The sequence below is a fragment of the Marmota monax genome, unplaced genomic scaffold (assembly GCF_021218885.2).
Source record: "Marmota monax isolate L192 unplaced genomic scaffold, Marmota_monax_Labrador192_F-V1.1 WCK01_AAM20220418_F8-fsc00004, whole genome shotgun sequence".
Taxonomy (NCBI): domain Eukaryota; kingdom Metazoa; phylum Chordata; class Mammalia; order Rodentia; family Sciuridae; genus Marmota; species Marmota monax.
The window spans coordinates 11,424,401-11,568,579 of record NW_026692881.1 but is presented as its reverse complement, the minus strand read 5'-3'; the positions used below and the strand labels follow the sequence as shown (position 1 = coordinate 11,568,579).

At 37.0% G+C, this 144,179-nt stretch overlaps 1 pseudogene; it reads right to left on the bottom strand.

The window, feature by feature from the left end:
- Positions 1–38,017: 38,017 nt before the first annotated feature.
- LOC124096348 (cytochrome P450 2C9-like) lies at positions 38,018–71,339 on the bottom strand (annotated as a pseudogene).
- Positions 71,340–144,179: the final 72,840 nt, after the last annotated feature.

Sequence of the window (144,179 nt, the reverse complement as noted above, 5' to 3'; positions counted from 1 at the left end):
AAATCAAGCAAGTTCAATGTTTACCAAGTGTGTATTATTTTGCATTATTCCATGGTGACACTCATAAGTGACTTTGGAACTAGAAATTGATTTAATAATTGCAGAATTCATTGGTTAAAATGGTGGTCAGAAAAGTTTGATTTTTTAACCTTTAGAATTTTCATTAACTCAGGTCTTGATGAAATCTTTATTCATATCAACACAGAGCAGTAACTTGCTGTGTGATTCACAGACATACAACCTCTAAACCAACCATCTCAGCCTCTAAACACCAAAAAAATACCACACATTTTTACTTTTAATAAAATAAATGTTATGTCTGTCTTCAGTACTTTAGATTTATTATCAATAAGATGAATTTTTCTACTCTCATACTTCATCCCATGAGGCTCCTGCCTGACCATTTTTCTTTTTATAATAAGAGAGAACCACACAACATACCAAAATTTGGGGGTCACAGGAAAAGTAGTATTAAAAAATAAGGTTCTAACAATGGATTCCTACATAAATCAATTTCAAATATATAACATAATAATGGATCTCAATAACCTAATAAAGTAAGAAGAAACAAAACCAAAAATTAATTGAAGGAAAGAAATAAAAAAGATCAGAGAAGAAATACAAAGATAATTAGAGAGTATTATGAAAATTATAAGCCTAATGGTATTACTTAAATTTATGGACACACATAACTTCCCCAAATTGATCAATAAGACATGAAAAACAAACAGAGCAATAAAGGGTATTGAAATTGGATCAGTAATAAAGCATTTCCCGACAAATAAAAAGTTCAGGGTACAAAGGTTTCACTGCTGAATTCTAAAAAATTCTCACAGAAGAATCAATAAAATTAGTCAAATTGTTCCAAACTATTGAAAAAGAGGCATTCTTCCAAACTCATTCCAAAAGGCCAGTACCCTCCTGCTAAAATGGGAATCAGGAAAGTTTAATTTTTTAATCTTTAGAACTTACATAAAGCAGCTCAAAATAAACTCTTTTCTTGGGTCAAACAGAAACAGTAAATTTCTTCTTGACTCACAAAACTCTGAAGTCCAAACCAACCAAGTCAGTCTTCAAACTCTGATGGGACCATACTGAATCATTATGTATAAAATGAATTAAACTTCTCTCTTTGTTCTACTTACTTAATTCACTATGAGTTGAATATCTATAATCTCCTCCTATAATCCTTGAGGCTCCTGCCTGAGCCTTTTCCTTACTGTAGAAAAAAAGAATCATACAACCTATCAAAAGATGGGATATAGAAATAGTAATACTAAAAATAAGGTTTATATTGATAAATGCCTGCATAAAAATTAAGGGAAATTTTGAAAAAATAATCTAAAGATGCTTATCAATGACCTGGTAAAATAATAGGAAACTAAACCTAAAAATAATAGTAGCAATGGATTAACAAATATCAGATCAAAAATAGATAAAATTTAAGAAAAATCAGTGAAACAAAGTTTTTTAAAAACCATAGACAAAATTAACAAATATTTATCTAGACTAAGAAAAAAGAAAGAAGACAGAAATCAGTAAAATAAGACATAACAAAGAACACATTATAATAATACCACAGAAATACTAATGAATACAAGAGATTTTTCCAGATCTATGTGCCAAAATAGGGGAAAATTTAGAAGAAATAGAGAAATTTCTGAACACTTATAATCTACGAAAATTTAATTATATTAAACCATAAAAAAACACCAAAAAGATCAGTGATGGGTATTGAAATTAAAACTAATAAAACATTTTCCAAATGAACAAAGGTTCAATATTCAAAGGTTTCATTTCTGAATTCTGCCAAACTCTCACAGAAGAATTTTGTTTTCCAAACAATTCTAAACAATTGAAACAGAGGGAAATCTTCCAGAATCATTCTTCGAGGCCAGCAGCAACCTGATACTAAAATCATAAAAGAACACAACAAAAAACAAAACTACAGACTAATATCCCTGATGAACATAGATGCAAATATTCACACACAAAAAAACTTAGCAAATAAAAGCTAACACATCAAGAAGATCATTCGGGATAATGATATTGGATTTATTCAAGGGATGCATGGATGGTTTTAAAGAGTGAAATCAATTAAATAAGACATCACATCAACAGAACAAAGAATAAAAAAAGCATTTCATAAAAGTTAACATTACTTCATGATAAAAGCCCTGAGCAAATTAGCTACAGAAGGATTATACCTCAACATAATTAAGACTTTGTAAGGTAAAAACACTGTCAACATAAAAAAATGGGTAAAACTTGAAAGCTTTTCCCCTAAATCTAGCACAAGACAAGTGTGTGTGTTCTTATTGATTTTATTAAACATAAAAGTTTTAGCCAGAGAAATAAGCTAGAAAAAGAAATATGGGGCATAAATTGGAAAGAAAGAAGTCCACGTTATCCCTGTTTTCCATTACATAATCCTAAAAATAGAAAATTTTAAAGACTCCTCCAAATGTCTATTAGAATTGATAAGATAATACAGTAAATTTGAAGAATACAATATCATTATGCAAAAATCAGTAGCAATTTAATAAACTATTAATATGATTTCTGAGAAAAAAAATCATGAAAGGAATCCAATTCATAAAGGCTACAACAAAACAATAATATAACTAGGAATAAATCTAAGAAAGTGAAATAAATACCTCTAAATTTTAAAACACATTGATGAAAGAAATTGAAGAGAGAGAGGGATACAAAGAAAATAGAAAGACCTCTCATCCTCATAAATTGGAAGAGTTAATCCTATTAAAAGTGCTATAAAACCTAAAGAAATTTCAGGAGTTAATACAATCCCCATGAGAATCCCAATGAAATTTTTTGTTATTGTTGTTAAACTTCTTTATTTTTCCTCTCCTCCTTTGCAGTTGTAAACCACATATTCACTGATTTAAATTCATTTCTCCTATATACAAGGATTTCAATTGGGAAAAAAAACAGCATGAAATTCAAATGGAAGCACAGAAGTCTCCAAAAGTTAATACTATTTTGAACAAAAGAATAAAGTTGGAGGCATATCAATTCCTAATTTAAAGAGACACTACAGAGTCATAGTAAGCAAAATAACATGGTTCTGGCATAAAAATAGAAAATGGAAAGAGAAAAGATTGTGAAATAAACTTGTGCATCTATAGCAAATGATTATGAGCAAAGGTGTCAATAACATATATTGGAGAAAAATCACCCTTTTCAATACAGCTGTGATAATTATAAATCCACATTCAAAGATTGAAAGTTGTCTTTATCTCTCAGACTGTACAAAATTTGAAAATATGTCAAAGACATGAAAGGGAGATCTGAAACCTTAAAACCACTGGAAGAATGTATAGGGGGGAATTCTATAAAACATTGACAGAGACAATGATATTTTTTTGCATATGACCTTCCTGTGCTTTTGACCTCAAAGCACAGGAAGCAGAAGCAAAAATGCACAAATGCATTACATTGAACTAAAAAGATACTACCCATCAAAATGAACATTCAACACAGTGAAGAGACAACATATAGGATAGGAGAAAATATTTGCCATCTATTCATTTGACAAAAGATTAATATCCCAAATATATGAAACACTAAAAGATTTTTTTCAAATAAAAACCAAGTAATCCAAATAAAGAATGAAAAAAAAATGGTCTCAATGGACACTGCTCAAAAGAAGAAATACAAATGCCCAACACATATAAAAAGTGCTCAGTATCATTAGCCATCAGGAAAATGCAAAGTAAAACAGCAATGTGATATCAACTCCCTCCAGATATATTGATTATAATAAACAAAACAGAAAAAAGAAGCCTCTACCAACAACAAAATAAAAGCTCAAAAATCATGAAATAAAATTTTGATAGGATGTGGAGAAAAGAGAAGTCTCATTCATTGTTGGGAGAAATGTCAATTAGTATCACCTTTATGGAGACAGTATGGAAGTCCCTAAAAAAAAGAAAAAAAAAAATATATATATATACACACACACACACACATATACATATCAAATGATCCTAAGTGTTTTGGTCAGCTTTTCTGTTGGTCTGAACAAAATAATTCACAAGTACAATCTAGAGGAAGAAAAGTTTATTTTGGATCACAGTGTCAAACATCTCAGGCCATAGACAGCTGTCTCCAATACTCTGGGCTCAAGGTCACAGTGAACATCCTGGAGGGATGATTGTAGCATGAGAAAACTTCTTCCATTATGGCAGCAAGTAATCAGAGACAGAGAAAGAGAGAGGAAGGTGTCATAGTGAAGATGGGCCCTCCAGGGCACACCCCCAGTGACTCACCTCCTCCAGTCACACCCCCCCCTGCCTACAGCTGCCACCAGGAACATTCAAACTAAGATGCACTGAGCAGCTTACTGCTCTCACCAACCAATGATTTCATATTCCTGCATTAATACAAGAACTTTTGCTCTCACTAAGGGTGCATAGACAAAGAAGAAAAGGAAATAATTGCTGGCTGGCATTGACAGTAATTATCCATCCTTGTCCATAGTTTTGACTAACTCCAATGGATGTAATTTTTTTTTTCATTCTTTGTTCAGATTTTTTGGTTACTTTTGTTTTATGTGCTACTTTGTTTGTCTATACACACACACACAAATTTTTCCCTTTTCTTCTTTATGACTTTTTTCTGTTTACCCATAATTTTCTTAGTTTGCTCTGTTTTGATGTTGGAGGGTTAGTAGGTTTTTGTTTTGTTTTTCTTGTTATTCTTTCTCCCCCATTTTTAGTCCTCTAAAAACCATATTCTCTCTTTCTCTTATTTTTTCTCCTTCTTTACAGTCTTAGTTGCTATCTGTTGCTTTCTTTCTTTTCAATTTTTGAATATTTAAAACTTTCTTTTACCTTCCTAACTCATTTTATTTTTTCGTAATGAACTGTGTTTTTAAAAATTTTCAGACAAAATAGTTTCTATAATTTCTTCCCCCACCATATATTTTGCAGTTATTAGGATTCTGGATACCTTAACTGACACCTGGTGTTTTCTTTAGTGCTCTATCATCACAGTTGTTTGATGTTGCTGTTGTTCCTGGTTGAACACTCTTCCTGTTGGTGTGGTTATTAGTGTCATAGATTTTATAGTAGGCATCTGCTTTTTGAAAGGCTAACTGTTTTTTTATGCTCTTGTTTATTTCCCCCTCTTCTCAGTGGTCCTGCAAATCTAATGTGAAGCAACAAGTTCAAAGAGTTGATTTCTTCTGAGATAAACACCCAACCAGTTAAGAGAGCATGCACTTTGTTCCACACCAAACCTAACCCCACTCAAACCAGCAAAATTTTAACAAAAGTAATGGGGAAGAGAAAAATCCAGACCATAAGTAGAAAAGACTAAAGTGAGCCGTAGGTACCACTAATGGACACATGCTAACCCACGGCAACAGTAGAGAGAAGTAACACAAGGACCAATGCAAGAACTAATCTCTCTCCAATGCATACAAGCCAGACAGAGACAGTCATGAGGTAATGTCAACCTCAGGTACTTTTCCTGATCTCATGAAGTTAGTCTTAAGCCTTGAGTTAAAATTACTTAAACCAGTGCATTTATAAGCTAACATAATATTTCAATCTGTTGAAGTGAAGTTGGAGATTGAATGGTTCCAGACATGTAGACTATCATCATTAAGCTAGGTTAAATCACACAATGTCAAAAGAAATTAAAGAAAACTTAAATGTGTGGAATTGCATTCCATACCAGAGATTGAAGTATTAATATCACTTGGTGGTATTACTAGAGTATAGTGTCATAAATATGGTAGATCCAGATGTTCAGTAGTTTGTCTCTCCACCAAGCCAATCAGTGTTTCCACAATTAATCTGAAGAAATTATTTTAGGACTCTAAAATCTAGACAAATTTTTCCATCCTCCTAGGCAGTACTTGATGAAGAAAGTGCCACAAATGTGAGTAAATTGGGCTTCTCACATTGAGGCTAACATTCCGCATATACCAGCTATACAGGAGGCAGTATGGAGGATAGTGTACTGTGTTTCTGAGACACTCACAGGCCTCTAACTAGGCATGGGGACTTTTTCCATCAAATATCAAGTTTGTAATTTTTTTTTTCTTTGTAGTATTAGAAACTGAACCCAGGGAACTCTACCCTGAGTTTCATCCCCAATCTTTTTCATTTTTTAAATTTTGAGACAGGTTCTCACTAATAGTCCCAAGCTGGCCTCAAACTTGTGACTATTCTGCCTCATTTCCCTGAGTTGTTGGGAATATAGGTTTGAGCCATCATGCCTGGCTAAGGTTGTGACTTTTGGTTGCTAATAGACTGGCACAGATATAACAATTGTTTCATACTTATGTGGACAGTAAATTTTCTCAATAACATTAAATGAAGGATTTAAAAAAAGGATATCTTTATTTTACCCTTTTCTTATTAGATTCAGATGTGTAAAGAAATCTCTATCAAAACATTGGTTGGCTACAGACATAACAGAATAGAGATTTAGTTAATCATAGATGACAAGAAATACCATAGTTCTTGCAAAAATTTCATTAAATAAATGGATTATTGCAGCCTTTTTAAAAAAAAACAATAGTAACCAATAGAAGGCAAAATGCCTAACGTTTCTTATGTTAATGTTTGTGATATTTTAAATATCTAGTTCTTAATAATAACTATAAAATTATACAGTATAAAGAACAATAATAATGTCCATAACTAGCTAAAAGATTTTTTTTAACAAAAACTACCTCTGAGGAGACCCAGATATCAAATTTGTTTTAAAAAATATATCTTTCAAAAGCCAAATTAAAAAAAAAGTCAGTAAAACAATGTGTGTGAAAATGTCATAAATATCAATTTAGGGCCAAGAAATTAAAAGGGAAACAAATAGATATTCCAGAATTTAAAATACAGTAGATATAAGAAAACTGCTCAACAGAGAGTTTCAATAGCAGACTTGAATGAACAGAAGAAATAAATAGTAAACATGAAGACAACAACAGAAATATTTGAATCTTAATAGCACAGAGAAGGAAACAAAGAAAAATGAACAGATTGAAGGAGACTATGAAATTCCAGTATGACAAGGTACACTTGATGGGAATCCCAGCAAGAGCAGAGAGAGAAGAGAGAGAGATCATATCTGAAGAAATAATGGTAAAAACATTTAAATTTAAGGAAAAAGTCACGAATCTACACATGCAGAAAACTCAATAAATTCCAAGCAGGGTAAAACCCAAGGGATTCATACCAAGGCATATTTTAAACAAATTGTTGAAAACCAAAGACAAAGAGAGACTATTGAAAGCAGCAATAAAGAAGTGACTCATCATATAAAGTTTTTTTCTTCCATGAAAGTAACTCATAGTGTTTCCTCAGAAAATACAGAAGGAAGTAATCTGTGGAATCATGCATTTATTTAAAGTGCTGACAGGAAACAAGTCAATGAAAATTCTCTACCTGCCAATGCTATTCTTCCACAGAATGTGACAAAGTACAATATTCCAAAATAAAACAAAAGGTATTGGAATTCCTCACAAGTGGATCTGTTTGCAAAAAAAAAAAAATGCAAAGGCGACTCATCTTTCTAGCTGAAAAACAAAAGATATTGGGAAATAGATCAACACAATATTAAGAAATAAAGATCTTCATTAAGTATAACTCTACTGATGAATATAATCTCAATATTATTCTGCTTTATATTTAACCCTCTTTAATTTCTATATTATTTTAAAGAAAATGAATAAAATAATTATAGATGTATGCTATGGGTACACAATGTAGGAAAGTTTAACTTGTGACCAAAAGAAGAAAAAGGAAATGTAGTTGGATGAGAGCAAAATTAATGGTATTTCCTTTAAAGCTAACTGAAAATCATTTCAAATCATATATTTATAAATTTTGGAAGTTACAATAATCCCCATGGTAGCTCCTAAGATATACATATACAGAGAAAAATCAAAAGGGAATCAAAAACTTCAATAGAAATAGAGATGATGAAACAGAATAAAAGGCAATAGAGGAAGAAATGAGGAACAGAAATATATGAGACATATAGAATAAGATAGCATTATAGTAGAAAGAAGATCTTCAATATGGTAAAGTTCTTGAACTTTAAAAGTATTATGTACACCATGAAGGATTTTTTTAAAAAAGGAATATAGAAGGAATTTTTTAGAAAAAGGCTATGTGCAGTCTACAAAAGACTCATTTACACCAAACACAAGCATTTTGAAAGTCAAAAAATGGACAATTTCCCAAGTAAGTAGTAAACAAATGGGGGAATAGTATATTAATATCACAGATGATAGATATTAATAAAAAAACTTGTCAAAAATCAAATAAAAGTTTTGAAGAAGATATATTATAAAAGTATATGCAATAATTGAGAGAGCCCAAAAATATAAAAAGGAAACATTGAAAATTGAAGCATTGAATGATTATAAAAGTGGGAGATTCCAACACTCAACTTTCAATAATGGATAGATCATCTAGCCATTATCTAAAAGGAAATAGAAGATTTAAACAACACTAGATATCACCTATAAGTAACAAACACATATTGAACAATTTTCTCAACAACTATAGAATACAAATTCTTCTTAGGAGCACAAAAAAACAATTTCTCTAGCATAAACCATTTATAGATAATGCATAATTTTCAATTAATTTTAAAATATTTAAATCATACTGAGTATATTCTCTGATCACAATGGAATGAAACTAGAAATCAAGACCAGAAAGAAATACAGATGTTAAAGAACATACTCTTGAAAAACAAATAGGTTAAAGAAGAAATCACTAGGAAAACTAAAAAATATTGAGAGACAAATGAAAATCAAAACACAACATAAGAAGATAATATTATTCTTGAAAACCCTGTTCATAGAAGAACATTTAGAGCAGTAAACATCTTTACCAGAAGACAAGAAGGAGCTAAAATCAACAATGTAATTTTGCAAACTATTGACTAGGAAAAGAGAAGCAAAAAATAGAACAATCACTGAAACCAAATATTGTTTTATTAGAACAGTCAACAAACTGCAAATCCCTAACTAAATAGACACCAAATAAAATGAAAAAGAGAGATAATGACAGCTAACTTCACATATAAAAGCAGGGAATAATAATTGATTTTATAGAAACAAAAAGAATGAAAAGAGAATACCATAAAACATTTGCTCACCAACAAATGAATCAATCTATAGAAATAGGAAACTTCGTAGGGACACATAATATTTCCAAAAGAACTATAGTCAAATAGAAAATGAGAACAATTACAACAAATAAGGTGTTGAATTTGTAATTAAGAACCCATAAAAAATGAAAGATAGAGGGCCAGATAACTTTACTGGTGAATTCTACCAAAATATTTTTTAAGAGAATTAAAATCAATCTACTATTCCAAAATTACTAAGGAGGTAATACTTCCTAATACTCTGTGGCTACTCTGAGAGCAAAGCAAGGCAGAGATTTCAAAAGATAAAACCAATACCTCTTAGGAATAAAATATCCTTTCCAGGCATTTTTTTTCACAAATTTTTGTGAAAATTTGATTGTATATGAATGAGATTATTTCTGGGCTTTCCATTGTGATCCATAGGTCTGTGTGTTGTTTCAGCTTGCATTAAAGTGTTTTGTTTATTACAGATTTGTATATAGTTTAAAGTCAGGTTGGTTGATGCACCCAGTATTCTAAGATTATATTGACTATAAGAATATATTGACTATTCAGGGTTTTTGAGGTTGTATCCAAATTTTAGGATTTGTGTGTGTGAAAGAGAACAAAGAGTGCCATTGGATTTTTTTATAGTGATCTCTTTGAATCTGTAGATCACATGGGGTAGCATGAACATTCTGACAATATTAATTTTTCAGATCCACGACTTTTGATTATTTTACTATTTATTTACATTTTCTATTTATTACAATTTTTTTCAATTGATATTTCATCTATTTCAGTATATCTATATTTCATGTACTTAAATTTATCCCTAAGTATTTCATGCTTTTAAATGCTATTGTAAATGGAATTGTTTTATTGATTTATTTTTTAAAGATTTAAGTAAATTTATTAGAAACTTTGACTATTTAATCTAGTAGATAAATAAATAAGGTTCTTTTAATTTTTTTATTCCTTCAGATTGATTATACAGAATGATGTATTCCATTGTGGCATATTCTTACATACATATCACATACATTGATCATTTCCACTCCTCCACTACTCTTTTTAACTTCTTCTCACCCCTCAGCCTGATCTCCTTCCTTATCTCTAGAGATTTATCATCTACTTTCATGTCCTCTGGTTTTCCTCTTGATTCCACACACAAGACAAAACAGTTGATGCTTTTCTTTCTGAGTCAGGCATATTTCACTTAACATGATGATCTCAAGTTCCATCCATTTTGCTTCCAATGGCATGATTTCCTTGTTCTTTACAGCTGAATAATACTACATTGTGCACACAGCCCATATTTTCTTTATACATTCATTTATCAGTAGGCACCTAGGGTGATTCTATAACTCAGCTATTGTGAATTGTGCTGTGATAAACATGAGCATGTAGCTATCTCTGTAGGAAGTTAACTTTAATTCCTATGGGGATACAACAAGGAATGCTGTCTCCAGATAAAATGGTATTTCTATTTTTAGTTTTGTTTTTGAGCAATCTTCCATAGTGGCTACAGTAATTTACATTTCTTACAACAGTATATAAGTGTTCCTTTTCTCCCCTTATCCTTACCAGTATTTGTTGCTTTTTGTATTCTTCATGATAGTCATCCTCACTGAGGTGATACAGAATCTCAACGTAGTTTTGATTTGCACTTCCCTGATGGCTAAATATTTTTTCATATAATTACTGTCCATTTGTATTTCTTTGAGAAGTGTCTGGTTAGTTCATTTGCTCATTTATTGAGTTATTTGGCTGGATTTTTGTTTGAGGCTTTGTTGTTTGGTGGTAAGTTTTTTCAGTACTCTCTGATAGTTGTTTATCTTTTGTTAAGAGAGCAACTCATAAATATTTTCTCACATTCTGTAGCTGTCTTTTCACTCTGTCGTCTATTTCCTTGCTTTCAGATTTTTAATTTAATGCAATCCCATCTGTTGATTCTTGTTATGATTCCCTGAGTTATTATTGTCCTATTCAGGAATTTGTTGTGTCTAGATCTTGAAATATTTCCCCTCTATTTTCTATTATCAGTTTCAAATTTATTGGTCTAATTCCTAGGTCATTGATCCAATTTGAATTACCATCTTTATGGGTTGATATGGGGGATCCAGTTTCAGTCTTCTATATATGAACATCCAGTTTTTCAATTACTATGTGTTGAAGAGGCCTTTTTCTTCAATATATGTTTTTGAAGTTTTTGTTGAGAATCAGAGGCAATAGCTGTATTGATTTATTTCTCTGTGCTCTATTATTTTCCATTGGTCTGTCTCTAATTTGAGTACTGTATCATTTCTGTGACTAGAACTTTTTAGTGTACTTTTAAATTGATTTTACTCTATGCATGTATATCTAAAAAGAACAAAGGAAAAAATAAAAAGAGACAGAACAAAATAAAATAAAATCTTCATTATAAATGTTTACATTTCCTAGATTTAAGTAGCTATATTTACTTCCCAGTTAATTCATATTAGTGGAGTGACCCACTGATTAGATCAGACTTCTTATAATCTTTTCACGTCTGAAAAGTCTTGCATTGTCTCACACAATGAGTTTTTAGAGGAAACCTCAAATTCAAACCATAACAGACACTATTGTAAGAATGGAATATTGGAGTTATTCACTATTATTGTACTTGAACCCTTCTGTTCCTTTATGTTCAGTACTATTTTTTCCTTGAAATTAGGTGCACAAATATTGACTGAATATATTTTTATGATGTTTTCTCTCCTTGGTAGATTATTCCCTTTACCAATATCTAATAACTTTCTTTGTTTTTTTCTACCTGATTTTGATATGACATCTGCCTTTACCAATATCTAATAACTTTCTTTGTTTTTTTCTACCTGGTTTTGATATGACATCTGCTTTGCCGGGTATTGTCATAGCTATTCCTGCTTACTGTCTCGATCCATTTTCCTGTTGTCGCAAAGAACTCAAATGCAGGTCAGCATGAGCAAGGAAGAAGAAGAAGAAGAAGAAGCTCTCTTTATTGAATACAGCAGTCTTTACCTAGCATTGTGAACAAAGAAGGCAGCTCCAACAGCAATGACTCAGGTCTATAAGCTTGCAAAACATTATGTGCAGAAGTAACTTACTATTCAGAAGTAACTTGCTGGTCATGTCTTAATCTTATCTTGGGCTGGAGCATTCTGAGCTCTGTTCCTTCTTAAGAACAGATAAACATTCTTGGTTGCAAGTAATGTTCTTTTTCCCAGAGTCCTTCCAGCCCACTTGGCAGAACATCCTGTTTGCAGGCAAGCTTCACCAAAGACTGCAAAGCGTCTTGTCCATAAGCATGCAAGCAGTCACGTCTGATTCTCTACATCTATATTTTGAGGTGTGTAAGCCATAGCCATTTGAAACCTTACTAAACCTTATAAAACCTTACTAACTTCAAATTTTTAAAATGTTTGGTCAGCTTCCGAGGTTCCTGCAGTCCAACAACATTTCTCGACATTTAAATCACAGCCATTATTTCAAAAGTTGGAAATACCTATATGGTCTAGGGATGAAAATAAAGAATGGATTTCTGGGTTGTTGTACCACATGGGAAGGGGGTTTGCTCTTATTTCTACAGATAAAACACGTTTTGGGGTACTTTCAAGACTTATCAAATTTCAGAAGGAGCGACCCATTTGTCAGACAATTTCAGGAGCTGTCAATGCAGAGAACCTTTATGATGGTGAGGAGAACAGCGGACCCCCCCCCCCCCAACATGGGGACAGATGAAAAGGTTGACTCAAGAAGCTGAAAAAACCGTTCAAAAGGCAAATCAGCCTTTAAATCCTGATAATCTTTTATTGGTTATGATTGCAGTTATTAACTGCCAGGTAAGTTCAGTTTCTGCTCATTCTTTTGCTTATTGGGCCTATGTACCTAATCCTCCTTTGGTGCTAAGTGTTTCCTGGGGACTAAGTGTTTCCTGTGCTAAGTGTTTCCTGTGTGTACTAATAATACTAATTTCTCACCCCCTCCTGAATGTGGGGGAATTGAAAATATACCATTCCATAATAATCTGTATAATATTTCTAATATAACTATAGCTGTTGAAGGAGCTGTTGTATATAGGGACTCGTTCTTTCTGTTTACCTGTTATAGCACATGACAATTCTCATTCTTATAATACTTGGGGAATTAATTATCAAAGTTATTCTACTGCTGTTTTTAATGTCATGGTATCATCCCGAGGGTTTAATACCTCTAATATGTATGTTAATCAATCATCCTTAACATCTAAAATATGTTTTGTTAGAACTCATCTTCCTTTGTGTTCAGCTAAATATTTCAAAGCCTTATTAACTCATTTGGAGTGGGGAAAATGTCATGATCATCACCCTAAAACAGTAGTCAAAAATCAAAATATCACAATAGTAGATTGGAGTCCTGATCATTCTGAATTTATAGAAAGTTGGTCCAATTGTACTTTAAGATGGCATTGACATAATGGGACAATAAATGCTTGGGGTAATGAGACAATTAAAATGCAACATTATGCTTTGGTCCCTCCAATGTTACAGCATATAAAGTTTTCCAATGTTTGAGGGTATATATGGAAATTATGGGCAGTATCTGGGAAACTCACTGTTTGGACTGGGAATTTCACATTAAATGTATCCCATTCCTCTCCTTTCGAAGTACATCTACATAATAATCTGAGTTATTTTGCATCTGCATGTGTAAAATTCCCTTATTCTCTAATGATTGGAAACTGGGTATGGAATGAAACTTGGGGAACAATATCATGTGAAGACTGTAATCTTACTCAATATGTAAATAGAACTATTTGGAATTTAGTAGAATCTAATAATTATTCTTTAGTTATTGTTAAGGCTCACACAGAGTTGTGGATGCCTGTTAATTTAACTCGTCCTTGGTCTGATTCTTTGTCTGTTACTCATTTGTACAATGCTATTCAAGTTTTATTACATCGCTCTCAATGATTGATAGGAATAGTTATAGCTTCAATCCTTGTGGTTACTTCTGTTAACTGCCACTGCTGCTATAGCTGGCATTACTTTACATCAAGGCATTCAAACTGCAGACTTCATGAGTACATGGCATCAAGATGCTTGTTTATTAGGGCAACAACAAAAAGATTTAGACTCTCAATTGGCTACAGATATGATAAATTTAGAACATTCTGTTTCCTGGCTCAGCGATCAAGTAACTATTTTGGCTACCAGAAATGTTCTGAAGTGTGACTGGAATTCTTCTCATATTTGTGTGACTCCTGTACCATATAACACCAGTGATTCATGGGAAACTGTTAAAAGACAGTTAATTGGACATCAAAGTTTAACTTTAGAAATATTGAATTTGGAAAAAAACTATTATGGACACCTTTAGTAAGACGTTACCTGATTTGACAGGATCTGACATTTTATGCGGATTGTCTTCAAGTATTGCTAATTTGAATCCTTTAGGTCATTTCTCTACCTTGTTGTCAACTTCTTTTGGTAACACTCTAATAATTTTTATTTTATGTTTTGTTTTGTATATAGTCTTCCAACGTTGGGAAAGGCGAAAACAACTGAAACATGAAACCTCTCTAATCGCTTCTGCTTTGGCTCATTTACAAAAACAGTAAGGTTTTATGAAGCAGATTTTGAGGTGCATAAGCCATAGCCATTTCCCCCCTTTTTATTTTATGTATATATTCTCGTAATGCACTATTTGCCCATTCTATAATAGCTTGACCCTAACTATTATATGGTATACCAAAAGTATGTGTAATGTCATATTTCTGTAAAAACGAATGTAATTTTTGTGACGTATATGCAGGTACATTGTCAGTTTTAAGTTCTTTAGGAATTCCCATGATAGCAAAAAAAGGTAATAAATGAGAAATGACTGCATTGGCTTTTTCTGAAGAAAACACTGTGGCCCATTGAAAATGAGTATGACTATCAATGGTATGATGTACATATCTTAGTCGTCCAAATGACTGAATTATAATAACATCCATTTGCCAAAGGGCATTAGGATGGAGTCCCCTTGGATTAACACCAGGAGGACAGTAAGGGATATTAAAAAAGAGTACATGATGATCAGTTAGCTACAATGTCACGTGCTTGCTTTTGGATTATTTTGTATTTTCTGTAAAGTCCTTTTGTGTTTGTATGAAGTAAAGCATGTTCTTGATGTGCCTTTTGTAAAGGGAACAATAGCTGATCAATATTTTGATTTCCTTTAGTTAATGGTCCTGGCAGTGTAGAATGTGCCCTAATATGAGTAAAACATACTGAAATAGTTCTCTGTAATAATAATCTTTGTGTAAATGCAAATATTTTCTCAATAACGGTTTTTGGATTGATAGGAAGACTAACTGAAGGTAGATGTGTGCACACCAAAACTGCATACTGAGAGTCGGAAACAATATTAAGAGAAACATTGGAAAAATCTAATAAAGCTAAAGTAATAGCCCATAATTCAGCAGGTTGAACAGAGGAAAACTCATGAGGATACACTTTAGAAGCTATGGGAGTCCAGTATCCTGCTGAAGTTTAGTTTGCGCCAGTAAAAACAGTAATACTGGAAAGAGGAATTCAAGAAATAGGGTTTACTAATATCATAGAATATTTTCCAAAAAATTCAAAATTTTAGATTTAGGATATTGAGTAGATAAAGCTCAAGAATAACTGGCTAAAGCAATTTGCCAATTTTCATTTAATTTTAGATTATAAGAAATTTGTTGATGAGTCATTTGAGTAATAATTTGATTTGGCTCTCTACCACTCAATTGTAACAGTTTAGATCTACCTTTAATTATTAAAAAGTCCAGTTTATCTATATATGTAGTTAATCGTTTAATTATACTTATTAGGTAAAAAAATCATTCTATTATATGATCATTTTGAATTAGCACTCCAGACGGGGATGAGGAGTATGAAAGAGAATTAGTTGTATGTATTTCTCTAAATCTATATAAGATAAATATCATTCATTTAAACATTGTTCAATTAAGGTTAATTTTTGTAATGTTTGTTTAAAGTTTGAAGAACTATGTAATTCAGTATCACCTTCTAGAGTAGCAAATAAATGTTGTAACTGATAAGTAGGGATCCCTATAGATCCTCTTATATGTAATTTTGTATAACAATGAGGGTCTCCTTCCATTTCCATGCAAATTCCCTTCTCTCTCCCTTTCCCTCCCACCTCTCATCCCTGTTTAATGGTAATCTTCTTCTCATGCTCTTCCTCCCTGCTCTGTTCTTAGTTGCCCTCCTTATATGAAACATGACATTTGGCATTTGTTTTTTAGGGATTGGCTAGCTTCACTTAGCATAATCTGCTCTAGTGCCATCCATTTTCCTGCAAATGCCATGATTTTGTCAGTTTTTAGTGCTGAGTAATACTCCATTGTGTATAAATGCCACATTTTTTATCCATTCATCTATTGAAGGGCATCTAAGTTGGTTCCACAGTCTAGCTATTGTGAATTGTGCTGCTATAAACATCGATGTAGCAGTATCCCTATAGTTTGCTCTTTTAAAGTCTTTAGGGAATAGTCCAAGAAGGGGAATAGCTGGGTCAAATGGTGGTTCCATTCCCAGCTTTCCAAGGAATCTCCATACTGCTTTCCAAATTGGCTGCACCAATTTGCAGTCCCACCAGCAATGTACAAGTGTACCCTTTTCCCCACATCCTCACCAGCACTTGTTGTTGTTTGACTTCATAATGGCTGCCATTCTTATTGGAGTGAGATGGTATCTTAGTTTGGTTTTAATTTGCATTTCTCTGACTGCTAGAGATGGTGAGCATTTTTTCATGTACTTGTTGATTGAATGTATGTCCTCCTCTGAGAAGTGTCTGTTCAGTTCCTTGGCCCATTTATTGATTGTGTTATTTGTTTTCTTATTGTTTAATTTTTTGAGTTCTTTGTATACTCTGGATATTAGGGCTCTATCTGAAGTGTGAGGAGTAAAAATTTGTTCCCAGGATGTAGGATCCCTATTTACCTCTCTTATGGTTTCTCTTGCTGAGAAAAAACTTTCTAGTTTGAGTGAGTACCATTTGTTGATTCCTGTTTTCAACTCTTGTGCTATGTGTGCCCTATTAAGGAATTTGGAGCCTGACCCCACAGTATGCAGATCAGAGCCAACTTTTTCTTCTATCAGACGCAGAGTCTCTCTTTGGATATCAAGCTCCTTGATCCATTTTGAGTTAACTTTTGTGCATGGCAAGAGAAAGGGATTCAGATTCATTTTGTTGCATATGGATTTCCAGTTTTCCCAGCACCATTTGTTGAAGATGCTATCTTTTCTTTATTGCATGCTTTTAGCACCTAAATGCTAATGTTTCCAATAATACCTTTGCTATCTGATCTTGACTTATCACCCTCATTACAGCAGTATGCAGTCTTGCAAGAAAATCTGCATAAGGTTCAGTAGCCCCTTGTATGGTTTTAGTAAAGGAAGGTTGTGCTTGACCAGTGGGTACTCCATGTCTCCAAGCTTTCAAGAAAACCTGTCAAACTTGTTGAATATCTTGATCTGTATATTGAGCCTGTTCTTTTAAGGCACGGTAATTATTTTCCCCATTATCTTATCCTCCATAGGTCCTGGTGGATATGCCAATTGAGTCTCATTCTCTAGAGCTTGTTTCCATGCCTCATCTTCTTATCAACTTCTCAATTGCAACCATTGAGATTCCTTCCAAAACTGTTTTTGTTAATGCCGCCCAGTCCAAGGGAATAAGTAATTTAGAAGTTCCTAAGTTTTCTAACATACCTAGCATAAAGGGAGATCGAGGGCCATATTGAGAGACCGCAGCTTTTAAATCCTTTATAAACTTGTATTCCACTGGAGTATACTGAACATCAATCATTTGGGGATTATGAGAATTTTGTTGTCTAGTAATAGGAAACAAATATGGTGGATTAATAAAACCACCAGAAGGAGCTGGAAGATCATCATCATCATCATCATCATCATCATCATATATCATAGTAAGAGAAAATGAAAAGTGCTGCTGTTCTCTATCCACATCAACTTTAGACTTTGTAATTGGAAAAAGGGAAGCATAAGAAGGAGCAGTAGGTTTAAGAGACGACCTTTGCTTTTTAAATTTCATTTGTTCCACAAAGGTTTCCATTATTTCTTTCATACTAGAGTCACTATCTGAACTTTCTAAATCCTTTTCATCGTGCAAATCTGGTTTAGGAGAATCACCTACAGTATTCACAGATATCTTCTTTGGACTCCGTTTCATTAATTTTAGTATCGGATTTTGACGTGTCAACTTTGCCTTCATGATGAGAACCCTTTTTGTTGTTACTCTCTAATAATTGTAATGCTTGAGTAATAGCATTACATAGTGTCCAAATCTTTAAGGAAATAACATTTCCTGCCTGATGCTGCTTAGGGAGCTCTTTTTGAATGAGTTTCCATTTCCTAAATTTAACTTGACCTTGGTTTGATACTGGAACCAGTAACAATGACATTCTATAATTTTAAATAACTCCTTAAGTCTCTTATGAGGTGTTTTTACATCTATGGAATGTAATAATCCTTGTAGTAACTTTACATATTGTTCCTTTAAGGATTGGGAGTTTCCAAAGTTCATCCCAAAAGTCCCCCTTTCATTTTCTTAACCCAGGGTGCTTACCTTTTTGGTGCTGTATCCTGCCGACTATGCCAAATGTTGCAAAGAACTCAAACACAAGTCAGCATGAGCAAGGAAGAAGAAGAAGCAGAAGCTCTCTTTATTGAACACAGCAGTCTTTATATAGCATTGTGAACAAAGAAGGCAGCCTTCCAACAGCAATGTCTCAGGTCTATAAGCTTGCAAAACATTATGTGCAGAATTAACCTACTAATCAGAAGTAACTTGCTGATCATGTCCTAATCTACTCTTGGGCTGGAGCATTCTGAGCTCTGTTCTTTCTTAAGAACAGATAAGCATTCTTGTCTTTTCTCAGACACCTTCCAGCCCACTTGGCAGAAAATCCTGTTGGCAGGCAAGCTCCACCAAGGATCACAAAGCCTCTTGTTTGCAAGCATGCAGGCAGTCATCCTATCTGATTCTCTACATCTTTGGTAAAACATCCTGTTTGCAGGCAAGTTCCACCAAAGACTGAAAAGCGTCTTGTTTGCAAGCATGCAAGCAGTCACGTCTGATTCTCTACACCTGTAATATAATTTTCTATCCTTTCATGTTCAGTTCATGTATGTTTTTGCCAGTAAGCTGTATTTCTTGAAGGCAAAATACAGTTAGGACATTTTTTTTTATTCCAATCCACCATTCTGTATGGTTTAGTCAGAGACTTAAGACCAGTTACATTCATAGTTATTATTAAGAATATGCAACAATACCTGCCATCTTCTTTCTTTTTCTAATGTTTGATTCATTCCTAATAATCATTTGCTTAAGTGTTCTAGTCATTCAAAGTTTTTTTTTCCTAATAAAATTTATTCTTTCTCATGCTTTACAACTTTATATATCTTCCTCATCCCTGTGTATGATCTCTTTAGGTGTTCTGCAAAATCTACTTAGTAATCATGAATTCCTTTACTTTATGTTTATCTTGGAAGATTTTCTTAGTCAATTCTAAAGGATATTTTGGATGGACAATGTAGACTAGCAGTTACTGTCATTCAGGGATTGAAATACATCATTTCACAATCTGTTTTAGAATTTCTACTGAGACACCTATTGTTCTGATATGTTAGCCTTTATATGGAATTTTGTGCTTCTATCTTCCTGATTTTTATATTTCATTTTGCTCTTAAATTTTGGCAAATTAACAATGTTCTGGAGAGGTACTTTTTACTCATGTCTTTTTGAGGTTTTAAATGACTCCAGTATCTGAATGTCCATCTTTTTAAAAAATTATTATTAGTTGTTCAAAACATTACAAAGCTCTTGACATATCATATTTCATACATTTGATCCAAGTGGGTTATGAACTCCCATTTTTACCCCGTATACAGATTGCAGAATCACATTGGTTACACATCCATGTTTTTACATACTGCCATACTAGTGTCTGTTGTATTCTGCTGCCTTTCCTATCCTCTACTATCCCCCCTCCCCTCCCATCCCATCTTCTCTCTCTATCCCATCTACTGTAATTCATATCTCTCTCTTGTTTTTTTTCTCTTTCCCCTCACTTCCTCTTATATGTACTTTTGTATAACAATAAGGGTCTCCTTCCATTTCCATGCAAATTCCCTTCTCTCTCCCTTTCCCTCCCACCTCTCATCCCTGTTTAATGGTAATCTTCTTCTCATGCTCTTCCTCCCTGCTCTGTTCTTAGTTGCCCTCCTTATATCAAAGAAGACATTTGGCATTTGTTTTTTAGGGATTGGCTAGCTTCACTTAGCATAATCTGCTCTAGTGCCATCCATTTCCCTGCAAATGCCATGATTTTGTCAGTTTTTAGTGCTGAGTAATACTCCATTGTGTACAAATGCCACATTTTTTAATCCATTTATCTATTGAAGGGAATCTAGGTTGGTTCCACAGTCTAGCTATTGTGAATTGTGCTTCTATGAACACTGATGTAGCAGTATCCCTATAGTATGCTCTTTTAAGGTCTTTGGGGAATAGTCTGAGAAGGGGAATAGCTGGGTCAAATGGTGGTTCCATTCCCAGCTTTCCAAGGAATCTCTATACTGCTTTACAAATTGGCTATACCAAATTGCATTCCCACCAGTAATGTACAAGTGTACCCATTTCCTCACATCCTCACAAGCACTTGTTGCTATTTGACTTCATAATGGCTGCCAATCTTATTGGAATGAGATGGTATCTTAGTTTGGTTTTAATTTGCATTTCTCTGACGGCTAGAGATGGTGAGCATTTTTTCGTGTACTTGTTGATTGATTGTATGTCCTCCTCTGAGAAGTGTCTGTTCAGGTCCTTGGCCCATTTGTTGATTGGGTTATTTGTTTTCTTATTGTTTAATTTTTTGAGTTCTTTGTATACTCTGGATATTAGGGCTCTATCTGAAGTGTGAGGAGTAAAAATTGGTTCCCAGGATGTAGGCTCCCTATTTACCTCAAAATGTTTCTCTTGCTAAGAAAAAACTTTTTAGTTTGAGTAAGTCCCATTTGTTGATTCCTGTTTTTAACTCTGTGCTATGGGTGTCCTATTAAGGAATTTGGAGCCCGACCCCACAGTATGTAGATTAGAGCCAACTTTTTCTTCTATCAGACACAGAATGTCTGTTTTGATACCAAGCTCCTTGATCCATTTTGAGTTAACTTTTGTGCATGGCAAGAGAAAGGGATTCAGATTCATTTTGTTGCATATGGATTTCCAGTTTTCCCAGCACCATTTGTTGAAGATGCTATCCTTCCTCCATTGCATGCTTTTAGCAACTTCGTCAAATATAAGACAGTTGTAATTTTGTTGATTGGTCTCTGTGTCCTCTATTCTGTACCATTGGTCCATCCGCCTGTTTTGGTACCAGTACCATGCTATTTTTGTTACTATTGCTCTGTACTATAGTTTGAAGTCTGGTATCGCTATACCGCCTGTTTCACTCTTCTTGCTTAGAATTGCTTTTGCAATTCTGGGTCTTTTATTTTTCCAGATGAATTTCATGATTGCTTTATCTATTTCTACAAGAAATGCCTTTGGGATTTTGATTGGCATTGCATTAAACCTATAGAGAACTTTTGGTAATATCGCCATTTTGATGACGTTAGTTCTGCCCATCCATGAACAGGGTATATTTTTCCATTTTCTAATATCTTCTTCTATTTCACTCTTTAGGGTTCTGTAGTTTTCATTGTATAAATCTTTCACCTCTTTTGTTAGGTTGATTACCAAGTATTTTATTTTTTGAGGATATTGTGAATGGGGTGGTTATCCTCATTTCCATTTCAGAAGATTAGTCGCTGATATACAGGAATGGCTTTGATTTATGAATGTTGATTTTATATCCTGCCACTTTGCTGAATTCATTTATTAGCTCTAGTAGTTTCTTTGTAGAACATTTTGGGTCTGATAGGTATAGGATCATGCCATCTGCAAATAGCGATACTTTAAGTTCTTCTTTTCCTTTCTTTATGCCTTTAATTTTTTTGGTCTGTCTAGTTGCTCTGCCAGTATTTAGAGAACTATAATGAATAGAAGTGGTGAGAGAGGGCATCCCTGTCTTGTTCCAGATTTTAGAGGGAATGCTTTCAATTTCTCTCCATTTAGAATGATGCTAGCCTGAGGCTTAGAAGAGATAGCTTTTACAATGTTGAGGTAAGTTCCTATTATCCCTAGTTTTTCTAGTGTTTTGAACATAAAGGGATGCTGTACTTTGTCGAATGCTTTTTCTGCATCTATCGAGATGATCATATGGTTCTTATTTTTAAGTCTATTGATGTGGTGAATAACATTTATTGATTTCCGTATATTGAACCAGCCATGCATCCCAGGGATGAATCCTACTTGATCGTGGTTCACAATTTTTTTGATATGTTTTTGTATCCAATTCACCAGAATTTTATTGAGAATTTTTGTATCTAGGTTCATTAGAGATATTGGTCTGTAGTTTTCTTTCTTTGAGGTGTTTTTGTCTGGTTTCGGAATCAGGGTGATGTTGGCCTCATAGAATGAATTTGGAAGAGCTCCCTCTTTTTCTATTTCCTGAAATAACTTGAAAAGTATTGGTATTAATTCTTCTTTAAAGGTTTTGTAAAACTCCGCTGTATACCCATCCAGTCCTGGGCTTTTCTTGGTTGGTAGTCTTTTGATTGCTTCTTCTATTTCATCCATTGATATTGGTCTGTTCAAATTGTGTGTATCCTCCTGCCTCAGTCTGGGCAAATCATATGATGTAAGAAATTTACCAATGTCTTCACTATCTTCTATTTTATTGGAATATAGGGTTTCAAAATAATTTCTAATTGTCTTATGTATTTCTGTAGCATCTGTTGTGATATTGCCTTTTTCATCCTGTATGCTAGTAATTTGAGTTCTCTCTCTTCTTCTCTTCGTTAGCATGGCTAAGGGTCTGTCAATCTTATTTATTTTTTTGAAGAACCAACTTTTAGTTTTGTCAATTTTTTCAATAGTTTCTTTTGTTTCAATTTTGTTGATTTTCACTCTGATTTTAATTATTTCTTGCCTTCTGCTACATTTGCTGTTGTGTTGCTCTTCCTTTTCTAGGGCTTTGAGATGAATTGTGACCTCATTTATTTGTTGCTTTTTTCTTTTTTTGAGGAATGACTTCCAGGCAATGAATTTCCCTCTTAAAACTACTTTCATTGTGTCCCATAGATTCTGATATGTTGTGTCTGTATTTTCATTTATCTCTAAGATTTTTTTGATTTCCTCCTTTATGTCTTTTGTAACCCATTGATCATTCAGTAACATATTGTTCATTTTCTAGGTGATGTAGGATTTTTCCTTCCTTCTTTTATCATTGATTTCCAGTTTCATTCCATTATGATCATATAAAATTCATGGTATTATCTCCACCCCTTTATATTTATTGAGGGTTGCCTTATGGCATAATATATGGTCTATTTTTGACAAGGATCCATGTGCTACTGAGAAAATAGTATATCCACTTGATGATGGTTGATATATTCTATATATGTCAGTTAAGTCTAGGTTATTGATTGTGATATTGAGTTCTTTAGTTTCTTTATTCAACTTTTGTTTGGAGGATCTGTCCAATGGTGAGAGAGGTGTGTTGAATTCACCCATAATTATTGTGTTGTGGTCGATTTGATTCTTGAACTTGAGGAGAGTTTGTTTTATGAATGTCGCAGCACACTTATTTGGTGCATAAATATGGATAATTGTTATGTCTTGTTGGTGAATGGTTCCTTTTAACAGTATATAATGTCCTTCCTTATCCCTTTTGATTAACTTAGTCTTAAAGTCAATTTTATTCGATATGAGGATGGCCACCTCTGCTTGCTTACAAAGATCGTGTGCGTGGTATATTTTTTCCCAACCTTTCACCTTCAGCCTGTGTATGTTTTTTCCAATCAGATGTGTCTCCTGGAGGCAGCATATTGTTGAATTTGTTTTTTTAATCCATGTTACCAGCCCATGTCGCTTTATTGGAGAGTTTAAGCCATTAACGTTTAGAGTTACTATTGATATATGGTTTGTACTTCCAGCCATGTTTGATTATTTATCTTTTTTAAAAAAATTTAGTTTGTTTCTCCATGATTAGCTTTCCCCCCGCTCTCTGTCTTTACTGAGCTACTTCCCACTGTTGGTTTTGGTTATTGTTTTCCATTTCTTCCTCGTGTAGTGTTTTGCTCAAGATGCTTTGCAATGCTGGTTTTCTGGCTGCAAATTCTTTTAACTTTTGTTTATCATGAAAGATTTTTATTTCGTTGTTGTACCTGAAGCTTAATTTTGCTGGATACAAAATTCTTGGTTGGCATCCATTATATATCAGTGTTTGAAATACATTGTTCCAGGATCTTCTCGCTTTCAGCATCTATGATGAAAAATCTGCCATTAACCTTATTGGTTTACCCCTGAATGTAATCTGCCTCCTTTCTCTTGTAGCTTTTAATATTTTCTCTTTGTTCTGTATATTGGATATCTTCACAACAATGTGTCTTGGCGTTTGTCTACTGTGATTTTCTATGCTCCGTGTCCTGTATGCATCTAGAATTTGTACATCCGTTTCCTTTATTATATCTGGAAAGTTTTCTAAAATTATTTCATTCAACAGATTGCTCATTCCCTTGGTTTGGACCTCTATACCTTCCTCTATCCTAATGACTCTTAAGTTTGTTTTTTTTTATGTTATCCCATATCTCTTGGATGTTTTTCTCGTGGTTTCTTACCAGCCTTTCTGAGTTGGCTAGACTCTTTTCAAGATGATATATTTTGTCTTCATTGTCTGACGTTCTGACTTCTACTTGCTCCATTCTGCTAGTGGTACTCTCGTTTGAGTTTTTAATTTAGTTTATAATTTCCTTCATTTCTAGGATTATTGCTTGATTTTTTTATAATCTCTATCTCCTGGTAAAGTTGCTTATTTGCTTCTTGAATCTGTTTATGTAATTCATTTTCAATGTGTTCGTTCATTGTTTGAATTTGCTGTCTCATGTCCTCTTTAAGATTCCATTCCATCTGTATAAGGTACTCCTTGAGTTCTTTATTGGACCATTTTTCTGATGCCTCTAGGTTCTCCTGTAGATTTAGGCTGTTCTACATTGTTTGTACTCCTTTTATTTTTTTGCTTTTTCATGCTGCTCATGTTACTTCCGGTTCTGTTTGAATGCTGAGTTACTGTTTACTCCTATAAATTTATTTTGGTTTTGTGTATCTCCGGGGTCTCTCCTTTTTGAAGGGAGACTATGACTAGAGATGATGAATTTTATTGCACTTTAAAGCAGATTCATTTGTTTCATAAAATGCGTACGGATTCTGATGGCGTAAAGTGATCTGTGGTTTGGTCTTGGGACTTATGTTTAGGTTGAGTGATGTGATGGTATAGAGGTTGGTATATCTTGGCAACCTTGGAAGATTGCTCTACTGATGAGGGATATTAACAGGAGAATGTTCTGGAGCATTTGGGGGTAGCTAGGGAATTGGTACCTGTATATAACACCTCAGAACATTTACCTATACACATTTAGCAAATTACACATAAACAGCGTCATAATGCTTGGGAGGAAAGGTATTAGAAGGGGAGGGAATAAATCGCTAAAGAGGATGAGAATAAATATTTAGAACTCAAGAAAAGTGGAATAGGGAAATTGAAAAGACTAAATAAATAAATAAATAAAATTTAAAAATAAAAAATAAATAAAAATTTGAAAAAATTTAAAAATGCACCCTTAGAGTTCGATTACCTTCTCTTCCAGTAGGTGGAGCTGTGCCCACCGGGCCAATCTTCTTCTCTCAATACGCAGAAACCAATCCCTGTGAGGCAGCTCCTCCTCCTTCACTGGGTGGCTCTCCAATCCTGGGCGCCCAGGGCCTTTCCTGGTCTCCAGTCACTTCCCCGCTTTTCCTCCAGCCAGGCCCCACTCACCAGTGACGTTCATCACAAAACTAGCTACACACCGGGTCTGCCGTTCCTGGGAGCCCTATTTTCTTGAACGACTGGGCACCCTCTCTCCATTTGCCATTCCTCCAGACCCTAAGGTTGTGGATTGTGGGGCTGAGAAACGTCAGCTTATTCTGCCTGCCTTCCGGTAGCCACGCCCCCGGGAACTGGCATAAGAGACATCGGTTGTCAACACTGGTGGGAGCAGTAGCCAGGGGTCAGGTGCCACTCCTGACTCCCTTGGTCTGACAATTGCCCTCACAGGAGAGCTGGTAGGGGGGCCTTGAGATTACCCCGCTGTGTGGAGATGATGGGCCCTGGGGGTCACACACTTGCAGTCGCCGGTTTCGATGAAGCTATACCCTCCTCCGAATTCTGGTGATGTCAGTTCTCTGCCATGATGGTGTCCAATGCGAAGGGTGGCCATTCGTTCTCTTTGCCAGGTGTCCAAATGTGAAGGGTGGGTTTGGTCCAACTCTCCCAAGTCCCATCTCAATTCTGGGCCCATTGCCTATGAAGGCTCCGTTGGTATCCCCTTAAAAGGTTCACAGAGGAACCGAAGAGTTGTTTCTCTATTCCATGGGAGCTTCTGTAGTGCTGAGTCACGGCGGTTTGGTGGCGAGACTCAGACAATCAGCCAGAAACTGCGTACGGGGAGCCTGAATTCACCCGCTCCTGGCTGGGTGTGGGTTCTGAGGGGCGCAAACTGCTCACCCCAGGTCCACTTCAGCCTAGCATTGCCTAGTGGTCCTGAGCAAACAGCATTCAGTCGGTTTAAGCTTCCCTTTGCCCACGCAGCTGAAGAGGTCACAGAATTGATCTCTCAGCGCCTGCCGCCATGTTGGATCTCCCTGAATGTCCACCTTATGCTCAAGATTTGGGAAACTAGGAAAGAAAGTGAAGGGAATTGGACATAATATTCTTATGTTCATTTATCAATAAATGATTGGTGTAACTCCAGACCATATTCAACCACAAGAATTAGATCCTAGTTAGAATAAATTATACTCTATGTATGTATAATAAGTAAAAATTCATTCTACTGTCATGTATATCTACAAAGAACAAATAATATTGTATATAATATATGTATACACACACACACATAAAGATTTGAGACATTTTCTGGTATTAGTCACTGAATAGATTTTCTTTTTTTTTATTGATTGTTCAAAACATTATAAAGCTCTTGACATATCATATTTCATACATTAGATTCAAGTTGGTTATGAACTCCCAATTTTACCCCAAATACAGATTGCAGAATCACATCGGTTACACATCCACATTTTTACATAATGCCCTATTAGTAACTGTTGTATTCTGCTACCTTTCCTATCCTCTACCATCCCCCTCCCTCCCCTCCCATCTTCTCTCTCTACTCCATTCACTGTAATTCATTTCTCTCCTTGTTTATTTTCCCATTCCCCTCACAACCTCTTATATGTAATTTTGTATAACAATGAGGGTCTCCCTCCATTACCATGCAATTTCCCTTTTCACTCCCTTTCCATCCCACCTCATGTATCTGTTTAATGTTAATCTTTTCTTCCTGCTCTTCCTCCCTGCTCTGTTCTTAGTTGCTCTCATTATATCAAAGAAGACATTTGGTATTTGTTTTTTAGGGATTGGCTAGCTTCACTAAGCATAATCTGCTCTAGTGCCATCCATTTCCCTGCAAATTCTATGATTTTGTCATTTTTTAGTGCTGTGTAATACTCCATGGTGTATAAATGCCACATTTTTTTTATCCATTCATCTATTGAAGGGCATCTAGGTTGTTTCCACAGTCTTGCTATTGTGAATTGTGCTGCTATGAACATCGATGTAGCAGTATCCCTGTAGTATGCTCTTTTAAGGTCTTCAGGGAATAGTCCAAGAAGGGCAATAGCTGGGTCAAATGGTGGTTCCATTCCCAGCTTTCCCAGGAATCTCCATACTGCTTTCCAGATTGGCAGCACCAGTTTGCAGTCCCACCAGCAATGTACAAGAGTACCCTTTTCCCCACATCATCTCCAGCACTTGTTGTTGTTTGACTTCATAATGGCTGCCAATCTTACTGGAGTGAGATGGTATCTTAGGGTGGTTTTGATTTGCATTTCTCTGACTGCTAGAGATGGTGAGCATTTTTTCATATACTTGTTGATTGATTGTATGTCCTCCTCTGAGAAGTGTCTGTTCAGGTCTTTGGCCCATTTGTTGATTGGGTTATTTGTTTTCTTATTGTTTAATTTTTTGAGTTCTTTGTATACTCTGGATATTAGGGCTCTACCTGAAGTGTGAGGAGTAAAAATTTGTTCCCATGATGTAGGCTCCCTATTTACCTCTTTTATTGTTTCTCTTGCTGAGAGAAAACTTTTCAGTTTAAGTAAGTCCCATTTGTTGATTTTTGTTATCAACTTTTGTGCTATGGGTGTCCTATTAAGGAATTTGGAGCCCAACCCTACAATATGTAGATCGGAGCCAACTTTTTCTTCTATCAGACGCAGAGTCTCTGATTTGATATCTAGCTCCTTGATCCACTTTGAGTTAACTTTTGTGCATGGCGAGAGGAGGGGATTCAGTTTCATTTTGTTGCATATGGATTTCCAGTTTTCCCAGCACCATTTGTTGAAGATGCTATCCTCCCTCCATTGCATGCTTTCAGCTCCTTTATCAAATATAAGATAGTTGTAGCTTTGTGGATTAGTCTCTGTGTCTATACTATTAACATCTATCTGTACTCCTTCATCAAGAATTGAGTCTTACATTTGGTACTTCAAGACTTCTACTACAAAGACCTATAGAGAACAAAGTTTCTTACTTTTTTATTATTCTCAGAATATTCTAGTTCATTCACCTTGCCTTCATTACCTGATGTCCTTTCTTTCAGTTGATCCAGTGTATTTGGTAATATTTTAACCTAGGTGATTATTTGACATATTGAACTTTCAAATTCCAAAGTTTCTATTGGTTCTTTCTTAGAGTCTCTATCTCTTTTTAAAATATTCTTTCTTATCTCTCATTGTATTTCATAATTTTTTCTGCTGACTTTTTATCTTCTTTCAATTTATTGATGATTTTATTAATCATTTTCTAGGTATCTTTGGCATCCACTTTGGTATCTGCAAATTTAGTCATTGGGGAGTTATGAATTTGAGGGTACATCTTGCTCCCTTATTAATTCATTTTTCTCGTACTTTTATGTTGAGATGCATAATTTGGAGTTAAGTATCTGTTCTATTATTATGTGAGGGTCTTTTTAGTCAGTTACTTTCTCTTTGTGATGTTCCCAGATCTGGGAATGTACCTCATTGTCAAAGCTCCCAGTTAATGTGTTCAAAGTGCTAGGTTCAATACCCAGCTGCATTTTGAGTGGACAGAATAACTGGAAGTAACAGCAACAACTTAGAAGCAAATTAGATATCAATATACAACAATATCTTATTAAAAATGATCTCCAAAACCCCACTAACAAAAAGGAAATACAAATTTACAAGATATTAATTTCTTAGCCTATTCTACACTAAGCATTAATGAAAGTAAAACTAATATAAAAAGAGGGGAAGAGAGAGAAGAAGTAATGAGAAGAGAAAAAATAGAAAAAATGAAGAGGATAAAATTCAGAAAGAAAAAATATAGAAAAATTCAATTAAATAATTAATATACAACAGCTCTCAGAAGATGGCAGAAAGGAGCTAGGCAGTGATTCCTGATCCCTTCACAACACAGAGAGAAAACAGAGAAGAAACAACATGTCTGAGAGGTGGGTGACAAAATAAGTCCTCTAACACCCAATGTTATAAAGTCTTAGACCTGGCAAAACTTGAAGATTGGTTCTCTTAGTAAAAACTAAGTACAAAGTTCCCCAACCCAGAACCCAGACCAGGATGGGGGAACAGTAGAAAGACAACAGAGAGAGGAAGAGAAACAAGGAGGGAGTTGAAAAGCACATAAGCTAATACCCTTAACAACATTTTCTTGAAGCAGATAAAGCAGTATTAAACTAAATAATGAATAGAAAGCCTTGTAAGATCAAGCAGCCATTTTGGGGAGCCCACAGTTGACCTGTTACCCCTTGAATTAACATACCTTCTCCTCACCTCCAGAGCCTCCAATTAAATTACAGCACCCTGCTATGGGTTCTCTTAAGAATCCAGCTAGAAAAAATTCATGGAGGGGTTGGTACTAGCTGAAAGTCACTGAGACCTCTTCCCCCACCATGAACAAGGGAAACAGGGTGGAGCAGCCCTTCTTGGGAAGTGCTCACTTAATACAGTGCTAATCTCGGCTGCCACCAGTCCCAGACAGAAACAGAGAAGATCCCCACAATTTGGGGTGGTGGAAATCAAGTTCATATCTGAGCTCCAAAGCATTTTAAGCACTGAGCAGAGGAAGTGGGAAAGGGGAGCCCTTAGAATTGCTATTGCTGCCTGCTTCCACTGGGGATTGAGGAAAAATAGTGGAAAATTGTGTTAGTTCTAAGAAAGTATGAGACTGTGCCCCTGATAATGGGCCTCCATTGGGCTGACTCAGAGTAAAGCTGCCTGAATATCCAGTGACACAGAGGTGTGAATCTCCATATCATGGCTGCATACAGCAGAAAACCACAACAAGAAGGTGCCTAAATACCCAAGAAGATTAAAGGAAAAGTGCCCAGACAATTACTACAGACATCAGCAGGTCAGTCAAGACATAAGTTTCCTTGGATCCAAGGCAATGAAAAGCAACAGCCACCAGACTCACTTATCTCCCAGGCTGACCTGACTCCCAGCCTGACCCTTGACCATAACTGCAGAGTGATAAGGCACTCTTTGAATACTGGATAGACCTTGCCTTAGCCATAATCAGCAGAAAGAATAGGTGTCTGCCATTTACAACCTGGGGAAGTGGAAACTAGACCTAGATGAACTTGTTGAGTCTGTTTACTCAGTAATAGCAATGATACATCAGAGAGTTGCATAAGCCAGGGGGAATATTTTTGCTCCACAGATTACTCATGGAAAATTCACAACCACAGGACCTGCACTGATAAACAGCCACCAGAATATACACCAAGAAAAGGGGAGTAGGTACATGGTGACCAACTACAATCACAATCACAGACCAGACCCTGTAGTCGGAACCTCTTCACACAATAGAAACAACCAATAGACACAACACCCCACTTCTAAGCAGTTAGCCACAGGCCACTGACATGACAAACCCAAATTGGCCAGAGGGAAGTCCATAGCAACTAGGGCAGTGGCTACTGTGCTCCAATACCTCTGGAGGGACCTAAAACCAAAGATAATGAACATCTTTGAAATGTCCCCAATCCTAATGAAATCCAAGCCAAGATTCAATAAGAATTGTCTTCATCTTGGTATTATTTATTATACATAATTCTAACATCAACTTTGATCAATACAATACTATTAATCTTGATTATTGGTTGTACCCTAATAGCCAACATTTTACCTTCAATCCATCTGAATGTATTTCTTCTGACTGTTAAAGTATTAATTGGAATAGTTATATACTTTTTTCCTAGTCCTAGCTTAGACTCCTAAAAACTCCTATTCTCTCTCACACTGTCTGCTACTACCGCAAATACCCTCCATCCATTTTTTTTTCTTCTTTTGAACGTGGTCCATATCATTTTATTCTATCTTTTCTTTCCTTTTCTCAATCATTTACTCAACTGTTTTTATTACACTTTCAGCCTAATAATGTTATAACAATTTTACTATATAGAATAATTAATTCTTCAACCTGCTCCAGAAACTTACTACAAGATTATACCTAGATTAGAAGAAATGTAGATAACAATATCAACAAGTTTTCACCTTTCATATGGTTGAATAGCATGTGGCTTGTCTCTGAAATGATTGTAGTAAATAGGGTTCAGCAGAATCTCCCAATGTGGACTGAAATCAACTGAGGCCACACACTAAATTAAAGTACCTGAATATTCACTCAATTCAGGGCTCATAAGAAAAAGGAGCTAATGAAGTAGTCCCTTGATCAAAAGAATAAGCAATAACCATCCCAAAATATGGGTAGATATACAAGCAATATTGAAAAACAAGGAAACAAACTACTTCAAATATCTCATAACACTTTAACAAGTGACTCCAATGACACCACAATTCAGAAAATGTCAGAGAAAGCATCTAGAAAATTAATAGTTAAAATTTCAATGACCTAAGAGAAGATGTAATGAGTTAAATTAGAGGGGCTGGGGTTGTGACTCAGCCGTGGAACACTCGCCTGACATGTGCAAAGCCCTGGGTTTGATCCTCAGCACCACATAAAAATAAATAAGATAAAAGTACTGTGTCCAACTATAACTAAAAAAATAAAAAAATATTTTAAAAAATCAGATTTTTTTAAAAAAGTTAAATTAGAGGGAAAATACAGGAAGTGAAATTTGACTTTAATAAAGAGATGGAGATACTGAAAAAGAATTAAACAAAAATCCTGGAAATGAAAGACTCTATAAACCAGATCATACCATGTAAAAAATATATATTTTCAGGCCTTGAAGACAAAATATATAATCTTGAAAATAAAGTTCACCATAAAGAAAAGATGTTAAGAGACCATGACCAGAATATTTAAGAAATATGGGACAACATCAAAAACCAAATTTAAGAATTATTGGGATAGATGTTCTAAAATTCATACAAAGGGGTGCACAATCTTTTCAATGAAATAATATTAGAAAATTTCTAAACCTTAGAAATGACATAAAAATTACAATATAAGAGGCATATAGGACTCAAATATACAAAAATTGAAAAAAAAAACTAATCAAGATACATTATAATGAAAATGCTTAACATACAGAATAAGGATAGAAGAATGAAAGCTGTTGGAGAAAAATGGCTGGTCACTTTTAGAGGTAAACCAATTTGGATTTCAACTGACTTCTCAACCCAGATCCTAAAATACAAGAGGCCTTGGCATAATTCATACCGAGCTCAAAATGAAGATGGGGGCCAACTAAGACTACTATCCCCAGCAAAATTAAGCTTCAGAATTAAAGATGGAATAAAAACCTTTCATAATAAATAGAAGCCAAAAGAATTCATAACACAAAACCTACAATACAAAATATATTGAATGAAATATTTTATGAAGAAATAAAAAATAAAATTGAAAACCAGCATAGAGATTTCTTATGCTAGAAGAGTAATCAGTTAAAGGAAAATCAAGTCTGAATTAGATATCAGAAATAAAATGGAAGAAAATAAATCCTCTCTATAATACCATTGAATGTAAACAGTCTAAACACTTTAATCAAAAGACATAGATTGGTGGTCCAGGGACTCAGAGGAGAGAGACACCCTGTGCCCAAGCAGGAGGCACCCCACACTTGGGGTTCCTTATTCACCAAAGTGTGGCTCCACAGGCCAATATCGGGGTACATATAGGCTTGATGCTGCTGCAGACATCAAACTGGGACATCACTACTTCTATCAAGGGACAAAAATAAGGACCTGGTAAAATGTCATCAATGTCCCTGTGGTCTTGGCTGCACCAGAGGTCTCTCTACTATGGGTACTAGCAGTCATCCTGTTGATGAGGTAACAGGAAGACTTGCATGGTGTTGCCTCTCTCTGGTTTCTCTTAACAGCCAACTTCTTATGATTACCCTTTCAGTAGATATATAATAAAATACCTCTATATTCTCAACTTCTACTTCATAAACATCACAGACAGCTCCCCCACACCCTCATACCATTAGAAACTGTAAACCATTATGCAAATCTATTGACTATATGGTAGAAGATAACTGAACTCATCATTTCTGATTATAGCCACAAATCTGTAAATGTCAAAATAGAAATTAATTGATTTATGACTGCATGTTGGGTACATTGTGTGCTGTAATACTGATATCCTCCTTAAAGGTGAGGTATTGGTAACCTTCAGGGACACTATGAGACAATATGGCAGAAAAAGAGGGAACACTTCCAAACACATTCTAGGGAGCCAATATCACCCTGATTCCAAAACCAGATGAAGACACATCAAAATACAAAACTTCAAATAAATATCTCTAATTAATATAGATGCAAAAATTCTCAATAAAATTCGGGCAAATCAAATACCAAGACATATCAAAAAGAGAGTTCACCACAATCAAGTGGGGTTCATCCCAGGGATGCAAGGTTAGTCCAACATATGGAAATCAATAAAGGTAATTCATCACATCAATAGACATAAAGATAAAAATCAGATGATTATCTCAATAGATTCAGGAAAAGCACTTGACATAACACACCATCCCTTCATGTTCAAAATCATAGAAAAAAATAGGGATAACAGGATCATATCTCAATATCATAAAAGCTATCAGTGCTAAGCCCCAGGCCAACACCATTCTAAATGGAGAAAAATTGAAAGCATTCCCTCTAAAAACTGGAACAAGACAGGGATGCCCTCTTTCACTACTTCTATTTAACAAAGTTTTTGAAACTCTAGCCACAGCAATTATACAGACAAAATAAATTAAAGGGATGTGGATAGGGAAAAAGTAACTTCAAGTTATGACTATTTGCCAACAGTATGATACTATACCTAGAAGACCCAAAAAATTACACCAGAAATCTTCTAGAATGAATAAATGAATTCAGCAAAGTAGCAGGGTATAAAATCAACACCCATAAATCAAAGGCATTTCTGTACATGAGTGAGAAATCTTCAAAAAGAGAAATTAGAAAAACTAATCCATTTACAATAGCCTCAAAAAAATTGAGAATCAACCTAACAAAAGAGGTGAAAGGCTTCTACAAAGAAAACTACAGAACACTAAAGAAAAAATTAAAAGGACCTTAGAAGATAGAAAGATCTCCTTTGTTCTTGGATAGGAAGAATTAATATTTTCAGAATGACCATACTACCAAAAGCACTACACAGGTTCAATGCAATTCCAATCAAAATCCCAATGATATTTCTCATTGAAATAGAAAAAAGCAATCATGAAATTCATCTGGAAAAATAATAGACCCAGAATAACCAAAGCAATTCTTAGCAAGAAGAGTAAAGCTGGTGGCATTACTTTACCAGACCTTAAACTATACTAAAATGAAAGAGTAAAAAAAAACATCATGGCATTGGAACCATTGGTAGACCAATGGTACAGAATAGAGGATGTAAAGACGAACCCACACAACTACTGTTATCTCATAATGGGAAAAGATGCCAAAAACATATTGGAGAAAAGGTAGCCTCTTCAACAAATTGTGCTGGGAAAACAGGAAATACATATGCAACGAAATGATATTAGACCCCTATCTCTCACCATGCATGAAACTCAACTCAAAGTGAGTCTAGAACCTAGGAATTAAACCAGAGACCTTGTGCCTAATAGAGAAAATGTAGGCCCAAATCTCCATCATTTCGGATTAGGCCCCAACTTTCTTAATAAGACTCCCATAGTGCAAGAATTAAATCCAAGAATCAATACATGGGATGGACTCAAACTAAAAAGGTTCTTCTCAGAAAAAGAAATAAACACAGCTTGGGAGCAAATCTTTACCCCTCTCACATCAGATAGAGCACTAATCTCTAGGGATATAAAGAACTCAAAAATTTAAACATCCAAAAAACAAATAACTCAATCAATAAATGGGCCAAGGAACTGAACAGACACTTCTCAGAAGATAATATATAATCAATTAACAAATATATTTAAAAAATGTTTAATATCTCTAGCAATTAGAAAAATGCAAATTAAAACTACTCTAAGATTTCATCTCACCCCAGTGAGAATGGCAGCTATCAAAAATACAAACAACAATAAGTGTTGGCAAGGATGCAGGGAAAAGGCACACTCATACATTGCTATTGGGACTACAAATTGGTGCAGCCAATATGGAAAGCAGTATGGAGATTCCTTGGAAAACTTGGGTCAAAAACTATTTGGCCCAGCTATCCCACTCCTCAGTTTATACCCAAAGTACTTAAAACAGCAGGGATGAAACCACATCAACGTTTATAGCAGCACAATTCACAATAGCTAAATTGTGGAACCAACCCAGATGCCCTTCAGTACATTAATGGATAGGGAAAAACTGTGGTATATATACACAATGGAATATTACTCATCATTAGAAGTGAACAAAATCATGGCATTTGCAGGTAAAAGGATGGAGTTGGAGAATATTATGCTAAGTGAAGTAAGCCAATTCTCAAAAACCAAAGTCAAGTGTTTTATTTGACATGAGGATGCTGACTCATAATGGGGATGGGAGGGGTGGGAAGCATGGGAGAAATGGAGGAACTTTAAATATAGCAAATGGGAGGGAAAGGAAGGGAGGGAGTATGGGGGTAAGAAAGATGGTGGAATGAGATGGACATCATTACCCTAAGTACATGTTTGAAGACATGAATGTTGTGAACCTAATTTGTGTACAACCAGAGACTTGAAAAATTGTGCTCAATATGTGTAATATGAATTGAATTGCATTCTGCCACCATATATTTTAAAAAACAAATAAATAATTTTTAAAAGACATAGATTGGAAAATTGGATTGAAAAACAAAACCCAACTATATGTTGTTTGCAAGAGACTCACCTTATAGGCAAGGATTTCAACAGACTGAGGGGTGAAAAAATGAGAAAATATATACCATGTAAATTGTACCCATAAACTATCAGAGGTAACCAATCTTATACCATGTTCAAGGATTGGAAGAATAAATATTGTCCAAATGGGCATACTAACAAATTCAATGCAATATCCATACAAACACCAATGAATTTTTTTAAGAACTAGAAAAAACAATTATATAATTCATATGGAAATTCAAGACTTCCAAATAAGCAATGCCATCTTAAACAAGAACAAATCGAGAGGCACAACAGTACCTGATTTCAAGATATACAATAGAGCTATAGTAATCAAATCAGAATGGCACCAGCTTAAAAACAAATCAATAAGTAATGGAACAGAATCAAGATCCCAGAAGAGTTATGCATATACAGTCAACTGTTTCTCATCAAAGGTGTTAAGAACATACATAGGAGAAAACAATCTCTTTAACATAGCTGTGAAAATTATTTACTCACATACAGAAAAATGAAACTTGATTCTTACCTCTTACTCTGCACAAAATAAACTCAAAATTGGTCAAAGATATAAATATAAGTCCTGGAGCCAAAATTGCTAGATTAAAAACATAGTGGAAAGTCTTCAAAACATATGACTTCCAAAGCAGAGAGGGGAAAAAAAGCAAAAATACACAAATGAATTACATCAAACTGAAATGCTTGTGCACATCAAAGCAAATCATAAATGCAATGAAAAGATAACTTACAGGATTGTAAAAATCCTTTCCAACTCTTTCTCTGATGAATTAATATCTGAAATGTACAAATAACTCAAAAAGTTAAAAGCAAAAGCAAAAACAAGGCAAATAATCACTTTTAAAATTGAAAGATGATAAAGAGATGTTGGATTTGATTAGTGCATGATTAGGGCAAATGATTTAAATAGATACTTTTAAAAGAGGAAATACAAGATTTGCACATATATTTAAAAAAACATTTAATGTCACTAGCCATTAGGAAAATGTGATATTATTCTCACCCCAGTTATAATTGCTTTCATAGGGAAAAAATTCCACCAAATAAAAGTACTCAAGTATTAAATGGAGCAAATTACATTTCATACATGTATAATTATATCAAAATATATCCCACTATTGTGTATTGCTCGAATGCACTAATAAAGAGATTTTTAAAATTGAAGAGGATGAAAAGAAAAGGAAACTTTCTCTTTGGTGATAAAAATTAGTATAGTCATCACGGAAAATAGCATGGAGTCTTCTCTAAAGACAAAAAATAGCTCAATCATATGATCCAGGTATCTAACTTTGGGTAGGTACACAGTAAAAAAAAAAAAAAAAAAAAAAAAAAAAAAAAAAAATTAAATCATATACCAAAGAAAAACCTGCAATTCCATGTTTATTATGGCAATATTCATAATAGCTAAATTAGGGAATTAATTTAACTGCCCATCAAAAGATGAGTGGGTAAATAAAAGGCTCACACACGTGCCACAGTCTGGCTGGGCACAAAATCTCGAGCCACCACACACCTTGTAGATTCAAACAACAACTCTTTATTCTCGAACTGTCACCAGCACTTTACACACACATTCTGGGGCAAATCCACGTTCTGGGCCAAAATCACGTTCTGGGCAAAATCCCAAATACTCTCTAAATCCCGTGAGAACTCAACGGGAACTCAAGGAGCGGGCGCGCCTGAGGCAGCAGGATAGGCCCTATTCCCAGCAGGGTACACCTTAAACCTGGAACCGCCCTAAACCCAAGGAGCGGGGTACTCCCTAATCCCAGCAGGATACACCCTAAACCTGGATCCGCCCTGGTCCTTGAGCAAGGTCACCTTACATGCAATGTCACTGCAAATGACCTGGGTCATCTAAGCAACATCGGGTCGGCTGACACAGAAATTGCCATGTGTCATTCCTACTTGGCAATGGCTCTCAGCACACACGTATACACACAGTGCTATACTATTCAGGTATAAAGAATGAAATTTTGTAACTTACAGCAAAATGGACATAAGTATCTAACCTTGGGTAGGTACACAGCCAAAAATAAATAAATAAATAAATCAGTATACCAAATAAAAACCTGCAATTCCATGTTTATGTTCATTATGTTAAGTGAAATAAGCCAGGTACTGCTAATCTCTGTTAGATTACTAGAGGTTGAGTAGGGTAGAAAGAAGGAAAAATGAAAAAGAAATATTGGATTTGATTAGTGCATGCTCTAAGCATGTGATGAAGTAGCACACTGAACCCCATTATTATTATGAACAAATAATATGTATAAAGAAAAATTTGGAAAAATGGGAGACTCTCATATCATTAGAAGTAGAAAGAATCTCAAAAATCCCCTATCTTAATACTTCATATTTAATAATGAGAAATTGGTGACTCAGTTTCGTTCACCTGTTCTTCCTTTTTCTTGTCATTTCTCCCTTCCCCTCAATCTCCTTCTTTTAATCCATTGATATCTCTTCTGTTCTTATGGGATCCACCATCCCCCACCCTTTTTCCCCTTATTTTGGTCTAGTTTCTACATATGAGAGATAACAGTCAACTCTTGACTTTCTGGATGTGGCTTATTTCACTTAGCATGATGTTCTCCAGTTCCATCCATTACCAGCAAATGCCATAATGTCAGTCTTCTTTATGACTGAGTAGAACTTCATGATAAATATAAACAACATTTTATCTAACCATTCAACTGTTAACAGGCACCTGGCTTATGATTTGGTTACCCTATCCTTTTCAGTCTCTTGTAATCAGAAACATTTCCCTTCATTTGAGTGGTATATTTCCTTCCAGGGTGAAACTTTACTGAAGAATCCAGTAAAGCATATATATTTATGACATTTCTTTTAGAATCCTAAAATATTTCAGTTCATAATTTTTTCTTCCTCAAAACATTCAAGATGCACTTTCACATTAATCAGCCTTCCATCACTGTGAGAGCAAATACCTCATATAAACAATTTTTAAAAGAAAGATTTGGTTTTGATCATGGTTTCAGAGTTAGTCTGTGGTCAGTTGACTCCATTCCTTTAGACCTGTAGTGAGGCAGAAAATCATTGCAGAGAGTGGAGTGTACAACAGATGTACTCAGCTCATATCAGCTGGGAAACACAGAGAGAAAGGCAGAAAGAGAGAGGAAGGGAGTGGGGAGACAAGATATACTCTTTAAAGGCATAAATTTACCTATTTCCTCCAATTAGCCAGTTGTTACTAAAATTTCCAGAAGTTCCCCCATAGTCCACCAGTAGGAGACCAAGCCTTCAGGACGTGAGACTTTGGGGAGATTTCAGATACAAACCATAACACTCAGGTTGATTTAGTTGACTGTTTTCTATAGACTAGATTCCAGTTATGATTTGAGGATGAAAAAATACATAGATGCTATGTATAAAAGTACATAATAGTGAATTACATTGGTGAGGTGTGGACATGGATATCATCTATGCCATTGTTGGTTATGGGCATATATTTCATAGTTCAACACAGCCCTCCAAAGGAAATCATCATCCAAATAAGATGTGTGAAAACTACAGTGATTAAATAGAGCAACAGGTAGTGACATAAACCAGTGACCAAGGTTGATGGTGATGAGAATAGATTAAAGTACCAAAGTTCACAAGTACTCACCCTTCACATGCTATGGGAGGGCACACAGCCAATGACCTCTCAAATCCCCTCACCCATCCTCTTGGTTCATGATCTGTCTGGCTGGACATGTGATTGATCTTCTTTGTACTTTGGTTTCTCTTCTATGGAAAAGATAGAACTAATTGACTTCCCCTGGATTTTGCAACCCTATGACTTCTTTGTACTTGGTTTATCTGTGTCTGTTGTTCCCAGGGCACAACCATATTAACATCACTGGCATCTGTGCTACATTGCAGCAAGTAATTCCCCAACACAGAGATGTTTGGTCCTGACCACATTCTGGGTGAGAGTGGCAACTTTAAGAGAAGTAACTACATGTTTTCCTTGTCAGGAAGTAGAAACTCATTTCCATGTGTTTCAGGGGATTAAGTACCTTTCTGGGATTGGTTGGAACTTATGTGGTGCCTCTCCTGGGCCCGGCCAATTTGCTCTTTGAACACTCCAATGCCCATGCACTTTCCTTTATCATGACACATTCTCAATGTGTCCAAACAGTGGGACATTAGGGGTTATTTTTTAATGCTTTTATTATGCATCATAGTTGTATATAATAGTTGGATCTTTTTGTTTGGGGAACAAACAAAAAGGAATTGAACTTAGGGATGCTTACCACTGAGACACATGCCCATCTTTTTAAAAATTTTTATTTTGAAGAGTCTTGCTCAGTTACTTAAGGCTTCGCTAAGTTGTCAAGGCTGGCTTTGAACTTACCATCCTCCTGCTTCAGCTTCCTAAGATGCTGGGATTAATGGTGTGTGCCACCATGCCTGGCTAGTTGGATCCATTTTGACGTAATCATATATACACAGAATTTAATTTTCTCCACTGTGATCCCCAGCGCTTCTTCTTTTTCTTCCCTCCTCCCTCTTCCTGTCCCCTTCATCTACCAAAAATGTTTTTTATTGTTTCTTCTTAATTATATATAATATTAGGATTCACTTTGACATGATTTGAAAATCATGAAATATAATTTTCTCTAATTCAGTCCCCAATATTTCCCCTTTTATTCCCCTCCTCCCTCTCCCTCTTCCGTTCCCTCTATTCCATTGATCTTTCTACTATTTTAGTTATTTGGGTGTTTTGTTGTTTGTTTTAGTTAGCATATTATGGATACATGATGGTAAGATTCAGTATTAGGTCAGATTAATTTCTCTTTTCTTCCATTATCCCATCTGTTCTCCCTCCCACTCAGTCCACTTTATCTAGCTCACAGGTCTTTCTTTTATTTTCATATAACCTCCTTCATGTCCTTTTCTTTCTCTTTCTCATTTTTTCCTCCCTTACTTTGGAATATCTTCTACATATCGGAGTAATTTTCTGGTTAAGGTTTCAGCACATTTCTTCCACATTAAGAAGGTGTGAAGTATCTGTATCCTTCATTTATATACATCACAGAGGTATCAAAGGTCTTCCCTAGAAGGTAAAACTCATTAAGACTCACTTCACCCATCAGGAGAAAGGATCTCACTTCACAACTTGATTCTTTGGAGTAGTGTTACCCATAACCCAGGCTCAGCTACGGATATAAAAGTCTCCAATAGCAGAGGTCATCACCAATAACCTCCTACCCAGTTGGGGAAGCAAATGAGTAATCAGTCCATTGTGATGCAATAGAACTAGTGCTGTGAGAGGGGGGAGCACAGATTGCTGGGGTAGAGGCAGTTATGTGTGAGAAGACTCCAGGTTTGTACCCTATCATAGGCCACTATGGAGCATAAAATGGATCAAGCAATACTGTAATAGTATAAATGACAGCTTAGCTGCCTCAAAAGGGACAGAATGGAAAAGAAGAAAACACAGAGCATTTTGAGGAGTAAATGTACTCCTTCTTGTGTACAATGTACACAAGAAGAGGATATTTGTTCTCAATCAGGAAGGTCAGGATGTACCAGGATACCCTGAAATGAACACAGAGCACACTTCTCTTCTTCCAGCGATGAGCATGTGTCTTGCATACTGGATCAGCACACCTGCATTGTGTGTGCTGAGTCTCTGGCCATGGAATCTCCTTCCTTGATTCTGCCACTTCAATGCCTACTCTACATCAGGCATTGTAGATACCACAACTACAAGGCCAGAGACCCCTCTTCAAATCCACATTTCAACACAACAGAAAGATAAACAAATAAATGGAAATCAATGTGTCCAGATGATCTATGCATCAATGAAATCATGAATATTATGTTGAGGAAAACTAATTACTTTATTGTTTGAGAGAATCACAAAGAGTGAAAAGAGAAAGTGAATTTGGCTGAGTCTTGATGTTGTATAGGAAAAGTGCAACTTAGAAAAAAAGAACAGCATGTATAATACTAGAAATTTCCTGATGTGTTGCAGACTGATTAAAAAGTAGGTATAACTAGGCCTATGAATAGAGGGTGTTAACAATGGAGAAAAGGCTCATGAAACATTAGATTGGTAACAGGAATCACAAGCAATGTGACTGTGTTTCTAGGAAAATATAGACGGAAACTTGAAAATGACATCAAAGAGCAGGTATAATGTAAGAGTATTTAATAAAGTATTGCCATAATTATGGAACTCAGTAATTTTCTGAATGACATTAGGACAAAATGTTAGATGGGTAGCAAATCTGTCATCCTTTGCCCTTATGCCTATCTGCTGTCCTTCCATACCTCCACTCATCCTTCCCTCTCTCCATCCATCCTTTCATCCATCCAATCATTCATTAAACAATTACTACGTATTCTCTTTGTGCCAGTTAGAAACACAGTGATCGTCACAGTCACAGTTACACACAGAGTAACTATTCTGTTTTTTTATCTTCTGGAAAAAAAAAGATAAGTGTGGAAGAGGGCCTGGCCCTCATGGAGCTATCTTCTTGTCTAGTTCTTAGAAGTTAGTTTTCAGAGAATAGGTAGAAATAGGGAAAGCAGGCTCTATACCACCTTTCTGTGAGCTCTGTCTCATTCCAGTCTGAAGAAAGGGCAGGCTACCAGATTATTTAATGAGACCCTGCAAACCTACATGAACAAGCAGGATTTTTCTGGTGGTGTGTTAATCACTCAGTTGAAACCTAAAGGTTACCACGAAGGTTTATAACCGACGATTAAGAATAGGCATGAAGTTGAAGAATCTGAAAAACAGAGTTGTGGGAAGCCAGCCATGAATTAATTGAGGGTCTTCTCTCACTATGGCAGCCAGGAATATTTTAGGTTTAACCTTGGAAAATATCCCTGGCTCTCCATGAAATAGATTGCTTAAAGCACATGACCTTTATCTTCGCTTTACTAGGAAGATCCTTCACAGTAGCTCCAGAGATGGGCATAACCCATTGGAACTGGACAGACCACCTTCAACCCATTTTTTGGTGAAGAACATTCCATGGAAGGCCTTTGATGTTCCCCAATATAAATAAAACAGGCACAGGCTCCATTTTGCTTTTTGGTCTAGAAGCTCAATCTGTCTGGTGGGCTTGCCCTGCCCACCCCCAATTTTTGAAAATATTTTCTGTGTCCTGTGGTTTTTTTGGTTGTTCTATTTTATTCCTAGCTTTTATTTCTCAGCCAGCCCATTCCACCGAGGGGAACCCCATTTCCACCACCTATGCGGGACATGGGCAGGACAGAGTTCTGGTTTAAATAATTGTGTTTATTGTTACATTGATCCACTCCAAAACATGCTTTATGAACACATATTTTTGGCAGGAGAAAGATAAAGTCATCTTGAGCCTCAAATCATCATGACATTAATTGATGTAAATGTGTAGCACATAATTGAAGAACCCCTGACAAATATGTATCATCAAATAAAGTGTCCAAAACACTCTTTTGATAATGATCAAAACCTATTTATGATAAACACTTTCACAAAAATAATAGGGACATCCATATTCTAAAAGAGGATATCTCTAAATCCTAAAAAAATATTTTAATGGTGAAATAGTGAACTCTTTCTCCACAAAATTGAGACAAAGTAAGGATATTCACTCTTATTAGTTTTACTGTTAAATTGTAGGATTTCAGCAAAAACTGGTAAAGATTCCTGAAATTTTCTCTAACATGAAACAATCAGAGTGCAGTGAAAATATTATGAACATTCTTTAATATTTCTGGAAATTAGCCAAAGCTCCCAGAAAAGTGTCAAGTGTTTATTCAACATATGTGTATAAATCTTAGTGAGAATATTGGTAATATCTTGTTCTAATTTGTCTCATTCCCTCCCTACATCTCCACAGCATAGAATTGGACCTGAAAATGTAATAGCCCATGATCATGGGTGAAAACAGAGGTCTATCAGACACTGAAGGAGGCAGCATGGAGTTGCGGCCCCCTCAAAGCTCTATTCCAGAACATCGTCATTATTTGACTCATCTTGGAACTCTGGAAGATCCTACATGCAGAGCTGTTTGTATTGACCTGACTATGAGCTTGATCAGTATAAGTGCCATACGTAGAGGACCCTTAGAGGCAATTTCTGAGCATTGTGGATGCCTGATGTGGGTAACAGTTGAAGAAATTAATGGGCTAATTAAAAAGCTCAAAAAAAAAAACTTGGTGAATGAGCTGTTCATAAGAGGCACTGAGCAGGTCTAATGTGTTCCTGGGGCATTAGAAAGCCATGCATTTTCAGAAAAGAACTAAGAAGGCCTTAAGTCTCACTTTGTCCCCATGTGAGAGTTGAGAAGATAGATATGAGGCAATATGCAAAATATCTGTCCCAGATCTTGCCATAACCCTGGAAGACTCTGACAGCAAAGCAGTACCATCTCCTAGGGAGACCTGCAGAAATTGGAGTTACTATCTTGGAACAGGGGAAGGTGTGCATAACCCAGCACACACACATTTCCTTTAACTCTCCAGTGTGGCCAGAGAAGAAGCCTGATGGCACTTGGAGAATGACTTTGGATTATTGAGAACTGAATAAAGTGGTTCCTTCCCTGCAAGCAGCAGTTCCCTCTGTGCATGATCTCATGGAACAATTGACTTTGCAACCGCGTACATATCAATATCACTATGTATTGTACTTGGCTAATGCTCTCTTCTCTATTGCTCTGGCTCCAGAGAGCCAGGAGTAGTTTGCTTTCCCATGGTAAGACCAACAGTGGACATCTCAAGTGTTGCCACAATGTTATTTCCATAGCCTGACCATATGCTGTGGTTTGGTGGCCAGTGACTTGATCCAGTGGACTCAGCCTCTCACTGTATACATGTTTCATCATTTCAATGATGTGTTCTGGACCTCAGGCTGTCTTATAGATTTAGTTATTGTAATTATGACCTTAGTGGCCCATTTGGAGACATGTGACTGAGAAGTAATCACTGCCAAGGTGCTGGGACCTGGCTTGTTGGGTTCTTAGGTAAGACAAAATTTGTGATAATATCTTGTTTGTTCAGGTAAGACAAAAATTTGTGCAGGAAGCTTTATTCTTAAAATCTAGGCATATCCACAATCAAAAGTGGTTGCACAATTGCACATCTTTGTGGGATTTTTGCAATATTGGTAAGACTTTATTCAGCATTTAACCCAATTGTGTCATCCTGTGTATACCCTGATGAAGAAAGGGGCTTGGTGAAACTGGACTGAAGCAGCTGAACAGGACTTATAGGCCACTAAGAGGGCCTGAAAGATCAGACCCTGCAGGTGGTAGACCCAGCTCACCCCTTCGAGTAAATGTTCATGTAACCAAGAAGGGAATTTCTTTGGTGGGGAGGGTGGTCTGTGGCAGTGGCATGAGTGACTGCAGAGAGAAGTAGGCTCTGGTCACAGTTGTGGAAAGGTGTAGAGTCTCATTTGCACCTTGATTGAGAAGCCACTTGCAGCTGTGTCTATAGTCCTGGTGACCTCAGAGGACATTATAAGTACTGCTGAAGTCTTGATGCACACCATGTATCTTGTGGCAGGATGGGTGCAGAATTGGGCAGTTACCCCCAAGGACAGGTATAGCCCAGACACCTACCCTAGTAAAGTGGGGGACAGATTTGGAACAAAGAAGTGCTTTGTCTACTAGTCCCTTGTCCCATAACTGCAACATATTTGAAGGATGGTACAACAAGCAACTGAAGAAGCATCAGACTGTGCTGATACATGTGAGTCAGTAGAGCCATCACCCTGCAAGGAAGGAGCATCACTGGTGGACAACAGTGCTTGGTGCATTGGTGGATCCAGTAGATGGCCTTTGGCTCATTGGACTACTGTTGCTATGCAGCCCTTTACTGATACCTTGTGGTATAATGGAGGAAAGGAACAGAGCAGTCAGAGGGATGAGTTACGTGACAAATGGATGGTAGCACTGCATGAACCAGGAACCCTGATTATCTATACAGACAGCTGGGCTGTTTTAAGGAGTTAACTTTGCAGATTACTATATGGAAAGTAGACAATTTAATGGCATGGCATCAGCCTTTTGTGGCATCAAACCATGTGTCAGGACCTTTTGGCCACAGGCCATGAAACAGAGATAACTGTAGTACATGTTACTGGCCATACCATCCCGACTAGCCCAGAGAATAATAAAGCAGATGCTTTGGTTAGGGTGCCGTGGTTAGAGCAGGCACCTCCCACCAAATTGGTGGTTTGGCTGCATCTCTGCCTAGGCAGGTAGGTGTAAAAACTATGTGGAATATAGTCAAACGGTGGGGTCTGCTTTGATATGGGATGCCCTGGTAGAGGCTTTCCAGACATATGCGGTTTGTGCCCAGGAATATCCACCACCCCCAATGCCTTTGAACCATGGATGGTCAGATAATGTGGGGATGCATTCCTTTGACATCATTGCAGGTTGACAGGTTTGTTGTTTGCTGGCCCAGTGGTCAAGCAAATATGCATACTATAATTCATGCCCTGACAGTGTTGACTGCTTTGTATGGTCAGCCCATCACAATAGAGACTGATCAAGGCATTCACTTTATGGGTCAGGATGTGCATGGTGACTTCTGTTCTCAGTTATAGATTCAATGGAAGCTGTACCTACCTCAGTCTATATACATGATTGAAAGGGATAATGCCTGCTCAAGCAAGGACTACAGTCAACCCACCTGCTAAGAAGGGGTGGGCAGGTTCCTGGAGACAGTTGTGGAGAGCTCCAAAGGAGTGTTCCCATTGAGGGGACCAGCTCCTGTGGAGGATTTGCCACGTTGCACAGCAGCACCAATACAAGTCCATGGGACAACAAAGAATGTTGTACTTAAGCCTAGGTTTGGGAAGCAAGGGGATGTTCTTTTGCCTGCTCCCACTGGATTGAACAGGGGAAAAACTATGAATTAACTATAAAGGGCCCCCACTACCTTCATTGGGTAGCCCTGTTAGCCCCACAGGGAAGAGGCTTGGAGTGTGATCTCCTTGTGACACTATGGGTAACTAAGGAATGCCCGCCCCCAGTACATGTGACTTGGCCAGGTCCTGTGGATAGGATACAGATTTTAAAGGGAATGTTATTTCCCTTTGGCTGACAGTAAGTCCCCCAGTGCTGGTGCACACCAAGCCTGCTGAAGTACAGGATGAAACTGCATGAGGGTGATATCATTTGAAATAGCAAATGAGTACTTAAGCACCAAACCTTCTGTTCTCATTATCACCAAGCTTGGATGCTGTGTCTGCCTCTACTTGATACTCTATTTTATCACTTCAGTTTTAACATACCTTCTATGAGATTCTAGTTTAAAGGGGATCTCTGTTGACTCTTTTGGGTGAAATACTTTTTTACCCAAGTAACACGTCTTTCACCTTCTTCCACGTATGCTACTGTGATTCTGACCCTGCATTTTCCTGGTTGAGAAATAAGGACTCCCCAAAACAAAAGACGCATAGTCTTAATGCAGTAATTACCATTGACCTTTCTACATCTCAGAGGAAGTCTCACAATTGTTTCATCAACCATTTCAAAATTGTGTGATTGTATTTATTGGATGGCCAGTTTTATTGTGTCATACCTTTCTGACTCAGTCATTAAATATGAATATCTGCCATAGAGGTGCAATTGTTCAGTCTCTGGGGGAACTCTCAGGATTTCAGCGTATTTCCATTATCATGTTGTCTAACATTTTAGAAAGGCATTATAGTATATGCGCTGTAGATTTTTATTACAAAGGCTAATAATAATTTTTATTATTTAAAGGGTAACATAAAGTAATTTCATAAAATCAAATGCATTTTAGCAAAATATATGAAGATTTCACAAAAGTGAAGTAAATAAGAATATAAATGGTTCACTCAGTTCAATTCAATTTGTCCACTCAATGATACAGCACCAAACATACATTATATTTTATTTTCCAGATTCTTAGTGGGGGAGGATTTTTTTAAAAACATCATAAAGGTATGATATTGGAAGAGATGTGTTCAATGTGTAATGATCAAATCAGGGTAACTAGCATTTTCATCTCTTTGTCATATCTTTTTTTTACCTTTTTTTAATATTTTTATTTGTTTTAATTAGTTATATATGATAGCAGAATACATTTATGCACTTTGATATATCATACATAGATGAGATATAATTTCTCATTTTTCTGAGTGTACATGTTGCAGAATCAGATATTTAAACTCCTGTTTTCTGATTCTGTATAAGATTTATAAAAAATTTTTGTAACCTGTAGTTATCCTAGTATGCTTTGAACACCAGGATATATTAATTCTCTAACTATATTTCCTATGCCTTACCCAACCATGATGGATGACTTCTAATTCTGTTTGGAAAAAAAGTGTAAGATCTATGTTTCCCAACACAATAAACTCTTGTCACATATTTAAATTTAAATTATTTAAAACTAAATTAAATATATATAATTACCTTTAAAATAAATTGATATAATTTAAAATAATCAAATTGAAATTCACTTCCTTACTTGCACTAATCATAATACAGGAACACAGCAGGCACCTATGTCTAATAGCTACTGGGTTGCCCAGCATAGATACACCGCATTTCCATCACTCAAAGTCCAAAGTTCTATGGACAGTGCTGTCTCAGACCACTCATCATCAACCACTGCCATCTATTCTTGTACACACATTCTACTAGTAATTTTTAAATCAGAAAAAAAGAATATCTGTTGTGACATGCAAAGATTATAAAAATCACTGTCCATAAATACTGGAGCACACTGCTTTCACTTAGTTATATTCAATCTATGACTGCTTCTGTATTATAATGGTAGAGTTCAGGAGCGGCAAGGAAGATTCTATTGCCTAAAACTCTAAACTACTTACTATCTAGCCCATTACATAAGTTTGCCAACTTGTCTTAAACCATTACGTCAACTTAGCTCAGTGGCTCAATCCTATCATAGCAGAAAACATGTTTTAACTCATAGGGGGATCATTAAAATCAGCTATGAAATATTGTAAGTTCTTTTATTGGATGGTCCCATGCAGAAAGGAAAAGCTTATTATCTTGGGTTCTGGGATCTCTTCACTCAAAAGGAACCCAGCATAACATAATCTCCTGCTTGTATTTTTGCTGAACACAGTGAATTGAAAATATAATCCCTGTATGAAATCTGTCATCATCAGGGCAAGGTCCATCACCTCTAGGGAAACTCCTCTATTCCCTTTTCTCCACAAGTTGAAAATTGCATTTCTAATCTTACTAAATTCATAATTTTCCCTACCACAAAAACAAAATTTTTAGTTATATCATTTGTAAACATCATTAGCAATATGTGTTAGCCTCAAGTAAAATGGAGTAACTTAGATAGAGCACAACAATAGAGACTAAATAACTTAGAACATAACTATAGAGTCTAAATAAATATAGAAGCCTTAGGTAAGAGTCACTAGAAAGGTGCTGGGATGAGGGAACCTCAGAGTTTAACTAGTGGCTGCAGTCAATTTTTAGCTGTGTTCATCAACAACTCTGAGTCAGGGCAAGACATGTTACAGCACTTTGATGACCTTTCTGAAAGAAGATGAACAACATGTGAAACTGCAGTTTTTCTTATATAACTGTATTTAGAAAAATATTATTAGGCATTCCAAATTACACAACTAAGAAGCTATAGAGAGAAGAAAAAGAGGATACAAAGGCAATAAAAGTAGTCCCAAAGTAGGTAATAAGATCTTCCTCATTTTGTGAGGTATTACTTTAGTATCAGAAATCTGACAAGGAAATTTCAAGAAGAAAAACTGGATAACTGTCTGTCACAAATACAAATGTCTATAACAAACTGTGGATGATCAAATCCTGCTTTGAGTGTACTAATGATGTTCATATTTAGTGAAAAAGGGGAGACCAAAATACATGACAAAATATAAGATCAAGAGAGGGAGAGATTTAATTTGATATAATTGTACATTGTTGACAAACAAAATGATACATTATAAAAAACATCAAACACAAATAAAAAAACCTTTCCCTATCTGTTCAAGAATATCTGCCAAAAATGTACATAAAACATCACATGAAATAGTGTGATGTTAAACTTTCACCCCCTGCTAGAGGCAAAATATAGTTTTAAAGCATGCTCAACACACAACTTCTGTTCAATACTGTGCTGGAAATCCCACCCAGGGCAATAATGTAATAAAGAGAAAATAAGGTCTCTAGAATTGGAAAATCATAAAAAGAAAAAAAAACACAAGTAATAACCCAGTAGCAAGGTAATGTACTTAAAAAATTCCAAATCAATCTAAACACGAATTATTGGCCATGGTGAATAAATTTAACAAGGGTTCTAAATATAACGTCATTAAAATAAAAATTATAACTACATGTCCACATGCCAAAAACAACAGAATGGAAAAGGCATTATTTAAATGTGTAATGCATATAAGTTTTCAAAATATTACCTACTAAAAAAGCTTTCAAAAAATGTGTGAGCTACTGAATTAAAAACAGAATATTATTGGGAAAACATAAAGCCCAAGTAAAGTAGTAAATCTACAATATTCACGAAATAAAATAGTGAACATGTCAAGATATCAATTCTTTGCAAATTGATCTGTAGACTTAATGACATGCTGAAAAATATCCCAGGAAAGTTTTAGGAAATTAACCACCTGATTCTAAATTTTGTCTGGAAATGTAAACTGCTGAGAGTAGACCAAAAAAAAAAAAAAACCCTGAAGGAGCAGAAGAAATTAGGAGAGTTCACCCTGCTGAATATCAGGAACAGTTAGGGAGCCTCATGGCTTAGTCTGGCCCAGCACAAAGTCCATCAAGGTGCTGCATGGGTGAGTTTTGTACTTCTCTCATCTTGTATTGACAGAGTATTGGGACTATACTGAGAATATGGGAACTTCAAGAGAACTGAAGTACAATGTGGGAGAAACAGTCTTACCTTGGGGATGAACTAGTTTCTGAATTTAATGTCACAAGTGTTGCACGTGGCAAATTGGTTGGAGGAGGTCAATGTATCTCTGGATCTCATGCACGACAGCCTCTGTGTAGGGCATATGGCTTTTGTCCTGCATTCAGGGGCTGCTATGTCTGCCAACCACATTTTCAATTTCCTTCTGGACTTTAGGTATACACATAAGAACTGATGGAAGGTATATGTGTGTGTGTGTGTGTGTGTGTTCATATGTAGACGTATGATGTCTTTATATACACATGTGTATATGTAAATACACATTCATATATCTACATATATGTGTATATGTGTGCACATATACATATATGTATGTGCATATATGTGTATATATGTGTACACCTATGTGAGTATATGTGTCTACACATATGTATATATGAGTGCATGTATATCTATGTCTATATCTGTGATATAGACATGTAAATACATAGATACATATACACTATAAATCATGCATATTTATTACTCTCCTATGGGGTACTAATTAAGATATATCCATACAAACCTATACAAGCCTCATATACTAGCATATGTGACACAAAATGCAAATAGAAGTTACTAAATGTTTCAGATATAATCCTATTATATAATTTTAAAATATTGTCATTGCAAAAAGAAAAACAGGAATAAATTTTAATTTTATACTGAAATAATATATGACACTTTGAAATTAAATTCTACTAGTGAATCATGTTTACATATCTCTGTGTGTGCATGTGTGTGTACAGTTTTCAGTGGGACAATTTTCAACCTCTCACTCCTTAGATGTAGCCTTTTGAATAATTCTAAATATTTATTCTAAAATGTTCATAAAAAGCATTCGAAAAAGTACAGCATCCCTTTATGTTCGAAACATTAGAAAAACTAGGGATAACAGAAACTTACCTCAACATTGTAAAAGCTATCTATGCTAAGCCTCAGGCTAGCATCATTCTGAATGGAGAAAAACTGAAGGCATTCCCTCTAAAATCTGGAACAAGACAGGGATGCCCTCTATCACCACTTCTATTCAATATAGTTCTCGAAACACTGGCCAGAGCAATTAGACAGACAAAAGAAATTAAAGGCATAAAAATAGGAAAACAAGAACTTAAATTATCACTATTTGTGGAAGACATGATTCTATACCTAGAAGACCCAAAAGGGTCTACAAAGAAACTACTAGAACTAATAAATGAATTCAGCAAAGTGGCAGGATATAAAATCAACACGCATAAATCAAAGGCATTTCTGTATATCAGTGACAAAACTTCTGAAATGGAAATGAGGAAAAACACCAATTCTAGAAAATTTCTAATGACTTCCTGGTCAGGAAGATTAATATCCATCTCCACTCTATGCAAAGCACATACAACAAATAAATACACACACACACACACACCCCTCCCATACTTCCCTCTCTACTGCTTCACTTATATATTTTGATCACAATTTTTTATTATATCAACATACGTTTTTTACATTGTTATGATCACATAACTATTGTTCCCTGGTAAGGGAGCTATGTACATGTTTGATTTTTTGCATATGTTTGATGCATATTTGAACAGTTTATACCAGCACCTAGTTTTCTAGCTGCTGTTTATATTATATTTTAATGTTTAGGTTGATATTTCAAATTTCTAGCAATTTTCTAAATAATTAAGCTTCAGATTCTCTCTTTTATTTATTTATTTTTTAATCTTCTCTTACATCTGCTTTATCTACTTATTGTGGAAGACAGGTTGTTTCCTAGGCCTGGTTACCAGGACTCTCCCTTAAACTCTCATCGTTATACATGAGGTCTCTTGATTCCTGGAACATGTGATTTTCTCTGCCTTGGTTTCAAACATTTGGATCAAACATATCCTCTAGTACCTTTCTGTGAAAGTGAAAAAAGGAATAAGATTTTTAGTCAACATATGAATTTGAAATACCTTTTCCTTCTCTTTCTTTCTCTTTTCTCCCTGGAGATCGAACCCAAAGGCCCTCTACCACTCTACCACTGAACCACACCCACAGGTCTTTGAATTTTATTTTGAGGCAAGGTTTCAGTAAGTTGCCCAGGCTGACCTCCAATTTGCAATCCTCCAGCCTCAACCTCCTGAGTAACTGGGATTACAGGCTTGTGCCGCCTACCTGGGCTCTTATCCTTTCTCTTAACAGCACAAAATGACGGTTGTTCTTAAGAACTCTGAGGCCATTCTGATTCATAATGCTTTAAATGTGACCTCATTTGCTTCTCAAAAGTTGATGTGATTTCAACCCTGAGGTTCTAAAATTCTAAGATCCTCTTTTCTGGAGTGGATAATTTTATTTCATTCACTCATCTGGATACTTGGAATGAATCTTCCACCTTGATCATAGACATGCAGATCTTTCCCTTTGGAGCTATGCATTTTCTGGCTTCTATATCTGGTGGCTAGTTTCTGGACACAGAAAAGAGCTAAAAGCATCAGATTTCAAGAAGTGGATATATACCTTCTTTTCAGTTCTGTGCTTTGATCTTTTTGTGTTTGTGCATGGTGTCCTTGATAAGAGAACCTCTTTGGTTCAGTTTTTCTAGACAGTAAACATCTCTCTTCCTGTAAGAGGAAAAGAGTCAACTGCTCAAAGCAGTTGTAGAGGGGACCTGAGCGCAGAGGGACTCCTATTTACTGCCTCAATTTCCCCTCTATCTTGTTTGACATGTGGTACTGCTAAATCCTGAATCTTATGGCATTTTTAGTGACCCAGATTGGTTTTTTCACAGTTCTAAAAATTACAGCTTCATTCTCTCTGCTGAGCTAATTATGATCCTTGCTTCTGTTCTCTGTGTTTCAGAAATTTATTGAAGGTTCATGAGGTATTCCCTCTATTCCTCTTCTCCCATGTTAAAAGGAGTAATTCTCATGTGTAATTACTTTGTAATAGTTTTCAAGAGGTCCTGAAACAGGAAAAGATAGTGCATATTTCTAATCTGCAATGCATAACTGGAACCCTTTAAAGGTGCATTCATAAAATAAATTTGTTGAGAAAATAGAAAATTAATGGAAACGTATGTGTGGAATAACAAAATTCCTTTAGGCACATCTCCTAAGTAGCAACACATTCATGATACTTCTGAGTACAGAAATCCCTCCCTGCCACCTCAATAAATTTCTAGTTTCTCTAAGTTCCAAATGGAGATGTTTGATATTCCCTATCCAGCATTAGAACACTGAATTTTCTGAATAAGTAACAATTTCCACAGAAATCTTCCAATAACCTACATAATGTTCCAAGGGGCTTCTCCTTAGGAAGACCAACATGCAGTCTTAGGCCAACTCATGCTGGCTGTTGCATGCTGCAATCACTTCCCGGTGGAATCCAGACATGACCAGAGCTCCACTGCCTTTCTACTGCCCATGCTGTCCTTCACTTCTCTTAGTCACGGTCCTCTACTGTGCAATGTTCTCTTATTTTTATCCCTTTATTAAATTGGAGACATTAAAGCTGGTGGCACAGAAATATCAATAAGGAAGCTTCTTGAAGAGAAATAAGATGGTCAGGCGCAGTGGTGCACACCTATTATCCCAGCCACTCTGGAGGCTGAGGAAAGAGGATCACAAATTCAAAGCCAGCCTCAGCAACAGCGAGGCACTAAGCAACTCGGTGAGGCCCTGTGTCTAAATAAAATACTTTTAAAAGGGCTAGGGATGTCGCTCAGTTGTTGAGTACCCTTGAGTTCAATCCCCAGTATTTAAAAAAGAGAGAGAGACAGAGAGAGAGACACACACACAGAGAGAGAGAGAGAAATAAGATAGAGGACACTAGCAGTGTCTTGCCAAATTTCCATTGTGAAATTCACCCTGCTCACCATCTGCTGTCATACCTGTTACCTCAGGGTGCTTCAACAAGAGAAGGAGTCCATATCTCAGACTGGTGCTTACTGTCTCTGTCCCAGCTCCAAACACATCATTCACAAGGGTTGTCAAGGCATCTGTTGTAAATTCAGTCTGTGGGTTGCCCTTTTCCTAGGAATGATTCAATGCAATTATTTTATGATTAATTTAGTATTTAATTATAATAAATACAAAAGAACTGAAATTATTAGAAATTTAAGATAATCTGGAAACTGTATAATACAATATTTTAAACACTGTGCAGTGTGGTAAACTATACATTATTTGACCAAATCTTCATTTCTTACCCTATTACCCATTGTTGCCTAAAGATTCTCTTCACCATACTTTTTGCTGTCAGAAGGCCAAACAATATATTTCTTATCAATAAAATACAAGTAAAAGTTTACTGGTGCCAGTTTTCTTTCCTGATTTTTACTCAAAACATAGATACAAGGTATAGATAAGACAGAAATCATTTTGAAAATAAAATTTTTAGTTTGAATCCATCCCATTTATTAATTCTTGATTTTACTTCTTGTACTTTAGGGGTTTGTTAAGGAAGCCAGATCCTACACCAACATGGTGAAGATTTGGGCCTACTTTCTCCTCTATTAGGCAAACGGTCTCTGTGTGTCACTAGACTTAGGTCTAGTGCCTAACATTGGATTAGACAGAGGGAATGAAGGGAAGGGGGTGTGGATAGGAGTAGGAAAGACAGTAAAATGAATTGGACATTACTTTCCTATGTTTATATATGAATACATGACCAGTGAATCTCCACAACGTGTATGACCACAAGAATGGGATCCTATGTAATATTCCATGTATTTATAATATAATATGTCAAAATACACTCCATTGTCAAGCATATTTAAAAATAACAAATAAAAATAAATGAATGAAAAAGTCAAAAAATAATATACAGATTTTTTTTCTGATAAAGAATTTATTTGGACTTAGAATTTTCCACACACCCATTAAGAACTGGAAATAGAGCACCATGCAAAAGTTAATATTAAAGCAGAGTATAAAGTAGAATACAGAAAAAGAAAATGAATTTTAAACACAGAATGTATTCCAGCAGTGAGGCAATAGGTAACTTAGTTTGGTATACAAATACAAGATTAATTCATCATTAATTTTACCCTACTTCTAATTCTAATACAAATTGAAAAGATATTACAAACATGAGGAGAGAGAGTTTAGGTATTAACTGTATAGTTAATAGGTGGCTGACTCAATACAGCTCTCATACATTGTAAATGGAGAAAGGAAAGAACTAGATAGCATCAAGGCTGATTTAGAACTGAGGGAACTTATTAGACAGAACAGACACCGACAAGGATAATTTTAAATTTTGACAAAAGATTATTTTTAAACATGACTATAAAATCTGTAATGCATGAGTTATGTAAATAACATAATTTTATAGTCAGTCCAGAGGCAAGAATTTATTTAATGGAGATTGTATAATCCCCCAAGTGAACTATAGCATGTCCAATAATATGTAATCAACACACTCTCTCAACAGGTCTATTCCTAGACAAGGTAACATTGATCTTACCAAGCTTTCTAAGATTTTCAAGTCAAAATTTCAAAGAAGACTTAAATAGGCAGGTCTTAGAATAAAGCACTTACTGTTGCTAAGATGGCAGTACTAAAAATAAGGAACACTCTAGTTCAGAGGAAACACAAGATTATTTCAGCTCCCTTGGTTATGAATTGAAAACATCAGTTCTACAGAGGCAAACTCAGGTAGAAAGTCTGTGAGAAAATTCCTAGAGCTAGCAAACAGGTCAAACTAAAACATCAGGTTCTATAGTAGAAAGAGAATTAATAAAAGCAACAAACAGAAGCAGTGTCCAGGGAGTAGAGGCTCAATGGGGAAACGGAAGTTCCCCTCCAACGAGACAAAAGAATCTCACCCATCAAGATTAAGAAGAGCAGATACCATTGTCAGGCACAGTCACATTCTGAGCAGGGAATAAGCTCAGATAGCATTATTTCATATTTAGAAGACTTAAAAAATTCTACCTGAGACTTCTAGATTTGATAAACAAATTCAGAAAAGTAACAGGATACAAGATCAACATACAAAATTCAAGTTTTTCTGTACTCCAATAATGAATTTTCTGAGAAAGAAATGAAAAATAAAATTGAAGCCATAAAATGCAGACTGAAAAGATTACTTGTACTTAGTGTATGGGAAAATGAGAAGGAAAGGCCTGACCAAGCTCGGCTTCCTGAATGTTCTGATGTTTGAGTAGATCTCAACATACATTTAGTTAGACGGGTAGGGGTGGGTTAAATAGTCTATGCAGAAGTTCAGAAGTGTATAATGGTGAAGAGATTTGGTAGAGGGAATAAAAGAAGCTTTAGTTGAGCCTAAATGAATTTGGACAAAAAAGGAGCCCCCAGTTTTGTATTCTCAAGTACCCTATAAGCTTGGATGTTGTCATGAAAAGTTCTGATTTGATCAGAAAGAAAAAATGAGCCAGAAGATGGTGTCTTGTTGGCCTGTTTGGTCATTATCTGGAGTCCTGTTTGTTTATGTGTTGAGGATTCCTCTTTCTACTTGGTGTGAGGGTGTTTTAATAAGTAGTTGTCTATTAATAATAAGCTCTGGGATGGAGATATATCTTAGTTTCAACAAATCAAGTCAGCATTTAAAATATTATTAATTCAACCACCAGTACCTCTTTAAGAGAGTGACCATGGTGATTTCAGAGCTAACCATAACAACCTCTGCTACACTAGTTACTATTACACATCACTACAACTCTGTTGACCAAAGAGTAATAATTTAGAATAGACTGAGAATATTAAATGTTAACATACATTTTTAATTCCATTTTTTAAAAAATTGATAAACAAAATGTTAGGAAAATAGAAGAAAAATATGGTGGCAAATGAAAGAGAAATAGAAGTTAAAATGAGATAAATATGAAGGATAAAGGATAAAGGGGAGGGCAGGGAAACAGATACGGAAAAGCAGAAAAGAGGTACCCAGAGAGAATCCAATTAATTGATGAAATACATAAAAAGAGATATAATTCTGACAAACTGGTTTTTGTCCTACATTTCTGAGAATATGACAAGATGGATGGCATTGATGTTATCAGATTCATCTGAATTTCCATGGTCCAGCTGCTCATCAAGCTCAACTACAGACAGGAAAATTTCCAAATACTCCTTCAACTGCCTTATCATCACATAAATCACTCTATAGGACTTGAAACTTTTTCCCTGACAATTATCTGAATTCCAATCTTCTTCTGGCTCATTTTTCTTTCCGATCATATTAGAACTTTCCATGACACAACATGCAAGCTTATAGGGTACTCAAAAATACCACACTAGGACTTCTTTTTTCTCTAAATTCATTTATGCTCAACCAAGACTTCCTTTATTCCATCTACCTAATCTCTTCACCATTATACACTTCTGAACTTCTGCATAGACCATTTAACCCACCTGAAAATCTCTACCCTATCCTTCACTGAATATATGTTGAGATCTACTCAAACTTCACAACAGGCAGAAAGAAAACCTAAGTCAGGCCTTTTCTTCTCATTTCCCCATACACTATGTACAAGTAATCTTTTCAATCTGCATTTTATGGCTCCACTTTTATATTTTGTATCTTGTTTATAATTATTTTTTTCACCTGAGGTGCAAATTCTGTTGGTCCTCAGGTATATTATTAGTACCTACAGAACAGAATCCATTTATTCTAGTTATTTAACAATTCGATTTTAATTTTTCTATGATGTTTTCTGCGGATACATAAAGACAAGATATGCTTGAAATGTCTGTCAAGAATTTCTTGACTTAGCACTTAAGCATCCCTAGTAACCAAAGAATTAATCTATGAACCACAAAATGTAGACACAATCAGATAACTGAGCTGTGTTCACATTCTACCTCTTCCATTTCAATCAGGAAACAGTCAATGAAGTCCCAAGGATTGTTCATATCCAAGAATTTTTGGTGTTCTTTTGTTTTCTCCCAAAAAATACTGTTTCATTTCAGTCAAATTCTTAATAATCTTTTATGACTCCCTGGGAGATAATCAATGAGAGCAGGAAAATTATTGCAGACCTAGAAGATAAAATACTCATTAAATAAGAACATGTAATGAAGACATTCTTAGGCCTAGTCCATCTTAGAAACTTAAACTGGCAGAAGAAAGATGGTGGCAAATAGAGTGCATCACCCCCATGTACCGAGTTACTGTGCAGGTGAACAAGGAGTTAGAATGACCAAAAGCTATCTTGTTAGGAATTTCCAACAAAATTGGGGTGCACCGAAACCTAGAGGAAGGATTTCCATCACTGAGGACTGGTTACTGGGTCTCAACTGTGAGTGAACTGTGCGGCCGGAAATTTAGGCTGATTGATCCGCGGCCAGCCCTGCGGTTAGAGATGGCTGGGTGCCAAGAAGTGGCCAGCAATGCAGAGAGACAGCACTGTGGATTCTGCGGAGTCCTGCAGGCTGTGCCCTCACTGAGCTCCGGGCTGAGTTTGGGGTTTGAGACGGAGAAGGAAGCGGTCCAGTTCTGTCCCCCACACCAGACAGCCAACCAAGGAAGCCAGCGGCCACCATTGGAGAGCTGACGTCACCATTGCCAGTTTCCTACAGATCGCAGCAATAGAACAGGTGTGTGTCATTCAGCCCATCTCCCATACAGTGGGGAATTCGCATAAAATCTCTCCCCGGCTTTCCGGGGTCGGGACTATCAGAGTGAGCGTGAATAGAGGCGTGGGGAAAGGTAAAGGCACCTGACCTCCAACTCCCCCTCCCATCAGCGGTGAAAATGAAACCTGTCTCTCCAGCTCTGGGGGAGTGGCAAGCAGAAGGAATCAAAACAGTAAGGTGCCGGTTCCCAATAGCTGCGCTACACATCCAGCAAACTACAGGCCCAGAGTATAGTTTGAACTGCCCAGAGGCATCACACTGGGGAAGGCCTGGCTAGCAGGAGAAGAGAGGAGATTAGAGGCCAGGAATAAACCTAGGCTAACAGGTTTTGAGAGACACCAGGTGGGGGAGAGGGAGCGGCCTCACACGGATTGTATCCTACAGCCAGAGGGCAAAATCTTGGCCTGGAAGGCACAGCACCACGTACTGGAAGCAAAGAAAATAGAAGCCTAACCATACCTTTTGTTTTTTGTTTTTCTTTTTCTTTTTTCATTTTTTTTAATTTTTTTTAATTTTTTAATTTTAAATTTTTTTTAAATTATTTTTTTCTTCAATTGTAATTTTTTTCAATTGTAATTTTTATTTTACTACATTTTATTATTTTTTTTATCATTTCTCTTCTTTTCTATTCTTTTCTCTTTCTTTCTTCTCTCCCTCTCTCTTTCTTGGTTTGTGTCCTTACCTTGTCCCCATTTTTCCTCTTAAGCATGACCACCCAGATTATGTATAACTTACTAAATGCAAATAGATGAATACTACGAATCAGTCTATAGTCTGCCTAAGCCCTTAACTACCCCCAAGTACTCCTGTCTAGTCTCCTGTTAATATCTGCCTGCATTTGAGCAACCCCCCAAAGAAGCTAACATATACTAACCTCCATACCATCAAATCACCCAACCTTAACATAAAATCCTACGTCCAAACCTCAATTCTCTATATGCCATCAAAATCTGAAGGCCTTTAATGAAAATAATGAATTTACCTTAAATCACAATTAAATCCAACATCTCTAAACATTGTCTCCTAACACAAAGGAGAGATAGTGGAACTACAAAAACCAAAACAAATTTAAAGAAGAAAACAGAAACATAGCAGTCAAACAGAGTTGGAAAGTAACGTGAGCACCATGAAAAAACAAGGGGAAAAAGATTACAAGCAATGCAGGACAACTTAAATACACAGGAGAACCTAGAGGCATCAGAAAAATGGACAGAGAAAGAACTCAAGGCATACCTAACTCAGATGGAATGGAATCTTAAAGAAGACATTAGACAGCAAGTACAAACAATGAAAGTATACTTTGCAAACGAATTAAATAGGCAAATTCAAATGGCAAAGAACGAGCTAAACCAGGAGATAGAGATTTAAAAAAAAAATCAAACAGTAATCCTAGAAATGCAGGAACCATAAACCAAATTAAAAACTCAAACGAGAATATTACAAATAAACTAGATCAAGTAGAAGTCAGAACATCAGATAATGAAGACAAAGTTTATCAACTTGAAAAGAATATAGTCAACACAGAAAGGATGCTTAAAATTCATGAGCAATCTATCCAAGAGATATGGGATGTCATAAAAAAAAAACCAAACTTGAGAATCATTGGGATAGAAGAAGGTATAGAGGTTCAAATCAAAGGAGTGAACAATCTATTGAATGAAATAATCCTAGAAAACGTCCCAGAAATGAAAGATGGAATGGATTGCCAAATCCTGGAAGCCTACAGGACCCCAAACATTCAAAACCATAATAGACCAACTCCAAGACACATAATTATGAAGATATCCAACATACAGAACAAGGAGAGAATATTAAAAGCTACGAGAGAAAGGAGGCAGATTACATTCAGGGGTAAACCAATTAGGCTAACGGCTGATTTTTCATCACAGACATTGAAAGTGAGAAGATCCTGGAACAACGTATTTCAAACACTGGAAAATAATGGATTCCAAAGAAGAATACTGTATCCAGCAAAATTAAGCTTCAGATTTGACAATGAAATTAAAATATTTCACGATAAACAAAAGTTAAAAGAATTTGCAGCCAGAAAACCAGCACTGCAAGGCATTTTGAGCAAAACACTATAAGAAGAGGAAATGAAAAACAGCACCCAAAACTAACAGTGGGAGGTAACTCAGTAAAGGGAAGGAAAAAAAATAACCAAAAAGGAAAAACTAGTCATATTAAAATAAATAAATAAACAAGCATGACGGGAAAAACAAACCATATATCAATAGTAACCTTAAACGATAATGGCTTAAATTCACCAATCAAGAGACATGGGCTAGTAACCTGGATTTAAAAAACAAATCCAACAATATGCTGCCTTCAGGAGACTCATCTGACAGGAAAAGACATACACAGGCTGAAGGTGAAAGTGGGGAAAAATCATACCACTCACATGGTCTTTGGAAGCAAGCAGGAGTGGCCATACTCATATCAAATAAAATCAACTTCAAACCTAAGTTAATCAAAAGGGATAAAGAAGGACACTATATACTATTAAAAGGAACCATCCACCAACAAGACATAACAATTATCAATATGTATGCACCAAACAATTGTGCTGTAACATTCATAAAACAAACTCTCCTCAAGTTCAAGAGTCAAATAGACCACAACACAATAATTATGGGTGACTTCAACACACCGCTCTCTCCATTGGACAGATCCTCCAGACAAAAGCTGAATAAAGAAACTATAGAACTCAATAACACAATCAATAACCTAAACTTAACCAACATATATAGAATATATCAACCATCATCAAGGGGATACACATTCTTCTCAGCAGCACATGGATCCTTCTCAAAGATAGAACATATATTATGCCATAGGGCAACTCTTAGTAAATATAAAGGAGTGGAGATAATACCATGCATCTTACCTGATCATAATGGAATGAAACTGGAAATCAATGATAAAAAAGGAAGGAAAAATCCTGCATCACCTAGAAAATGAACAATATGTTACTGAATGATAAATGGGTTACAGAAGACATAAAGGAGAGGCTAAAAGCATGCAATGGAGGAAGGATAGCATCTTCAACAAATGGTGCTGGGAAAACTGGAAATCCATATGCAACAAAATGAAACTGAATCCCTTTCTCTCACCATGCACAAAAGTTAACTCAAAATGGATCAAAGAGCTTGATATAAAATCAGAGACTCTGTGCCTGATAGAAGAAAAAGTTGGCTCCAATCTATATATTGTGGGGTCGGGATCCAAATTCCTTAATAGGACACCCATAGCACAAGAGTTAATAACTAGAATCAACAAATGGGACTTACTCAAACTAAAAAGTTTTTTCTCAGCAAGAGAAACAATAAGAGAGGTAAATAGGGAGCCTACATCCTGCGAACAAATTTTTACTCCTCACACTTCAGATACAGCCCTAATATCCAGAGTATACAAAGAACTCAAAAAATTAAACAATAAGATAACAAATAACCCAATCAACAAATGGGCCAAAGACCTGTACAGACACTTCTCAGAGGACGACATACAATCAATCAACTAGTACATGAAAAAATGCTCACCATCTCTAGCAGTCAGAGAAATGCAAATCAAAACCACCCTAAGATACCATCTCACTCCAGTAAGATTAGCAGCCATTATGAAGTCAAACAACAACAAGTGCTGGTAAGGATGTGGGGAAAAGGGTACTCTTGTACATTGCCTGTGGGACTGCAAATTGGTGCGGCCAATTTGGAAAGCAGTATGGAGATTTCTGGGAAAGCTGGGAATGGAACCACCATTTGACCCAGCTATTGCCCTTCTCGGACTATTCCCTGAAGACCTTAAAAGAGCGTACTACAGGGATACTGCCACATCGATGTTCATAGAAGCACAATTCACAATAGCTAGACTGTGGAACCAACCCAGATGCCCTTCAATAGATGAATGGATAAAAAAAATGTGGCATTTATACACCATGGAGTATTACACAGCACTAAAAAAATGACAAAATCATGGAATTTGCAGGGAAATGGATAGTATTAGGGCAGATTATGCTAAGTGAAGCTAGCCAATCCCTAAAAAACAAATGCCAAATGTCTTCTTTGATATAATGAAAGCAACTAAGAACAGAGCAGGGAGGAAGAGCAGGAGGAAAAGGTTAACATTAAACAGAGACATGAGGTGGGAGAGAAAGGGAGAGAAAAGGGAAATTGCATGGAAATGGAAGGAGACCCTCATTGTTATACAAAACTACATATAAGAGGTTGTGAGGGGAAAGGGAAAAAAACAAGGGAGAGAGTTAAATTACAGCAGAGGGGGTAGAGAGAGAAGATGGGAGGGGAGGGAAGGGGGGATAGTAGAGGATAGGAAAGGTAGCAGAATACAACAGTTACTAATATGGCATTATGTAAAAATGTGGTTGTGTAATCGATGTGATTCTGCAATCTGTATTTGAGGTAAAAATGGGAGCTCATAATCCACTTGAGTCGAATGTATGAAATATGATATGTCAAGAGCTTTTTAATGTTTTGAATAACTAATAAACAAAAGAAACTTAAACTGCCTTATCATCACATAAATAACTCTATAGGACTTGAAATATACTGATAGATTATATAAAGGGGAATAAAAGGAAGGTAGAGATAACAAGAATAGAAAAGACAGTAGAATAAATATAACATAATTTACACCTATTGTATATAATTTACCTATTAAGTATGCCCACCCACAAAAATGGGCTCCTAATTAGAATGAGATATATTCCGTGTTTGTATAAATTTATCAAAATGGATGCTACTGTTATGTATAACTAAGAAGAACCAATAAAATAGAAGGGAAAAAATGTGTTCACCCTGAATGGAAAATTTTCACTGTACATATATAATAATTCCCAAATTATAGAAATATTTGAGAGAAAGTACTTTGACTTGAGGATCAGAAATGATAATCATTTCCTATACTCATACATCATTTTCAGATATAAAAATACATTTAAACCAAATTATTTTAAACCAATTTTTCCACAGAGATCTGGAAATGTAGATTGACATAAATTACCACAATTCATATTTTGAAGATGAGGACAGAAGTTAAGATAGTTTAAAGGATTTTGGGTAAACTGAGAAAGAACACAATCTGTTCTCTGCTGTTACTGTATGGAGCAACCTCAAAAATAGACTGATTTCTACAGAACAGGCAGTGGATTTTGAAAATACATGAAATACAATTGGGCAGTCCATGGATAAAGTAACTATACAAGAGTGATTAGGAGATCTCTGAACATTTCACAACAGGCTTTTATGAAGAATGCAGAACATGCCAGCTACATATTGGTAAAACTGGGTTTGTTTAGGAGTTGTACACAGTAAAATCCAATTATTTTCTAATCCTAACCCTATTACTTTCTCATCTAGGATCCCAGCTGAAGCATGAAACATCTCTTCTTTGCTCGGAGTCTCCTTGCAGCACCTGTGCAAGCATTAATTCTCTCTCCTTAATACCCTAATGAGGTATTTCTGCCAAGTACAGTGATGAAAAATCTAGTGGTGATTGGAGGAAAGCCCTGGATGCCCACCAAGTGCCATGATCTTGCTTTGAGCAGTCACCAAAGTACTTTATGAGGATTGGAGATTACTGGGGAAAGCACTGGCCAGAGAACCAATGGGCTTGCCATGTTGGCTCTATATGTGGGCATTCATATTTCTGTGCATAAAATAAAGGACTCATTTACCTTTTCCTAATATTCACTCCATACCACCAAGTCCATGGGCGAGAGACTGTGATGGACAGATTCACTTCACTGTTTGAACCACTGTAAATAGTGGCCTGTCCAAGAAAAGACCATAAGTATCTTCTCATGAAGAAGGAATTTTGGTCTCACCTGGATCCAAGGGGTGCTCATAAGTTTGAGGCTTTCATCTAATTTTTCCATGAAGTTTAGAAAATTCTGGTATTTATAGTCAAAACGATTCTGGAAGATTATGGAGCAGATCACATTGCAGGGAGCACCACCCAGGAAAATGGTAGGATCACAGGATGAGGCTAAAAAGTTGAGGACATTAAATAATTAACATTAAAATATACATTGAAAGTATTTTTATTTGAGATAATAGGAAAAGGTAATTTTAGAAACTTTAGGCAATATCTATCTAGAAATCCCCTTAACAGGAAAATATTCAGAATGCTAAAAATGAGGATATTACTTTTACCTTAAACTTGACTTTTTTTCTACTAACCAGGTTAATAATGGTTTTCCTAATGCTCCATTCACATCCACTGCCTTTATTTAAAACACTTTAACCAAAAGTATTACTTATTTTGGAAAACATTTTAAAAGATCACTTTTGGAAACAGCTGCTAATTCAATTTCATTGCAGATTTATATTTGTCATCAAAGACTGTAGTAAATAGGAATGATGGAGAAAGAAAAAAGTAGTTAGGAATGAATGTACATCCTTTAAAAATATATAATAACCATTGAAAGATTCATTTGTGAAGCTAGCAGAGGGAAAGACGAAACAGAGAGCCCTTAGGGATGAATTTGTGTATCTGTGGATCAATTACACAGAATCAGAAAACATCCATTTTTATGAGAAAAAAAAGAAAAACCTTCATAAACAATGACACGCTTTTTTTTCAAAGTAAAAGTGAAAAACTTTTATCTTGAATCTGAGGAAAACAAACAAAAGGCTAAATTGATCAATGGACTCTGTTTATCTCTTTATTTCAGAGAGGAGATAAATTTCCCCACCTTAGGAAGCAGAGTTTATCATCTCCAATTGCCTCAAAATTTAATCTATTTGGCAAATCTGCCCTCTTGTGAACTTCTGGAATATTTTTATTAATCCTATATTCACCAATAGAATAGTATATTTTTATTGGTTGTTTTTAGTTATACATGACAATAGGATTCTTTCTGACATGATTATAAAAGCATGAAATATAATTTGTTCTAATTCAGTCCCCAGTATTTCCCTTTCCATGCCCCTCCTCCTCCCCCGTTCCCTTTCCTCTACTCCTACTGAACTTTCTGCTATTTACTTACAGTTTTTTTTATCAGCATCTCATAGGTGTATATTATGATGGGATTCACTGTGGTATATTCTCAAATAAATTTGAATGTTGACCATCATTATGTTCAATCCTATCATTTTATAGATGAAGAAATTAAAATAGGACAAAGGATTTTCATTTTGTGGGTGTTATAGTTTGGATATAAATTATCCCCTAAAAGTTCATGTGTGAGATAATGCAGGAATGATCAGGGGGAAACGGTTGGATTGTTAAAGAGTTACAATCTAAATAGTAGATGAATATACTGATAAGGATTAACCAGGTGTTAACTGGGCAGGTGAGTTTAGGTAAGTCACTGGGGCATAACTTTGGGTTATTTATTTTGTCCCTGATGAGTGGAGCGCTCTCTCTCTCTCTCTCTCTCTCTCTCTCTCTCTCTCTCTCTCTCTCTCCTTTGATATTGCCATGTCTTGAGCTACTTTCCTCTCCCATACCCTCCCATGATAATATTCTGCCTCATCTCAGGCCCAGAGTCATGGAGTCAGCTGACCATAGACTGAACCTCTGAAAATGTGAGCCCAAGTAAACTTCTCCTGCTCTGAATTGTTTTTATCCATTTTGTTTTTTTTTTAATCAAAGTAGTGAAAAAGTTGACCAAAACCATAGGGATATATAAAGTGAATTTACAATGAAGCCATCAATAAATTTCATTTGGGTGACTTGATTAAAAAACAAATAAACCAAGGAAGTGAAAGATCTCTAGAATAAAAATTACAAAAAAAAAAAAAACTGATGAAAGAAACTGAAGAAGATACCAAAAAAAATGGGAGAGAAAAAATCTCATATTCATGGATTGGAAGAATTAATATTTTTAAAAGATTCATACTATTGAAACAATTTGCAGATTCAATTCAATCCCCATGAAAATACCAATGACATTCTTCACAGAACTAGAAAAATATAATCCTAAAATTCATGCAGAAGCACAAAAGAACCTGAATAGTCAAGACAATCTTGAGCAAAGGAGCAAAGCTGGAGGCAGGATATTTCCTGATTTCAAGCCACACTACAGAGCCACAGTAAGCAAAACAGCATGGCCCTGGCACAGAAACAGGCAAATAGAACAATGGAAGAGAATGGAGATGTGGGGCTCAGGGGGGCAAAAACCATGCATCTACAGTCGACTCATTCTCAACAGTGTTAAAAAACATACAGTGGAGAAAGGAGAGCCTCTTTAATAAATGGTACATGCAGAAGACTGATACTTGACATTGTCTCTCAGTATATATAAAATTCAAAATAAAAAAATGGATTCAAAATTTTAATGTAAGACCTGAAACCCTAAAAGAAATAGATGAAAACAGAGGAAACACCTCAAGTTTGAAACAGGCAATGATTTTGTGTGTGTGTGTTTGACCCCCAAAGCCCAAATAGGCAAGTTGATTACATCAAACTAAAAAGCTCTTACACAACAAACTGTCAATAGAGTGAAGAGACATTCTACAGAATGGGGGATAATATCTGCCAATTATTTATTTCACAAAAAAATAAAATTTAAAGTATATAAGAAACAAAAAATTAAAAAACCCCAAGTAATACAATTAAAAATGGGAAAATGATCTTAAGAGTCACTTCTCAAAAGAAAAAATACAAATGACTAATAAACATATTTTTAAATGGTCAATATCATTACTTGTCAGGGAAATGCAAATCAAAACTACCATTAGATATCATTTCACCAAGGTTATAAAATGGCTATCATCAAAAAAAAACAAGGAAGCCAAAATAATCCCCACCATCACGACAACAAATAACAAATATTGGGAAGGTGTTGAAAAGAGACCCATTATACCTGTTGGTGACAGTTAATGTACATTAGGATAACCATTATGGAGAAGAGTTTAGAGTTTACTTAAATATAAAAAAAATAATAAATCTATCGTATGATCCAGGTGAGTAGCTTCTGATACATAAATGAAAGAAATGACATACACGTTCTGAAGAGATTCTGCATGTTCCTGTGAAACTACTCATAATAGCTAAGATGTTATATTAATGTAGGTGGCTATCAACAAATTAATAGATAAAGGAAATGTGTTATATATATATACAATGGAATCCATATTGAGCCATAAAGAAGAATGGAATCCTGCCATTTGAAGCAAAATAGAGAGAACTGGGGGGCATTATGGTATGAATGAAGTCAGAAATAGAAAGACAAGTATTGCATCTCATCATCTCTCTCATGTGTGGAAGTTGCAAAGAATGTCAACCTGGACACAGATCAGGGATTACTACAGATGGGAAAGGATGTGTGGTGGTGATGAGGATGGGAGAATGAGAAAGAGGATGTATTTGATCAATGTATGCTGTATGCATGTGTGGGAATATAATAGCAATCCTAAGTATAATAATATCTTGTTAATAAAAAGAATAATAAAAAAATATTTTTAATAAGGAAACAAACCCAGAAAAAATATATGTGAATAAAGCATAGAGCATTGGATAGGAGCAAACCATTTGAGTTCTATACTTTTCTGTCAGGCTCCTTTAAATGTTCCAGGGGTCTAAGCTTTCACAAAAATGTTTATTTTAGCTATAGAGTTGGAAGGTAATTTGGGAATCCGGGGAATTTCTTTGTATGTGTCATTCACTGGTAAAGTCAGATTTTTAGTCTTTAGTTTTTTGTTAATTTAGAAGAGAAATTTAAAAACATTGCAATCTGGATCCAAGCTGAAAATCAGAGACACTGTGAAAAATACTTCATGGCTCTGTAGAAAAGACAAGGAGAGGTAAGTAATTACCATAATCATGATTAACAAGACTTTACAGATGATATGCAAATCAATGGGAAAGCACAGATTAGTATAATTACTGGCTATTGTAGGCACTGGCCTTGGAAGAAACCCTGAGCATGTGAGACAGTGGAAAGTGACTGGACAACCACTGTCCAATTCAGGGAAAGCACACATCACTTGCTTAAGCCCCACAGGGTCTAAGGAGGATGTTCTAACCATGTCCAATGGACAATGGTGAAGGCTGTGGAGTGGGAGAAACCCTGCTCTTTGACTCTTAAGAAAACAGATCTCTAAATCTTGTGTCTTCATGATGCAATAATGGAAAACAGGAATAAAGCTGGTCAGAGTAGGATATGACCTTTTACACCCACCATGCATGCCCACTCATGCCTGTGCACAGGCAGCCCAGACTAATAATCTCTCGCTCTCTGCTTCAAATCATCCCTCCTCCACAAGAAGGCTGACAGGACAAAATGTGGAACTACATCCAAGGGCTTTAGTAGAGAGGACATCAGTCTGTAAAGACAGTGATAATCAATCACCCACATTTGGTTTTCCTCAGCTCCTCCTCTAGGCAGCGGGCTTCCTCTTGAACACAGTCTTCAATGTTCCTCTTCCTCATCCTAAAACTCCACAGAATCATGACTGACAAGTGCCTCATCTCTTTACATCTGTTTCCATTACTTAAAATGATTCCTAAAAGAGGGGAATACAAACTAGGAGTGAGATCCCAGATGAGGCAGAGGAAGCTGATGAGTGGCAGGCAAAAGCTGGCCCAGCTTAGCCTTAGGAGATCTCCAAGTCTCTTTTTTCTGGGCTTCTCATGCCCATCACCACTACCTGCTACCCCATGCACATGCACCCTTACCAAGTCATTTATTAGCTCTTTCTAATACTGGGAAACTGCCTCTTCCAGAAAACTCCTCTCCAAGGTCAACCAGGGCTTCCCTCACAGCTTCATATCCATGCAACACCACAGTCGGCTTCATGCCCAAATACAGAGTGAACACAGGGCCTTAGACTTTTGACAACTGGAAATGGGAAACAAAATCCAAATATTAGCCAAAGACATCAGTATTGGACCTATGTATTTTGAATGATTCACACTGTTATTCAGATTATTCTCATGGTACTTGTGTTATTGCTGCCATATGAAACTTCAAATCTGGATTTTGTTAAAAACATGATGGTGATTATAGCTGTCACTTATGGATGGTCTCTGATGTGCCATGCCTGGGTCAGGCAAATGACATCTATCCTATTAATTATAATTCTCACATCAATGCACTTAGAGCAGTTTATTTGTTCCATTTTACATGTAAAGGAAATTAAATCAGAGAATTACAAACTAATTTTGAGTCTACCAATAAACAGAAGACCCAAATTCAAACCTTTATTTTGTCAAATTTGGAAGCATGAACAATACATGGGTCCCCAGTGCCACCCACCATTGCACCAGTACCCAGGTGATTTCTTCCAGGTCATTAGAGATTTTGATTAAGCCCACAATGAGTACTGGAAATCTTTATTTTTTAAAAGTGGCCCCAGATGATCTTAACACTCATAGATTGAGACCACAGGTATCACTAACACAAGAAGAAAGTGAGTACTAGGGTGGCAGTGCCAGGCCATGCAGCATCTCATGGAAGAACAATTTCTCTCACCCTGAAGCAATTCATAGGGTACAGACTGCAGCCTTGTGCAAACCCACAAGGATTCTGTTATCATCCCATGGACCCTGAATGGTTAATTCTTCCTTCTATCATACTGACTTTTAGTACATGATTTTCTTCTTATTATCAGCTTTATTGAGGTATAAGTATATATTTGGAGCATAATATGATTTTTTAAACTTATGTATGCATGAAAAATAATTCCAACAGTCAAGCTAGTTAAAATATCCATCACCCCAGTGTTCACATTTTCACGTGTGTGTGGTGAGAACACATTGGCAAATTTGGGGTATAAGATACATCATTATTTACTGTTGTCACCATACTGTGCCTTAGGTTCCTAGTGCTTATTCATCTTATAACTGAATGTTTGTGCTCTTGGACCAACATCTCACCTTTTCCCCCACATCACATCACCTAATATCCACCACTCTAGTCTCCATTACTATGAGTTTGAGTCATTTTGTTTTATAAGATTCCATATGTAAGTGGGATCATGCAGTTATTTCCCTCAGCATAAAGTACTCAGGCTCATTCCATGTTGTTCTAATTAGTAGAAGGTCCTTCTTTTTAAATATACATGAGAGTATATTTTGACATATTACATTATACACAGAGTATAACTTATTCTAATTAGGATCCCATTCCTGTGGTTGTACTTGGTGTGGAGTTACACTGCTTGTGTATTCATACGTGAACATAGGAAAGTTATGTCCAGTTCATTCTTCTGTCTTTCATACTCCTATTCATCTTCCATTCTCTCCATTCCCCTTTGTCTAATCCAATGAATTTCTATTCTTCCCTCTCTCTCTCATTGTGTGTTAGCATGCTGAGAGCCATAGCCAAGTAGGAATGACGCATGGCAATTTACTCATCAGCCTACCCAATGTTGCTTAGAGGGAGGACTCTCCATTGTGGAAATGGGCTTGCCTTGGACCCAGGTAATTTGCAGTGACATTGCATGAATGTTTGAGAAAGGTGACCCTGCTCAAGGACCAGGGTGGATCCGGGTTTAGGGCGGTTCCAGGTGGATCCTACTGGGAATAGGGCGTATCCTGCTGCCTCAGGCACCCGCTCCTTGAGTTCCCTTTGAGTTCTCGAGGGGTTCTGAGAGTATTTGGGACTCAGAGCCGGTGGAGGGAAAATTTTCCCAGAATGTGCGTGTAGAGTGCCAGTGAGAGTTCGGGAATAAAGAATTGCTGTTTGAATCTACAAGGCGGTGTGGTGGCCCGGTTATTTTGTGCCCAGCCAGACTCGGCATTAGCATCCATATATCAGAGAGAACATTCAACCTTTGATTTTTGAAGACTGGTTTATTTCACTTAACACAATTGTCTCCAGTTCCATTCATTTACCAGCAAATGCTCTAATTTCATTCTTCTTTAAGGCTGAGTAATATTGCATTGTGTGTATAAACACTACATTTCCTTTATTCATTCATCTGTTATAGGGTACATTGGCTGGTTCCATAGATTGGCTATTGTGAATTGAGCTGCTATAAACATTGATGTGGCTGGATTACTGTATTATGCTGATTTTTAAGTCCTTTGAGTCTAAACCGAGGATTAGGATAAATGGTGATTCCATTGTAGTTTTCTGAGGAATTTTCACACTGATTTCCAGAGTGGTAGCACCAATTTGCATTCCCATTAGCAATGTATAAGTATACCTTTTTCCCACATCCTTGTCAACATTTACTATTACTTTATTTCTTGGTAATTGCCATTCTGAATGAAGTGAGATGGAGTCTCAGTGTAGTTTAAATTTGCATTTCTCTAATTTCTAGAGATGTTGAAAATTATTTTTTATATATTTGTTGATGATTGTATTTCTTCTTCTGTGAAATGCCTCTTCAGTTCCTTTGCCCATTTATTGATTGGGTTATTTGTTTGGTTTTTTAGTTTTTTGGGTTAATTTTTTTGAGTTGTTTATATATATATATATATATATATATATATATATATATATATATATATATATATATTAAATATATATATATATTAAATATATATATATATTAAATATATATATATATTAAATATATATATATTAAATATATATATATATATATATATATATATATATATATATATATAATGTCCTTCTTTATTGATGTTGAATAAAATTTCATTTTTTGGAGTACAGATGCTTGTTTTATTAGTTATACATAATATAAAGCTTCTTTTGATGTTTATACAAGTATTGAATACAATTTGTTCTAACTCATTCTCTACTACTTCTCCTTTCCTTTCCTCCTCCTGCCTCTGTTCCCTTCTCTCTACTATATTGATCTTTCTTCTTATTATTTGCATTTTTAAAAATTATTGCTTTGTGCATATACATGAAGGTAAGATTCAGTGTAGTATATTCATACATGTACATAGGTAAGATTGGTCAGATGCATTCCACCATTTTTTGTTTTCCCCTCCCTCCTCCCTTCTCCTCAATCACCTTCCTCCATTCCACTGCTCTCTTTTCCATTTTCATGAAATTTCATTTCAAGAAATGAAATTTTCATTTCCTCCCCCCTTATTTTGGTCTAGCTTCTGCATATCATAAAAAACATTTGAACTTTGTGTTCATGAGTGTGGCTTATTTCACTTAGCAGAGGGTCTCCAGTTACACCCATTTACCAGTGAAAGCCATAATTTTATTCTTCTTTACGGCTGAAAAATACTCCATTGTATATAGATATAAAATGTTCTTTATCCAGTCATCGATTGACAGGCATCTAAGTTGTTTCCATATCTTGGCTATTGTGAATTTTGCTGCTATAAACATGGAAGTAGATAAGGCTTTGCCTTCCTCCATTACTACACAGGTGAAACATTCTCAGCAGAACCGAGGAAGATCCAATCTCAGAGAACTGAAGGGGAAGAACTTGAGAAATAGTGTATCCTCTGTCCTCCAGTCACTCCCAGATGGAACCACTTCTGTTGCTGTTCAATGTGTCCTTGTCAATATGACTTCTGAGGAAGAAAACATGAAATAAATCCCATTCATAAAACCTACAATAAAATGATAAACTATTGAGGAATAAATCTAACCAAGGAAGTGAGACATCTTTATGTTTTCACAAAACACTGATGAAGGAAATTGAAGAAAATGCACAAAGAAGGAGAGAGAGAAAAATAGAAATATCTCTAATATTCATGTATTGGAATAATTTGTACTATTAAAAGGACTATGAAACTCAAAGAAATTTAAGGATTCAGTACAATCCCCATGAAAATCCCAGTGGATTTTTTTACACAACTGGAAATAACAGCCTTAAAATTTGAATAAATGCATAGAAGACCCTAAATAGCTAATAACCTCTTGAACAAAAGGAACAAAGCTAGAGGCATCCTAATTCCTAATATCTAGACACACTACAGAGTGTTAGTAAGCAAAGCAGCATGAAACTTAAAAAAAAAATGAAAAAGGTAAAATAGACAATGGAAAGAATAGAGATCCCAGAAATAAATTCAATATGTGTCAAAGTCATTAAAGGAAGATCTGATGCTCTAAAACTGCTGGAAGAATATACAGGGGAAATTCCACAAGACACTGACAGAAGCAATATTTTTCATATATGACCCCAAAGCATGGGAAACAGAAGCAAAAATGCACAAATGCATTACATCAAACTAAAATTATTATACATCAAAGTGAGCAATCAACAAATTGAAGAGACAACATATAGGATGGGATAAAATATTTGCCATATATTCATTTGACAAAAGATTAATATCCCAAATATATAAAAAACTCAAAAAAATAAAACTAAAAACAAGTGGTCCAAGTGAAGAATGAAAAAATTATCTAATGGACAATTCTCAAAAATGCCCAACACATATGAAAAAATGGTCAGTATCATTAGCCATCAGGAAAATAAAAATTAAAAACTATAATATGATGTGAAATCCCTCCAGTTATAATGACTAACATTAAAAAAACAAAAAGCAAATAAATCAATAGCAACAACAGTAATAGAAGCTCAAAAACCATAAAAACGAATTTTTGATAGAATGTGGAGAAAAGGGAAGTCTCATGCATTATTAGGAGAAATGTAAATTACTATAGCCAATATAAAGACAGTCTGGAGGTTTCTAAAAAATTATAGATCTACCATACGACCCCAAGTGGTGTGGTCAGCTTTTCTGTTACTATGACCAAAATACCACACAACAACTTAGAAGAGGAAAAGTTTATTTTGCCTCACAGTATCAGATGTTTCAGTCCAGATAGCCAACTCCATTGCTCTGGGTTCAAGGTCAGGCAGAAAATCATGGAGGGATGGTTCTGGCAGAGGGAAGCTGCTTGCCTCACGGTAGCAAGTAATCAGAGAGAAAGAGAGAGGAAGGGGTCACCCCCAACGACCCACCTCCTCCAGTCAACCCCACCTGCCTACAGTTGCCACCCAGTCCATTCAAACTAGGATGCACTGAGTAGGATTCTGCTCTCACAAACCAATCATTTCATATTCCTGCATTAAAACAAGAGCTCTTGCTCTCTCTAAGGGGTGAATAGACAAAAAAGAAAAGAATTGCTAGCTGGCATCCTCTTCCATAGTTTCAATTAACTGCATTGGAATAATTCTTTCATTTTTGATTTAAGAATTTTTTTGCTTATTTTTTTTGCTTTATGTGCTACTTAGTTTGTATATGTATGTGTATCTCCACAATTTTATCCCTTTTTCATTTTTTATGACTTTTTTATTATCATTTTGTTATTTTGCACTGTTTTATTTTTTGAGGGTTAGTGGATTTTTTGGTCATTTTTTTTTCTTATTACTCTTTCTCCCACTTTATCTTTCTAGAAACCAGATACCCTTATTCTTTTATTTTTTTCCTTCCTTATGGCCTTACTTGTTGTTTATTGCTTTCTTTCTTTTCACCTTTTGAATATTTAAAACTTTCTTTTGTCTTCATAACCCATTTTCTTTTTTCTTAATTATTATATTTTTAAAATCTTTTGAACAAATTCATTGTATAATCTCCACCCCCACCATACATGTTGCACTTATTAGTACTCTGGACACCATAATTGACATCTGGTGTTTACTATAATGCTATATCTGGATTACTGTTTTTTCGCATTGCTGTTGTTAATAGTTGATCCCAGTATTCTTGTTTGTGTTTGTGGTTATTTGTGTCATAGATGCATAGTATGCATTTATTTTTTTAAAAAATCTGAATATTGTTTTGTTACTCTTGCTTATTTCCTTCTTTTCTCTGTGGTGCTGGAAATCTAGTGTGACACTACAGGTTCACAGAGCTGATACTTTACTGCTGAGTTAATACCCAATCAGCTAAGAGAGAGTGCACTTTGTTCTACCTAGAACTTAACTCCACTCAAATATCAGCAAAATTTCAACAAAAAAAGAAATAGGAAATAATTGTACATTATGAGGATTCAAAAGAACAAGTTTTTAAAAATTAAAAAATGGACAGGCCCCAAGTAGAAAAGACTAGGGTGAGTCTAAGGTCCTACTAATGGACATTTACTCTAAAAGCAACAACAGAAATAACACAAGAATCATGGACACCACATACATAAAGGACCTCAACTTAGATTGCTCCCACACCCTTTTGGAACATCCAGAGTTTTGAAGTCTAGAAGAGCAATCACAGAGGATATTCTACATATACCCTTATGTGTACAACACAAATGCCCACCCTACCAGAAGGACCATACAGTCTTGTGAAAACTGCAGAGAAGGAGATCCTCAAGTTCTGACAAAATATATGTTTTATTAAAGTAAACTAATCATCACCAAAGAACTTCCACATCTAGTCCATAGCTGGGGTGGGGACTGAGTCTCCTTCCTTGCACTTTCCCCCCCCAACATGGTTACTTCCCCACACACACAAACTCTCAGGCCATGATTCCCTCTGCCCAGCCTCTGCCCATCTGTCCCTCACCAGCTCCCCTGTGATTTCACTCCAGTGCTGAGTACCAGCCGGGCCCCCAACAGCAACCCCAGCCCCTGGAAGCAGAGAAAATGGAGCAGGAGAGAGGAGATCCAAGCCAATGTGTGTTAGAGAGAAAAGGAGGAGGGAGATGAGGAGCAAACGAGGGAGGCTGGGAGAGGGACATAATCATTGATTTTTTAAAATAAACATTGAGTTAAATCATTGCAGCATCCACTGATCAAAATGGGGATCAGAAAGATTTGGTTTTTTGAACTTTAGAATTTTCAACTACCAAAATCTAGATAAACTCTTTATCCAGGACACAGAAAAGCAATAATTTGCTGTGTCACTTACAGAGCTTTCGATTCTAAACCAACAAGTTCTGGCTCTGAATCTGATAGAACCATACGCTCTTGTTTTGGACAAAATAAACTTAGATGCTCATTAGCTCATTCACTTTATTCCCCATGAGATTGTTGTGGGATTCTCACACAAGAGACAGGGTGTCATTCAGCAAAAAGCAGTGTTTATTAGTGCCAGCATCGGCCTAGTGGCTTCATATCCAAAGGCTGATCCCTGAAAGAAGGAGTTGCCTTTATGTATCTCTTGTTACTTCCTCTTTTACTTGCCAGCTCTTTTTCACCCATGCAAGGTAATACACATTCTGATTGTGCATTCTATTTCTACAGTAGAGTGTTGCAACAGTGTTACAACATTGTGGAATGTGGACATTCATACTGATAGTGCCTTGTTATTTTTCCTTTGTTCTGAGAAAGTCCCTACCACAAGATGAGCATCTCTACTATCTTCCTTTAACCCAACAGGCAATAGCCTGACCCTTTCTCTCTTTATAGAAACAAACAATAACCCAGCACACCAAAAAAAGCACTATTGATAAGGGCGTTATAGCAATAAACTTTCACATCAAAAAATATTGATGTTTCTAATAAATAACCTAATGAGAGTTCATAACCCACTTGAATCAAATGTATGAAAGATGATATGTCAAGAGCTTTGTAATGTTTTGAACAACCAATAAAAAAAAATAACCTAATGGAGCATGTCAATAACCTGGTGACATAAAAGCAAACTAAACAAAATTAATAGAAGGAAAGAAATGAGAAAGAACCCAAAGAAATGAGCAAAATAGAGATTAAAAACACAAAATATCAGTGAAACAAAGTTTTTATGATAACATTATATACCAACATTTAGTTAGGCTTAAACAAAGAAAGAACACACACAAAATGAAATCAATTATAAAAAGAAGACATTACAACTAAATATCAGAGAAATGTAAAACACTATTGAAAGTACTTCAAAAACTATGAAACAAAAGGTAACTCCTAGAGAAAATGGATGAATTTCTGAAGACAGAAAACCAAGCAAAATTGAAGTATGAAGATATAAAAAGCACACCAATAACAAGATGTTAATTTTAATCAATAATAAAACTTCTCCCAAGAAATAAAATGCTGGGATTGGATGGAGCTAATGCTGAAATTTATCAAACATTTATAGAAAAATTAACAAAAATTCTTCTCTTGCACATCTGGTCAACTGATGCTCAAAGAAAGTACTAACAACATACATGGGGAAAAGAACATTCTCTTTAATATACTTTTTAATAATCTATAAAAACTATATATTCACATGCAGAAGATGTAAACTTGATCCCCATCTCTCATTCTGTACAAAATAAACTCAAAATGGGTCAAAGATAAAACTATAAGTCCTGAAACTGAAACTACTAGAAGAAAACATAGCAGAAACTCATCAAGACATTAGTAGAAGCAATGTTTAGGCTATTTTGTCAGGGGGACAGTTGTTTGCTTGGATGTCTGGGTTTTGTTTTCTATTTGTTTATTTGGTTTTTGGTTTTGGATATGGCTTCCAAAGCACAAGAAAGAAAAGCAAAAGGATTACATCAAATTAAAATCCTTCTGCACACTGAAGTAAACAATAAATAGAATCAAGAGACAACATACAGGATTGGAGGATGTACTTACCCATTCTTTAAAAGACAAAAGATTGATATCTAAAATATATGAACAACTCAGAAAGTTAAAACAAAGGCAAAAAACGAGGTAAGTAACTATTGTGGGTTGGCCAGCACCCTGCTAGGGTGATTTTTGTCCTGCTCAGAAGGGGATAAGACACCTGAGAAAATGAAAGTCTGAAATGGTGAAGAATAAAGAGTCAGAGCCAGGAAATGGTTTTAAAGGAGAAATGGATCACCTGATTTTTTTTTTCAGCTCATACAGGAGCTGGAACAGGATGAACTAGAAAAAGGTTCCTGGTCCATTATTTAAGAGAGTACATCAAAGGCTTTCAGCGGGAAAAGTCTTGCTTCTCTGTATGACAGGGGACTTGCAGCAAACAAATTGATTGGCACTTTGGCAAACTATACCCAACTCAGAGACATTGTGTGTCTACGTGGCTGCTAAAGATCACCCCAAGTCCATGCATTGCTGAACTTGGCAGAGTTAGGTAGGAATTTCACATGTACTGGGTGATCTCACCAGTAGGAGTGCCACTGTAAGTTCCCAGATACCAGACTTTGCCATCTAATGACTTCAATGCCATTAGTTCACACACAGTTCATGGGTGGCTTACATCAAGTTTTACATATGGACAAGTGATTTAAACAGACACTTCTCAAAAGAAGAAATTCAAAAGACTTATATATGAGAAAATGTTCAATGTCGTTAACCATTAGGAAAATGCAAATCAAAACCATAAAAGATATTATCCTCACCCCATTTATAGTAGCTATTACAGGTTTTTTAAAAAAAAGTGCCACCAAAAACAAAAACAGGTATTTGGAAATGAAATGGAAAAGCTTACATTCCACGCATATATGATTATGTCAAAATGTACCGCACTATTATGCATTACTCTAATGGCACTAGTAAAAACTTTTTTTAAAATTCTGGAGAGGATGAGGAGAAAAGGGAATATTTTCCTGGGAAATGAAAATCTGTATAGCCATCATAAAAAATAGTGGAGACTCCTCTAAAAAACAAATAAAACAATAGATCAACTATGTGACCCAGGTATCTCACTTTGGGGGCGGGGAAGGAAACTAAAATCAGCCAAAGGAAATAAAAATCAACATTCTAAAGAGAAAACTTCAAGTCTAGACTTATTGTGGCAATTTTCACAATAACTAACTTACAGAAACATTTCAGCTGCCTGTCATTAGATGAGTGGTTAAATAAAATGTGATACATGTACGATGCTATACAATTCAGGTATAAAGAATGAAATTCTGTAACTTGCAACAAAATGGACAGAAGTGGAAGACATTATGTTTATTAAATTAAGTAAATAAGCCAGGCATAGAAACACAAGTAGTGTCTAATCTCTGCCATATGTAGAAGCAAAGAAAAGTTCAACTTGAATGCAAAATGGTGATTACTAGAGGTTAGGTAAGGTGAGAAGGAGGGGAGGGTGATAAAGAGATGTTGGATTTGATTAGTGCATGCTGTTTGTATGTGATAAAGTAGCACACTGAACCCCATTATTATATACAAATAATAAACATTAATAAAAATTTGGAAATTGGAGAATCCCAGTTTATTAGCAACAGAAAGAATATCAAAGATGTGCTCTCTTATACTCTATATTAAATAATAAGGAATTGGTGACTTGGATTCATTCCACTTTTCTTCCTTTTTCCTGACACTCCTTCTTTCTCTCAATCCCCTTGTCATACCCCATTGATGTCGGAATAACTTTCAGTTTACAGCTAGCAGCTAGCAGCTATGAGCAGCTCGGAGTACTTGAAGAATCTACCCTGGTTCAGGCCTCATAGGAGCACGTGCAGAATGGGATGCCCTGCAGCCGTTAGTGAAACCACATCCTTAGCACTTGTGGTTAGTGTTGCCAACCTGCCAGGCCAGGAAACTGATAGCCAGAAGCTTCAACATGGAACTTCTAACTTAGAAACCCCCTCCCCTAGGGGACAAAGACCCTTCCTGATGATAGCAATATTTAGAGCATCCTCATAGTGTGGTTATGTGATAATAGGAGCAAATGTGACTCCATTTTGTTTTATGACTTCATCCTGTAAAACAACCATGCCAAGTAGAAGAGTCATGACTGGGGCAAGATGTTCTTTTCCTTTTGCTATAGAAACCTTTAAGAACACGGAACTACCTAATGGGGCATTGTTTCTGTAACTAGGGTAACAGGACTCTGTTTCTGTAACTGGGGTGACTGGGCTAACTGTGATTGGTTAGGCTTCCCTCCGCTTGACTGCACTGTGCCGCTTCTGTAACCTGGCTTGCTTGCATTGGCTAGACCCCCCCCCCCACCCGGAACATCCCTTTTGAGGTTTTCAGGCTTATAAGGAGTGCCCTTGCAATTGCTCGGGGCTGATCAGGGGAACAGCTTTATGTTCTGGTCAGCCGCCACCAGTGTGCTTCAATAAAGGCTTGATTCAATTATACGTGAGTGGTCTGGAAGTCAGTTTATGAAACCCTGGGACAAAGCTTTAACTATAACAGTTACATTAGGCATAAGATGATTGGCTTATGGATACTATCTTGCTTGTGTATGATTGATAGGCATGCCCCCACTCGAACCCTATAACAATTGTATGCATTCCAAAAATAAACTGAGCTACTGGACGATGACCTGAGGTGGGTCTCCAGCCAGTTCTCTCACCAGCTCCCAGAGTCTGTGTTTGATTCCGTGTCTCTACCCCTCATGACAAGGTAGCCTAGCAACTGGTTGACCAGAACCACAGCAATTTGGCGCTTCAACATGTCTGCTCGCATCCTCACCCTTCAGGACTGGCCATCCCGTTGATTTCAGGTAAGGTTTCAGGTAGGATTTCGGGTAGTAGACCCCGTTTTCCTTCTGTGTGTTGTTGGTTCCTTGAAGGTGAGCAAGGAACCCCCTCCTCTACCCTCTTTCCTTGTCCTTGTCATACTGTTGGTACCCCAAGTTGAGGCACACACCGTCATAAAGACTGGTGTCACTTTATGACCACTCCTTCCCCCTGTTTCACTTGGCGAATTCACATAAGGGACTGTTCCTCCCAGAATTCAGAACCTCGGTTTTCTCTGTTAAAGGGAACTCCCCTCCGTAAACACCGTGTGGGTATAGGGCCTTGATCTAACAAGTCAAGGAAGTCCCCCACTAAGCACAAAACATTGGACCCTAAACACACTCTTATTGTCCTATTTAGGGACTTCCATGTCTGATCCGTTGCCCCTGCATGTGCGTTGGGCCCCTACTTTGGGCATCTTCCTCCTCATTAGTGCTTGGCTTAGTGTGATTTTGTTTATCCTTGAGAGACTTCAGGAGGCCTCTGATAGGTCCACCAATCAGTCATGGGCAAACTTCCCCCCATTCAATATTAGCTGCACTGAAAGCACTGCTTTCTCAGCGTGGACTCAAAGTGAAAAATAAAGACATTGATCAATTCTGGCAGGAAGCTGTCCTTTTAGCACCCTGGATTGGCCCTGAAAACATATGGGATCCACAAATTTGGATGAGAGTCTTATACTCTGCAAGAAAAAAAGGAGGTCAATGAGGGACACATTCCCCCTGCCTCTTTCATCTCGATCCTTCTTGCCATCATTGCCAGCCTTCGTGGCTCTTCTGCAGAAGAGGTCAACAAAAAGGATAATGAGTCTTTGGAGGACAAAGCAATGACTCTTCAGGCCTCTGCTTCAAGTGTCATTGATTCAGATGAGGACAATAATTTGAATGAGGATGAGCCCGATGCTTCACAGCATCCTGCAGCTCCCTCTGCTCCCTTGTCTAACTCCCCTCCTCCTAAATGCCCATGGGCAGACTTAAGCCCTTATGCTGAGAAGGCACCACCTGTAAGGCCGCCTGTTCCTTGTCAACCCCATGTTCTCCTCATAACCCTTTCCTTGCCTTTCCAGTGAATTTTGCTTCTGATGCAGAAAGTAGACCCTGGGTGCCTACTCCCTTACCAGATTTGGCATTACTGAGGAAGGCTTCTCAGGAGTCTGGACCTGACTCTCCTTACTTTGAAGAGATATTAAGACAATGGTCAGGCCAATTACAAACCTCCTATGACTGGATGAACCTTCTCAAGGCATGCTTAAATGGCCCACAATTTTTCCAATGGAAAGCTTCCTTCGAGGAGGAAGCAGAGTAAATGGTGAGGAATAATCTCTCCTATGGCATTGCCATCACTTTAGATATGTCGCTGGGTCATGGTGCCTATGGGAGCCCACAGGAAAAATCAAAGATTGGCAATCTCGTTTACTTTGACCAAGTTAGAGACATTACTATGAAGAGCCTTAAAAATATTACACCTCCAAAATATGATGAACTCTTCAGAAACCTGATCCAAAGTCCCCAGGAATGGTTCTCTGACTTTTTGTCCTGAGTTACTGAGGCAATTGGGAAGTGTATCCAGCCTGGCCCCATCCAAGACTCGATGGTGAAGCAATTGGCATGGTAGGGAGCCAATGCTGAAACTAGGGCTGCAATTGCCCCAGTACGCAATGAATCCCTCTCTAAATGGATCATTGCTAAAAGGAGCTTGCTCCCTCTACAGGATCCATCCAGGCATTGACAGCTGCCATTCACGCATTAGCAACTAACAAAATACGGGCCTTCACGGCAAGGGTCTGATCTCATTTGCTTTGGCTGCAATCAACCAGTTCACATCAGAAGATTCTGTCCCAGGAATGATAGTCCCCCAGACACCCGTATCTCAAGACTCTTTGTCCTAGATATAAGAAGGGTTATCACTGGGCAAGAGATTGCAGAGCCAGGCCTTTAAACTCCCATCAGGGCGACCCTCAGCCCCACCAGTAAGAGGGAAGATATGTCCTCAAATCCACTGGACGCTGCCCATTTTGGACACCAAGCCCAGAATGACTCTTATGCTTGATGATGTCGCTGTTAAAGGTATAGTGGACACAGGGGCTGATGTTTCCATAATGGATTCCAACTCTGCATCCAAGATGACAAAGTGGAAGACAGTACTGGGTCCCCAAATTCCGGGTGTTGGTGGGTTATAAACCACCAGGAGAGTTGTCTCCCCTCTTATCTAGCAGGACACCAATGGAGAGAAAGGTGCCTTTTATTCTTTGATTTCAGAAGTCCCTAACACCTTATGGGGAAGGGACATACTGGAGGAAATTGATGCTTCATAACTACTGATGATAAAGCCCTTTATGATGAAATTATGATACATGACAAAATAGGACTGTAGGGGAGACCAGTGCCCCCACAATTCTAGGGGCCACTCTTCCGCTGATCACTAAGCCAGATCCCATCTCCCTGGAATGGGACATCACAGATCACAATTCTTAAGCAACAGGTTCAGGAGAAATTAGATCTTGGGCATATTGAACCCTCCACCAGCCCTCACAACACACCTATCTTTGTAATCCCCAAGAAAAATGGAAAACATAAGTTACTTCAAGATTTAAGGCCAATAAATAAACATATGAAAAAGATAGGTTCATTTCTATCAGGTATTCCTGATCCAGCCAGTATCCCAAGCAACTATTTTTTGTTGCCATAGGCCTCAAGGATTGCTTCATTTCCATACCTATAGCACATCAGGACAGACCCATTTTTGCATTTACAGTGTGGAAACCTAACACCATGATACTTGCCTGGAGATATCACTGGACAGTCCACCCACAAGGGATGAAAAATAGCCCTCCGATATGTCAGCTCTTTGTTTCTCATGCGACCAGGCCTCTTACACAGCATTTCCTAGTCATACATTATATGGATGACATTTTACTTGCTCATGCAGATTCTGGTAAATTGCAAGTCTGCCTTGAGAAGTTGATGTCTAACCTTGACACTTTGGGCCTTCACATAGCCACTGATAAAGTGCAACATTCTGCCCCATATGAGTTTTGGGGCTACAGAATTACTGCAAGAATACAACCCCTTAGAGCTAATCTACTATTAGACCTCAGTACTCACTTAATGAGTTTCAACAGTTATGTGGTCAAATCAGTTGGCTCAACCCTTTCTTTTGTTTGCCTCCGGATACACTAATGCCTCTGTTTGACTTGCTTAGAAAAGAGAAGGGTCCTTCCTCCAAGATAAGGCTCACTCCTCAAGCAGAGACAACTGTTCAAATGATCAATGACAGTCTCCTGAGGTTATAAACCCATAGATATGACCAGTCAAAACCCCTGTTAGGAATAATACTAATGACTTCTGGAGCACTGCTTGGCATTATATGGCAAGCCCAGGGACCTCTATATTGGGTGCATCTGGCTTGGAGTGAATGTCATAAAATCACAGGTAGGCTAGAAAGTATAATTCTTGTGGGGCTAAAAGCAAGATATTACTGTAACAAGATTTTTCACACAGAGCCAGACACCTTGGTGTTACCATTAACACACACAGAGGTCTCAACACTCCTACAGAATAATACTCTGTTTCAGACTTTACTGTCTGACTTCCCTGGACAGACTGATAATCACCTCCCTCCCAATAAGTTGCTCCAAACACTGCAAATGCTGGATATTACAACTCCTAAGCATGCATTCCCTGCATCTCAGCCCATACTTTAGCACCATATGGGCATTTACTGACACAAACAAACACACATTTGGTGTTATCCTGAAAATTCCCAATAAACAGGACATCTCCCACAAGGAGCATCACTCAGGCTCAGTGCAACTGGGAGAACTTAGGGCACTAATACAGGCACTCCTTATGAGTGCAGACACTGCCAGAAATATTTTTTCAGATAGTAAGTACTCTGTCCAGGTGGCAAAAGCAATTATTGTGCAATTTTTAGACCCACAGGTAAGCCTATTGATCAAGCTCTCCGGACCCTTAAGGATCTTACAGAAAACAGGAAACATCCATGGTTCATATCACATGTGAGATCCCATACTGGATTGCCTAGATTCATTGATACAGGAAACTCTCAAGTGGAAAAACTCATCTCCGATGGGTCTAATGACGCTGTACTACAGGAAACAGACACATTTATTTCCTGCTGTCCTGTGTCATTGGACTTGATGGAGCAAGCCCGCATCCTCCACATTAAGTTTCACAAGTCTGCAAATTATTTGAAGGCCTTGTTTCCTGACCTTACTATGACACAATGCAAGCATCTAGTCCAGGCTTGCAAGAATTGCACCGCTCTGGTGCAACTTGGACCTCTGCAACCACAGGAAATAAACCCTTGAGGCCTCTCCCCTAATAATCTTTGGCAAATGGATGTCACTCACATCCCCTCCTTCGGTAAGCTCATGTTTGTCCATGGACACTTACTCCAAATGTACACATGCTATGGCACAATCAGAAGAGAACGCTTCAAATGCCATAAAGGCAATGAAAGCAACAATATTAATGCTTGGAGTGCCTTGGTCTCTAAAAACAGACAATGGACCTGCCTATACCTCACAGGAGTTTCAAAATTTCCCGGTGTCCTGGAAGATTACTCACACAACAGGCATCCCTTATAACCCACAAGGGCAAGGTATAGTGGAAAGGACTAACCGGACACTTAAGGAAACATTGCAGAAACAAAAGAATGCTCATACATGTCTAGATCCTCACCTTGCATTGACGCATGCTCTCTTTGCCCTCAATTTTCTTACCTTTGACTCAAATGGGATAAGCCCTGCATACAAGCACTGGGGCTCCTTTCCCTCCTTGACTCCAGTCCCCCTGGTACAATGGAAAGGTCCACTCACAACGCATGGAAAGAGCCACACCCTTTGATTACCCAGGGTAGAGGCATCGCCTGTGTTTTTTTCCAGAGGTAAACTCTCACTCCATTTGGGTACCAGCAAGAAATGTCAGACCAGCCACCGAGAGGCAGGCCTCCGAAACCGAGCCAAAAGGAGAAGAAGAGATCATCATGACCTCCCCACCGGAGGGCTCACAAGATAACCTGGGGTGATATCAAACTCTTATCAGATCAAGCTCAGATCATGTCACCTGCTGGAGACCAGAGCCCTGGTACTCTCTTCTTGTTTATGTGTGCAATTATAACCTGCAACTCACAGGTAAATGCACAACAGGTAAGTATGGAGGAAGAAAGGCCTCTGCCTAATGGCCTGATAACTCAAGGCCCTATGCTGGCCTGTCCAAGCAAAACGGACACACTTCAAAGTATGTCCCATGAGAGAAAAATCGCTTTGCACATAGCTATCACTCCTAAACGGCTGTCTGCGGGACAGTTCTTCTCTAGCGGAGAGCCGCTAGCACCATCTAGTGACAAAAACTCTTCAGTGAGCAAAATATTCATGCCACTGCCATTAAAAAAAAACATGAGAGCAATCCACGCTCAAGTAATCGTGACCAGGATGTTGTACATACTTCTCTCTCAAATCTTGCAGAATGCATTCCAAGGACAAAACTCAGGAGGACAACAGGAGCCCCCCCACCCCCACTCCCGGATCAATATCATCATAAGGCTCGCGGTACTCCTTACAGCCACAACTGCAGCTGCGGCTCTCCTGCACCCAACCAGAGGACCACACCCAACCAATTGGAAACAACTTATGCTGTTGCTGGACTTTAATTGGACTTTCCCCTTCTTTTGCTTTAACGCAGAAAAGGACCCCCTTTATGCTTTTGTGCATCATTTTGTCATTCAGCCTGCAAGTACATGCTTAGTGGGTGGGAGCTCCATCTCCTGGGATTCTTTTACCTGTTGGTTTGGATGATACTGTATTGCCTTTGTTGTTTGCTACTAATGTTTCCTCACGATGTCCAGTTACATCTGACCCAATAGTAAGGCACCCTTGGAATATGTCACTATCACTTGGTCATTCATGGGCCTTTACTATATTAAGGAATGTGTCTAAGGCACAGAGGTTGTGTCAGTCTACAATTTGCCTTCACAATAATATTCTTTGGGAGCCAGGAATAGGAGGCATGTTAGGTCTTTGGCCACTCTCCTTAGAAAGAGAAGCAAAAGTAGTCACTGTTAGTGATCCGCCTAGTGGCATGACCATGCCCCCTCATGCTAGAGACTCACATTATTGGCCCCAACCCTTACTTCAGAGATGTCCATGGAAAAAAATTTAAGGACATCGATGAAGGTATACCTCTAAGAGCTATATCTTGGAGAGATTGTCTCTCCCTTTCCAGACCCTATTTCATTTCTGATGAGCTTATTAGTTGGTCCAGTCCCTATACAAAAGGTGGGCAGAGAATGGAATTTTTGACAGAAACAAATACATTAATATTTAAACACCATACAGATTGGATAAAAAATTGCTCAAAATACAAAAGAAAGACAACCAGGAAACTTTTTGCAATTAGGCAAACAATTGTTATGTGGTGCTTACAAATGTATAGATATCAGTCCTATTGTCACCATGGATGCCATTTGGTTTAACGGTTCTTTTGAAAAACCCTCAGCTAAACGTGCTACTAAAGGCCATGTATGTGTAAAGCCACCTTTCTTCTTTGTAACTTCCACTCAAAATCACAAAAATGGTCGTCTTAATTGTGATGATTCCCAATGTGAGTTAACCAATTGTTGGAATTCCTCTGTTAAGACAGTAGTGCTAATGAGAACACCCCCCCTCCCATGTTATGGTTTCCAACAGAGGATGACTCCTCCATTCAAGAGATTCACTTTACAAAAGATATTTCCATTTCCAGAGTTAGGTGAGATTTTGGGATTACTGCTGCTATTGTAGCTGCTTCCCTCGCTGCAGTCGCAGCAGCTACTGCTGCTGGTGTAGCTTTGACCCAGTCCACAGCAAATGCTGCAACCATTAGTCAGGTAGTGCAGCACTCCACTAAAGCAATGACCATCCAGGAGCGACTAAACCTGCAGATCACCTCTGAAGAAATAATGACTGAAAACTTTAAAATTTAAGGAAAGTCATGACTCTACCCATGCTGGAAACTAAACTCCAAGTGGGATTTAACCTAAGAGGTCCCTATCATGGCATATTTTTAAAGAAACTTCAAAAACAAAGACAGAGACTACTGAAAGCAGAAAGACAGATGTGACTCCTCACATAAAGTATCTTCCATGAAAATAATACCTAGTGTTCTCAGAAATGATGGAAGACATCAGCAGCCTGTGGCATCGTGGATTTAAAGTGCTGACAGGAAACATGTCAATGAAGAATTTTCTGCCTGCCAACACCATACTCTGTGGAAAATAAGACATTTCAAGATAAAACAAAGGTAAGGAAATTCTTCAGAGTACATCTGTCATGCAAGAAATGGTAAAACAAGTCAGCTTTTTAGCTGGAAAAAAAGGAAACTGACATAATTTTCTTATGTAATATAGGAATACACCATAGCAAATACTACCATCATGTCCATCCACAAGAATGGAAGCCTGATTAGAATAAGATATGCTCCATGCTTGTGTAATTATATTAAACTGGATTCTACTGTCATATATAACTAAAAAGAACCAATAAAAAGATAAATAAAAGAAAAAAGTCTCAGAGAAATCACTATCCTTTGTAAGAAAGAAAGAAAACAGCACAAGATTTTAGTTCAAATATGCAAGATAAAATGAGGATTGATATAAATATATACATATATATTTAATCCTACATTAATCTTTTGTTTAAAAAAGCAATTAAAGTATGGTAGTATCTGATAGGGCCTTAAATATAGAGATAATTTATTTATGTTCATTGCATTTTAACTGATACAAAAAAATATAAAAGTCAGCTGAGACTCCCCCACCCCATATACATTGTTCTTGAGTCATGATACCTCAACTTAGTCTGATGTGTTTCTTTGACCTTCTCAAACCTTCTGTTTCTGCATCCAGATCCTCCTTTGTCTTTATTTTGCTCTCTTATTTGGAAGAACACATTTTCCTCCCAAGAAAAAGTGCATGGAAGATGTGATAGTGAATTTTAGGTGTCCACTGAACTGGATTAAAGGGATACCCAGATAGCTGGTAAGACATTATTTCTTGGTATGCCTATGAGAGTGTTTTAAGAAGAGCATTATTCTATTATTGGTCATGCCCTTGGAACTGCACTGAGTCACACCACCTGTTTTCTTGTCTCTTCAGTTTACAGCCAGTCCATCTTGGGACTTCACAGTCTCCACAATCATGTGAGGCAATTACTGTAATAAATCCCTTCTCACATGCCTATCATCTATATATCTCTCATCTATTTTCTATCTGTATCTATCTATTCATCCATCAGTATCACTTTAGATCTTTTTCTGGAGAAACTTAACTAATACAGGAAATCAATTTCCTGTATTAGTTCCTGACCATAGGTTTCTGGATTGTAAGTAGTATATCTTAGAATCCTCATGACATTTTTTAGTGAGTTCTAGCATGCTGTGCTGCTTTTGAAAAATTGCATTCCCTCCTGAAATTTGATCCATGGTATTAATTGTTGTCCTATAAAATTTGAAAATATCTTCTCTCTACAGTTAATATTAACAAATATTAAATGTATATCAAATGCCTGCCAATAAGGCTATAAAACTAAATGATAATGAACCAAAAGTGTTCAAAGCAACTGGTTAAAAATCTTTATTTTCCAATCAGATAGCCCTGGGGTTCACTTCCTGGCTCCGCCTATGTGATTTTGAACAGGATACTTAACAAAGTCTTGTCTCAGTTATTTGGATAATAATAAGATATAATAATGATGTCATAGGCTGAATAATGACCTCATACCCTAAAACATTTATATTTGTATACTTGAAACCTATGGCTTACTTTACAAAAATTAAAACTGACATTATAGGTGGATTTTTGTCAAGGATTATGACATGAGTAGATTCTATGGGATGATCCAAGTGAACCTAATATAATCAGCAAGATCTTGATAAAAGAAAGATGGCAGGACATGAGGAAGTGAAGAAGTGGTGATTGAGGTTGAACTGATGAAGGACTCACAAGCCAAAGGATGCTGGCAGCCTGTATAAGATGAAAAAATCAGGGAAATGGATTCTCTCCTACAGCCTCCAAAGGAACCATCCTGATTGGCAGAATAATCTTTGCCCAGGGGAAATGATATTGGACTTCGAATCCCAGAACTATAGGATAGTTAATGTGTATTGTTTTTAGTCCTTATATTTATGGTAATTTGTTAAGGCAATAATGGTAACTAATACAGATACTGTCTATCTCATAAGTTTATAAGAAAAAGTAAGTTAAAAAATGAGCAAAATGCTAAAAGCTTGGTAAGGGGAATCAGAAGTTGAATGATGAGAAACATGGTGGTGAAGGGAAGACTATAAATTTTGGTAAAATAGTTAGTGTAGGCATCATTGAGAAATTGACTTTCTGTCAGGGTACAAGGCAGTCTGTTGTTCTACACTTTTGTCAATACTTGACTAATATATGTTCATTTACAAAGTGAGAATGTTCAAAATGTATACCATGTAGTTTTCATTTGCACTTTTTATTTTTAATCAACTTTTGTATGTTTTTTAGTTGACAAGTAGTAATCATCTGTATTCATGGGACATATTGTTGTGATAGATGTATACATGGAAGGATGATTGAATCAGGCTACTTTACATGGTCATTATCTCACACACTTGACCTTTCTGTATGGGTAGGATATTTAATATCTTCCTTTTTAGCAATTTTGAAATATGCAAAGTATTATTGTTAACTAAAAATACCATGTTCAGCAGGAGATGATTAGAACTCATTCCTCCTGTCTACATAAAACTTTGTACCCTTTAAGCAACTTCTTCTCTTTCCCCAACCACTCACACTGTCACCCCCCTTCCCAAGTTCTGGCAATCATTACTTTTCTCTTATATTACATATAAAAGTGGTATCATGTGGTCTTTATCTTGCTGTGCCTGACTTATTTCTCTTAATTTCCCCTGGTTTTCCTTGGTTTAATCGTGAGATCATAGTAAAAACTCACAAGAGTGTTAAAATATGCTCTGGCTGATGCAAGTGTTGCAGTATGTGAATAGGAAGCATGCATTATTTATAAAAACTAAGGAAACTCTCTGTAATAGGGGTTTGGTGTTCATGGGACTACAAAGAAGTAGGGTGATGAGAAGCAGGTCAGAGAAGGCATGCCTGATAGGGAGGGAAGTGGAGCATATCCCAAAGAGGAGAGCACAGCCACAGACAGATAGATGGATCTTCTTCAAATAGGAACAAAGCAGAGCTTGTACATAGGTGGCTCAGAGACAAATCCTCTAGCAGCTGGGTTGGTGTCAAGGTCCTTTGGGTCAACCACAGATTTCAGGCAAAAGTTCTGTAAAATGGTGGTCAGGAATAAAAACAGTTTCATCCGGGCCAGGCCCTCTCCCACACATATCTGTTTTCCTAGAAATAACAGAGAGAGGATGGTGTGAATACTCTGAACAGTATATCTCTGACTGGACAAACAGAATGCAGAGTCACTATTAAATGAATGAGCAGATGGATGAAGAACAAATATAAAGCTTGGCTGATTAGACAGAAGGATGGACACAATATTTTATCAGTACCCTTCATTCAACCAATAGTTACTATCAGGTCTATACCAAGAACTTCATTAACAATGTCCACATTACAAGTGTTCTTTTGATATTTCATGTGTCCATCAATCTTTTCCCAGAAACACACACTCATTTTTAGATAACAAGTAGCAATCATCTGTATTCATGGGGTCCCAGTTTCCAATCAGAAGTTCAGTGATATTGTCTCCCATTCATCTGATTCTTTCTGTCTCATCAGTCTTAAATTTACTAAACAGCAGTGCCCAGTGGAGCATACCTGTAATCCCTGTGGACCGAGAGGCTTAGGCAAGTTCAAAGCCAGCCTCAGCAACTTAGTGAGGCCCTAAGCAAGTTATGGAGAACCTATCTCAAAAAAAATAATTTTTTAAAAAGAGGGGTGCTGGGATGTAGTTCAGTGGTTAAACACCTGTGGGTTCAATCCTCAGAACCAAAATGAATAAATACAATGTCGTTTCAAGCTTTATCTCATGCTGTTCCTTTGGAGTAGGATGTACTTCTCATACTTCTTTCAGATCCTAGGTCAAATGTGATCTTTCCATTACATTTTTTTGTAATTGTTCCAGGCAGTAGATTCTTGTCCTCTTTGGTTTTAGTAAGCCACAAATCACAGATTATTTGAGTCATTATTCTCTATTTTCTAGTCTGCTAAAATGTAAGTTTTATTAAGGGAAGGCTCAGTCCTTTGAACAGTGGAGATGAATTTAAACTTCTAGGAAGAGTTCTGGGGAATGCACGTGTACTTTGAGACATGAAACAATCTATCCTCTCTGTAGTTTTCTTATTTTGGAATAACTAGGTTAATTCCCAAAAAGGCTAACTAATCTGACCCAGTAAAAATGTATCCTGACCAGGAAAAATGCATGAGCATTAGGCATATTGCTTTTGATCATGTGCAAAGAACATTTCAACCAGCCCCCAAATAAGCCTTCTGCAAATTCAACTGATCCCATGAAGGTTTTTTCCCCTGAAGTGCTACCAGAAATAAATTCCTATTACCTTTGAGAAAGGCAAGAAATAGTCACTCTTCTTAAATTTGCCACTCTTATCCAGGAAGTGAGCAGGGTCAAACATCTCTGAGTTGGGGAATTCTTTGTTATCGTGCAGCACAGAAGTCAGTGATGTTATTATGAATGTGCCCTGAAGTGAACAGACACAGATAAACCAAGTTGGAAAGAAGTCATGGAGCTAGAGGAAATGTTGGAATTTACTTAGTCCAAACATCATGATCGATAGATAAGAAACCTTTGTCCAAAGACAAGCAGTGCTATGTCCAGTTAGACAACCAAATAATAAAATGCATGAGTTTAAGACCACTGGCTATGATCTTTCTAAAATGCTCCCCTCACCACCATAGCATTTGAAGTAGCAAGTACTTGAGTACCTGAGCACCAAAACTTTTGTTTTCTTTATCAACAAGTTTGGACACTGGTGTTTGCCACTACTTGATACTCTTTATTATCACCTCAGTTTCACACACCTTGTATGGGATTCTGGTTTAAGAGGGATCTCTGTTGACTGTGGAAATATTCAAGGTATCTGTTTATAAGGCTCTACTGGAATAATAAAAAGCAAAACCACTGAATGTTTAAGATTGCCACAAAATTTGTTTCTCTTAATTTAGAAATGTGGAGAGCAGCATGATTGGTGCACACCTGCAATCCCAGCTGCTCAGGAGGCTGAAGCAGGAGGACCGTAAGTTTAAGTTTAAAGCCAGCTTCAGCAACTTAGTGAGACTGTAAGCAATGTAGCAAGACCCAGTCTCAAAATGAAAAATAAAATTGCTGGGGGGAAGTGGCTCAGTGGTTGAGTGCCCCTGAGTTGAATTCTTGTTACAAAAGAAAAAAAACAGTAAAAGAAATATGGGGACCTCTTCCTTTTAGATGAGTATTAGTCCCTCCAAAATGCAGGAGAGATGAAAAATTTTTAAAAAAAAATAATTTTCAACAATTCAGTAAATTCATCAATTTAGGATGTTTTCTATTTGAAAATTTAAAATTTTTAAATCATTCCTTTTATGCTTTAAAACAATATGTGAAAATGTTTTCTTATTTTATACATTTATGGGTATAATTACACATGATGATGGGATTTTTCTTATATATTGTTATATATTCACACATGCACATAATGGAATAATATCATTTGATCAATATTGTTCTATTTTTTTTCCCTATTCCTTCCCTTTTACCCTCTCACTGGTCCCTTTTCTCTCTCCTACTTGTCTGCCTTGAATTTTCATAAGAACCCCTATTTTTTCCCTTTTTTAAAGTTTCTACATATGAGAAAATACATATGACCCTTTGTTTTCTGAGTTTTGTTTATTTTGTTTGACATAATGGTTTTAAATTTTATCTATTTTCCTGAAAATGACATAAGTTCATTTTTCTTTATGGTTGCATAAAACTTGTGTGTATATATAGCACATTTTTTTTATCCATCTGTTAATGGACATGCAGACTAGTTCCATGTCTATTGTGAATTGTTCTGCCATAAACATGGCTATGCTTGTATCACTATATTATGCTGTTTTTAATGCTTTAGGATAAATGCTGAGGAGTGGTATAGCTGAGTCATATAGTGGTTCCATTCTTAATTAAAACCGTATCTTGAAGATATAAAGGCAGACACATTTGCAACAAATATTGTTGGAATAACTAAATACTTTAAAAAGAGAAAATAAATGAGTGGGGCATAGTGGTGCATGCTCATAATCCCAGCTACATAGAGGCTACGGCAGGAGGATCACTTGAACCTAGGAGTTTGAGGCCAAAAATGGACAATATAGGGAGACCCTGCCCCAAGCAAAGGGAAAGAAAGGAAGGAAAGGAAAGGAAAGGAATCAATGCAGGATCATTAGTTCATATCACAAGTCACAATTAACTTGAAATGAATCACCAATTACATTTTGAGTGCTAAAACTTTTAAACTTCTAGAAAAAATAAAAGATTAAATTGTGGAATCTTGAGCTGGCAAGTATATAAGACAAAGAACACATCATAAATGAAAAATTAAATTGATTCTTCCTGTATTGAATAAAGTTAAAAATTATGCAATAATCCCACTATAAGTATTTACTCAATAGAAAGGGAAATATAATCCACCTTAACATTTGTACACAAATGTTCATAGGGCTTTTTAAAAAGCCCCAAAGTGGAAACAACCAAGAATACCCATCTCCTTATAATGAACAAATAATTTATGGTACTCCATGTGATGGAATTCTACTATTCCATATAAAAAAATAATGAACTACTGACAGATTTACACATGAAGATGAATCTAAAACATATTCTGCTACTTTAAAAAGTAAGAGATAATGAAAATATAAGGGAGGGAATCAGGGGGAAGGGGAGGGCAAAGGAAAGTACTGGGGATGAAACTGATCAACTTTTGTGATGCACACATAGGATTTTACCACAATGAAACCTACCGTTCTGTATAATTATTATGCACCAATATTTTTAACTTAAATTAATATAAGAAGCGTATTGGAGAAAGAATAAATTAAGTCAAAATATCCAGAGATAAAAATTTTTATGTATTCTGTTTTATATGTCACATTCTATCATATGACTTTCTTGATAAAAAAAAAATAGGTAAAGAAAGCAGATCCATGTTCACCAGGGTCTAGATAAAAGAAAGTGTGATTGGTTATAATAGGAGGAAGAAGAAATTTTAGGCAGTGATGGCAATGTTATATATATATATAGACACAGCATCTCACTATATCACCTCAGTTAGTCCCAAACCCATAGGTTCAAATAATTGCCTGCATCAGCTTATTGAGTATCAGGGACTACAAGTGTACACCATCATGCCCAGCAATGTTTATATCTTGATTGTTGTGTGTATGCATTACTGTATAAATTTGACAAAACTCACTGGATTTCACTCTTAAGATTGAGTGATTGTAGGTCTGGAGATGTTAGAGTATTTGCTTATATTATGAACAAGATGCTTTAATTCTCAGTAATGCCAAAAGAAAAGAGGGAATTTTATTTTACATTACTTAGAACTCAATTAAAAATAGAACACTGCATTGTCTCAAAAGAAAAATACATTGTGAAAAGTATTAATCACTTAACCACAGAACTCAATTGAGACTTTCCAGAAACAGTTGTCTCCACCAGTTGTAATATATATTTCCAGGGAATATGATCCTTCATAATTATTCTCTGCATAGAAGGAAGATAAATCTGTATTCAGTTATTGCAACTTCCTACTTTGATGTTTTTATCCAAATGACAGGCAGTCTACTGCATCTTGATTTTTGTATTAATAAAACAATTCAGATATTTCCCCATATTGACACTTAAACATCCACATTATACAGGCTGAATAATATAAATAAACTATTACCCTGATGATAAGCTTTAGGCAATTTGCAAAATTTCTGTTATAAGCAAATACTCAATAAGAACATTTTGCGCATTCTTGTTTGCACATGAAGTTTATCCCCCAAATTAGAATTGTTATACCATTTGATATACAATGTGTATTTTAATAGATACTTCCAAATTATTCTCCAAAATGTTTGTACAGGTTTAGAATCCTGCCAACAACACATGAAAGTGTTCATTTATACATATCCTCGCCAACATAATATTTTCTCATCCTTTGACTGCGTCAGTCATGTGGGTGAAGATGATATCTTCTAGTATTAGATTTTGTTTTGTAGATGTTACCTGGCTGAATTCTTACAGCATTGTAACAAAGCAAATAAGATATTATTGGTAGTGTGCAAATGAGAAAGCCAAGGCTCCAAGGGATTAGAAATCTACCCAAGATAACAGCTAGGAGTGACAGAGCCAGAGTTGATACTGAGGTCCTCCTGACCCTTGGATAATAAAAATTCTTAGATTAAAGGAACTTCCATTTTTCAGTAGCTCCCTGACTTTTCCATTTTCTGGATACAGTTGCCAGAAGGCATTGCCTGATTCATTGAGAAGACAAAAGGCAAATACTCTTTCACACAAGTGACACTCCTTTCACCTGCTGCCTTATGTAAGCAACTGTGATTCTGATCCTGCATTTCCCTGGCTGAGAAATAAGAATCCCCCAACACACAAAAAAGGCATACTTTTAATGATGTAATGACATTGATTGACCTTCTACATCTCAGAGGAAGTCATGCATCTCAAAATTGTTTCATCAACCATTTCAAAATTAGGTGTTTGTGTATGTGTGTTAGTAGGGGGCAATTTTATTGTTGCTTACCTTTCTGATGCAACCATGAGTATGAACATCAAGTATGAACGTCTGTCTTAGAGGTGCAAATACTCAGTCTCTAAGCGATACCTCAGGAGCACAATGCATTTCCATGGTCACATTGCTCAACATCTTATGACATATACACTGTAGATTTTAATTATACTCCCAATAGAGGAATATAGTGCAATAACATAGAACAAGTACATTTTTAGAAAACTACATGAATGTTTCACAAAAAGTATAATTGGTTTGCTCCAATTCAATTTGATTTGGCCACTCAGTGAAATAGCACCAACCATACATTTTATTTTTATTTTCAGGGCTTATAATGGTGGAGAATTTGTTTTTTAAAAAATGTATATATTTATGGTGTGACAACTTAATGCACGTATACAATGTGCCAAAAATCAAATCAGGCACGTAGTATTTTCATCACTTGATCAATGCGTTGGGAACATTCGAAGTTCTCTCCTCTGGTTCTTTTTAACATGTATTATTAATTGTTGTGAAGTACAACTATCCCATGTACTGTAGAACACTAGGATTCATTACTGTTCTCTAACTGTATTTCATTACCCCCTTTACTCAACTATAATGGAAGTCTAACATCTTCAGTTGCCAACACAAAAAAACTCTTGCCACATATTTAAATTTAATTAAAACTAAATTAAGTTAAAATGTGAACAATGGTATTAAAAACACCATTGTGTTTGAAATTTAAAATAATTAAATTAAAATTGAAATTAAAAATAATTGAAATTTAAAATAATTAAATTAAAATTCAGTTCATTACTTGCACTAATCATATTGCCATATGATTTGTATGGCTAGTAGCTACTGTGTGGGCAGCACTGATATGTATAACATTTCTATCACTCAAAAAGTTCTCTAGACAGTGCTGACTCAGACCGGTCATCAGCAAACCACAACCCATCCAAATCCATCCAACATGTCATTGGTTCTTGTACAGAATTTCATTTAATAATTTTTAAAATTGAAAAAAAAAGAATATATTTTGTGACATACAAAACTTGTAAATATCACTGTCGGTAAATATTGGAACATACCATCTTCACTCACTTATGTACAAACTATGACTGCTTTTGTGTTACAATGCCAGAGTTGAGAAGTGGTAAGAGAAACCCTCTTGCCTAAAAGACTAGACTTTTGACTGTTCTGACCCATTACAGTAGGTTTGACAAATTGTCTTAGAGCATTCTATCCATCTAGCTGGGTGGTCCAATCCTGTGGTAGCAAAGAAAAAAATTATTAATTCATAAGAGGTCATTAGAATCAGCTTGGGAGTGTTACAAGTTCCTTTATTGAATTGTTCCACACAGAAAGGAAAAGCTCATTCCCTTGGGTTCCAGACTCTATAATCAAAAGGTACTGGGTACAGCCTGAACTCCAGGTTGTGCTCTTTGCTTAAAATAGCAAATTGAAAAATCTAACCCTTGTATTTATAAGATAATAAAAACAAAAAGAAAAGAAATAAAATTTAATCCTTGTATAAAATTTATCATCATCAGAGGAAGGCATTTAATTCTAACCTTACTAAATTCAAAATGATTTCTCCACCATGAAAATAAGATTTTTTGTGCCAACGATTGATCTCAAGGGTGCTTAACCACTGAGCCACATTCCCAACCCTTTTTATTTTGAGACAGGATCTCACAAAGTTGCTTAGGACCTTGCTAAGTTGCTGAGGCTGGCTTTGAACTTGCAATTCTCTTGCCTCAGCCTCCCAAGCCTCTGGGAATACAGGTTTGCACCACACACCCAACAAAAAATAAAATTTTTACTTATATCATTTTTAATTTTCCTTCATAATGTGTTGGCCTCATGTATAATGGAGTAGCATGGAGCATACTGACTACAAAGTCCAAATATACATAGAAGCCTTATGTTAGAATCATTGGAAAGCTGCTGAAATAAAAATTGACTCTAAGATTGCACAGCTGGAGGAACCTCTGAGTTTGGCTGGTGATTGCAGGCCATTTTCAACTGTGTTAGTCAATAGCTCTGAGTCATGGCAGGAGGTATTGTAGCATTCTGACCACCTAGCAGGGGAAGGGAGAAGTGTTTCTGGAAGAAGAACATCATGTGAAAATGCAGCGTTGCTTTGCTTTTTCTTTTCTTCACTATGTTTATATATATATATATATATATATATATATATATATATATATATATATATATATAAAAACAGTACTTACGTAAATATTATTAGGCATTCTAAACACCAACTAAGAAGTCACAGAGATAAGAGTAAGAAGGTAGAAAGGCAAAAAGTAAATAAATAAGTAGTCCACAGTAGAAAATATGATCCCTCTCATACTATGAAGCCAGATTTACTTTGGTATCAGAAATATGACAAGGAAAATTCAAGAAGAAAAATTGAAGAATAATGTGTCACAAATATAAATACAAATGTCTTTAACACACTGTAGAAGATCAAATCCTGCTGTGTGTGTACTTATGATACACATATGTATTGGGGAAAGGGAGACCAAAATATTTGACCTCCATATATGATCAATAGAGGCAGAAAATCCATTTGATAAAATTGTTCATTAGTGACAAACAAAATGACACATTCTAAGGAAACATAAAAAAAAAATAAGAAAAGAAAAACTTCCCTCATCTGATAAAAAATATCTGCCAATAGTAAGTCCTCTGAGTATAGAACAAGGAGAGGAATAGCTGGGTCAAATGGTGGTTCCATTCCCAGTTTTCCAAGGAATCTCCATACTGCTTTCCATATTGGCTGCTCCAATTTGTAGTCCCACCAGTAATATTTGAGTGTACCTTTTCCCCCACATCCTCACCAACACTTATTGTTGTTTGTCTTCATAATAGGTGCCATTCTGACTGGAGTGAAATAATTCTTAGTTTTGAATTGCATTTCTCTAATTGCTAGAGATGATGAACATTTTTCACATATTTGTTGATTGAAAGTATATCTTCTTCTGAAAAATGTGTGTGTTCAGGTCCTTGGCCCATTTATTGATTGGGTTATTTGATTTTTTTGTGTGTCTTTTGAGTTCTTTATATACCCTAGAGATTAGTACTCTATCTGATGTGTGAAGGGTAAAAATTTGCTCCCAAGATGTAGGCTCTCTATTCACCTCACAGATTATTTCTTTTGTTGAGAAAGAAACTTTTTAGTTTGAATCCATCCCATTTGTTGATTCTTGGTTTTAATTCTTGCACTATAGGAGTCTTATTAAGGAAGTTGGGGCCTAATCCTACATGATGAAAATTAGGACCTACTTTTTCTTGTATTAGATGGAGAGTCTCTGACTTAAATCCTAGGTCCTTGATCCACTTTGAGTTGAATTTTGGGCATGGTGAGAAATAGGGGTTTAATTTCATTTTGTTGCATATGGATTTCCAGTTTTCCCAGAACCATTTGTTGAAGAGGCCATCTTTTCTCCAATGAATGTTTTTGGCACCTTTGTTTATAGCTGCACAATTTACAATAGCTAAACTGTGGAAACAACCTAGATGCTCTTCAGTAGAAGAATGGATAAATGGTCTTATTTATATGGAATATTACTCAGCAATAAAAAAGAATAAAATCATGGCATTTGCAGGTAAATGGATAGTGTTGGAGAAGATAATTCTAAGTGTAGTTAGCCAATCCCACAAAGTAAATGCCAAAAGTTTTCTCTGATATAAAGAGGCTGATTTATAGTGGGGTAGGGAGGGAGAGCATGGGAGAAATAGACAAACTCTAGATAGGGCAGAGGGGCAGAAGGAGAAGGGAGGGGGCAGAGGGTTAGCAATGATGGTGAAATGTAATGGACATCATTTTCCAAAGTACATGTATGAAGACATAAATTGGTGTGAACATACTTTATATATAACCAGAGATATGAAAAATTGTGCTGTATATGTGTAATAAGAATTGTAATGCATTCCACTGTCATTTATTTTTTAAAAAAATCAACTTAAAAAAAGAATATCTGCCAAAATGTACATAAAATATCATATGAAACAGTGTAATGTTAAACCTTCACTCCCTTCTAGAGAGGAAAAAAATTAAAAGTGAACTCAACACACCACTTCTATTCAACACCATTCTGGAAATCCAAGCCAGTGCAGTAATGCAATAAAGAGAATTTAAGGTCACTAGAATGGGAAATCACCAATAAAACAAGTACTAATCCAGATAGCAAGATAATGTACTTAAGAAATTCCATGTAATTCTAAACACAAATTACTGGCCATGATGAATATACTTAACAAGTATTCTAGATATAAAGTGATTAAAATAAAAACTGTTACTGTATGCCTATATTCCAAGAACAACAAAATGGAAAAGACATTATTTAAATCATACAAATTATATTATCTTTCAAAATATTAATTACCTAATCAAAATTTTTAGTAGTGTGTAAGCCATTCCATTGAAAAAACAATATTGGCAAATAATAAAGAGAGCCAAAATATAATGGGAACATATATAATGTTCATGAATTGAAATACAACAGGTCAAGATGTCAATTCTTTCCTAATTGATCTGCAGATTTAATGACATGCTGAAAATATCCCAGGAGAGAGTTTTAGCAAATTAACAAACTGATACTAAAATTTGTTTTAAGAATGTAAACAGCTGAGCAAACATAAAACAATCTTTAAAGAGCAGAAGAAACTGGGAAAATTCTCACTTTTGCATATTAGGAACAATTATGGAGCCTAATGGCCCAAACTGGCCCAGCAATGAGTCCATCAAACTGCTATGTGGATGAGTTTTATACTTCTCCAATCTTGTGTTGGAACAGGATTGGGAGCATACTGCGAATTTGGGAACTTCAGGAGCACTGAAGTGCAATGTGGGAGAGACAGTCTTACCTTGGGGATGAAGTAGTTTCTGAATTTAACATCACAGGTCACTGCATGGGGCACACTGGTTGGAATGATATCAATGTATCTCTGGATCTCATACACAACGGCCTTTGTGTAGGGCATATGGCTCTTGTCCTGCTTGCAGGGGCTGCAGTGTCTGCCAATCATACAGTCAATCTCTCCCTGGACTTTAGCTGATAAGATACAAATAAAAACTGATGGAAAGAAGAAATAGTGTATTTCTTACCAATTAATTCAGAGTTACATGAAGTTACAGGTTATAGGAAGTTAATAATACAGGGTTACATTGTGGTTATGTCCAAAGTTATATGCCCCAAATATATCTGGACATATAAAATGAGTGCCATGATACCTATATCTATCTACTTATCTATTACTTACCTATCCTAGCCCTTGTTTTCTCTTTCTCTCTCTCTCTCTCTCTCTCTCTCTCTCTCTCTCTCTCTCTCTCTCTCTCCCTTCTCCCCCCTCTCTTTATACACACACACACACACACAAATACATACACATATATATTATGAGTAATATATATTTATGACTCTCTTATAAGGTACATATTAAAATTATATCTATACAAACCTATAGATACTGGATATACTAGTAGATATGATTCAAATGTAAAGCAATCACTTAATTGATTAAAGAAATTATAGTCACTGCAGAAAAAAATCAGGAATAAATTTGAATTTTATACCAAAATTACATATGACATTTAAAAATTATATTGTACTAATGAATCATATACCCATCTGTGTGTATGTGTATGTGTGTGTGTGTGTGTGTGTGTGTGTCAGTGGGACCCATATTAATCTCCAACTCTGTAGATGTAGACTTTTAGAATTATTCTTGAATTTTCTTCGGAAATGTTCATATTTCTAAGAAATGATCAATTCTGTTTCTTGATTTATCCAATGTTACATAATTTCCAACAACTTCCTCGTAAGGAAGATGAAAATCCATCCTTGCTCTATGCAAAATATACATCACAAATAGATACACACACACACACACACACACACACACACATCAGATACTTTACCTATATATTTTGATCACAATTTGTAATTATATCACTATACATGGTTTATACTGTTATGAAACATAACTATTGATCACTAGTAAGGTAACTATTGATGTTTAACTCTTTCCTTATGTTTAACTTATATTTGAACATAATATACTAATATATAATTATTCCCAATTTTTTAGTTTCTTATTAATATTGTATCCAAAGCTAGCTTTATGTTTCATACTTCTAGTAATAGTTTTCTAAATGTTTAAATTTCAGATTCCTTCTTTTATTTTTCTTATCTTCCCTTACACTTGCTTTATCTACTTAGTGTGGAAAACAGGTTGTTTCCTAGGCCTGCTGTCCAGGACCCTCCCTTAAACTCCCATCCTTATATGTCTTCTGATTCCTGGAACCTCTGACTTCCTCTGCCTTGATTTCAAATATTTGGATTGAACATATCCTCTAGTGTATTTATGTGAAAGTGAAAAAGGAAAGAAAAAATTTAGCAAACATGAGGATGTGAAATTTTCTTTTCTTTTCTTTCTTCTCCCTTCCCCCACCTCTCCAGGGATCAAACCCAGAGGTGCTCTGTCACAGAACCACACCCACAGCCCTTTATATTTTATTTTGAGACAAAGTTTTAGTAAGTTGTTGAGACTGACCTCCAACTTGCAATCCTCTAGCTTCAACCTTCTGAGTAACTAGGATTATAGACATGCACCACCAAGCCCAGCCCTTATCTTTTCTTTTAATGCAGAAAATGACAGTTATTAAGAACTGATGCTATTTTGATCCATGATTTAAATATGACCTGATTTATTTCAGGAACTTGGTATGCTTTTAACCATGATGTTCTAAAATTCCAAGAACCTCTTTTCCTTGGTATATGATTTTATTTCATTTGCTCATTGGACACTCGGAAAGAATCTTCTGCCTTGATAGTGGACATGCAGATCTTTCTCTTTGGAGCTATGCATTTTCTGGATTCTATATCTGGTTGTTAGTTTTTCAGACAGAGAAAAAAAGCTAAGAGCATCAGATACCTAGCAATGGATTTCTACCTTCTTTTCAGCTCTGTGTTTTGGTCCTTTCGTGTTTGTGCATGGTGTCCTTTTCTACAGAGCCTCTTGGGTTTAGTTTCTCTAGATAGTAAACATCTCTCTTCTTATTAGAGGGAAAGAGTCAACTGCTCAAAGCAGTTGTAGAGGGGACCTGAGCACAGAGGGGCCCCTATTTTCTGTCCATCTTTCCTAACCTATTTAACATTTGATACTTCTAAATCCTGAATCTTATGAACTTTTCAGGGACACAGACTGGCTCTTCCACACTTATGAAAATAACAGCTTCATCCTGTCTGTTCAGTCAATTGTGACCTTTTCTTCTGCTCTCTGTTTCAGAAACTTGTTGAGTGTTTTATCTAGCCCTCTTCTCCCATGTTAAAAGGAGTAATTCTCATTTGTAATTACTTTATAATAGTTTCGATGAGGTCCTGAAACAGGAAAAGATAGTGTATGCTTCTAATCTGCAATGTATAACTGGAACACGTTAAAGGTGCATTTCCAAAAAAAATTGTTCATAAAAGGTAAGATTAATGGGAATATATTTCTGGAATTCAAAACTCCTTTAGGCACACCTAAGTAGCAAAACCTTCCTCATGATTCAAACAGTTTATAATACTTCTCAGAGTATAGACAATTTCCCCACTACCAAATTTCTGGTTTCTACTTATGCTCCAATAAGGAGAGTATTGATCTTTCCTATCCAACATTAGGGTTTCTGAATAGGGAAAGATATATGCAGAAATCTTGCAAGAACACACTTAATGTTCCAAGTGGCTTCTCATTAGGAATACCAGTATGCAGTCTTAGACCAAGTCATGCTGGCTGCTGCATGCTGCACATGACTTCCCAGTGGAATCCAGATGTGAACAGAGCTCCACTGCCTTGCTACTGCCCCTGATGTCCTTCACTTCTCTCAGACATGGTCCCATACTATACAATGTTCTCTTATTTTTATCCTTTCATTAAATTTGGAGAAATCAAAACTGGTGGCACTGAAATTTCAATAAGGAATCTTCTTTAAGAGAAATAAGATGCAGGGCACTAGCAGTGTCTTGCCAATTTATGTTGTGAAATTCACCCTGCTGACAATCTGCAGTAATACCTGTGACCTGTGGGTGCTTCAACAGGAGCAAGAGTCCATATTTCAGAGTGCTGCTTATTGTCTCTGTCCCAGCTCCAAAGAGATCATGTACAGTGGTTATTAATGCTTAAGTGGTAAATTCGGTCTCTTGATTGCACTTTTCCTATGAATAATACAATGCAAATATTTGACAGTGAAATTTGTATTTAATTATAATAAATATGAAAGAACTCAGACTATTATAAAATTATGCTAACATAGAATGCATTTTTAAAAAGCTACTGTATAGTGTGGCAAACTATAGAGGAGAAACTAAATCTTCATTTTTTACCCTCTCACCCCTTGTTCCCTATTCTGTTCACCATCCTTTTTACAGTTGGGAAGACCAATTAAGATATTTCTTATCAATAAAGCACAAGCAAAAGTTTGATGGTGACACTTCCCTTACCTTCTTCTTACTCAAAACATAGATACAAGTTGTTGGCAAGGCAGAAATCATTTTGATACAGCAATATTTAAGCATGAAGATAAAAGGTGACATCTAAAAATCATTTATTATTTTTCAGTTCATTATCCATTGCTATAACAGACTCTCAGAAAATGGGTAGTTTATAAAGAATATAGTTTTATTTTTTTCCCAAACCTCTCAAAATTACATTATGGAACAACTTTTAAATTAATTTTTGGAGGGAAGAAACCATATCCAACCCATAGCATGTAGTGAAGGAAAATGGAGGCACCTGAGTCTCTAATGTTTCTGGGTGACTGTACTAATTCTAGTTTGGCCCGCCACAAGATTTCTTTGCATGTAAGATGACCAAATATGCCATTTTAAGCACTGGTTATTGTGTTTTTCTTACTTGTCAATATTCTTAATCATAATTGAGGTGAACAAGTAAATTAGGGCCATACCAGAGAAGATATAATAAGAAATCAAGAATATGAAGTTTTCTTCTACTGCTAATTTAGTTGGGTTCAGGATTTTTCACACACTCATTACAATCAGGAAAATTTGCAAAAACTAATATAGCATCACATTATAAAACAGAGTACAGAACATGAGAATGAATTGTAAAGGCAAAATGGGGCTAGCAACTATTGAATTTCAAATGTGAAGCAACAGGTAACTTGGCTTAGGAAACAAATACAAGAATATGTTCACCGTGAATTTCACCTACTTTTAATATACAAATTGAAAAGATTCTACTAACATGAGCAAAGCAATCTTAACGTTAACTGTACATTGAGAGTTAAGAAAGGAGTAGGGACAATGAAGATTCTGAAAAGGGCCTTACTCAATAGAGCTCTCAGACTTCAGAAACTGGGAAAGAGAAAGTACTTGACAAACGTGTTTATTTAGGACTAAAAGGATGATTTTACATAAAATTGACATCAGCAAGGGTTAATTTTAAATTTTAGCTAAAGATAATTTTTAAATTTTAATTTTTTAAATTTTTTTTAATTTTCATTTATTTTTTTTAGTCATACATGACAGTAGAATGTATTTTGACATATAATACATACATGGAATGTACATACATTAATCATATGGTCTATTCTATTCTGCTGCCCTTCCTATCCTCCCTACTCCTCCCCTCCTCTCCCATCCTTTCTCTCTATCCAATCTAATGTGACACACTTTTTTTTTCTTTTTCTCATCACAACATCATATATGTATTCTGTATTACAAAGAGGTTCTCCTTCCATCTTCCATGCAACTCCCCTTCTCCCTCTTTTCCCCTCCCACCTCTCTTCCCTATTTAGTGGTAGTCTTCTTCTCATGCTCTTCCTCCCTATCCCATTTTGAATCACCCCCCCCTTATATCAGAGAAGACATTCAGCATTTGTTTTTTAGGGATTGGCTAACTTCACTTAGCATAATCTGCTCTAATGTCATCCAATTGCCTGCAAATGCCATGATCTTGTTATTTTTTAGTGCTGAGTAATATTCCATTGTGTATAAATGCCACATTTTTTAATCCATTCATCTATTGAAGGGCATCTAGGTTGGTTCCACATTCTAGCTATTGTGAATTGTGCTGCTATAAAAATTGATGTGGCTGTGTCCCTGTAGTATGCTCTTCTTGGTCTTTTGGGTATAGTCCAAGAAGGGGAATACCTGGGTCAAATGGTGGTTCCATTCCCAGCTTTCCAAGGAATCTCCATACTGCTTTCCAAATTGGCTGCACCAATTTGCAGTCCCACCAGCAATGTATGAGTATACCTTTTTTCCCGCATCCTCGCCAGCACTTATTGTTGTTTGACGTCATAATGGCTGCCATTCTTATTGGAGTGAGATGGTATCTTAGAGTAGTTTTAATTTGCATTTCTCTGATTGCTAGAGATGGTGAGCATTTTTTTTTTCATGTATTTGTTGATTGATTGTATATCCTCTTCTGAGAAGTTTCTGTTCAAGTCTTTGGCCCATTTGTTGATTGGGTTATTTGCTTTTTTGTTGTTTAACTTTTTGAGTTCTTTGTATACTCTATAGATTAGAGCTCTATCTGATGTTTGAGGGGTAAAAATTTGTTCCCAGGATGTAGGCTCCCTATTCACCTCGCATATTATTTCTCTTGCTGAGAAAAAACTTTTTAGTTTGAATTCGTCCCATTTGTTGATTCTTGGTTTTAACTCTTGTGCTATAGGTGTCTTATTAAGAAATTTGGGGCCTGCCCCCATGTGATGAAGATTAGGACCAACTTTATCTTCTATTAGATGCAGAGTCTCTGGTCTGATTCCTAGCTCCTTGATCCATTTTGAGTTGACTTTTGTGCATGGTTAGAGAAAGGGATTCAATTTCATTTTGTTGCATATGGATTTCCAGTTCTCCCAGCACCATTTGTTGAAGATGCTATCCTTTCTCCGTTGCATGGTTTTAGCACCTTTGTCTAATATAAGGTAGTTGTAATTTTGTGGATTTGTCTCTGTGTCCTCTATTTTGTACCATTGGTCTACCAGCCTGTTTTGGTGCCAGTACCATGCTATTTTTGTTACTACTGCTCTATAGAATAGTTTAAAATCTGGAATCACAATACCACCAATTTCACTCTTCCTGCTTAGAATTATTTTAGCTATTCTGGGTCTCTTATTTTTCCAGATGAATTTCATGATTGCTTTTTCTATTTCTGCAAGGAATGTCATTGGGATTTTGATGGAAATTGTATTGAATCTGTAAAGTGGTTTTGGTAATATGGCCATCTTAATAATATTAATTCTACCAATCCATGAGCAAAGTAAATTCTTCCATCTTCTATTTCTTTCTTCTATATTTTTCTTCTGTAGTTTTCATTGTATAGATATTTCACCACTTTTGTTAGGTTGATTCCCAGGTATTTTTTTGAGGATATTGTGAATGGAGTAGTTGTCCTCATTTCCATTTCAGAGAATTTGTCACTGATATACAGGAATGCTTTTAATTTATTGGTATTGATTTTATATCCTGCCACTTTGCTGAATTCATTTACTAGTTCTAGAAGTTTCTTGGTTGAACTTTTTGGGTCTGCTAAGTATAGGATCATGTTATCAGCAAATAGTGCTAATTTAAGTTCTTATTTTCCTATATTTATGCCTTTAATTTCTTTCATCTGTCTAATTGCTCTGGCTAGTGTTTCAAGAACTATGTTGAATAGAAGTGATGAGAGAGGACATCCCTGTCTTGTTCCAGATTTTAAAGGGAATACCTTCAATTTTTCTCCATTTAGAATGATGCTGGCCTGAGGCTTAGCGTATATAGCTTTTACCATGTTGAGGTAATTTCCTGTTATCCTTAATTTTTCTAGAGTTTTGAACATAAAAGGATGCTGTATTTTGTCAAATGCTTTTTCAGCATCTATCGAGATGATCATATGGTTCTTATCTTTAAGTCTATTGATGTGGTGAATTACATTTTTTGATTTCCATATATTGAACCAGCCTTGCATCCCAGGGATGAATCCCACTTGGTCATGGTGCACGATCTTTTTGATATGTTTTTGTATCCGATTTGCCAGAATTTTATTGAGGATTTTTGCATCTATATTCATTAGGGATATTGGTCTGAAGTTTTCTTTCTTTGAAGTGTCTTTATCTGTTTTTGGAATCAGGGTGATGTTGGCCTCATAGAATGAATTTGGAAGTATTCCCTTTTTCTATCTCCTGAAATAGATTGAAGAGTATTGGTATTAGTTCTTCTTTAAAGTTCTTGTAAAACTCTGCTGTATATCCATCTGGTCCTGGGCTTTTCTTGGTTGGTAGTCTTTTGATGGCTTCTTCTATTTCCTCACTTGATATTGGTCTGTTTAGGTTGTTTATTTCATCCTGACTCAATCTGGGTAGCTCATATGCCTTAAGGAATTTATTGATGCCTCACTATCCTCTGTTTTATTAGAGTATAGGGTTTCAAAATAATTTCTAATTATCTTCTGTATTTCTGAAGTGTCTGTTGTGATGTTGCCTTTTTCATCCTGTAAGCTAGTAATTTGGGTTCTCTCTCTTCTTTGTTAGCTGGCTAGTGGTCTATCAATCTTATTTATTTTTTCAAAGAACCAACTTTTAGTTTTGTCAATTTTTTCGATTGTTTCTTTCATTTCAATTTCATTGATTTCAGCTCTGATTTTAATTATTTCTTTCCTTCTAATGTATTTGCTGCTGATTTGTTCTTCTTTTTCTAAGGCTTCGAGGTGTAGTGTGAGGTCATTTATTTGTTGGATTTTCCTTCTTTTAAGGAATGAACTCCATGAAATGAATTTTCCTCTTAGTACTGCTTTCATAGTGTCCCAGAGATTTCGATAAGTTGTGTCTGAGTTTTCATTTACCTCTAAGAATTTTTTAATTTCCTCTTTGATGTCTTCTGTAACCCTTTGTTCATTCAGTAGCATATTGTTTATTCTCCATGTGATGTAGGATTTTTTCTTTCTTATTTTATTATTGATTTCCAATTTCATTCCATTATGATCAGATAAAATGCATGGTAGTATCTCTACTCCTTTGTATTTGCTAAGATTTGCCCTGTGACATAATATATGGTCTATTTTTGAGAAGGATCCATGTGCTGCTGAGAAGAAAGTGTATCCGCTTGATGTTGGGTGGTATATTCTGTGTATGTCAATTAAGTCTAAGTTATTAATTGTATTATTGAGCTCTATGGTTTCTTTATTCAACTTTTGTTTGGAAGATCTGTCCAGTGGTGACAGAGGTGTGTTAAAATCTCCCATGATTATTGTGTTGTGGTCTATTTGACTCTTGAACTTGAGAAGAGTTTGTTTGATGAACGTAGCTGCACCATTGTTTGGGGCATATATATTAATGATCGTCAAGTCTTGTTGGTGGAAGGTTCCCTTGAGCAGTATGTAGTGTCCTTGTTTATCCCTTTTGATTAACTTTGGCTTGAAGTCTATTTTATTTGATACAAGTATGGAAACCCCTGCTTGCTTCCGAGGTCCATATGAGTGGTATGATTTTTCCCAACATTTCACCTTCAGTCTGTGTATGTCTTTTCCTATCAGATGAGTCTCCTGTAGGCAGCATATTGTTGGGTCTTTTTTTTTTAATCCAGTTTACTAGCCTGTGTCTTTTGATTGGTGCATTTAAGCCATTAATATTTGGGTTTCCTATTGAGTTATGGTTTGTACTTCCAGCCATATTTGGTTATTTATGTTACTTAACATGATTTGTATTTCCTCTTTGATTAGTTTTTCCTTTACTGTACTACCTCCCACTGTTGGTTTTTATTGTTATTTTTCATTTCCTCTTCCTTTAATGTGTTGCCTAGGATGTTTTGAAGAGCTGGTTTTCTAGCTGCAAACTTCTTTAACTTTTGTTTGTCATGGAAGATTTTTATTTCATCTTCAATCCTGAAGCTTAATTTCGCTGGATACACGATTCTTGGTTGGAACCTATTTTCTTTCAGCATTTGAAATATGTTGTTCCAGGATCTTCTAGCTTTCAGAGTCTGTGTTGAAAGATCAGCAGTTATCCTGATTGGTTTATCCCTAAATGTAATCTCCTTCCTCTCTCTTGTGGCTTTTAAGATTCTCTCCTTATTCTGTATGTTGGGCATCTTCATTATTATGTGTCTTGGTGTGGATCTCTTATGATTTTGTACATTTGGCATCCTGTAGGCTTCTAGTATTTGGATTTCTTTTTCATTATTTAAGTCTGGGAAGTTTTCTAGTATTATTTCATTGAATAGATTGCTCATTCCTTTGGGTTAGACCTCTATACCCTCTTGTATCCCAATAAGTCTTAAGTTTGGTCTTTTTATGTTATCCCATATTTCTTGGATGTTCTGCTCATGATTTCTTAACATTCTCACTGAGCTGTCTATGTTCTTTTCAAGTTGAAAAACTTTGTCTTCATTGTCTGATTTTCTATCTTCTAGGTGTTCTACTCTGATGGTAATACTCTCATTTGAGTCTTTAATTTGGTTTATTGTTTCCTGCATTTCCAGGATTTCTGTTTTGTTTTGTTGTGGGTTTGTTGTTGTTGTTGTTGTTGTTGTTGTTTTGTTTTTTATCCTCTATCACCCTGTAGAGTTGACCTTTTGCTTCTTGGATTCGTTTATGTAATTCATTGTCAAAGTGATCTTTCATTGTCTGATTTTGCTGTCTAATGTCTTCCTTGAGACTCCAAATCATCAGAAGCTTGTATATCCTGAACTCTTTATCTGACATTCCATGAGCTGCAGATATTACCTCTTCTAATGTTGAATTGACCTGCATTGTTTGTGGTCCTTTCTTTCCTTGTCTTTTCATACTGCTCATGTTTCTTTCTAGCTTTGTGAAACTGTTGTGTTAATGGCTTTCCCCTTATATATTTATATTGTTCTTGTATAGCTCCAAAATCCCTCTTTTTCAGAGAAAGACAATGTAAAGAGTTCCAAATATCAACAGTACATCATCTAAGCACAAGTTTTCATTATTAATACATTTATAGTTAGAATCTAAGTCTACATATATTGGTTTCGATTATTATTTAAAAATATAGTCATTAGTTTCATAAAAGGCATACCATATCTGGTGGCATATAGAAAACTGAATTTCAGACGAAAGATGTTCTACTTAGAGGGAAAGGAGTGAGGGTATGAGGTTAAACTAACTTAGCAACTTTGGAGAACTCTAACCAATAGACTGGTAATTTATGAAAGAATGTATAGATTCAACCTCCTATCTGCATTTAGATAGTTACCCTATGTATAGATAGTATAAGTTAGGGGGTTGAAAGTGGGACAGAGGGAGTAACAATGAAGAAAAAAATAACAAAGAAGAAAAGAGAAAAAAGGAAGAAGGAAAAAGAAAGTAAGAAAGAAATAAGGGAAAAAATGGGGGGAAGGTGGGAAATATGCAATTCCTCTATATTATATTATTTTGGTGATTCAGTTTTTCATGCACAGTTCTTGGTTTCACATATGTTGAGGTTGTGAAAGAGAGAGAAGAAAAGAGAGGGGGAAAAAGTCTCTCAGACTCTGTTTTCCTTTCTTCCAGTAGGTGGCATTGTCTATTCCTAGCTTGAGCCTCTGTATTCAGGGTGGTGAATGTAGCCAGTGTGAAAGGACATGAGCTTGCACCTGTATCCTCCCTACTCTAGTCTCAGGTGGAAACCAGGTGCCTGTACAGTTGTTGTTTTGCATTGATACTACACCCCCCAAAAGCTTGTGGGAAATATTATGATTTATCACAGCTAAGGGTGGGGGAGTTGGAAACCGGGTACCTGGATCAGCCGCAGAAACGTGCTGGTAGCCACACCCACTTTAATGGGATTTAAGGGTTGATGGGCTTCCTCCAGACTAGTGCGTGGGGCAGGGCTTGGCGCCAGGCTTCCTCCTCTGGTATGGTCTGGCTTGGTGCAGGGCTTCCTCCAGCAGTATTCTTAAGAAATATTTTATGACTCCCCGGAAAAAAAATCAATGACAGCAGGAAAATTATTGCAAACCTAAAAGATAAAATATTCATTAAATAAGAATGTGTAATAAAGGTACATAAATCTTACTCATAATCCACCTTAGAAACTGTAGGAGAAAAATTGTGTTCACCCTGAGGGGTAAATCTTTACTGTACATATATAATAATTCCCAAGCTTATAGAAAGACATGAAGGAAAGAACTATGACTAGATGATCAGAAATAATAATCATTTCATATACTTACACATCATTTTTTCAAGATAAAAATAAGTTTATATAAATTCTCTCCTTTTTCAAACAAATTTTTCCTTACAATATGGATGTGTAAATTGGTGTGAATTACTACAATTCATATTTTGTAGATGAGGGCAGAGTAAGGACATATAAGGGTGTTTGGGTAACCCAACAAAGAGCACAATGCTACCCTCTGCTGTTGCTGGTATAAAGTAGCCTCAGAATAGTATTTATCCAAATGAGCTAAAAATAAGCATGTAGAGAATCAGATGTAACTTTATTACTATTACTGTCCTTGATGGAGTCTGCCTGCAAACGGGATATTCTGTCAAGGTATAGATAGGTAACAGTGGACATGCTTGAAAATGAGGTGTCTGCTGTCCTTGGGAGGGCCTACTTGCAAACGAGAGGCTCCTTCAAGGTTTAGATAAGGTAACAGGGGACCTGCTTGAAAACGAGGTGCCTACTGTCCTTGGGAGGATTTGCCTGCAAACAGGATGTTCTGCCAAGTGGGCTAGGAGGGCGCTAAGAAAAATTTTATTATCTGTTCTTAACAAAGAGCAGAGCTTAACATACTCTGGGCCAAAAATTGATTAGCCATGAGAAGGGGTCACTTCTGATTAGAAAGTAAAACTTGTATATGCTATGTTTAATTAGCTGAAAGACCTGATTTATTGATGTTGGAAGGCTGCCTTCTTTGTTCACAATACTATAAAAAGATTGCTTGTACACAATAAAGAAACTTTTTTTCTGCTGCTGCTTTGCTTGCTCTGCTTCTTCTTTCTTTTCCCATGCTGACCTGCAAGTGAATTACTGCAACATAAGCATACTATAGTGATACAGGCTCATCAACATTTAGAGCAGTGCAATTTGCCAAAGCCAAGTTCTGGAACCATCCCAGGTGCCTGTTAAGAGATGAAATAACAACTAAAATGTGGTATATATATATATATATATATATATATATATATATATATATATATATATTACCGCTGTTTACTGGTGGCGAGTCCTTGTTTCCTGAATGCTGAAGTACAACACCAGAAAAGCACACTGAGGCAAGTGTAGAGTGGAAAGTAGAAGGCTTTATTAAAGGACAGCAGAAAAGACTTCTCCCTGAAGAAGAAGGGGACCAGAAATGCGGAATCGTAGAAGGGGGAGGTCTTCCCTTTTTTTATAGCTAAGGTTTCCCTTTAGTCCTCCCACATTCCTGTCCTTTGATTCCCTTTACCCTGCAGTGATAGAATGCAGGTGGGAAGGCCAAAAGGTGGGAGATAGGTGGAGTGGAGGAGTAATCTGGGCAGGAAGGGCCTGGGGTGGTTTTTGATTAGCACCTCCCTGCTTGCTAGGAGCTACTTCATTAACAGTTCCTTAGTATGGGTTCCAGGCCTTGGGGATATTATCATTTCAATTTCCCCAAGTGCTGCTCTGCTTTTCTGGACTCCATTCTGAATAATGGTCTCCATTTTCTTTATCTTACTCAATGTTAGACCCGATTTACCTAACTACACTAACTACTTAGCTTTAAGTCTGGCTTCACATACACAATGGTATATATGCACAGCCATAAAGAAGAATGAAATCATGGCATTTTCTGGTAAATGGATGGAACTTAAGGCCATTATGCTAAGTGAAATAGACCTGACTCAGTCAAAGGTAGAATGTTTTCTCTCATTTATGGAAGCTAGAGTAAAATTAGGGGGAAGAGAGGCAGAAATTACACAGTAAATTTCACATTTTACATACAATAAATTTATAAAATGAATTATAAAATAAATTTATAAAATGCAGTAAATAGAAGGAAGATCAATAGAGTAGATGAAAAAGAAACAGTGGAGTAAGGAAAGAAGAAAAAGAGGATGTACTGGGGACTGAAATGGAACAAATTATATTCCATGCAGGTGTAATTATGTCAAAATAAACCCTAATATCATATATAAATATAATGTACTAATAAAATGTTTAAAAAACAGAGTAACTCAGATGGTTCGAAACTGGTGAAATAACACACAAATAGATTACTATCACAGAAAAGACAGGTGAAAATACTTTATAATTAATAGAGTTAAAAAAAGCAAATCCATTTTAATTAAGAAAGGATAGTGTTTTCAACAAATTTTCCTGAAACAACTAGACACTTATTTGCAAAACGATGAATCGACAGGTAGATATTATAACCATGAAAAACAATAACTCAAATTAGGTCACAGATTTAAATATAAAGCGCAAAATTATGAATTCTGAAAAGACAATATAGAGATCCTTTGAATGCACTAGCAATGCCCTTTTAAATACTGTAACAAAAACAATATCCAGGAAAGGAGGAACTGATTAATAGGCTTTGTCTAAGATGAAAAACGTCTACTTTGCAGAAGACACTACCAAAGAAATAAGAAGACAAACTATAGACTGGTGAAATACTTGCCAATGACATATCTGAAAAAGGACTCTTAAGCCAGGTCCAAGTAAAACATTGTGCAAAATATTTAAAGAGTTCTTGCTAAAGAACACAAAGATGACAAATAAGCTTACTGAAAATTGCACAACATTATATATAAACAAACACTTGTAAACTAAAACAAAACTGATGAAAGTTGATGTTTGCAAGAAAGTGGTACAATGGGGCCCATTAATCATTGCTGGTGGCAAAGCAAAATAGTGTTAATCTTCTGGAAGACATTTTACCAGGTTTTGGGGGGTTTTTTGTGTGTTTTGATGGTACTGGGGATTGAACTCAAGGGGCACTCAACCACAGAGCCACATCCCAAGCACTATTTTGTATTTTCTTTAGAGACAGGGTCTCACTGAGTTGCTTAGTGCCTTGCCCTTGCTGAGTCTAGCTTTGAACTAGCAATCCTCCTGTCTCAGCCTCCCTAGCTGCTGGGATTACAGGCATGCACCACCGTGCCCAGTCTTTTTTTTTTTTTCTAATATTGTAACATTTCATGTGCTCCATCAATCGTGCTCCTTGGTATTTATCCAAAAAAAAAAACAGATCCATGCAAAAAACTGCACACAGGTATGGTTTTTATTCATTCTGGCCAAAAACTGGATGGAACCAAGAAGTCCTTCAACAGGTTAATGCATAAACAAACTGAGATACATATATGCAAGGCAATCCTATTTGGTGTTAAAGTAAAGTGAACCATCAAGACACGAAAAAATATGCAGGAACTTTATACATATTACTAAGTTAAAGAATCCATTCCAATTCTATAACATATTGAAAAATGTACAATTTTAGTAGTGCTAAAAATGTTACCAATGGTTTATGGAGAAGGGAGGGATGAATAGGCAGGACACAAAGGATTTGGGATTCTTTGGGCACTGAAACCATTCTGCATTATTGTACAATAATAGATACATGCCATTATATCTTAAATAAAAGCTGTCGAATATACAGTACATAGAGTGCACCTTATGTAATCTATGATCTATCAATGTTGGTTTAATTGTATCCAATGAATCACACTCCTGAGGGCGGCTGATTGTGAGAGGTGTGAGTTGATGTGCACAGAATGCTTGTGGAAACTGCAGAATATCCAGTTAGTTTTACTGTGAAACTAAAATTAATAAATTTTGTTAATCCAAATGTTCTAATCTACAACTCAAGCAACGATGAGGTTTTCATACCCTATGAATCTTAAGGGTTTACTGCTGATACCCTCCTAAGTATCAAGACAGGGTGATAGAAATCCCTTTGTGATTTCTATGCCGAGGGAAATGAGAAGTCAGGAGCAGGAAAACCAGGATTGAGAGAAAGTCTTACCTTGAGGAATTGGTGGTACTTTATCCCATTGCAACACCAATCGCTCATTCCTTAAAATAAAAGGAAATTTTAAACAAAATGACTGCAGAGATCCCTTCTATTCTTAAACTATCTATGATTTTTTATGCTTTTAAAGGAAGGATTATCAGAAGCCTCAATTGGAAAACAGAAAGGATGAGCTAAGCAGGGATACACATATTTCAAAGAATAAAGGTATTGCTTTAGAAAGACCAACTGAGTTTACTTTATACAAAATAAGTTAATGTGATTCTTTAGGGTTCAGGGCTCTGTGGGTCAGGCAGCAAATTGACTTTTTATTTTTCCCTGGATAAAGTATTCACCATGACTGGGGATCACCAAAGTTATTTTAATTTTTTATATCTGGGAATTATAATTAAACATCATAGTGGTATTCATTTTTATGTATTTGTACATGCACACAATATAATTTGGTTAATCTCTTTCCTCAGTACCTCCCTTTCCACTCCATTCCTACCATCTCCAACACACCCCTTATAAAAGCCAATCAATGAAATTATAAAGGTTATACAACCAAACTTTTCTGACCTCTGAATCAATCAATATTTTCAGTAATTATTAATAAAATTCATGTTTATCTTCAAAGTCCACTTTTTAGTCTGAATTACAAAATATTGAACTTTGGATACAAACAGAAATTGTTTGAGACCCACATAGAAGTCAATGCCTCTTTTCTTTTTAATATACATTCTTTAAATTTTTGATTAACACGTGAATTGTACATATGTGCATTGCTATCACAATGTTCTATTTCTATGCACACATATGACATGCTTTCATCAAATTTATATTCTCTTTAAATATGTCCCCAGGCCTTTTCCAGCCTCAACTAACCACTATTTAACATTTATTCTACAAATTGACTTTATTTAGCTTCCACATATAAGAGAACATGTATTTATTTTTTTCTGTGTCCTTGTAATTTCAGATAACATAATATATTCCAGCTCCATTCATTTTGCTGCAAAGACATTATTTCATTCTCCTTTTTTGGCTGGATAATAGTTCACTATGTATATACACCACATTTTTTTAAATCATTCAACTGATTATGAGCACCTAAATTGATTCATTGTCTTAGCTATTGTGAATAGCACCGAAATAAACATGGGCTTGCAGCAAAGACATCTCTTCAGCATTCTGTTTCCATTTTCTTAGGGTATTTATTCAGAACTGGGATGATTGGGTCTTATGATAAATCCAGTTCTCATGTTCTATTTCTATGCACACATATGAAGGAGCCTTCATTTCATTCTGCACAATGATTTTATAATTTTATAATTTTTCTACCAACAACATATAAGAAGTGTCTTCTCAAAGGGAAGGATACAAGATACAGGTGCCATGAATTCCAGCAGCAGCTTTCCCACCTTCAATCCCTGTTACTTTGGCCAAGGCACTGCATCTCCAAGACCCAGACTGATGGCCATCATCCCCTAGGGGCCCAGGCGGTTCCAGACCAAGACCCCCATTGGGATTATAATGACCCTCAAGACCTGGGATGCAGGGACCACCTTATTACCTGTCTGATGGCTGGCCTAAAGGCGGTGGCACAAAAAACTATTAACTTTGATAAACTTCTTAAGTCATCCAGGAGAAGAATAAAAACCTCTTGGCCTTCCTAGACCGACTAACAAAGGCTCTCCTTCAGTATAATAGTTTGGACTCTGAATCTCCAGATGGGAGGCAACTTCTTATGACCTATTTTTTCTCACAAAGCTACCCCAACATATGGGTAAAGCTAAAAAAATTAGAGAGGGGACCCTTAACTCCTCAGACTGGGGTGTTGGCCACAGCCTTCAAGGTCTACCACAACAGAGATGAAAGAGAAAAACGCCAAAAATGCCAGATGTTGGCCCAGGTGTTACAGGTCTCCTTCCAACCTACAGAAAAGGGGAGACAACAACCCCCACAACGAGGACCCCCCAGGCCCTGCTTTAAGTGTGGTAATAAAGGACACTGGGCTAGGGCTTGCCCTAACCCCAGAGCACCACCCAGACACCACCCAGACCATGCCCCAGATGCTGACACCCTGGCCACTGAGGATCAGACTGCCCCAGTTCCTGGAGGGGAGCTGAGGTCAGTCCCCTCACCTGTGAATTGCTTGGCCTAGCAGCCGAGGATTTACGGGGCCCTGGGTCTTCTCTCCCGACCTATTAAATTACCTAGCAGGAATCCAGCGTGGTTATAAGAGTTGATGGGCATCTCATAAACTTTTTGGTAGACACCATGGCCACAATCTAGGTTCTGAGAGAGTTTGGGGGAACTACCTATCCCTCCAAATCTCAAACCATCATCCCACACAAAACTCCTCCCCTCACTTGCTCCTTATCTGAGTTCTCCTTTTCACATCATTTTTTGGTTATGCCTCAATGCCCGGTCCCCTTGCTGGGAAGGGATATATTATCCATCTTGAAGGCCTACATAACCTTACCCTTATTGTCCTCCCCTACTCATAACAAAGAAGAGACTTTACCCCTTTGAGTATGGTGTGGAGACTGCAACAACCACCAGAACACACATTTTCCCCTCCCCTGTAAAATGGCAGATCCAATTGTATGGGACACTGAAACCCCGTCCTCTGCAAATTGCTCTCCTGTGGAAGTTCATCTTAAAGACCCTAACCACTTCCCAAACCAGGCCCAATACCCACTGCCAACTGCCAGTCTTAAGGGCCTAAAGCCAATCAGTCAAAGCTTATTAAGAAAGGGGTTTCTCTGTCCCATACACTTTCCATTCGATACCCCAATTTTAGCAGTAGAAAAGCCTACAGAACATACCATTTGGTGCAGGACTTAGGTTAATAAATTCTTCAACTAGGCCCATACATCCTCTGATTCCAAACCTTTATACTATCCTTTCCTCCATTCCTGCAAACTCTGCCTTTTTTTCAGTTATTGATCTTAAAGATGCCTTCTTTTCAACTCCACTATCCATCTCTTCACAAGACATATTTGCCTTCACTGGACTGATCAGGAAACTAGACATTCCCAACAGTTAACCTGGACTGTCCTACCCCCAAGGGTTTCGAGACAGCCCACATATTTTTGGACAAGTCCTCACTAAGATCTCAAGGACTTTTTCCCTCTATGCCCCAACTCAACCCTCCTACAATATGTTGATGACCTCCTCCTCTGTAGTCCCTTAGAAACCTCAAAGTCTGACACAGCCACCCTCCTGAACTTTCTTGCTCACCAAGGATATAGGGTTTCTCCACAAAAGGTGCAGCTCACTCTCTCTGAGCTTGTTTACTTAGGGTTCCTCATCTCAAAGAAAGAAAGCTATCCCAACCGACAGAAAAGGCCTTATTGAAAGCCTTCCAGGACCAAAAACTAAAGAGAAGATTCTCTTGTTCCTGTGTCTGGCAGGCTCCTTTAGGGCATGGGTACCAAATTACTCATTACTTGCCAGACCACTATATGACCTAGCAAAAGGAAACAAGCATGAACCCTTGTTACTTTCAGCTGCACCACACTTCAGAACCCTCCAGAAGTCCCAGTTACAAGCACCAGCTCTACATCTGCCAGATTATGGGCCCACCTTCCCTCAGGTGGCATACCTCTCAAAACAGTTAGATCCAACTGTCTGGGGATGGGCTCCTTGTCTCTGTGCCTTAGTGGCCACCTATGTTTTATGAAAAGAATCGCAAAAGCTTACCTTTGGAGGTCAAATCACTGTCACCTCTCCTCACCACCTCAAGGACTTGCTAGCATACAAAGGACTCCTGGTACCTTTCCTCTGTGACTCCTCCATGTCCTTCAAACCTGTGTCCCTCTCCACCCGGCAACTCTGATACTCACTCAGGCTCAAGGTCAAACACAACCCCCAATACATAAATGCAGGGAAATTCTAGAAAACTTCATCCCATGCCCAACTAATATCTCTGAGGGACCTCTAGACCAATCTGATTACACTGGTTCACTGATGGCAGCTTCTTTATGCATGAGGGGATCAGAAAAGCTGGATATGCCATAGTAATAGAAGTAATATCACAAGTAATAGAAGCTAATCCCCTGCCTACAAATACCACCAACCAAGAGGCTGAGCTGGTAGCCGCAATACAAGCCTGCTAATTGGCAGTGGCGAAAAATCTTACCCTTTACACTGACTCCAAATATGTGTTCCACATTCTCTTATCTCATGCAGCAATTTGGAAGGAGAGAGGTCTCCTGATCTCAAAGGGCACCTCTATAATCAACTTCACATACATCACCCAGCTACTACAAGCCTCCCAGCTCCCCAAAAAACTTGGAGTTGTCCATTGCAGATCACACCAAAATGACTCCTCCCCTGTCACACAGAGAAATTCAAAAGCAGATCAGGCAGCCAGATCAGTCACCCTTTCAGACACCACCAGATCTCTCGTCGCCACGTGCACTCCAACATTACCCAATAACGGAGACCCACCAAAACACGCCCTCTTTACTTACCTCCACTCCATTTTCCACACCAGTCCACAGACTCTCAAAGCCTTTCTCCACTCTTTTTTTACTCTGACTCCCCAGGATAAAGAAGTGATACAGCAAATCACAGCCTCATGCAAGATATGCAAAATAGTGAATCCCAACACATCTTTAAAACCCGGAACCTTCCCTTCTCATCAGGATAGGGGCCATATTCCTGGGGCAGATTGGCAAATTGACTTTACCAACATGCCCAGAGTAAAAAACTTCAAATACATACTAGAGACATACTAGAATAGACACATTCTTGGGTTGGGTAGAGGCCTTCCCCACCTCAAATAAGCAGGCTATCATGGTGGCTAACATCCTGCTGATCGAAGTAATCCCTCATTTTGGGATGCCCACTTCAATCCAATCTGACAACAGGCCTGAGTTTGTCTCCCAAGTAACCCAGAATGTGGCAAAGACATTGTCCATCCCATGGCACTTTCATTGTCCCTATCACCCCCAAGCCTCAGGTAAGGTTGAACGAGCCAACTGCACAATGAAAGACATCAAAATGAAGCTGTCATTAGAGACTCATTTAGTTTGGGTTAAACTTCTCCCTCTTGCCCTACTACACATGAGGGCTTTACCAAAAAAGCTATCCCTTGCCTCCCCCTTTGAGATAATGTATGGTCATCCTCTTCTATCCCTGGGAATTTCACCAGAGCTTTGGCCCCCTCCCCAACCAATATGCTCTTCCCCTCCTCTTCCTTATATGCCCTGAGCTATGAAAGCAACAAGATTTGTTGCTTCCAGATCCAGAGAACTCAGCTGCCTCCTTTCCCCTCAAACCAGGCAGATGGGTCTACTTTTCTTCCCCAGGGGAAAGATCCCCCCTAACCCCAAAATGGGATGGAATATTACAGGTAGTCCTGTGTAAATCCAGTGCTGCAAAACTCCAACAGGAAGGATAAAAACTAACCCCCTGGATTCATATTTCTAGGTTAAAACTGGTGGCACGCTCTCCAGAGACAATCCTACCACAACTCCCAACCTTGAAGGGCCCCCACAATCACCCAGATTTATCTGTGACATATCCCCAATAATCCTCTCAAGCTTCGTTTTTCACAGTCATGCACCACCCTCCCTTCCATTCCAGAAGAGAAGAACACACATAAGAATGGGCCTCCCAATAGGATCTAGAACCCACAGCAACACAGTACACCCACACCCTTTTTGGACCTATATCTACTGACTATACCTTCTAACTCTCTTTCAAAGCATAGTGCAGGGAAAGCCAAACCTGTACCACCCTGTCCCATGAACTGTACCCAAACTCCTCCGAGGAGGAGTCTTAAATTCTTCAACAAAACCCCTCTAAAACAATGTTACCACAGTGATCCCCTGGCCTGTGAGCACAATAACAATAGATACTGGATGGTCATTGGTAAAAACCCGGGCCCAGCTCTCTCCACACATGCCCAAGTGGCTGGACATTCAACAGGAAGAATTGCTGGAAAAGGATGATTGATATACCCAATTGGCTGCCTGATTTGGTTGAAGCAAAAACATTCAAAGATCCTCTTCTCTCTCTTAAACTTGTCAATATCTCTCTCAATCTATTAAAGGCTAATAATAATACAAACAATGTACAGGGATGTTGGCTGTGTTTGCAGGCTAGAACTGAATCCCCAAAACTAATAGCAAACCTGATAAATAGTTCTAGGGCTACACTCAAGGAGAACTCTTCAACTCAAGACACCACAGACAAACTCTCAGGTGTCCCTCTCTACCAGGCTGCTCCATTATATTTTCAGTCATCATGGAACGTACCAGTAGAAAACTTATCTGAGAAGCAATGTCAACAAACAATCTCTCTATCAAAGAGTAATAAGGCCACTGCCTACCAGTCTCCAAGGCATCACTTTTATGTGGGACAACTGTATACCACTGTCTGCCCCCTGACTGGAAAGGCACATATACTCTTGTTCTCTCGTTTCCCTATATAGACATAGTTCCAGGATATACAGAAATACCAGTCCCTCTCATGACACACAAAAGACCCAAACGGGCGATCCAATTTATACCTCTCCTCACTACTTTAAGAATTACTGCAGGCTTGGCAATGGGTACAGCGGGTTTGACTACCTCCCTCACATACTATAATCAATTGTCCAAATTGTTCATAGATGACCTCCAACAGGTGGCCGGGTCCATATTTATCCTCCAAAATCAAGTATATTCCCTAGCGGAAGTAGTTCTACAAAACTGCCAAGGCTTAAACCTACTCACAGAGGAGAAAGGAGGCCTCCTCCTGATCTTACAGGAAGAATGCTGGTTTTAGATTAATCAGTCAGGGATAGTGAAAGACAAGATTAAACAACTAAAGGAACAACTGGGGGAAAAAAAGCTGCAATTGGCACAACAATCCTATTGGGACCCCTTCACAAACCCCCTCATCCTCTGGATTCTCCCGATACTGGGACCTCTAGTTGGTCTTTTTATTCTGTGCCTTCCTTCCTTGCATTTTAAAATTCCTTCAAGGACAAATTAACAAAATCTCTAACCAAACTTTCAATCAGTTCCTCCTCAGGGATTACCAGCTACTTGCAACGAGCTGGACACTTACGTCCACTAACTCTGAGAAGCCTCTACCAAGTGCTAAAAGATGAAGATAGCAAATGATAACTCCACCGAAGGGCCATCTCTACCCCACCATTCTAAAGAAATAAGCCCTTGGTTTTTAGCCATATATGTTCTAACCTGCCTTCTCCTGAGCATGGGCCTTCTTTCTACCAGCCCTACAGACTGGATGACATGCCAGAAATTAACACTGTCTCTTTTGTTCCTTTTCATAGCTGCAGGTTTGTGGCTTGCGCTGTACCTCTGATCCTCCTCCTAGTGAAGATGATACCTGTTACCCTCCAATGCATGCAATTCTTACAAGCCCTATGGGAAAATAGTTGGCTTATCCCCCCCCCTTAAGCCACCCCAATGAATGGCTCATTATATCCAACAATTTGTGGTTACAGAGCACATTCATGGACTTCTCCCGGAGGAAATCCATGCCTTCAGTGCATGAATATGGGCCTCCTGGCCTTCCTTCTCCAACCAACTGACCTCCCTCCCTCTAAACCATGCCTCTACTCAGCAGGAAGTAGCCAGAATGAGTACAACACCCCCACACCAAAACAAAAAAGGGAGGATTGTTGGTAAAGATGTTGCCCAGAGTGCTTCTCTTCTGGGAATTCAGGTCCATGATGCACTGAATGGTGCGGACTACCACCTAAGTGGTGCAAACCATCACCTCTAATCGCTGAAAAGGCACGAACTGTGACCTCCAACCCATAGGAGACTCATAACCTGTCCTGCCCAGAGACAAACTCTTGGCCAATAAAGAAGTAACAACCCACTCCTCTCTACTTCCCCTTACCCCACATTGAGCCCATAAATATCAACACCCTGCTCATGCTCTCTCTCTCTCTCTCTCTCTCTATCTCTACCCCCTTCTCTTCTGTGACCAGCCACTGTGGTCTTGCAAGTAAAATCTCAGGCAGGTAAACAGTTTTTTGCCTTGTTGAATTTATGGAGCTTTTCCACCACTCCTTATAAACTACACAATGAAATGAGGGGACACGGGTGAGCACTGGAATTCAATACCAAAGAGGGATACCTAGTAAAATTCAATCAGTAGTGAAAACAGAATAAAGAGAAACAAAACACTCCAGCACTGGCACCCAGCACCACTGCTGGGGAGGTGGAATTCTTCCTTCTGAAGGTGCAAAGGTTAAAAAATGACAGTGCCACACCTTGTTGTAAAATCCTGAACCTCCAATACAATGTTAATAGAATAAGAGACCTGCAGTCCAAAGCAGGCTACTTTTTTTTTTTAATTTTTTATTGTTGGCTGTTCAAAACATTACATAGTTCTTGATATATCATATTTCACACTTTGATTCAAGTGGGTTATGAGCTCCCATTTTTATCCCATATACAGATTGCAGAATCACATCAGTTACACATCCATTGATTTACATATTGCCATACTAGTGTCTGTTGTATTCTGCTGCCTTTCCTATCCTCTACTATCCCCCCTCCCCTCCCCTCCCCTCCGCTCCCCTCCCCTCTTCTCTCTCTGATCCCTCTACTGACATTCGTTTGTCCCCCTTATATTATTTTTCCCCTTCCCCTCACTTCCTCTTGTATGTACTTTTGTATAACTCTGAGGGTCTCCTTCCATTTCCATGCATTTTCCCTTCTCTCTCCCTTTCCCTCCCACCTCTCATCCCTGTTTAATGTTAATCTTCTTCTCATGCTCTTCGACCCTACTCTGTTCTTAGTTACTCTCCTTATATCAAAGAAGACATTTGGCATTTGTTTTTTAGGGATTGGCTAGCTTCACTTAGCATAATCTGCTCTAATGCCATCCATTTCCCTGCAAATTCTATGATTTTGTCATTTTTTAATGCAGAGTAATACTCCATTGTGTATAAATGCCACATTTTTTTTATCCATTCATCCATTGAAGGGCATCTAGGTTGGTTCCACAGTCTAGCTATTGTGAATTGTGCTGCTATGAACATCGATGTAGCAGTGTCCCTGTAGCATGCTCTTTTTAGGTCTTTAGGGAATAGACCGAGAAGGGGAATAGCTGGGTCAAATGGTAGCTCCATTCCCAGCTTTCCAAGAAATCTCCATACTGCTTTCCAAATTGGCTGCACCAATTTGCAGTCCCACCAGCAATGTACAAGTGTACCCTTTTCCCCACATCCTTGCCAGCACTTGTTGTTGTTTGACTTCATAATGGCTGCCAATCTAACTGGAGTGAGATGGTATCTTAGGGTGGTTTTGATTTGCATTTCTCTGACTGCTAGAGATGGTGAGCATTTTTTCATGTACTTGTTGATTGATTGTATGTCCTCCTCTGAGAAGTGTCTGTTCAGGTCCTTGGCCCATTTGTTGATTGGGTTGTTTGTTCTCTTATTGTCTAATTTTTTGAGTTCTTTGTATACTCTGGATATTAGGGCTCTATCTGAAGTGTGAGGAGTAAAGATTTGTTCCCAGGATGTAGGCTCTCTATTTACCTCTCTTATTGTATCTTTTGCTGAGAAAAAACTTTTTAGTTTGAGTAAGTCCCATTTGTTGATTCTAGTTATTAACTTTTGTGCTATGGGTGTCCTATTGAGGAATTTGGAGCACGACCCCACAGTATGTAGATCGTAGCCAACTTTTTCTTCTATCAGACGGCGTGTCTCTGATTTGATATCAAGCTCCTTGATCCATTTTGAATTCACTTTTGTGCATGGCGAGAGAAAGGGATTCAGTTTCATTTTGTTGCATATGGATTTCCAGTTTTCCCAGCACCATTTGTTGAAGATGCTATCCTTCCTCCATTGCATGCTTTTAGCCCCTTTATCAAATATAAGGTAGATGTAGTTTTGTGGATTGGTTTCTGTGTCCTCTATTCTGTACCATTGGTCCACCCGCCTGTTTTGGTACCAGTACCATGCTGTTTTTGTTACTATTGCTCTGTAGTATAGTTTGAAGTCTGGTATGACTATACCGCCTGATTCACACTTCCTGCTTAGCATTGTTTTTGCTATTCTGGGTCTTTTGTTTTTCCATATGAATTTCATGATTGCTTTCTCTATTTCTACAAGAAATGCCATTGGGATTTTGATTGGCATTGCATTAAACCTATAGAGAACTTTTGGTAATATCGCCATTTTGATGATGTTAGTTCTGCCTATCCATGAACAGGGTATATTTTTCCATCTTCTAAGATCTTCTTCTATTTCTCTCTTTAGGGTTCTGTAGTTTTCATTGTATAAGTCTTTCACCTCTTTTGTTAGGTTGATTCCCAAGTATTTTATTTTTTTTGAAGATATTGTGAATGGAGTGGTTGTCCTCATTTCCATTTCAGAGGATTTGTCGCTGATATACAGGAATGCTTTTGATTTATGCGTGTTGATTTTATATCCTGCCACTTTGCTGAATTCATTTATTAGCTCTAATAGTTTATTTGTAGACCCTTTTGGGTCTGCTAGGTATAGAATCATGTTATCTGCAAATAGTGATAATTTACGTTCTTCTTTTCCTATTTTGATGCCTTTAATTTCTTTCGTCTGTCTAATTGCTCTGGCCAGTGTTTCGAGAACTATGTTGAACAGAAGTGGTGAGAGAGGGCATCCCTGTCTTGTTCCAGATTTTAGAGGGAATGCCTTCAATTTTTCTCCATTCAGAATGATGCTAGCCTGAGGCTTAGCATAGATTGCTTTTACAATATTGAGGTATGTTCCTGTTATCCCTAGTTTTTCTAGAGTTTTGAACATAAAGGGATGCTATACTTTGTCAAATGCTTTTTCCGCATCTATCGAGATGATCATATGATTCTTATTTTTAAGTCTATTGATGTGGTGAATAACATTTATTGATTTCCGTATATTGAACCAGCCTTGCATCCCAGGGATGAATCCTACTTGATCATGGTGCACAATTTTTTTGATAAGTTTTTGTATCCGAGTGGCCAGAATTTTATTGAGGATTTTTGCATCTAGGTTCATTAGAGATATTGGTCTGTAGTTTTCTTTCTTTGAAGTGTCTTTGTCTGGTTTAGGTATCAGGGTGATGTTGGCCTCGTAGAATGAATTTGGAAGTTCTCCCTCTTTTTCTATTTCCCGAAGTAGCTTGAAAAGTATTGGTATTAGTTCCTCTTTAAAGGTTTTGTAAAACTCTGCTGTATACCCATCTGGTCCTGGGCTTTTCTTAGTTGGTAGTCTTTTGATGGTTTCTTCTATTTCCTCAATTGATATTGGTCTGTTTAGGTTGTCTATATCCACCTGATTCAATCTGGGCAGATCATATGACTTAAGAAATTTATCTATGCCTTCACTATCTTCTAATTTATTGGAGTATAAGACTTCAAAATAATTTTTGATTATCTTCTGTATTTCTGAAGTGTCTGTTGTGATATTGCCTCTTTCATCCCGTATGTTAGTAATTTGAGTTCTCTCTCTTCTTCTCTTTGCTAGCATGGCTAAGGGTCTGTCGATTTTGTTTATTTTTTCAAAGAACCAACTTTTAGTTTTGTCAATTTTTTCAATTGTTTCTTTTGTTTCGATTTCATTAATTTCAGCTCTGATTTTAATTATTTCTTGCCTTCTACTTCTTTTGCTGTTGTTTTGCTCTTCTTTTTCTAGGATTTTGAGATGAAGTATGAGATCATTTATTTGTTGTTTTTTTCTTTTTTTAAGGAATGAACTCCAAGCAATGAATTTTCCTCTTAGAACTGCTTTCAATGTGTCCCATAGATTCTGATATGTTGTGTCTGTGTTTTCATTAATCTCTAAGAATTTTTTCATTTCTTCCTTGATGTCTTTTATAACCCATTGATCATTCAGTAACCTATTGTTCATTCTCCAAGTGATGTATTCTTTTCCCTTCCTTCTTTTATCATTGATTCTCAGTTCCATTCCACTATGATCAGATAGGATGCATGGTATTATCTCTACTCCTTTATATTGTCTAAGAGTTGCCCTGTGACATAATATATGATCTATTTTTGAGAAGGATCCATGTGCTGCTGAGAAAAAAGTGTAACTGCTTGATGTTGGGTGGTATATTCTATATATGTCAATTAAGTCTAGGTTATTAATTGTGTTATTGAGTTCTATAGTTTCCTTATTCAACTTTTGTTTGGAAGATCTGTCCAGTGGCGAGAGAGGTGTGTTGAAGTCTCCCATGATTATTGTATGGTGGTCTATTAGACTCTTGAACTTGAGAAGAGTTTGTTTGATGAACATAGCTGCACCATTGTTTGGGGCATATATATTTATGATTGTTATGTCTTGTTGGTGTATGGTTCCCTTGAGCAGTATGTAGTGTCCCTCTTTATCCCTTTTGATTAACTTTGGCTTGAAATCTATTTTATTTGATATGAGTATGGATACTCCTGCTTGTTTCCGAAGTCCATATGAGTGATATGATTTTTCCCAACCTTTCACCTTCAGCCTATGTATGTCTTTTCCTATCAAATGCATCTCCTGTAGGCAGCATATTGTTGGGTCTTGTTTTGTGATCCATTCTACTAACCTGTGTCTCTTGATTGGTGAGTTTAAGCCATTAACATTTAGGGTTATTATTGAGATATGGGTTGTTCTTCCAGCCATATTTGTTTATTTATGTTACTAAACATGGTTTGTTTTCCTCTTTGATTATTTTCCCCCCTTTAGTGTCCTACCTCCCACTGTTGGTTTTCATTGTTATTTTCCATTTCCTCTTCCTGTAATGTTTTGCCAAGGATGTTTTGAAGAGATGGTTTTCTAGCTGCAAATTCTTTTAACTTTTGTTTATCATGGAAGGTTTTAATTTCATCTTCCATCCTGAAGCTTAATTTCGCTGGAAACACAATTCTTGGTTGGAACCCATTTTCTTTCAGTGTTTGAAATATGTTATTCCAGGATCTTCTAGCTTTCAGAGTCTGTGTTGAAAGATCAGCTGTTATCCTGATTGGCTTACCCCTAAATGTGATCTGCTTCCTTTCTCTTGTAGCTTTTAAAATTCTCTCCTTATTCTGTATGTTGGGCATCTTCATTATAATGTGTCTAGGTGTGGGTCTCTTATGATTTTGCACATTCAGCATCCTGTAGGCTTCTTGGATTTGGGGTTCTGTCTCATTCTTCAAGTCTGGGAAGTTTTCTCGTATTATTTCATTGAATAGATTACTCATTCCTTTGGTTTGAAACTCTGTCCCTTCCTGTATCCCAATGACTCTTAAATTTGGTCTCTTGATGTTATCCCATATTTCTTGGATGTTCTGCTCATGGTTTCTTAACAGTCTTGCTGAGCTGTCTATGTTCTTTTCAAGTTGAAATACTTTATCTTCATTGTCTGATGTTCTGTCTTCTAAGTGTTCTACTCTGCTGGTAGTATTCTCAATTGAGTTTTTAAGTTGGCTTATTGCTTCCTGCATTTCTAGGATTTCTGTTTGTTTGTTTTTTATAACCTCTATTTCCCTGTATAGTTGATCTTTTGCTTCTTGGATTTGTTTATGTAATTCATTGTTGAAGTGATCTTTCATTGTCTGATTTTGCTGTCTGATGTCTTCCTTGAGACTCCAGATCATCTGAAGCATGTATATCCTGAATTCTTTATCTGACATTCCATCTGCTGCAGCTATTACCTCTTCTAACGTTGAGTTGACCTGCAATGCTTGTGGTCCTTTCTTTCCTTGTCTCTTCATACTGTTCGTGTTCCTTTCTACTTGGTGAAACTGTTGTGCTATTGAATTTTCCCCCTATATATTTATATTGGTCTTGTATAGTTGCAAAGTCTCCCTCGCAGGCGCGGGCGGCAGCTCTGTCCCTCTGCGGGCCGCTAGGCTTGTTCTGTCGGTGGTCACAGTTCTGTCTACTTTGCAGGCGCAGGCAGCGGCACTGCCCCTCTGCAGGCCTCTGGGGCTGTACTGCCAGTGGGTCGCAGGTCCGCCTAGCTTGCAGGCGCGGGGGGGGCGGCTCTACCCTTCCTCAGGCCACTGGGCCTGTTCTGTCTCTCGGTTGCAGGTCTGGCCTGTTCTGATGGTGGTCACAGTTCCGTCTACCTTGCAGGCACGGGGGGGAGGGGGCGGCTCTGCCTCTCAGCAGGCCGCTGCTCCTCTTCTGCCGGTGGGTCGCAGGCCCGCCTACCTTGCAGGAGTGATTGGAAGCTCTGTCCCGCCGCGGGCCACTGGGCCTTTTCTGTTCGTGGTCACAGTTCCCCTACCTGGCAGGCGCGGGGGGTGGGGGTTGGCTCTGCCCCTCAGCAGGCCACTGGTCCTGCTCTGTGCGTGGTCACAGTTCCCTCTACCTTGCCGGTGCAGGGGGAGGGGGCCAAAGCAGGCTACTTATAGAAATGGATTTTTCTGCATTTCTCAGTGTACACACAGTGTGCTGTATCCAGAAGGCATTTTGAGAAGGAGTCTATTGTCTGAGACTGTAGCACTCTTGGGATCAGAAACTCTGGCACTGTCACCTCTCTGGCACCCCACAGACACTACATTGACTGGATGGGAAGCATGGCCACAAGATGGTTTAGGCTTATGATGTAGATGCTGACACAAATCTTCTCACAGGTATGTATGGAGGGGAACATAGACTGTGATGTAGAGGGGAGCAGAGAACACAACCCTATGGAATCAGTAATATATAGAGAACAGGTCCAGTAAAAAGTGATTTCCTGCCGCAGTCTGGCTGGGCACAAATCATGAGCCACTCAAGAGGAACAAACTTTATTTCTGGGCTCCACCAGCACACTCCACACATGCTCCCCAGGAACTCTCCCAAATGCCACATGCTCCTCCAGGAACCACCAACCGGAAAACCCTCCTCCGGCACTTCCCCAACGAATGCGAACTCTACAGGAATCCCTGTGAGAGCTCAACGGGAACTCCGCAAGAACTCAAAAGTCATCATCTTAAAGCCTCGCTGGCATCACCTCTCAACCACTACTTCTGGCAAAAATGCCATGTGTCATCCCGACTCGGCTGTGGCCCTCAACAATTTCCAAAGGGTCCCAGGTTTGAAGTCACCAGCTGGAGAATGACAATGGTATCCTTTGCAGTTCCCACAGCCTTACTCCAACACAGAATTTGGTGATTCAATCTTCTCTGCCTAGAAACATTCAGGAACCCACCACAGCTTTGGCCTCTACCTCTAGCCACCCACCCCTTCCTCCTGTGCACAGCATAAGAAACCCAAGATAGAATTATACCATGTGCATCTCACATTTCACCCTAACCTGTTTTGTGAGAGGGACTTGCCAAATACAAGTGTTTGCCCTGTTCCCAAGTACAGAGCCTAAAATTCTGCAAAGAAGTTATGAATCTGGCACTACCTGCTTTCTACCCTGCATTGTTTGGCAAGAATACCTGCTGCAGCCTCTGCATTTGCCCCACTTGGGGGCACTTAGCCTAACAGGCTCTGAGAAGTACTCTGAGAAGTAACATATGTGGCCCACATTCTGCCCAAACTGGTTCATCAAGAAATTCCTTGTGCTGCTCACATGTCCCCAACTTATTAGAGTTAGGAACTTCAACTAGCTATAGTCATTATCCCCCATACCTAGCAGCTTCCAACTTGGGAAGAATCAGGAAATAGAAAACTCCAGGACAACTTTGTGTCTCCAAGTGCAAATTGATAAGAACCAGAGAGAGGATAAATCAACATAGCTCCCATCATTGGCCCTTGCTTTCATTTGTAAACACCTTGACTAGAAGGAATTTGTTTCTTTTTTCTTTTATTTTATATTTTAATAAAAATTTATAAGAAAATATTTGTTTGGGGCTGGGGCTACAGTTCAGTGGAAGAGTGCTTGCCTAGTATGTGTGAGGTACTGGGTTTGATTCTAAGTACTAGATACAAATAAATAAAACAAAGGTCCATCAAAAACTAAAACAATTTTTTTTTAAATTTTCTTTTAAAAAATTGTTTTATCATCTCTCAAAGTGATGCTCATACTAGGCAGGGCAAAGAATATGTACTGAGTGGGAGTATTAGTATTTGCACAGTCAATAGTCTGGGGTACCTAAGGAAAAGCTCACTAAATAGCCCTTTGCAAAATAGTAGAAGAGATAATCATCCCAGCAGGTAAGTAGACATACAAAGAGTATGAAAAATCAAAGGAACAAATCACTCCAAAGAGGCCATACAAACTTGAAAAACTGATCCCATTGACATCAGAAGAGGAAATGAATAAAAAATTGGGGGAATTTGTAGTTAAAATATTCAATGAGCTAAAAGAAAATGTAAGCAATGAACTAAGAGAGAAAGTACAGAAATTAAAGATTATTTCAATAAAGAGATTCTGAAAAATACACAGAAATCCTAAAAATGAAAGATTTAACAAATCAAATTAAAAATCTAATTGAAAGTACCTCCAATAGATTATGTAACATAGAAAAGAGACTTTCAAGCCTTGGAAATAAAGTATATAATCTTGAAAATAGAGTTGACAATAAATAACAGGTGTCAAGACACCACAGCCAGAATAAATCTGGGATAATATTTAGATCACATCTAAGACTCAGTGCAGCAGGAGGCACCGAAATGTGAACTAAAGGAATACACAATCTTTTCAATGAAATAGTAACACAAAAATTTCCAAATCTAGAAGTGAGATACAAATTCAATTACAAGAGGCATTTAGAACACCAAGTAGACAAAGTCAAAAAAGTTTCTCTCCAAGACACATTACTATTAAAATGTCTAATACATAGAATAAGAATAGAATTTCAAAAGTCACAAGAGAAAAACCTCAGGTCATATTTAGAAATAATCCAATTAGAATTTCTAATGATTTCTAGTCTAGACCCTAAAAGCCAGGAGTTCTTAAAGCAATATCTACCAACCCCTGAAGATAGCAGGTACCAACCAAGATTGCTATATCCAGAAAAACTATCCGTCATGAGTTTAAATTAAATAAAAACTTTCCATGATAAGCAGAAACTAAAATAACTCACTACTAACACTACAAAATAATTCACAATCAGCTCTACAAAACATATTCTATGAAATACTTCATGTAGAAGAAATGAAAAATAAATATCAGAGCCAGGGTATGAATACATCTCATTAGAAGAGTAGTCAATTAAAGGAGAATAAATGTGAATTAACCACTGGAAATAACTTGAACTGGCAGGAAATCACAATTAAGTAATCAAGAGCATGAAGGAGAGACTACAGAATGAGAGAAAACCTCTCCCAGTTGCTTCTCTGAACAAGGATTAATATCCAAAATACATGAAGAACTCAAAAGTCTCAATGCCAAACGAAAATTCAGTCAATAAATGGACAAAGAACTAAACAGACACTTCTCAAAAGAAGAAATATAAATGGCCAACTGCCGCAGTCTGGCTGGGCACAATCAGGAGCCACTTGTCAAAAGAAACTAACTTTATTTTTAGAACCACACACGACAAACAAAATAGTCTCTCAGGAAAAACCCTCAGAGCCTCAACTGCCACCACCGGCTTTCCCCAAGCCTCTCTCTCCCACACAAGCTTCTCTCCACCTCCCACAATCCTCCTGCTCTTGAGGCCGATTGGCTGGGTCACGTGGGCGGAGCCAAAAAAGTCCCCCAATGAGCAGCTCCGTGGTCTGAAAGGGCAGGGAAACAGTCCAATGAGCATCACCGCAGAGGAGCCAATCAGCTAGATGTTGCTGGGGCTGCTGTGAGCCAATCGTCAGCCGGCAGCTGGAAGTTTGCTGGCAGCTGGAAGTTTGCTGGGGCCCCTTCGGCTGTGGCTCTCAACATCTCCCCCTCTCTGTTTAAACAACAAGCATGTGGCTTAGGGACCGTGCCTGTTAGGCAGTCCAATTCAACATATGGTCCTTACCCGTCATCGGATGAACTGACCTCTAGGCGTCAGCCTCCTGTCTTAGGTTGGTACCACTGCAATTGGATCATACCCGTCACTGACTACCGGTCCAGCATACAGCCATACTTGTGGATAGGCCTTTGCACCTGTGGGGGGGTGAGGTTCTTTGCCTCACCTCTGTTGGCCCCCAAATTTTAGACCATCACTAGTAGAGGAGGATGCAAAATGCCATGACATTAAGCCAATTGAGGGCTCCTTTGAAAAATTGTACCACCGGTGACATCATCAGCAAAAATACCCCAACACTACCACAAGTCGCTGCACCAACAGATAGTTCACAACGCATACAGGTGAGCTCACAATGTGTCCAGGCAAGTTCTGCAAGCAGTTCAGTGATGGCTATTGTAGAAGCTGTAGATTGGTTTTATCTTTGACTTCACCAGCACTGGGATGAAGATAGGAATTCTGGCAATAATGGCTAAAGAAAAAATTATGTAACACTACAGAAGGCACTAAAAGAAAACAATTTTCTTAACAATTTACATTATCTTTAAGAGAATTATTAAATATAATGAAAAGGAAAGGTGAAAGTAAACAAACAGATCTGTTAACCTTCTTTTTTGTTTACATATTAAAACAATCCTCAACAGTTGTTTACCCAATTTAAATTAAACCATATAAATCACGTGAAAAAAAAAATATTTGGATCCATTTTATCATGAGCGCTCATCATATATGATATATGGACATACGTACATTCAAACATATAACACAAAACACAAGTGTGCACACATAATATAATACATACAACACATAACATTATAGTAAAGGCCTTATAACTTTTTACAGGTGAAATCTCCATTGCAATGTTTAAAAACTCTATAGTCAAAAAATAGAACTGATCAGCAAAACATTAACCTAGGTCTGTATGAGCTCAAAAAACAATATAGAACTTCATGATATGGCAAAGGGCAATAATAAAATAGATATTGAAAAAAGCATCCTGGTTCTGTTGCAGATGTAAGAATAGCCAAACTGGAGTTTTGGATATCAGTTGTTATGGATTTGAGCCAAATCATCTTCTTTTTGGTCTGTAGAAATCGCTTTAGTTAATCTTTCTGGAATCCAAATCGGCTGCTGTTCTCCCTGTGGAAACACATAAACAGACCCCCGACTCCAGACAATCACTGGGTCAGGACCTTGGTTAATCTCTCTGGAATCCAAATCGGCTGCTGTTCTCCCTGTGGAAACACACAAACAGACCCTCGACTCCAGACAATTACTGGGTCAGGACCTTTCCATTGTCCTGTTAGAATATCCTTCCAAAGTACCTTGGGCTTATGTACATTTTTTGGACACATATGCCTTCCGCAGCACTAAGTCCTGATGAATCCAAATTTTAAAAGTTTAGAGTAAAAAGGGTTATTTTAAGTTTATCTTTGGGGAATATATACCCCTTCCCAATTCCTTCTTTTTGCTTTAATAAGTACATTTTAATAGTTTGATGAGCTCTTTCAACTATGCCTTGTCCCTGTGGATTGTATGGGATTCCTGTTATATGAGTAATGCCAAATGTTGAGCAAAATTGTTTAAAAGAGGTAGAAGTATAACCAGGGGCATTATCTGTTTTTAACTGTTTTGGAACACCCACAGTGGCAAAATTTTGTAAGCAATGAGCTATAACATCTTTAGTTTTTTCTCCGGCATGAAGGGAGCCCATCAAAAATCCAGAAGAAGTATCAACTGTAACATGCAAATATTTTAATTTTCCAAATTCTGGCAAGTGTGTGACGTCCATCTGCCAAATATGGTTAGGTATCAATCCTCTAGGATTGACTCCAAGATTAACTTGTGGTAAAAAGGTCACACAATTTTGACATTGTTTTATTATTTGTCTAGCTTGTTCCTTAGTTATTTTAAAACGCTTTTGTAAAGTATTAGCATTGACATGGAACTTTTTATGAAAATTTATAGCTTCTTCTAGTGTAGAGAAAATATGTATGTCATGTGTAGTTTTATCTGCTAAATCATTGCCCAAACTAAGGGCTCCAGGCAATCCTGTATGTGCCCTGATATGTCCTATAAAGAATGGATCTTTTCTGTCCCAGATTAGACTTTGTACAGTGGAAAGCAAAGAGAAAACAGTAGAAGAAGGGGAAATCCTACCAGCATCTTCAAGAGATACTATAGCATTAACTACATACTGACTATCAGAAAATAAATTAAATACAGAATCTTTAAACATCACAAAAGCTTGTAAAACTGCATTAAGCTCTACCTTTTGAGCTGATTGTTTGGGTACTAAAAATGTAAAAGTTTGATCAGGGGTAACGACTGCTGCTGTACCATTATTTGACCCATCAGTGAATATATTTGGAGCATTCATGATAGGTGTTTTTCTTGTCATTTTTGGAAAAATTACAGGATGCGATGACCAAAAAGACAATAAAGGATTAGATGGTAAGTGGTTATCAAATGAAACATTAGATTTGCACATGATTATTGCCCAAGTATTTAACTCATTAGCTAACTCATCAATTTGATTCATAGTATATGGAGTAATAATTTTATTGGGAGAAATTCCAAACACTCCCTTTGCTGCTTTTATTCCTTTGAGTATTAATTGTCCTACAGCCTCAGGATACCTAGTAAGAATAGTGTTAGGAGAATAAGATAAATGTATCCACAATAATGGAGCTTCTTGCCAAAATACTCCTGTAGGAATATTTTTTGTTGGTAGTACAATAAATAATAAAGGCAAACTTATATCAATTCTATACAAATGCATATTTTCCATATATGTTTCAATGATTTTTAATGCCTTTCTTGCTTCAGGCGTTAACATTCGGGGTGAATTTGGATCTGATGGACCTTTTAGGATATCAAATAAAGGTCCCAACTCTCCTGTTGGTATACCTAAATAAGGCCTTATCCAATTTATGTCTCCTAATAACTTTTGAAAGTCATTAAGTGATTTGAGTTGATCTACTCGTATTTGAATTTTTGGTGGACGGACCATGGTTGAGGATAATAGAACTCCTAAATAATTAATTGGAAAATTTAATTGTACTTTATCTATTGCTATCTCTAGATTATAATTTTTTAATAAGTTTGTAAGTGTGGCATAACATTCTAGCAATGTGTTTTTATCTTTGTGTGCTAATAATACATCATCCATATAGTGAAATATTTGTAGTTCAGGATTTTGATTTCTAAGTGGCTGGATTACTTTGTTAACATAAATTTGACACATAGTTGGGCTGTTAGCCATCCCTTGAGGGAGTACTTTCCATTCATATCTCTGATCAGGACCTTCATGATTCAGTGCAGGGATAGTAAATGCAAAACGTGGACTATCCTCAGGATGAATTGGAATTGAAAAAAAACAATCTTTAATATCTATAACTAAAACATACCAGGTTTTTGGCAAAGCAGACAACTGAGGAATCCCTGATTGAGCAGGTCCCATAATAACCATCTCATTATTAATGGCTCTTAAATCTTGCAATAATCTCCATTTACCAGATTTCTTTTTGATGACAAAAATGGGAGTATTATGGGGAGATACAGAAGGTTGTATATGTCCTTCTGCTAATTGTTGTTTGACCAGGTCATGGGCTGCTTGTATCTTTTCTTTAGTCAGGGGCCACTGAGGAACCCATACTGGTCTTTCTGATTTCCAAGTAATTTTTATTGTCTCAGTGGCCCTTTCTGAAAATCCAACCCATGTCTGTCTGTTCCTTGATCTATTTGTATTGGTGCTGCTATACCTTGTTCTTGTTTTTCTAATCTTTTTCCTTTCCTAAAACCTTGTCTAGTCATAATAGTGGGTGCATTTTGGTTGATGTTATTTGTTAATGTCAAACCTAATTGATCTAGGACATCTCGTCCCCATAAATTTACGGGAAGATGATCCAATACGTATGGCTGTATAGTTCCTTCACATCCTTCAGGATCCTTCCAATCTAATACCATTGCACTTCTATGGGGATTAGTCGCCACTCCTAGGCCTCGAAGCGTTTGAGTGGCTTGTTGTAATGGCCAATGTTTTGGCCATTCTTGACGAGAGATGATGCTAAGGTCTGCACCTGTATCCAGTAGCCCATTAAATTCATGTCCTTGAATATTTAGTTTTAGCATGGGGCGAGAATCTAAATTTAAAGAAAGCATAGCCCAATCTACACCTGTGGAGCCTAATCCCTTGGAACCTCTTTCTACAGTACGACTGGAAAATTTATCATGTAGGCTGGGTATTATTAGTAACTGTGCTATTCTATCTCCTGGTGAAATTACTGATATACCCTTTGGAGAACTGGCTATAATTTTTATTTCACCTTCATAATCGGGATCAATTACCCCAGGACTTATCATAAGTCCTTTTAGAGTAGAAGAGCTGCGTCCCAATAATAAGCCTACTGTTCCTTTGGGAAGAGGTCCTTTCACCCCTGTGGGAATGATTTGAACTCCCATCTCTGGAGTTAGTACTGCTCTGGCGGAGGCGCAGATGTCCAACCCTGCGCTCCCTCTGGTTTGTCTGATGAGGGATCTGATGGACAATGTGTCCTGGGCACTACCCTGATGGGGTTGCTGGGTTCCTCCAGTGCTCCGTATATTTGTGGTTTGGGGCCCCGGAGCATTGGGCCCCCCTGTCCATTTTTTGGCAATGGAGCCCAATGCCTTTCTCCACGATATCGTGGATAAACACCTGGTCCTTGTTCGTTTTTTGATAATGGAGTACCCTCTATGGTGGTTTGAGAACGGCATTCATTAGCCCAATGTCTCCCTCTATGGCATCGTGGGCAAATACCTGGTATTCTACTCCTTTGATACCTAGTTTTGTTAAACCCTCCTCCAATGGGGCAATTCCTTTTAAAATGTCCTGTTTGTTCACAATTGTAGCATGTTCTTGGCCTGGCATCTAAAGCCTGTTTTACTGCAGCTGCCACGACTTGCTCTTGTTCATTAATGTCTCTACATAATTTAATATATGTGTTTAAATCTTCATGTTTCCATGGTCTAATGATATCTCTGCACCAACGATTCGCTTGCTCATAAGCCAGGTGTTTTAGTAATGGCATTGCTTGTTCCGTATTCCCAAAAACTCTGGTAGCTGTTTGAATAAGCCTATCTACAAATTCAGCATAAGGTTCATTAGCTCCTTGTATTACCTTAGATAATTGACCTTGTAAACCTCCATGTCCTTGTAAAGTCTTCCATGCCTTAATTGCATCTGCAGCAATTTGTGCGTATACACCAGGATCATATGCAATTTGTTGCTGCTGATCCTCATAAGGTCCCTTTCCTAACAACATATCTAGATTTCTCTGAGGATAACCAGCTGCTGCATTTCGCCTAGCCGTCTCCTTGCAAAATTCCTCATTGGCAACCTTCCATAACAGGTATTGTCCTCCATTTAGCACAGCTTTACACATATTAGCCCAATCTGCTGGCGTCATGTTCAAGTTGTTAATGGATTCGACCAAGCTTACAGTGAAGGGTGCTTGAGGACCATAGGTTGTTACAGCCTCTTTTAGCTGCTTCACTGTTTTGAAATTTAAAACTTGGTAAAATCGCTGCCCTCCTGCCTCAAATACAGGGCATGTTAATATTTGAGACCTTGTCTCAGGATCCCAACTATCAACTGCGGGGGTTGGGGGCCTCCCAGCATATGGAGGTGGCGCTGTTAGTTGGACACTTACGCCCTCTGGTGATAGAAAGGTGTTAGTAGCAGTCTCCTGTAGAGGTGGTGCTGTTGGTTGGACACTTACACCCTCTGGTGATAGAAAGGTGTTAGTAGCAGTCTCCTGTTGTAACTTTCCCCCTGATGGCTTTTTCTGTTTTACACTTTCTTTCTCTGTCTGACTAGCTTGAGAGGCCTTCTCTTTTACTTGAATCTTTTCCTCTGTCTGACTAACTTGAGAGACCTTCTCTTTTACTTGAATCATTATGTCTTCTCCTTCCTCTACCATTGTCTGAACTGAAGGCTTTGGACTAAGCAAACAAGATACGAATGTCCACAATGGCAATGTGCCAACTGGCAGAGTCCCTGGGCTTTTCTTTTCTATTCTTTTTAAATCTTCACCATGATGGTTCCATTGTGATATATTTAACAACTCCTCCTTAAAAAGCCATGGGCTACATTTTTGTATTGTATCAACGTATGCCCTGATTGTTCTTGATTTTACTGAGATGCCTCCTTCCTCTAACAATTTACTTAACACTCTTTCAGTTTGTTTTTTACTAATTTCTGATCCCGTATTTCTACTATAATACAACCCAACAAGATAACGCCTAACAAAACTGAAACTGAGGGAAACAAAATTGGAACAACACAAAATCATTATAATAGCCTCCTGAAATGTCCATCCGTCCTTTCTCCCTATCTGTTCCTCAGATGTGAGCGGTTTTTCTTCCATCTTACACATCTCCAGGGACAGGCAACTTAAAACAAAAGTGAAACAAAATAACAAAAGAAGAATCTTAAAATGGCTACCCATCCTCTCGCCCTGCCCTCAGGGGCGAGCAGTTCACTTACCCTCAGTCGCTCCCCGTGCGAGCCACCAAATGCCGCAGTCTGGCTGGGCACAATCAGGAGCCACTTGTCAAAAGAAACTAACTTTATTTTTAGAACCACACACGACAAACAAAATAGTCTCTCAGGAAAAACCCTCAGAGCCTCAACTGCCACCACCGGCTTTCCCCAAGCCTCTCTCTCCCACACAAGCTTCTCTCCACCTCCCACAATCCTCCTGCTCTTGAGGCCGATTGGCTGGGTCACGTGGGCGGAGCCAAAAAAGTCCCCCAATGAGCAGCTCCGTGGTCTGAAAGGGCAGGGAAACAGTCCAATGAGCATCACCGCAGAGGAGCCAATCAGCTAGATGTTGCTGGGGCTGCTGTGAGCCAATCGTCAGCCGGCAGCTGGAAGTTTGCTGGCAGCTGGAAGTTTGCTGGGGCCCCTTCGGCTGTGGCTCTCAACAGCCAACAAATATATTTTTAAAATGTTCAACATCCCCAGCAATCAAGGAAATGCAATTCAAACTGCACTGAGATTTCTTCTTACTCATTAGAATGGCAATCAAGAAGAGTACAAATGATAAATATTGAAAGGGTTTAGAGAAAAAGGCACAAGGCACATTTATACATTGTTAGTGGGACTACAAATTACTGCAACCACTTTGTAAACCAGTATGGAGCTTCCTTAAAGCCACCATATGACCCAGCTATTCCATTCTTCAGTATTTATCCAAATGAGCTAAAAATAAGCATGTAGAGAATCAGATGTAACTTTGTTACAATTACTGTCCTTGATGGAGCCTGCCTGCAAACGGGATATTCTGTCAAGGTATAGATAGGTAACAGTGGACATGCTTGAAAACGAGGTGTCTGCTGTCCTTGGGAGGGCCTACTTGCAAACGAGAGGCTCCTTCAAGGTTTAGATAAGGTAACAGGGGACATGCTTGAAAACGAGGTGCCTACTGTCCTTGGGAGGATTTGCCTGCAAACAGGATGTTCTGCCAAGTGGGCTAGGAGGGCGCTAAGAAAAATTTTATTATCTGTTCTTAACAAAGAGCAGAGCTTAACATACTCTGGGCCAAAAATTGATTAGCCATGAGAAGGGGTCACTTCTGATTAGAAAGTAAAACTTGTATATGCTATGTTTAATTAGCTGAAAGACCTGATTTATTGATGTTGGAAGGCTGCCTTCTTTGTTCACAATACTATAAAAAGATTGCTTGTACACAATAAAGGACTTTTTTTTCTGCTGCTGCTTTGCAAAGGTATCGCCCCAGGTTGAAAGAGACTTTAGGGGGACTTTCAGAACTAACAAAATATTGAAAGGTATTGCCCCAAGTTAAAAGAGACTTTAGGGGGACTTTCAGAACTAACATGGGAAACTCCCAGTCCTTAAAGGAACAATATGTGGAGTTACTACAAGGATTATTATATTCCATAGGTGTGAAAACATCTCATAAGAGACTCAAGGAGTTATTTAAAATTATAGAATGTCATTGTCACTGGTTCCAGTATCAAACTAGGTCCAGTTAAATTTAGCTGAATAAAAATTGGTTCAAAAAGAGCTCTGTAAGCAGCATCAGGCTGGGAATGTTATTTCTTTGTAGATTTGGACATTGTGTAACGATATTACTCAAGCATTATAATTATTAGAAAGCAATAATAAAAAGGGCTCTCTTTGTGAAAGACAAGTTAATACATCAGAATCTGATAATAAGGTTAACAAAACGGAGCCCAAAAAAGATATTTGTGATACTATAGATGACTCTCCTAAATCAGATCTGGGTGATAATGAAGATTCAAAAAGTTCAGATAGTGACTCCAGTATGAAAGAAATTATGGAGGCCTTTGTGGATAAAATGAAGTTAAAAAAGCAAAGGTCCTCTCTTAAACCTACT